General features: G+C 48.6%; 4 protein-coding genes and 2 long non-coding RNA genes across 6 annotated transcripts; 2 read left to right on the top strand and 4 right to left on the bottom strand.

Annotated features, from left to right (window-relative positions):
- Positions 1-16,565: 16,565 nt before the first annotated feature.
- On the bottom strand, positions 16,566-39,744 carry STARD7 (StAR related lipid transfer domain containing 7). Its single transcript, XM_059078502.2, has 8 exons — positions 39,332-39,744; positions 28,958-29,166; positions 28,587-28,636; positions 27,252-27,362; positions 27,089-27,171; positions 26,560-26,659; positions 19,673-19,757; positions 16,566-18,656 (listed from the first exon to the last, which is right to left on the bottom strand). The coding sequence occupies exons 1-8, from the start codon at positions 39,655-39,657 to the stop codon at positions 18,472-18,474; spliced, it is 1,149 nt and encodes a 382-aa protein (XP_058934485.1). The 5' UTR covers positions 39,658-39,744; the 3' UTR covers positions 16,566-18,471.
- On the top strand, positions 39,581-47,113 carry LOC136792124 (uncharacterized). The gene is made up of 2 exons (XR_010835369.1): positions 39,581-40,210; positions 46,376-47,113. It is a non-coding gene; the product is annotated as an uncharacterized lncRNA (long non-coding RNA).
- Positions 47,114-48,466: 1,353 nt separating this feature from the next.
- Positions 48,467-50,799, bottom strand: LOC136792123 (uncharacterized). Its single transcript, XR_010835368.1, has 2 exons — positions 48,909-50,799; positions 48,467-48,672 (listed from the first exon to the last, which is right to left on the bottom strand). It is a non-coding gene; the product is annotated as an uncharacterized lncRNA (long non-coding RNA).
- Positions 50,800-52,734: 1,935 nt separating this feature from the next.
- On the bottom strand, positions 52,735-65,495 carry TMEM127 (transmembrane protein 127). Its single transcript, XM_059078515.2, has 4 exons — positions 65,021-65,495; positions 64,272-64,589; positions 55,296-55,460; positions 52,735-54,286 (listed from the first exon to the last, which is right to left on the bottom strand). The coding sequence occupies exons 2-4, from the start codon at positions 64,513-64,515 to the stop codon at positions 53,979-53,981; spliced, it is 717 nt and encodes a 238-aa protein (XP_058934498.1). The 5' UTR covers positions 64,516-64,589; positions 65,021-65,495; the 3' UTR covers positions 52,735-53,978.
- On the top strand, positions 65,276-69,630 carry CIAO1 (cytosolic iron-sulfur assembly component 1). The gene is made up of 7 exons (XM_059078510.2): positions 65,276-65,623; positions 66,204-66,352; positions 66,515-66,626; positions 66,735-66,823; positions 67,038-67,239; positions 67,890-67,977; positions 68,871-69,630. Exons 1-7 carry the CDS (start codon positions 65,485-65,487, stop codon positions 69,109-69,111), a joined length of 1,020 nt encoding a protein of 339 aa, XP_058934493.1. The 5' UTR covers positions 65,276-65,484; the 3' UTR covers positions 69,112-69,630.
- Positions 69,631-72,615: 2,985 nt separating this feature from the next.
- Positions 72,616-99,744, bottom strand: SNRNP200 (small nuclear ribonucleoprotein U5 subunit 200). The gene is made up of 45 exons (XM_059078455.2): positions 99,495-99,744; positions 98,581-98,744; positions 96,947-97,118; positions 95,766-95,958; positions 94,854-94,909; positions 93,545-93,643; positions 92,993-93,145; positions 92,788-92,887; positions 92,490-92,626; positions 91,819-91,902; positions 91,554-91,727; positions 91,128-91,265; positions 90,743-90,898; positions 89,987-90,157; positions 88,337-88,530; positions 87,996-88,119; positions 86,818-86,967; positions 86,471-86,581; positions 85,782-85,913; positions 85,424-85,612; positions 84,865-85,062; positions 84,309-84,461; positions 84,116-84,196; positions 83,696-83,779; positions 82,943-83,049; positions 82,518-82,636; positions 82,064-82,218; positions 81,762-81,951; positions 81,423-81,596; positions 80,292-80,452; positions 79,753-79,980; positions 79,222-79,413; positions 78,953-79,131; positions 78,601-78,752; positions 77,617-77,725; positions 76,960-77,068; positions 76,258-76,447; positions 75,997-76,161; positions 75,642-75,763; positions 75,230-75,373; positions 74,966-75,142; positions 74,518-74,678; positions 74,354-74,435; positions 73,151-73,243; positions 72,616-73,052 (listed from the first exon to the last, which is right to left on the bottom strand). Exons 1-45 carry the CDS (start codon positions 99,537-99,539, stop codon positions 72,909-72,911), a joined length of 6,411 nt encoding a protein of 2,136 aa, XP_058934438.1. The 5' UTR covers positions 99,540-99,744; the 3' UTR covers positions 72,616-72,908.
- Positions 99,745-105,543: the final 5,799 nt, after the last annotated feature.

Here is a 105,543-nt window from a genome sequence, read left to right as displayed (position 1 = left end):
TGAGTCTGCTGTCCCGAAGGGACAGTCTTACCACGTCAAACGTGGTCTTGCGAGGCAGGCTCAGCTGAGGCCAGCGTCCAGATGGAGGGGAAGGAGCGTATGACCTTGGGCCGGGCCCTTAAACGCCCCAAGCCCCACTTTCCTCAGCGTCCAAGTGGGAATCCAAGGGGGTGGCCCCCCCCAGTAAAAGCCAGTAACAAGGGCACCCACAGCAGGGGCCTGGGACGCCCTTGAGAATCCAAGTCAGGTTGAAGAGACCGCAAGTCGTGTCTCCCCCGGGACGGGGGCCTCGTCCATCACACCCACCCTGCATGCACTTGTCACACAGTATTTGTTATTTTCCTAGCTGTCCCAGACACCTATTCACACTGTAGAAAACATTGAACAGGGAATTCCCTGGGTGTCCAGTGGTTAGGACCCCGCACGCTCACTGCCGAGGGCCCGGGTTCCATCCCTGGCTGGGGAACTAAGATCCCACAAGCCGCGTGGTGTGGCCAAAAACAACAAAAAGAAAAAAAAAATTTTTTTAAAAAAAAAACATAGAACAAACAGAAAAGAAGGGAGAAGACCAAAAAAAAAAAAAAGAAGACAGTAAAACACTGCCCATAACCCACCTCGGTTCATTCTTGCGGTCCCTTCCACCCTGTGTGAGCCCTTGGCGAGGGTCTCAGTGAGAAGGGGCAGGAAGGGGAATCCATTACTGAAAGCAAGGCCCGGTGGGGAGCCCTGGGTGGTGTGCACGGGCCCCTCCTCAGGCAGCATGGAGGGACCCGATGCCCCGCCCCTCCCCTCCCCTCCCCCTTCCTCCCCCCCCAGCCGGTCCCCCCAGCCCCTCAGTGGAAGGCAGCCCTCCAGGGGCCCCTGCAGTCTCCCCTCATCAATGTCTCCCGCTCTGGGGTGGGCCCACGGGAGGCCAGTCCTGACCGGGGACCAGCATTGAACATCCTGCATGGACAAGCCCTCCGCTGCCTGGTGCCCAGAGCCCGCCCTTCACACACACACCCCCGCCCCGGCCCCCGAACCTCCACAGTCGGGAGATCCACGTGACCCCGTGACTCAGTGCAGGCAAGGAGACGTCACCTCTGGGCTGAGGTGGCACTTTCCAGGCTTGCTCTCTTCCTCTGCCTCTTTCTGATGGAGAAGACGCTCTCCAGGCCGCTGCATGGGGGAGGTCTGTGAGGAGCTCAGCATCTCCTTCTCCGTGTTAAGAGGTTTGAGTCTCCTGACCAGCCTGGCAGTCTGCCTCGGCGGGCGAGCTCCACGTCTGCTCCCACTGGGACAAACCCACTCTCGGTGGCCCTGGTCCCCTGCCCCCTCAACTTCCACGCCATGGCTGGGTCTATCCAATCCCTCTTCCTGCCGTCCACCACCATCCTGGGGTGAAGGGGGTCCCACACGCCTGGCCTGAGGACTGCGCCTTCAGGACAACCCAACCTTCCCCATGTGGAAGTGCAGCTGCCGCTGGGCCTGACTCTGACTGCCCTCGTCCTCAGAGCCTCCTCCGCCATCAGTCTACTCTGGTCTGTGCCGACTCCACGAAAGGTGAGAGGATGGACAAAAGTCCCCCTAACACATTCAGGCGCTGAGTTACTGCCCAGTAGGAACCAAAGTCCCTCGCTCCTGCCCTCAGCACTTCATGCCTACCAGGTCCACTCCAGCCCTCGCCAAGCCCTGAACGCCCTTCCCTCCCGGCCCTTCCAACTCTGACACCTGGAAAGCCCTAATGTCCTCTCCATCCAGCTCTCGGCCCTGGTAGCTAAGTGCTGCTGGAGAAAACCACCCCCGGGTCAGACTCAGGGGTCCCCTGACCCCCGTGCCCCTCTCCTGATCCTCGGCTGCCTCACTGCCATGCTAGCAACGTTTAGCACCTAGCATTGGGGAACCAGGCTGGAAAATTTAAGGTTGGATCCCTATTTCACAGCACTTACCTAACAGAGTGAGTATCTACATGTAAAAGGTAAAAGTCTAAAGCTAAGAGATGAGTATGTAAGACATCTTTTTTACTTTGAGGGAGTAAAGGTTTTAAAAGTACAGACTGTAGTTGAAAAAATGATGGATTCAACCACATAAAAATGAAAGCTCTTGGGACTTCCCTGGCGGTCCAGTGGTTAGGACTCGGTGCTTTCACTGCAGTAGGCCTGGGTTCCATCCCTGGTCAGGGAACTAAGATCCTGCAAGCTGCATGCAAAGCCAAAAAAAGAAAAAAAGAAAACAGATCTCTATTCAATAAACAACACCTTAGAGTTAACAGATGCGGGATAGGTTGGGAGAAAATGTTTGCAATGTCTAAAACTGACAACGGTTATTGTATATATATTATATTTAATATAATAAATAAAATAAACTATTAAGGAATTCTAATTTAGCATTTACAAGGAATTTTTGCAAGTCAAGGAGAAAAATAGACAAATTACAGAAAAATACTAATAGAGAAATGGATATAGCCATAATCAGCAACTCATATAAGGGAAATCTGAACAGTTAACAAGTCTGTGAAGAAATACTTAAACTCCTTAGCAATTAGAGAAGTCAAAAATAAAACTATGGGCCGCAACTACTGAGCCCGCACTCCCTGGAGCCCACGAGCCACAACTAGAGAAGCCTGTGTACCACAAAGAGGAGCCCGTGTGCTGCAATGAAGATCCCACGTGCTGCAATGAAGACCTGACGCAGCCAAATAAATAGATAAATAAATAAATAAAACTATGAGGCATCCTTTTACACCATTCAGCTTGGCAAAAAATAAATAAAAATTAAAAGTCAAAGTCAGATAATACCAAATGTTGAGAAGGATGTAGGGAAAGCAATGTGGCAGGATTGAGTCAAAAATATATTCCAAATTAGCAAAATCTCTATGTATCTTTACTCTTAAAAAAAAGAAAAGCACAGGGCTTCCCTGGTGCAGTGGTTGGGAGTCCACCTGCTGATGCAAGGGACACGGGTTCGTGCCCTGGTCTGGGAAGATCCCACATGCCGCAGAGCGGCTGGGCCCGTGAGCCATGGCCGCTGAGCCTGCACGTCCGGAGCCTGTGCTCCGCAACAGGAGAGGCCACAACAGTGAGAGGCCAGCGTACTGGAAAAAAAAAAAAAAAAAAAAAAAAGAAAAGGAAAGCACAAAAGAAACCCCTAAACTAGAAAACCATCCCAATAACAGGTGTAGGATAGGGTGGGATAGGGTGAGGAGGAGAAAAAAAGCAGGGGAAGAAGAGGAATGACACTCCCATTCTGCCTCATATGAAATAACATGCAGTGTGGATTGATATGTAATAATATAGAACAAAAAATAACTGGAAATATACTCAGTGTCAAACATGACTCATACCTCACACCATACATAAAGATTAACTTGAGCAGATCACAATCCTAAATGTAAAAACCTAAAACTATAAACTATCTAGAAGAAAACATAAGGGAGGGGCTTCCCTGGTGGCACAGTGGTTAAGAATCTGCCTGCCAATTTAGGGGACACGGGTTCTCGCCCTGGTCCAGGAAGATCCCACATGCCATGGAGCAACTAAGCCCATCCACCACAACTACAGAGCCTGCGCTCTAGAGCCCATGAGCCACAACTACTGAGTCCACGTGCCACAACTACTGAAGCCCACGAGCCTAGAGCCCGTGCTCCACAAGAGAAGCCACCACAATGAGAAGCCTACGCACAGCAACAAAGAGTAGCCCCCGCTCGCCACAACTAGAGCAAGCCCGCATGCAGCAACGAAGACCCAACACAGCCAAAAAATAAATAAATAATTTTTTTTTTTTTTTTTTAAAAAAAGAAAACATAGGGGAAAAGCTTTGCATCCTTGAGTTAGGCAAAGGTTTCTTAAAACACAAAAGCACAAAACTTAAAAGAAAAAATGGATAAGCTGGATTTCATCAAAATTATTAACTTGTGCTCTTTAAAAGAGGCCACAGGGCTTCCCTGGTGGCGCAGTGGTCGAGAGTCCGCCTGCCGAGGCAGGGGACACGGGTTCGTGCCCCGATCTGGGAAGATCCCACGTGCCGCGGAGCGGCTGGGCCCGTGAGCCGTGGCCGCTGAGCCTGCGCGTCCGGAGCCTGTGCTCCGCAACGGGAGAGGCCGCAACAGTGAGAGGCCCGCGTACCGCAAAAAAAAAAAAAAATAAATAAATAAATAAATAAATAAATAAAAAAAAAATAAAAATAAAAGAGGCCACACACACACACACACAAAGGCCAGCCACAGACAAGGAGAAAATATTCCCAACAAATATATCAGAGAAAGGACTTGCATCTAAAATATATAAATATACAACTCAACAATTAAATGACAAATAACCCAATCTAAAATGAACAGAGGTTTTGAATAGATATTCCTCCAGAGGAGATATACAAACGGCCAGTAAGCATATGAAAAGATGTCCCACATCATTAGTCACTGGGGTGATGCAAATCAAAACCACGGTGAGATACCACATCACACCCACTGCGATGGCTAGAATTAAAAAACAATAACAAGTGTTGTTCAGAACGTGCAGAACTGGAACCCCCATAATTTGCTGGTGGGAATGCAAAATGGTGCAGCTGCTTTGGAAAACAATTTGGCAGTTTCTCAAAAAGTTAAGCATAGAGTTACCAGGCTTCCCTGGTGGCACAGTGGTTAAAGAAGAAGTCCGCACACTGCAGCGAAGAGCAGTCCCTGCTCGCCGCAACTAGAGAAAGCCCGCGTAGCAACGAAGACCCAGCGCAGCCAAAAATAAAATAAAATTGGGCATCCCTCTTGGCGCAGTGGTTGAGAGTCCGCCTGCCGATGCAGGGGACATGGGTTCGTGCCCCGCAGAGCGGCTGGGCCCGTGAGCCATGGCCGCTGAGCCTGTGTGCCCGTAGCCTGTGCTCCGCAACGGGAGAGGCCACAGCAGTGAGAGGCCCGCGTACCGCAAAAAAATAAAAAATAAATAAATACATTTTTTAAAAATCATTAAAAAAAAACTCTTACAGTGTAATAAGACAAACAACCCAATAAAAAAGGAGCAAATGATTTCAAATGCCACTTCATAGAAGAAGATTCTTGAATGCCAATAAGCACATAAAGACACTAAATATTATCAGTCATTAGAAGGGACTTCCCTGGTGGTCCAGTGGTTAAGACCCCACACTCCCAACGCAGAGGGACCGGGTTCGATCCCTGGTCGTGGAACTAAGATCCCACATCCCGCATGCCACGGCCATAAATAAATAAATAAATATCATTAGTCATTAGGGAAATGCAAATTAAAAGTCTAATGAGGGGCTTCCCTGGTGGCGCAGTGGTTGAGAATCCGCCTGCCGATGCAGGAAACACGGGTTCGTGCCCTGGTCCGGGAAGATCCCACACGCCGCGGAGCAACTAAGCCCGTGAGCCATGGCCGCTGAGCCTGCGCGTCCGGAGCCTGTGCTCCGCAACGGGAGAGGCCACAACAGTGAGAGGCCCGCATAACGCAAAAAAAAAAAAAAAAAAAAAAAAAAAGTCTAACGAGAAGACTGGCCATAACAAGTTTTGGCAAGGAGTTGGAGAAACTGGGACACTCATACACTGCTGGTGGGGATATAAAATATTACAACCGTTTGGCAGTGGTTTGGTGGTTACCTAAGAATATGTAAACATGCAGCTACAATACAATTAAGCCATTCCTCTCCCAGGTATTTACCCCCCCCCCAAAAAAAACCCTCAGAAACATATTCACACAAAGGCTTGTACATAAATGTTTATAGCAGCTCTATTTATAATAGCCAAAAAACTGGGAGCAATCCAAAGTCCCTCAACAGGTGAATGAATAGACAAACTGTGATACGTCTATTCAACTGACTAATTCTTAGCAATATAAAGAAATGAACCATTGATAAACGCAAGAAGGACAAATCTCAGAATCACTACGGTGAATGAAGGAAAAAGTAGCACATACTGCACGATTCCATTTATGAAAAAATCCTAGAAAACGCAGACTATCTTATGCAGACAGCAGGTCAGTGGTTGCCTGGGGATGGGGCTGGTGGAGAATTACAAGGGGCACAAGGAGATTTTTGTGGATGATGAAATATTCATTATCTTAATTGTGATGATGATGTCACAGGTATCTACACATGTCACATTGATTAGATTGTTCATTTTAAATACATGCAGTTAATTGTACTTTGATTACATTTCAGTACAGATGCAGGGGGCATGGGGGTGGGCACGGGGTACTACAGAAAGAAACCAACAAAAACAGACCCAGGTAAAGATGTCAGGTTGAAAACACACGTTTACTTTTGCTCTCTCCTGAAATCCCAAAAGTAAAGAAGCAAAATTTAAGGCAAACCCACACATTCAAAAAGAAAAGAGAAGAGCAACAGGAAAAATGTTTTGGAAACTGAAAGGCAGGTGCACGAAGTGGTAAATGGAGTAGAGGAAATAAAAAATTGAATTCCTAGCCAGTAGTGGGGACAAGAGCCAATCCAGTTTACACAGCAGAATCCCCCAAAAGGCTCAGGATAAGTGGGGCACCACGTGAGGTGAAGAGAGCAGCTACAATAATAAGGACAGTTGAAGGTCTGTGTGAAATGCGGCCGGCCCCATCCTGCAGTGAAGTTCTTAGCCAGTCACTGACACTCACATGCTCACAGCCTCCAATCCAAGTTTCTTAATATGGACCGATAACCAATGGCTTTTAGCCATCCAAAGAAAGCCTCCACTGTGCAGAAGAGGGGTCTGTTGGGGCAAAAGCCACTTGGACGAAACAAATAATGTAGGAAGAAGAAATATTACCAAAAATCTAACATCCTTAGAAGGGGAAGATACCACACCCAGGAAACGAGGACAATTACCATAAAAAAGGAAACATTCAAAAAAACAGATCTACTGGGTTGTAAATAAAAGAAAGCAGAAATGAATAACTCAGTTTCAGAGCTGGAAGATAAAGATCAGGGAAACTTCCAAAAAGTAGAGAAAGAAGACAAACGATTGAAAAACAGAGAAAAAAGATAAAATGAGAGGACAATTTCAGGTGATTGAACATCTGAATAACAGAAGGGCCAAAAGAGAGAAGAGAGAAAATCAAATAATTCAAGAAAATTCTCCAGAACTGAAAGACGAATTTACAAACGAGGGCCCAATGATAGCACGGTAGATAAAAACAACTCAGACGATACCAGGAGACCTCACCAAGCTTGGAGGATGGAGGATGGGGTGGGGGTGGAGATGCCACGAGTCACAGAGAAGAGATGAGGGATCAAACCATCTTCTGACTTCGCAAGAATTCTCCAGGAAAACGATTTCCATCTGGCATTGCAGTGCTCAGCTGAATAACCCAACATGTGAGGACCTTTCTCCTTTGACAATCGAGGAGGAAATAAACCAAGACAGAGGAAAAATGGGATACAGAGAACACGGATGGACCTGAAAGGAATACCAGGCAGGAGGAGAAGGTGGATCTTGGAGCCAGGTGGGCACCAAGTGCAGCACATCTGCCCAGATCCCCTCAGGGAGGAGAAAGTGTTACCACCTGATGGGCTGAACAGCAAGAGATCACAACTGGCACAGAGGGTGCAGTTGGATTTGTGATAACACAGCAAACAGGCAAACAAAACACCAAGGACTCACTCTAGGAAAAGAAAAGGGTGTGCAAGACAGCAGTCACAGTGTTTTGTCTTGTCTGCAAATGACATTTTCATGCTCATACCAACATAAATGCTAAATAACGCTGTAACTAAAATTCGGTGTAACTACTTTGGGAGGATGAGGAGATGGAAAGGGTGGAGGAAAGGGAAGGAAGAGAGGAATATTCATATACATTTGTCCCTCTGTGTCCCTAGGAGCTTGGTTCTAGGAACCCCCCTCAGATACCAAGCTCCTGGGATGCTCAAGTCCCATATATAAAACGGCACAGTATTTGCATATAATCTACGCACACACTCTCCGTATACTTTAAATCATCTCTTGATTACTTATATTACCTAATACAATGTAAATGGTATGTAAATATTTGCTGCCTTTTTTGGAACTTTCTGGAAATTTTTTTTTTTTTTTTTTGGCTGTGCCACTGAGACATGCTGGATTTTAGTTCCCTGACCAGGGATCAAACCCAGGTCCACTGCAATGGAAGTGCAGACTCTTAACCACTGGACCACCAGGGAAGTCCCTGGAATTTAAAAAATATATATTTTCAGGGATCTCCCTGGTGGAGCAGTAGATAAGACTCTGTGCTCCCAAAGCAGGGGGCCCAGGTTCGATCCCTGGTCAGGGAACTAGATCCCACATGCATGCTGCAACTAAGAGTTTGCATACCACAACTAAGGAGCCCGTGTGTCGCAATTAAGGAGCCTGCCTGCTGCAACTAAGGAGCTCACATGCTGCAACTAAGACCTGGCACAACCAAATAAATACATATTTTTTAAAAAATATTTTCAATCCACAGTAGGTTGAATCCATGGCTGTGGCACCCTGGGAATATGGAGGACCAAGCATAATGCCTAAAATAAAAAGTTGGAGACACCATCAAACGCTTAGAGGAAAACATAGGCAGAACACTCTATGACATAAATCACAGCAAGATCCTTTTTGACCCACCTCCTAGAGAAATGGAAAAAAAACCAAAAATAAACAAATGGGACCTAATGAAACTTAAAAGCTTTTGCACAGCAAAGGAAAACATACACAAGAAGAAAAGACAACACTCAGAATGGGAGAAAATATTTGCAAATGAAGCAACTGACAAAGGATTAATCTCCAAAATTTACAAGCAGCTCATGCAGCTCAACATTAAAAAAACAAACAACCCAATCCAAAGATGGGAAGAAGACCTAAATAGACATTTCTCCAGAGAAGATATACAGATTGCCAACAGACACATGAAAGAACGCTCAACATCATTAATTATTAGAGAAGTGCAAATCAAAACTACGAGATATCATCTCACACTGGTGAGAATGGCCATAATCAAGAAATCTAGAAACAATAAATGCTGCAGAGGGTGTGGAAAAAAGGGAACCCTCTTGCACTGTTGGTGGGAATGTAAATTGATACAGCCACTATTGAGAACAGTATGGACGTTCCTTTAAAAAACTAAAAATAGAACTACCATACGACCCAGCAATCCCACTACTGGGCATATACCCTGTGAAAACCATAATTCAAAAAGAGTCATGGGGCTTCCCTGGTGGCGCAGTGGTTGAGAGTCTGCCTGCCGATGCAGGGGACATGGGTTCATGCCCCAGTCCGGGAAGATCCCACATGCCGCAGAGCGGCTGGGCCTGTGAGCCATGGCCGCTGAGCCTGCGCATCTGGAGCCTGTGCTCTGCAATGGGAGAGGCCACAACAGTGAGAGGCCTGCGTACTACAAAAAAAAAAAAAAAGTAAAAAGAGTCATGAACCAAATTGTTCATTGCAGCTCTATTTACAATAGCCAGGACATGGAGGCAACCAGTGTCCATCAACAGATGAATGGATAAAGAAGATGTGGCACATATACACAATGGAATATTACTCAGCCATAAAAAGGAACGAAACTGAGTTATTTGTAGTGAGGTAGATGGACCTAGAGACTGTCATACAGAGTGAAGTCAGTCATGAAGAGAAAAACAGATACTGTATGCCAACACATATATATGAATCTGAAAAAAAAATGGTCATGAAGAACCTAAGGGCAAGATGGGAATAAAGATGCAGACCTACTAGAGAATGGACTTGAGGATACGGGGAGGGGGAAGGATAAGCTGGGACAAAGTGAGAGAGTGGCATGGACACATATACACTACCAAACATAAAATAGATAGCTGATGGGAAGCAGCCGCATAGCACAGGGAGATCAGCTCAGTGCTTTGTGACCACCTAGAGTGGTGGGATAGGGAGGGTGGGAGGGAGGGAGACAGAAGAGGGAAGAGATATGGGAACATATGTATACGTATAACTGATTCACTTTGTTGTAAAGCAGAAACTAACACACCATCGTAAAGCAATTATACTCCAATAAAGATGTTAAAAAAAAGTCAGGGTGTGGTGATATAAGCCCATTATTTAGAGACCTGGAGGAAAATACCAGTATCATGCCCTGTGAGAGATGAGCCTGGCTGTTCCTGGGCAGGGGAAATGGTAGGAGAGAGGTTTTTGCAACAAAATTTGTAAGAACTATTTGGCTTTTTAGATATGCAAACAACCGACATGTTCATTGATGGATAAATGGATAAAAAAGATGTGGTATATTTATACAATGGATTATTATTATTCAGCCATTATCAATATTATTCAGCCATAAAAAAATGAAATACTGCCATTTGCAACACGAATTGACTTTGAAGGTATTATGCTAGGTGAAATAAGTCAGATGGAGAAAGTCAAATACCGTATTATTTCACTCATACATGGAATCTAACAAAAACAAAAACAATGTAAAACAATAACAAACTCAGATAACAGAGAACAGATTACTGATTATCAGAGGTGGGGGGTTGGGAGGTGGAGACATGGGTAAAGAGGTCAAGTGTATGGTGAGGGATCATTCTGTAGTGTATACAGATGTTGAACTGCAATGCTGTACACCTGAAACTTACATAATAAACATTTTAAAAGCAAAAAAAAAAAAGAATTCTTTGACTTTTGAAACTGTGTGCATGAATGCTTAGATAAAACTGCACAAAATTATGTACAGATGCAAGTAAGTAGGAAAAAGACACTGAATCTCTAACTCGTAAGGATTCTAGATAATTTTTCTTTATATTTTTATGTATAAATTTATTACCTTTTTAGTCACATACGTATTACTTTGGAAAATAAAAAGAGTATGAAGGCAAAATCCAAAAGAGTGTCAAGAATGTTCTCAGTGGAAGGGGGGGTGGGCAGGAGGGATACATTGGGAGATTGGGATGGACATGTACACACTACTGTATATAAAATAGATAACTAATAAGAACCTACTGTATAGCACAGGAAACTCTACTCAGTACTCTGTAATGACCTATATGGATATATATAGGTCATTAAAAAAGAGTGGATATATGTATCACTGACTCACTCAACTATACTCCAGTTAGAAAACAAATTTGGGATTTCCCAGGCAGGCCAGTGGTTAAGACTCTGTGCTTCCACTGCATGGGCTGCGGGTTCGATCGCTGGTCGGGAACTAAGATCCTGCATGCTGCGTGGTACAGCCAAAAAGAAAAAAAATTGTAAATCAAGTATACTTCAATTAAAAAGCAAAACAAAACACCAAAAAGAAACCAAAAAAGCTTCTGAAGAAAAGTCATATTATGTAAACATTAATAATAATCCAGGAATAAAATCCCAGTTTATTATAAAAAAAAAAAAAAGTTCTCAGTGATGCATCAGCACGACACTGGTTTAAATATGTCCCAGACTGTTGGTCTTTGAGTGGAGTCCCACCCACACCAGCTGCCCCACCCCTGCCACACAGAACGGGCCACAGAGAACTGGCCACACAGAACGGGCCCACCGTTGGTTCTCGGTGCTGAGCTGTTTAATTCTGTCCACTCCCATGCCGTCTGCCCAGCTGCTTCACAGTTCTTTTCAAAATCACAGGCACATAGTGGGCGTTCAGTAATTCCTTGCTGAATATCACCACATCCTGCCTTCTTTCTAGGCACAGAAACACAGTAATCGGACAAGAATTATAACGGGAAATGCAGGAATGATAGCTGGAGGATGCAACATCAAACAGCGGGGTCCTCCACTTGGCCTGCCAGCCCTGGCTGGGTCTGGAGAAGCCAACCCTCCTCCTAGCTTGGGACTGGTATTGGCCCCTCGGAGCAGGAAGCCTGGAGGGCAGCCAAGTGGAGCTCTCTTCTTATCCACACCTGTCTCTCCCAGGCGCACACCCCGGCCCAGGCTGGGGCCTGCAAACCTCCACTTGCCCTTGGCCTCCTCTTCCTACCAACCAACTCCACACACCCACACAGGCTGTGGTCGTCTGACCCACTTCCTCTCTCGTTTATTCATAGGTCTTGATGCCAGCGCAGGCTTTGAGGGAGGGACGGTGGTGCCCAAGGAGACCACAGTGAACCGTTGGTTTCGATGAGCTGTGAAGTCTTCCAGCAGTCACAGGTGGCCTGAGAAACGGCTCCTGGCGGGCGGTGCGGCCCTGCCCCCTGCTGCTGCCATAGTGAAGTTCAGGACAGGCGAGCCAGGCCAGGCGGGGAAGTCATTCTGGACTCCGTAAGGGGTTATTGCTTTTGAAAAGTCGTTCTGAAATTGAGTTTTCTGCGATCTCCCCTTGTTACGGGTTGAATTGTGTCCCCTCAAAACTCCTGTGTTGAAGTCCTAACCCCCAACACCACGGAATGTGGCCTTATTTGGAAATAGTGCCATTGAGATGTCATTAGGTTAAGATGAGGTTATACTGGAATAGAATGGGCTTGTCACCAATATGACCAGGGTCCTTACAGAAAGGGGAAATCTGGACATAGACACATGCACAGAGGGAGAATGCCACGTGAGCCTGAAGGCAGAGGTGAGGGGATGCATCTAGAAGCCAAGGGAAGCCAAGGATGGCCGCCAACCACCAGAAGCTGGGGGAGACCAACCCTGCTGACACCTTGGCCTCAGACTTCCGGCCTCCAGAACTGGGAAGACGACACATTTCCGTTGCTCAAGCCACTCAGTTTGTGGTACTTTGTTATGGCAGCCCTAGCAAACCAGAATATCTCCTGGCATTTCTGCCTTTTTAACTGAGTCCAGAGTCTTCGAAGTGATGCACTTAAAGTTGTAGGTGTGCCTTAGCTGTAAATTGGCAAAGCCTGCCAGCTGCCCCCATTTCCGTTCTCTCCTTCTTCCTCAGCAAAATGACCTCTGAATTTTTTTTTTTTTTGGCTGCGCTGCACATCTTGCAGGATTTTAGTTCCCCGACCAGGGATTGAACCCAGGCCCTGGCAGTGAAAGTGCCGAGTCCTAACCACTGGACCACCAGGGAATTCCTGACCTCTGAATTTTTACTGGGCACATGGCTGCTCAAAGTATAGTCTACTTCTCAGCAGCTGGGTGTGGTCTTTGGCCTAAGTTCTGGTCCCTGTAGTTTTAAGCAGCAATGATGTGCCACTCTGGGAAGGATCCTCAAGGGGAGAGACATTCTTTTCCCCTTGCTCCTTCCCACTGGCAGAGCACAGACGTGATGGCTGGAGGGGAAGCAGGCCCCATCCTCATGATGCTCACCTGCCAGGGAACAGAGTCAGGTGTAGTCCTAGGCTCCACCTTTTAGGAAGAGCATTGACAAACGATAATATATCTAGAATTATAACACAATGCTTGGGTCTCACCCCAGAGATTCTGATGTAACTGAATCCACCCCCGTGTGATGAGGGCAGGACATGATGGTAGGAGCCTGAGTCTGGGAGGACCATGGAGACACTGTGCCAGCCCTGGACCAGCTACATTCAGAAAAGAACATCAACGTTAGTCTTGTTTAGGCCATATTGTGGGTTCCTGTCCCTCAAGGATGAACATAATCCTAACTCATGTTAGAGCAGAGAGTTTTAAGACATGGTAAACAGCAGAGTTTTAAGATATGGTAGAATGCATTAACCATAAAAACACCCAAACAATACTTTCAAACATCCACCCTACCTTTTAGGCATGGTGAGGCTCTTTAAAAATAGATGATAAGGGACATCCCTGGTGGCGCAGTGGTTAAGAATCAACCTGCCAATGCAAGGGACACGGGTTCGATCCCTGGTCGAGGAAGATCCCACATGCCGCGGAGCAACTAAGCCCGCAAGCCACAACTACTGAAGCGCGTGTGCCTAGAGCCTGTGCTCCACAACAAGAGAAGCCACCAGAGAGGCCCGTGCACCGCAACGAAGAATAGCCCCCACTCACCCCAACTAGAGAAAGCCCACACAGCAACGAAGACCCAACCCAGCCAAAAATAAATAAAAATAAATTTATTTTTAAAAATCGACAATAGTTAGGTCATTTATAAGTTATCTGTCTGCAAAAATTTTTAATGCATTTGTGGACCAGAATCAACCAGAATGAGGTTATTAAAGCAACTGTGACAGTGTGTGGCCTGGGAGGCCCTTTGGAATGATGCTCTATCAAGTACTACTGAGGTTTGTAAAAACAGGCACATTTTACATCAAAATCAATTCCATCCAGATGTTATAGTTTAATTTTTTAGACATTTTTCAAGCTTATTTGTTAGAAATCAGAGTTCTCAAATTTTATGCAGGATATTTTCATTTTGAAAAGAATTTCCTAGACTCCCCTGGTGGCTCTGTGGTTAAGAATCCGCCTGCCAATGCAGGGGACAGGGGTTCAAGCCTGGTCCGGGAAGATCACACATGCTGCGGAGCAACTAAGCCCGTGCGCCACAACTACTGAGCCTGAGCTCTAGAGCCCGTGAGCCACAACTCCTGAGCCTGCATGCCACAACTACTGAAGGGGGAGTTTGCTAGAGTCATATAGGGGGCAACTGGGGAAATTTTAATATGGACTGAATTATTAGATATTATGACATTGTTTATCTGTGTGCTAATGGCATTGTGGTTACACAGAATATCCCTATTATAAGAAAGCATGGGGGCTTCCCTGGTGGCGCAGTGGTTGAGAATCCGCCTGCCGATGCAGGAAACACGGGTTCGTGCCCTGGTCCGGGAAGATCCCACATGCCGCAGAGCAACTAAGCCCGTGAGCCATGGCCGCTAGGCCTGTGCGTCCGGAGCCTGTGCTCCGCAACGGGAGAGGCCACAACAGTGAGAGGCCCGCATACCGGGGGAAAAAAAAAAAAAGAAAGCATGCTCCAGGACTTCCCTGGCAGGCCAGGGGTTAGGACTTCGTGCTTTCACTGCAGGGGGCACGGGTGTGATCCCTGGTCAGGGAACTAAGATCCCGCATGCTGCATAGCGTGGGGAAAAAAAAAACAACAACCTTGCTCCAGTATTTAGGGGTGAAATATGTTTGCAACTTAGTTTCAAATGGTCATGAAAAAGTGTATTGGTCTAATCAGGCCACCGTAACAAAATACCACAGACTGAGTGGCTTAAAGAACATAAATTCATTTCTCACAGTTCTGGAGGCTGAACATCCAAGATCGAGATGCTAGTCGATTCCATTTCCTGGTGAGAGCTCTCTCTGGCTTTCCAACCTCTGTGTCCTCACACGGTGGAGAGGGAGAACAAGCCTCTGGCAGCTCTTCGTATAAGGGCACTAATTCCATCATGGGGACCCACCCTCATGACCTCATCTAAACCTATCACGTTCCAAAGGTCACATCTCCACCATCATGCTGGAGTTAGGGCCCCAGCATATGAATTTTAGGACACAGTCCAGTCACAGCAAAGTGTATACAGAGAGGAAGATAAAGCCTTTGTTAACCAGCAAAGGTATGGAAAGGGTATATAAGGGTTTTTTTATTACTCTTTCAACTTTTCTATATGTATGAAATTGTTCAAAATAAAAAGTTGGAGGATTTTTGAAGCTGCTGGTGACATAAAGCCTGGGAAAAGCTGTCACATGAGCACCATCTTCAAGAATATGAAGCACTATCCCACGGGAGAGTTTTCCAATGTTGCTCCAAGGACCGGGCTTGACCCATCGGTAGACAGTATGAGGCCCATTTGGTCTCAATGTAAAGCACGTTCTGAAAGCCGAAGCTCTCCGACAACAGAAATGCTGCTCAGTCAAGAACTCAGCTGCTTCTCCGTGGAAGTGTTCACGCAGAGCCTGGAGAATGGCAGGGGTGCCGAGCAGGGACCTCCACAGCAGGCTGAAGGCCAGTGCGACCAACTCTCCAAATGTGAGGCTACACAGGGACTTCCCTAGTGGTCCAGTGGTTAAGACTCCGTGCTCCCTATGCAGGGGGCCTGGGTTCAATACCTGGTCGGGGAGCTAGATCCCTCACGCATGCTGTGACTAAGACCCGCACAGCCAAATAAATAAATAAATATTCAAAAAAAACCAAAACAAAACAAAGAAACAAATGTGAGACTATACACACACATGCACCCGCAGCATACGACCTCTGACAAGTAGTCTTCCAGCACAGATGTCTTTCCAGAGATTATCTGTGAGCAATGTGGAGGAAAGAGCTGTCGTAGTTTGGGTGTGCATCTGTGTTCACCTCTTGTCTCCCACAGGCAAAAATTACACATAAACTCAAAATTCATGCTATGCTCAGTGTCTCTAACGTATCAATCACCTCGGCACAAATCTGCATTCCAGCGGAACTGCCTGTGTGACCTAATCATGCCCTGGGTTTCGTGCTCACCACCCTCCCTCTCCAGCCCCAGGACTCCAGCCCCGGGCCCGAGTCTCCTCCTCTCCTCACTCCCTTCCAGCAAAGCTCTAACTCTGTTTCCTCCAAGTCAATCCTTCTTTTAAAGCAAAGGGTGTGGGTTACTAGTAGATCAAGACAAAGTGTGCAAACAGGTGGTTTGTTTTCAGTTGCCAAATTGGTCACCTGGAAAGGGCTTACAGTCTAGACAAGGTAGTGAGCGGCGTGTCAGTTACCGCCAAGAAAGACCAAGCCCTGCTTGCTTCCAAGTGCCAACTCCATGAGCAGAAACACACTTCAACTTTATGACCAGGAAGAAATAATAAGCCGAGTATGCAAGATTTCCCCACCAACATCTGTCCAAAGACACACTCCTTCAAACCAATCTTTATGTATTTATTCACACATTTGATAAAAACGTCACAGGAGTGAAATCATTACAATGACATAAGTAACTGTATAGACCAACCCCAAGTGCAGAGTCAAATTGCCAAAAAGCATATGGGCAACACCCAGCCCCTTATCACATGTGCACTCACACCACTCACCCACGCCACCCACGTCCCAACAATCACAGGCGCTAACTTCCAACATAACCAAGGGACTCTTCCTGGTCTGTCAGGTCCTGGGGATGAAGAGAGAGACATGATCAACGAAAAGAAGCTGGGACTGCCTGATGCATCTTCCTGCTCTGCCAATGATGCAGAGAACGCAAGACTTGAAACACCGGGGCAGGCATTTCCTTGGCACAGTACTTAGGCAACAGAAAGGTCGAGGGGCTTAAAGTTTGTCTCAGGTTTAGCTCCCCTTTCAACAAAGCAAAACAGTAGCAAGTGGGGTGTGGAGCAATCTGGTCATTCAAATTCTAAGAAATAAGGGGAGGGAGGAAGATTTGAAAGCTGTTCACGATTCTCCAGTCAGACTGATCCCATCTTGTTGTGACTTTACCTGAACAGCGTAGTTTGCTCTTATTTTAGCTTGGAAGAGGAGGAAAAGCTTTTCAGAGGGACAAGAGGGTCACATAAACCACATCCCCCTTTATATTAGCACTTGGGACAAGGTTCCATCTATCTGTTCACACAGCTTGTCTACAGCTCTGAGAGCTCCAAGGGAGGTGCCCAATCCCCACTCCTCTGCCTTCAGCCTTCGAAGATGGGCAAGTGCTCAGCATCCAGCCATACCTGGAAGTGTGAAAAATAACGCCTCAATCAAAATGGTGTTTTCGGGCTTCCCTGGTGGCACAGTGGTTGAGAGTCCGCCTGCCGATTCAGGGGACACAGGTTCGTGCCCTGGTCCGGGAAGATCCCACGTGCCGCGGAGCGGCTGGGCCCGTGAGCCGTGGCCGCTGAGCCTGCGCGTCCGGAGCCTGTGCTCCGCGATGGGAGAGGCCACAACAGTGAGAGGCCCGCATACCGCAAAAAAAAAAAAAAAGGGTGTATTCTATACACTCAGACTATGGAAAAATCCTATTCAACTCCCCAATTCCCACTATCTAACACAAAGGTTAAAAAAAAAACAGAGCTAAAGTGTAATGTGTCAAGCATCTCCACTGACCCCATCAAAAACACTGATGATACAGAGAGCCACCATCTGCCAGTGTTGCTGGTAAACGGCCTGCGGGAGGAGGCAACAACCCAGATGAATACAGCACACAAATACAAGAACCGGTCAACTCAAAGGAAACTGCCCTGGGTAGAGGGAGTCAATGCGGTGTGAATGGGAGGCCAAGAGTTGTATTTCTTGGTACAAACTTTATGTCCCTAAAGACAGAAGGTGAGGACAAGGCACTTACACTGCCAAGCAACAGTTCACACCCACTCAACACCAGCCTGTGACCAAGAGCATGCCCCATGACCACTCACTGAAGACGCAACCGTCCATGTGGTCCAGCTGGACCTGCAGAACCGAAGGAAACCCGGAGTGCCACAGAACCGAGGCTGAGAATGGAATGTGGACAGAGGAAACCACGCAGAGGAAGCAAAAGATGTTGTCCCCTCTGGCTTGAGGGCAGAGGCTTGTTCCAGATTAGCTCAGCGAAACACCAAATTTCCAAATGCTTGGCCTGAGAATATGATGATGCCCCCTCGGATGCCTCCTTCTTCTGCTGTAATAAAGAGCAGCAGGGCTCTGAACAAGACCGGACACCAGTGCTGAATTATCCTGCACTGGTGGTTACAGCAGACACCTTCAAATACACGTCCTGTTTGTTCTGCAACAGAGTGAGTGATAAGACACGGAGACGGGGCTAGAAGCAGCCAGTCCCCGCTTATCTGAAAGTCCTTCAGGCATACTCAATCCGGGCAGGGCCACAGCTACCCTCGCTCTTCCGCTCAGAAGATGGGGCGGTGGCCTTGGTTTCACTACCCACTTCCAGAGGCTTAGACGAGATATAGTCCTTTACTTTGATCTCCATGTTCTTGGCTTTCAGAGTGGCCATGTGCAGCTTCTCCAGGAAATCTGGCATGCCTGTTGGGAGAGGGGAATCTGGGTAGACTGACACACAAACCAACAGTAGGCTCAAAATTAGAAGGGCCTATTTCTTTCCTGGTAAGGAGCCAATGCCTCCTTATAGAGATCACAGATGCACTGACAGACAACCAAAACTTTTAGGGAGTGAAAACAACCCATGACCTCTGAGATCCTTTGAAAAGGGGTACTGATCAGGCCACATAAATCCCCAAAGGCTCTCTTATGTGATCAAAATATCATTTATCCGTGGCACAGCGTAAATATCTGCCAATTTTGTTTAGAGAAATGTCAAACAGAAACACCTAATCTCCTCTCCATTCTCCCCCTGAGGTGTAAGAAGCTGCCTACAGAGAACCAGAAGAAAGAAAATCACGTGAGGCTGCTTTTAAGGCAAGAGATTGGAAGGGAAAGATGCAGTCACAGCAGTGATGTGTAGCCTCCATTAAGTAAGAAGGGTGGGGCTTCCCTGGTGGCGCAGTGGTTGGGAGTCCACCTGCCGATGCAGGGGACATGGGTTCGTGCCCCGGTCCGGGGGGATCCCGCATGCTGCGGAGTGGCTGGGCCCGTGAGCCATGGCCGCTGGGCCTCTGTGTCCGGAGCCTGTGCTCCGCGACGGGAGAGGCCACAGCAGTGAGAGGCCCGCGTACCACAAAAAAAAAAAAAAAAAGTTGATGGCCCCTTTCTCCAGGTGACTGTCCTATAACCACATTTTCTATGCCAGATTTATGGCTTTCAACACTAACAAGAAAAATTTTAAATGCATTAATGTACACAGTCCATATAAAGCAAATGTTCTTCAGCTTGCCTCTGGGCATAAGTTCCTTTCTGGGTCTCCAGAATTCTTACCCCTCCAAACTGCAGCTGGAGGCTTTACTACCTTCAAGGTAGTACTCAACAATGAACTTGGAAGGGCTCCAGTGAGACAAGTACTAATCTCCTTGAAGCCACCAAGAAGCTAGAGAAAAACAAAATGTTCAGGCCAGTCCAGGCCCTGTACACAAGCGCCCACTCACCACTGGAAACCATCCAACTAACGCAGTAGCGAGGAAACACTGTCTGGGGATTGTCACTGTACGTCAGCAAGTAGTCAAAGCCATTCTGGAAAAGAAAAACAGCAAAGATGAAGGTACCTGAACTATCCCCACAGCCTCCGTATCCAGTACCACAGAATAACCAAGATCTGACTCTGAGGCGGAGAGGGGCAGTTTCTCACTGTGAGCAGAAAAGAGTGAACACTGAAGACCGGAGAGGTTACCATCTCACGAGGTTGGCCCCGGCGGGTGTTTGGGAACTTGGCTCCAGTCAACAGTTAAGTGCTAAAGGCGGCTCCCTGTGTCTCCTCTGTGCAAACAATGCACTTCATACTTTGCACCTGCTTTCCTGCTGGGGGTCTGGGATTTTTAGGACACGCTAGGCAGAGGGCGTTCATGTGACCAGCCCCCAGTACAAATCTTGGGTGCTGAGTCTCTGCTGGGCTTCCCTGGGCAGAAACATCGCACGCATGTGGGAGCTGGGAGGGGATGTGCTCCATGGGCCCTCACGGGAGGGAGAGCGTGGGAAGACTGCAGTAGGTTCCTCCAGAGCCCGCCTGTGTCTCCCCTTTGGATCCAGCTGTGCATCTTTCCATCACTGTAATACATCTCAGCCATGAGTAAAACTATAAGCTGAGTCCTGTGCATCCTTTTACTTGATCTTCGAACGGGGGTGTGGTCCTGAGGACCCCAACACATACCCCCAATGTTTAAATATCTTAATCTTTACCAAAATGATATGAACTCTACTTCTATTACTGCTAACAGCAAACATGTATACAGCACTTAACCACGTGTCAGGAACTGCTTCAACCCCTCACAACGCTCCTATAATGTAGGCACCAACATCCCCCATTTTATAGATGAGGAAACAGCACAAAGAGGTTAAGAGACTTTGCCCAAGGTCACCCACATACTCAACGACAGCCAAGATGAACCCAGAATTCTGACCACAGGGCCCATGCACCCATTCTCTCTGGCTCAACCTCTCATTGGTGCAATGAAGGACAGGGATTTAAGGGATTTACAGGTGTCCCGATCCCAGGAGAGGTCTGAACCAATTATGTTCCACCCAAAGGGGTAAGAGATCATCCACTACTGCTTATATAGAAAAAAAAGAAGTCAGAACTGAAAACAGTGGTTACCTACAGGAATAAGGAAGGAACTGGGTAGATGGAACAGGGATATAAGCAAATCACTCTTTTTCTTGTTTTACATATTTGACTTTGAAAACACAATTCTTTTTAAATATTTAATAAAACAAAATTATATTTAAAAAGCAGTTATCTAAAAATCAAAAGTAGACAACAAGTAACCTAACTATGAACTGAGTTGACAGGAAAAACCACGAAGAGAGGATCCATTTCAAGTGACCTTAAAACTCAACATTTTGGGGACTTGCCTGGTGGTCCAGTGGTAAAGAATCCCCCTTACAATGCAGGAGACACGGGTCTGATCCCTGGTCAGGGAACTAAGATCCCACATGCCACAGGGCAACTAAGCCCTCACACCACAACTAGGGAGCTAGCGCGCCTCAAACTGGAGAGCCTGCGTGCTGCAAAGTACAGAGCCCACGTGCTCTGGACCCCTCATGCCACAACTAGAGAAGAGAAAAACCCACATGCCATAACAAAAGATCCCGCATGCCGCAACGAAGATCCCGCATGCCGCAACTAAGGCCTGATGCAGCCAAAAATAAATAAAATAAATCTTTAAAAAAAAAAAAAAAAAGCCTCAACATTTTGGACAGTGCGTACATATCCTACAGACAAAAAGACACATACCCTACAGTCCTAAATTTTGAGTTAAAAGTACTAGTGTGCACTTAGGATGTATCTTTAAAACAAACAAACAGGGGCTTCCCTAGTGGCGCAGTGGTTGAGAGTCCACCTGCCGATGAAGGGGACGCGGGTTCGTGCCCCGGTCCGGGAGGATCCCACGTGCCGCGGAGCGGCTGGGCCCGTGAGCCGTGGCCGCTGAGCCTGCGCGTCCGGAGCCTGTGCTCCACAACAGGAGAGGCCACAACAGTGAGAGGCCTGCGTACCACAAAAAAGAAAAAAAAAAAAATTTATTTCTTAGTGCTACCTTCTGAAAAGGCCTAAAAACAATGAGTAGGCCCAGAGCTGTGAGAACTCCTAGAAGCCAAACTGTGGTATTTAAATGACATTTCCTTAAAGGGAACCAGGGCTCCCAGAAGAAATGCTCATTTCCAGGTTTACACCTAAAACTATACAAGATGAACGTGGAACATCTTATAACACCAGAAACCAGGCGAGTCCTGAGGTCAAGTCAAAAGGACTCCAGTCAGTAAGAAGAGGCTCCTAATGACCAAAAATGGGACAATTTGAACACCGAACTGGGAATGGACTAAAACCAACCCAGTATGTTTAAATTTGTAAGTTTCTAATGGCATTTCATTAAAAAAAACAAAAAACAAAAAAACTTTACCTCTGAAGGACTGCTAGCTGAAAGAACCAATTCATTATTTTAAAAACTAGTAAATGAAGGAAACAAATCAAGCATTTCTCTTACTTCCCTTTCCTCTGTGAACTATGGGAAACCAAATAGTTAATGAGGAAATTTTCCCTTAAAGTATGTCACCTAATAAATGGAAATAAATGAAGAAAGAATGGAGGATTTACACAATTAATATTTTGTTAACCTCTAATGAAATAATGGATCTGAGCAATAATCATTAATCACTTCCAAATGCACAAAGAAAGGGACAATCAGACATTATTTCCTTCTAATAAATGGTCTTGCCCCAAACAACCTGAATCTGTTCAAGCCTCTAGATCTAAGTACCCATATACAGGAAACACAGGGGACAGAGAAACTTGTTAAATGACACTATGGACACTGTAGGAATATAACCAGCAAGATCCAGGACAAATAACCTGCTTCTTCAATAAATACAATTGCAAGGGAAAAAAGGAGGGAGGGACTTCCCTGGTGGTCCAGTGGTTAAGACTTCACCTTCCAATGCAGGGGGCCGGGCTTCGCTCCCTGATCGGGAAACTAGATCCTGCACGCATGCCGCAACTAAAGATCCCACATGCTGCAACAAAGGTCCCGTGTGCCACAACTAAGACCCAGCGCAGCCAAAATAAATTTAAAAAAAAAAAAAAAAAAAAAGAGGAAGAACTCAAGAGATAGATACAAAGCTACAGACAGTATGAACCCATTTCAATGCCTGGATCTTATCTGAATCCTGATTCTAATAAAGCAACTACAAAAAAATACATGGACAATCAGGAAAATCTGAACACTACAGATATTTGATGTTAGGGAATATGATATTATGTTTTCAAAAATCTGTTTTCTTTTTGAGATAAATACTGAAATTTCTATAGAATTCTTCTTTGGTTCTTCTATAGCAAAACTAGAATCTGCTTCAAAATAATCAGGGGAGGGCTTCCCTGGTGGCGCAGTGGTTGAGAGTCCAACTGCCGATGCAGGAGACACGGGTTCGTGCCCCGGTCCGGGAGGATTCCACGTGCCGCGGAGCGGCTGGGCCCGTGGGCCATGGCCGCTGGGCTGGCGCGTCCGGAGCCTGTGCTCCGCAATGGGAGAGGCCGCAGCAGTGAGAGGCCCGCATAACGCAAAAAAAATAATAATAATAATCAGGGGAGTGGGAAAGGGAACAGAAAGAGTACAGATAAAACAAGTTTGGCCATGAGTTTGGTCATTGTCAGAGTTGGGGATGAATACAAAGGGTTCATTCATTGTACTCTCTACTTCTTTATCTTTTGTCTACATCTCAAATTTTCCATAAAAACTAGGGAGTTCCCTGTTGCCTAGGAGTTAGGATTCAGGGCTTTCACTGTCATGGCCCGGGTTCAATCCCTGGTCAGGGAACTGAGATCCTGCAAGCCATGCAGCGAGGCCACAAAAAACAAACAAACAAAAAACCTAACAAAACACCATACCTCGGCCCAAGGATCTACCTTCCATGTGGCAAACCCAAACTCAGCTGCCTGGTTTTCAAGTACCCTCTGCACATGGTCAAGGTAATTAACCATCCCTCCCTAAACTCTGCCCTCCTTTCCAAGCAGTGAGTCAGTCTCTCAACATCCACGGCTCATTCCTATCTTTGTCTTTGGCTGAATTGTGTCTTCTACCTCCAGGGTCCTTCCTGTTTTCCTCTATCAACAGTCTGCCTTTTTATAAGAACCAACAACTCAAGTCTCACCTTTCTCTTAGGAGCTTGCCACGATATGCTAAAAGCCTTCCACAGATATTTCATACAGCTCCCCCACCGCAGCTGGAAGAAGTTATTTTTGGGATGCAACACACTCTGCTAGGTGCCAAACTCTGCCTCAGCTGTTTCATGGTCAGAGTTTCTAAAGGCAGTAATGCTGGGACTCAAGTCACTTTTTTTTTCAAATAGGAAATACACAGACAAGGTTCAAATTTCAAAAGCAATGTAAAGGAAAAGAGTGAGGCACAATTCTAATTCCCACCATCCCCAGCCAGGCTCCCCTTCCTAAAAGCAGCGAGCTATCAACAGCAGCCTTCTTGTCTAGCTTCTAAAGCAAGGACTTTAAAACATTTTTAAACCGTATTTACAACACACTGTAAATACTCCTTTTTACACTGTAACCAAGTTCTCTCTCTCTCTCCCTCTCACACACACACTTGTACATACTTATGTAATCAAACAAAAGTTTCATGAAATATACTTACACTCAGTTTCCATTCGATTTACTCCTTTTCTCTTTAAGCACTAAATTAATTTTGTCTTCCACTAGTGGGTAGCAATGTGTGGTTTGAAAAATACCGCTCTAGGACTTCCCTGGTGGCGCGGTGGTTAAGAATCTGCCTGCCAATGCAGGGGAACGGGTTTGAGGCCTGGTCCGGGAAGATCCCACATGCTGCGGAGCAACTAAGTCCGTGCGCCACAATTACTGAAGCCCGCGCTATAGAGCCCGTGGCTCCACAACAAAAGAAGTCACCGCAATGAGAAGCCCGCACACCACAATGAAGAGTAGTCCCCACTTGTCGCAACTAGAGAAAGCCCGCATGCAGCAACGAAATGCCAATGCAGCCAAAAATAAATAAATAACTTTTTTTTTTTTTTTTAAGAATAGAGGAAGCAAAGGAGAAGGAGGAGAGGAGAGAGAAAGAGACAGAGAGGGAGCCAGCCCTCCCCTATATAAATTTATTTTATTTATTTTTTGCTGTGTTGGGTCTTCGTTTCTGTGCGAGGGCTTTCTCCAGTTGCGGCGAGCAGGGGCCACTCTTCATCACGGTGCGCAGGCCTCTCACTGTCGCGGCCTCTCCCGTTGCGGAACACACAGGCTCCGGACACGCAGGCTCAGTAGTTGTGGCTCACGGGCCTAGCCATTCCGCGGCATGTGGGATCTTCCTGGACCGGGGCACGAACCCGTGTCCCCTGCGTTGGCACGCGGATTCTTAACCACTGTGCCACCAGGGAAGCCCATAAATATTTTTTTTAAAAAAAGAAAAAAGAAAAATACTGCTCTCAAAATGGCACCAAAGTCAACACACATCTCCCAGTAAAACAAGAGCAAAACATCACACTGAGGCGAACCACCATTTATGTCACTCTTAAAGTCCCACTATAGGTGGTATAGACAAAACAACTTGTTGGAAACAACAAAACCATGGTAAGAGAACAGTCATATAGCTCTAAAACAAACAAAAGTGATGGGTAGAAACAAAGCCATTATAAAGTAAATAGAACTAAAGGCAGCAACCACTGTAATCAGTATGTACACTCAACAGAGATTTGGCCAAAAACATCAAAGTAAAACACCACACTAAGTGGAAGAAAATATTCTTCTCAAAGAAAGGTCATAAAATTTTAAAGAAGGCAGGACTTCTCTGGTGGCACAGTGGTTGAGAATCCGCCTGCCAGTGCAGGGGACACAGGTTCGGGCCCTGGTCCGGGAAGATCCCACATGCCGTGGAGCAACCAAGCCCATGAGCCACAACTAGTGAGCCTGCGCTCTAGAGCCCGTGAGCCACAACTACTGAAGCCTGTGCGCTGCAACAAGAGAAGCCACTGCAGTGAAAAGCCCATGCACCGCAATGAAGTGCAGCCCTTGCTCGCAATAACTAGAGAAAGCCTGAGTGCAGCAACAAAGACCCAACGCAGGCTAAATAAATAAATTAATTAAATTAAATAAAAAAATTTTTAGGGGCGTCCCTGGTGGTGCAGTGGTTAAGAATCCGCCTGACGATGCAGAGGAAACGGGTTTGTGCGCTGGTCCGTGAGGATCCCACGTGCCGCGGAGCGGCTGGGCCCGTGAGCCATGGCCACTGAGCCTGAGCGTCCGGAGCCTGTGCTCTGCAACGGGAGAGGCCACAGCAGTGAGAGGCCCGCGCAATGCGAAAAAAAAATAAAATTTTTTTAAAGAAGGCAGAGAGCATTAGTCTAACTCTCTCATTTTACAGACAAGGAAAGAGGAGCCCAGAAAGGTGGTTAAGTGTTCTGCCCACTGTGGGGAAATTCTGATGGAAACGGTGCTCGCTCTGGCTCCTCAAGAAGGCCGCTAATGACCGGCCGATGAGTCAGGGGCCATCATCTTCTGCTAACTGTCCCTCAGGTAACAGGAGCCATGGGTCACCACTACGTTGTCTCGGGAGGTCTCCCAGGTACACCACTCTACAGCGGGGGACCCGAAGTGGGGTTCCCAGGCCAGCGGCAGCAGCCTCACCTGGGAACTTCTCAAAACATGCAAATTCTCAGGCCGCAGCCCAGCACTGTTTCAACAAGCTCCAGTGGAGTCTGATGCAAGTCAAGTGTGAGAACGACTGTACCCTCCCCAATTCAGATCAAAGGCATTCCTTGAGAAAATTCGTAAGCCGCTAACACATCACCTCTCGGATGATGTAGAACTCACCTCATCAAATGACTTGTGGGGACGGATAACCATCTGGGATTCATATGATCTGACCCTTACAAATTCCGGAGACTCTGGCACACTAGGGTGCTCCACGGCCCTGGGAGGGGGAGAAGTGAGGGAAACTCTGAGTAATGTCTACATACAGAACAGCATGGGAGCTAAAGTTAAGAGGAAAATCTAAAAGGCAGCCTCTAATTTTTAAAATACATCAGAAAAGTCACAAAGATGAATGAGTATAAACTAGGTACTAAAAACAGTGAGTTAAGTTGGTGATTCCTGGCTCACTAGGCTTTGTGTTGAGGAAGAGAGCATTTCTTTTTTAAATTATCAACATTAAGGAACTAAAGGATTAGTTTAATGAAAAGCTTGTATCCCTTCAATCCTCTGAGATAGTCACCAGTCCCAGGCCACTCACATTCTAGCTGGGATGCACAGGGCCTGGGCTTGACTCATAAGGCAAACTCCCACCACACATGTATGAATGAAGGACAAGCTAAAGGAACCCAGCAGGAGCCACCACACGTACCGTGACACCAACACCATCACATTGTTTTCCTCATCCACACTATACCGCCGAACATAGACATAATCCCGTGAGTACATTGGATACTAAAGAAAAGGAGGGGCAGGATTAGTGCTCTGCCTCACATGGACATGATAAAAGTAAAAGCAGAGGTGAAAATACTCACAGGAAAATGGGTTACCCAGTGAAGAACCTCAGAACCACTAACCACATCCCTCTCGATCACTTCCAGCTTGATCACCAGGGCGTCCCACTTTTTTCTATACTCTGTATCCAGCTGTGGAAACAAAACAGACCATAAAGACCCAAGAGATCCAAAACAAAGCTGCAGAAGACTTCTCCAGATACTTGGGCCTCTGACCCAAGAATCTTCTTCTGAAACAGTGATCCGACCTAAAAGGCAGTGCCAAAGTGTCAAAGACACGGCTGTGTTTACTACAGACGAGTCTTTTAAAATCCCTTCCTGTAGGCCAATCCCATTACCTTGAAAATGAATCTTAACAAGAAAAAGACAAGTGTAAGAAAAAAATATTGTAATAGACGTGTCTCGGGAAAATACAGTAGACAGTGATATAAATGTGTATGGGTGAAACAATTCTAAAAAGTTTTAAACAGGAAGTCCACAAGTATGAGCAGACACCTCACAGAAATACAAGTTGCAAATTTTTAAAAATTTGTAGCATCACTAGCAACTATGGAATTTCAAAGTAAGACACATATCATACATATCCAGACCAACAAAAACTCAATACCGATTGACAAAGTTCAGTGCTTAGGGGAAAGCATGCACTTGCGTATTAGTAGCGCGTGTTATAACCATCAAACTCAAGGTCCAGTAAAACATGAAAACTCCAGGAAGGAAAAAAATATTTTCTTGTAGAACTCTGGGTGATCCCACCTCCCCTTCCATACATTTCCCCACAAGGAGGAACAGAGCCTTCAAACACATACTCTTAAACACCTTCCCTGTAGATAAGTTCCAGATTGCTAAATCCTAACTGCATCTGTACGAAAGGAGAAAATGCCATAGAGGACATCGTTGGGCCAGTTGGTAAAACTGGAATACAAAGATTCTGTAAGTGCTGCATCAGTTAAATTTATACTGACTTTGATAATGGTACCATGGCTAGCTAGGAGAATATGTCTAGTTTTAGGAAATATACACTGAAGCATTTCGGAATAAAGGGTATGTAACTTACCCTTAAATTGTTTAAGAAAAAAAAACCTATAAAGTCGCATAAAATATATTCAAGCACTCAAATCCATTCCTCTATTTGATCAACAGCCTTGTAAAGGGTAGAACTGGCCTCATCCCCACTAGACAAACAAATTATAAATCAAAGGTTTACCCAGAGGTCATCTGACGTGAAATGAGGGGTACAGAAATAGATAGGTGGATTGAAGCCACTGTCTTCTGAGTCAGAGAAATTACACATGTGGACAATGGCAAGTGGACTTCTAGGCTTAGTGACTCCAAATCTGGGAATAAAAATATACTCACCTGAACATTGAAGAACTGCCGAGGTGTCACATCTGTGTAGGTTCCAAAAACTAGAATGACAGGAAAGAGTAAGGGATGTTTGCCACACTCTCGTCACTTAACTGCATTTCAGTTGTAGAGTACTGACTGACAGATCTTAAAGGCAGATTCAGAAACCAGAAGTCATATTGGGGCGGTGAAGTAAGACAAAGGCAACCTATAGCAAAGTGTAGCAAAGACATGGAGACTCTTGTCATCTGGGAGAGGAAAAACAACTAACAGGGCAATCTTCCCAAGAAATCACCAGAACGGAAGAGTTTAGAGAGCACAGGAACACAGTGCTGTGCACCTGCCAGCATGAACACCCTTGCCAACAGCCAAGCTGGGCTCACCTCTGTACTGGTAAAGGGGGGTGCCTGTAATGGGGCGCCGCCACAGCTTGAAGTGTTTCTTATCCATCACCATCTCCCACGGTTGCTCTCTGCCTCCTGAATCTTCATCCCTTCCTGTTTGGGATTTTGGTTCTGGAGGGTGGTGGTCAACTCCAGAGCTCCAAAACGTACTTGACATTTCCTCCAACCGTTTCATCTCATCAATGGATCTGGAGAGAAAAACAACAGGCATGGTGCAATGGTTGGAGTCTGCCCTATGAAATGCAATGGCCACACAAAGACTTGTACAGAACGGTGTGGCTTTAAAACAGTATAAAGTGTAGGGAATAAAAATGTGAGTCCCTGGGCTTCCCTGGTGGCGCAGTGGTTGAGAGTCCGCCTGCCGATGCAGGAGACACGGGTTCGTGCCCGGGTCCAGGAAGATCCCACATGCCGCGGAGGGGCTGGGCCCGTGAGCCGTGGCCGCTGAGCCTGCGCGTCCGGAGCCTGTGCTCCGCAACGGGAGAGGCCACGACACGAGTGGCCCGCGTACCGCAAAAAAAAAAAAAAAAAAAAAAAAAAAAAAGAGTTCCTGAGTTTGAATCCCAGTCCAATATTCATCAACTCGAATATTAAACAACTTAACCAATCCCTATTTCTTAACCTGTAAAATGGGGATAATTAATAGTGTCTACGTCAAAGGTTGATTATAAAAATTAAATAAATTTACCTGTAAAGTGCTTAACACCAGGCATATAATTAGCCCTCAAATGTTAACTATAATTTATGACTATGAAATGTCATTTGATACCTTTTGTCCATTTTTTATTGGGCTGTCTTCCTATCACATTGTAAGAGCATTTATATATTTTTCCTCCTCTCTTGTGAGATAATTCACATAAGAATCATCCTTTTACTGTACACAAATCAGTGCTTTTTAGTATAGTCCCAAGGTTCTACAACCATCACCACTAATTCTAGAACATTGTCATCATCTCCAAAAGAAACCTATACTCATCAGCAGTTAACTTCTCATAGCCTGACAACTACTAATCTACTTTCTGTCTCTATAAGCTTACCTATCTGGAAGTTTCATATAAATGGAATCTTACAAAATATGGTCTCTTGGATCTGGCTTTTTTCACTTAACATATTTACAAGGTTCATTCATGCTGTACTTTATTCCTTTTATGACTGAATAATATTCCATTGTATGGATATATCACATTTTGTCTATCCATTCATCAGGTGATGGACATTTAGGTGGTTTCTACTTTATGGCTATTATGAATAACACTGCGATTAATATTTGCATACAACTTTCATATAGACACAAGCTTTCAGTTTTCTTGGGTAGATTCCTAGGAGTGGACTTGCTGGGTCACGGAAACTCTTTAACTTTTAAGGAAGTGCCAAATTATTTTCCAAAGCAGCTGTTCCATTTCTATATTCACACCAACGATGTATAAGGGTTCCAACTGCTTCACATCGTTGCCAACACTTGTTACTGTCCCATCTTTTTGATTCCAGCAATCCTAGTGGGTGTGAAGTGGTATCTCATTGTGTTCTTCCATTTGTATTCCCTTAATAATGACTATTGACATTGAGCATATTTTTATGTGCTTATGGGCCATTTGTGTATCTTCTTTGGAGAAAGATCTACTGAAATCTTTGTTTTAAATTGGGTTGTCTTTTTACTGTCAAATTTTAAGAGTTCTTTATATATTCTGAATACTAGTCTCTTATCAAATACACAATTTATAAATATTTTCTCTGACTCTGTGGGTCATCCTTTCACTTTCTTGATAGTAACCTTTGATGCACAGAAGTCTTCAATTTTATTCTTCTGGCCGCACCGCACAGCATGTGGGATCTTAGTTCCCCGACCAGGGATCGAACCTGCATCCCCTGCGTTGGAAGCACGGAGTCTTAACTACTGGACCACCAGGGAAGTCCCTGTAAGTTTTCAATTTTGATGAAGTTAATCTATTTTTTCTTTGATTGTTCAATTTTTTGGTGTTATATCTAAGAAACCGGTGCCTAATCCAGTATAAGAACTTATGCCTATGCTTTCTTTTAAGAGTTTTAGGTTACATTTAGGTCTTTGGTCCATTTTAACTTTTGTGTATGGTTTGAGGTAGGGGTGTAAAGTCACTATTTTGCATGTGCACCTCCAGTTGTCCCAGCACCATTTGTTGAAGACTATTCTTTCCCCATTGCATTGTCTTGCCACTTTTGTTGAAAATCAAAATGACCATAAAGCTAAGAGTTTATATCTAAACTCTAAATTTTATTCCTACAATTTATATATCTATCCTTATGCCAGTACCATTATCATCTTAATTACTGTAGCTTTGTAGTGAGTTCTAAAATTGTAAAGGGTGAGTCCTTCAACTCTGTCCTTCTTTTTCAAGATTGTTTTGACTATTCTGGGTCTTTCATTTCCAAATAAGTATCCTAAGGAATCCACAGGAACTTACTGGAGCTAATAAAGGAGTTTAGCAAGCTCGCAGGATGTAAGATCAATTTACAAAAATCGTATTTCTAGGGCTTCCCTGGTGGCGCAGTGGTTGAGAATCCGCCTGCCGATGCAGGGGACACGGGTTTGTGCCCTGATCCGGGAAGATCCCACATGCCGCGGAGCGGCTGGGCCCGTGAGCCATTGCCACTGAGCCTGCGCGTCCGAAGCCTGTGCTCCGCAACGGGAGAGGCCGCAGCAGAGAGAGGACCGCGTACCGCAAAAAAAAAAAAAAAAAAAAAAAAAAAAAAATCGTATTTCTATAGAGTAGCAATGACCAATCTGAAAATAAAATCGAGAAAACAATTCTATTTACCATAGCATCAGAAAGAATAAAATAATAAGGAATAAATTTAACAAAAGAAGTGAAAGACACACTAAAAACTACCAAAAGATCATTGAAAGAAATTTTAAAAGACATAAATGGAAAGATATACTGTGTTCATGGGTTGAAGGTCTTGATATTGTTGAGATGGCAAAACCACCCAAAGTGATCTATAAATTCAACATAATTTCTATCAAAATCATAGGCTATTTTGTGGAAACTGACCACCTGATCCCCAGGTAAACAAGGATCTACTGTATAGCACTAGGAACTATACTCAATATCTTGTAATAACCTGTAATGGGAAAGAATCTGAAAAAGAATAACACACTACTGTATATAAAACAGGTAAACAACAAGGACCTACGGTATATAATCCTTTTTATGTGTTGCTGAATTCAGTTTGTTAGTATTTTGTTCAGAAGAGCATAAAGCTTTGAAACATTCAAAACAACACCATATGTCAAACTATGTGTCATTATATATCATTTAGGGATGTATACATATGTATAAAGACACAGATGGTAATGAAATATAATAAATTGGGATAATCTGGGGAACAGAGGATATTTCCATTGGAAAAGGGTCCAGAGGAGGCTTTAAATGTACTTACAATATTTTAGTTCTTAAATATAACTGTATTTGTAACATTCATATTTTTCTTTAAACCTTTTTATATATCTGAAACATTAAAAAAAATTTTTTTTTAAACATGGTTTGTTTTCCCCTTAACCTGGTAGGATGAATTGGGAGATTGGGATTGACATATATACACTAATATGTATAAAATAGATAACTAATAAGAATCTGCTGTATAAAAATAAATAAAATTCAAAAAAGAAGATGTGGTACATATATACAATGGAATATTACTCAGCCATAAAAAAGGATGAAATATGCCATCTGCAGCAACATGGATGGACCTAGAGATTGTCATACTGAGTGAAGTCAGACACACATAAATATGATATCGCTTATATGTGGAATCTAAAAAAATGGTACAAGTGAACTTATTTACAAAACAGAAATAGAGTCACAGATGTAAAAAACAAACTTATGGTTGCCAAGGGGGAAAGGTGGGGGGGAGAGACTGGGAATGACACATACACACTACTATATATAAAATAGATAACTAGTAAGAACCTACTGTATAACACAGGGAACTCTACTCAATACTCTGTAATGACTTATATGGGAAAAGAATCTAAAAAAGAGTGGATATATGTATAACTGATTCACTTTGCTGTACCGCAGAAACTAACACAACACTGTACATCAACTATACTCCAATAAAAATGTTTTAAAAAAGCAAAATAAAAAATGTTTGTTTTCCCCTTAACCTTTTTTTTTTTTTGGCTGCGTTGGGTCTTTGTTGTTACGTGCGGGCTTTCTCTAGTTGCAGCGAATGGGGGCTACTCTTTGTTGTGGTGCGCGGGCTTCTCACTGCAGTGGCTTCTCTTGCTGTGGAGCACGGGCTCTAGGTGCGCGGGCTTCAGTAGTTGTGGCTCACGGGCTCTAGAGCGCAGGCTCAGTAGTTGTGGCGCACGGGCTTAGTTGCTCTGCAGCATGTGGGATCTTCCCGGACCAGGACTCAAACCCGTGTCCCCTGAACTGGCAGGCAGATTCTTAACCACTGCACCTCCAGGGAAGTCCCTTCCCTTAACCTTCAAATAGCAGTTAGGAAAGCAAGATTGCTGGCTGACTATGTCACTTCTGCAATTCAAGACTGCAGACACCACCTACTGATACATTCTGTCTGAAAGGCCCTTTCATGCCTTTTTGACCTTCAAAAACCCCACAAGGGCCAAGGTTAACTCCCAGGCAGTTAACCATATACATTTACTTTTATTCCTCTATAGAAACATATCACACAATATTATAATTAATCTATCTTTATATCTGTCGCCCTTACTAAACTATGAATTCCCTAAAGGCCCAGAATCAGTCTTTTTCATATTTTTATGTCCAGCTCCTAGCAAGTACCTGGTAAACATTACATGCTCAACAAATGTTCACAGTATAAACTGAGTAAATAAATATGGAAGTAGGCCTTAATAATTCAAATTCTTATTAAAAGATTACATTAACACATTGCTTTAAAAGCCAAAAATTCAAAGTTATACTGGTAACCCAAGATTAAAAGTTTAGAGCAATCCAAAGCAATGGTGAGTGTAGAGATCTGTGTTCTAGTCCTGGCTCTGCCAACTACACAAGTCATTTTACCTGCAAAGCCTCCCTTGTTCCACCTGTAAAGTGAGGACATTATTTCTTGAAGATTTCTATTAGCTCTAGAATTCCAATTCTCTGAATTTTAAACTTTGGAATTAAATGAAAATATTTATATACAGGGACATTTGCTGTTTTCACTGCCTGGAATCTTTTCCTATTTGAAGAGAATCCCCAAATAGATGAGATGCAGCCCCCATCTCAACCCTTAGCAGTTAGCACATGGCTCCTAATTTAAGTGAGGTTAATCAGAGACTTCTGGTAGAGGCTTTGAATCTTGAGGAAATAATACAAGGCACAGGACCTTTTAGATTTTCTCAGTGATCTTGAGGCAGCTGAGAATCCAGCAGTGCAACAGATCTATGGAAAACAATACCAGCAACACTGCCCAAAGAAGAGCATTCCTGTACCAGTAGCAGGCCTCGGCTGTTCTCTTGGCCAACCTGTACTCTGGCCTTCTTGTCAACGCTCTGAATGACCTAACACCTTTTTGGCTTAAGTTAACCAATATCAGTTTCTTTGTTTTCAACCAATAACCCTGGCCAGTACAATTTATACTGCTGTTCTGATGAAAAATGTTTAACCATTTTTTTAAAAGTTTCAATTTGAATTAACGTTGCAGAACAGGATTGACTGCTACCATTGCAAAAACCATACAGAAATAGGGAAGGAAATTTAGAGTAGGCAATAAGATCTTGCAGAGGAGAAAATAAAGTCAAGTCACAGCTTTGCTCCGAGAACAACAATGCAGGCATCACGTGGAACCAATCATGGCACTTTTGAGGACTAGTAAAGCACCCTTCAATAAGAATTAAGCTGGACTTTTGAATGTCCTTATCACATAATGAAGAGGGGCAGGAACGTCGTACGTCTTATGAAAAAAACATCAGAGGCTCATAAAATTATATAGTAATATGATTTTAAGAAAATTAAACTATATGACTACAGGCAGTATTTTTAACGGCCTTCTAAGACTCAAGGTGGTACAGAGCTTCTGACCCACCGCTTAATCAGCCTCTCCTATAGGATTAAAGGTCACTAGGTGGCCTCGATTAAACATGAGACTAAGTCCCTAGGGAGGACAGCAATGTCTTGTGAAGGTATGACATTCATTCTTTGAATAGCACAACATGAATGCTAGAGTAAGACTGCATCATGGAAATGTCAATGATCGTTATGTCCCAGGTTTGGGAATCTCGGAAGGGTCTCAACTTCTAACTGCTGACACGACAGACATCATTAGCACACAGGTGCACAATCACTATCATATATGTAGAGGAAGGAGAAACCTCTCACTGTGTTATCTCCTTAGCCTGCTGTGCCAAACCTTACTTGGAAGGGTTGGGTGTCTAAACCTTGGTATCTAAGAGACTTAAGTAATAAGAAGGGAGGAAAGAAGGACAAAAAAGATTATTCCCAAAATAGTAACAGAACCAGCAGATTAGTAAGAGGATCAAAGAAAGAAAGTCAATGCTTTCCTTTCTTCAAAACTAAAATCATTTCAACATTTGAGAAAGACTGGACTGAGAGCCATGGAAACTGAGGGCATAAAACCATGAAAACAGAAATATAAGTATAATCATATTTGGCTCATCTATAGGGGGTCCTGCCCTAAGTGGAGAGCTTGATAATAAGGCTCCTAAAATGACTCAAATGAAGCCACTCCTGTAACTGGTAATTTCAGTAAGACACTGCCTTGTTTCAATGATCCCCTCTCAAATTCCCAATTATTGTCAAAGTTAAAGACCTTGAAGTACAACTGTCATGGGACACACCTAAAAGACATCAATTAGTTCATTGCAATTCTGAGCATAGTTCTGATTATCTAAGAAGGTGTAACAGTAAAAACATCCTTAAGTGACAATGGCCAAAAAAAAAAAAAAAAATCCCTTTAAGCCAAAAGGCCTTTTTGTTGATCATCTAATTAACAGCACACTGAAAAGTTAAAGACCAAAATGGGAAAATGGCTAATTTTCCTTATGAAACTTTACTGGCACTTACTTACTCAAATTTCTAGAGCAATGAACTGTAACTTTTTTAAAAAAGAGGAGGGAGATTAATGGAACATTTCCCCCTAGGCTTTCATATTTCTTAACTTCCTTCTCCTTTTTGTTCTTGTAATTTTTCTTAATGTTCCAAAGCAATAAAAACTTACTACTGGGACTTCCCTGGTGGCACAGTGGTTAAGAATCTGCCTGCCAATGCAGGGGACATGGGTTCGAGCCCTGGGCCGGGAAGATCCCACATGCTGCGGAGCAACTAAGCCTGTGCGCCACAACTACTGACCCTGCACTCTAGAGCCTGCGAGCCACAACTACTGAGCCCACGTGCCACAACTACTGAAGCCCACGTGCCTAGAGCCCATGCTCCACAATAAGAGAAGCCACCGCAATGAGAAGGCTGTGCACCACAAGGAAGAGTAGCCCCCGCTCGCCATACCTAGAAAGCCCATGCGCAGCAACGGATACCCAATGCAGCCACAAATAAATAACTTATTATTTATTTATTTTAAAAAACTTACTACTGTATTTTTCCATAAGATTTGACCTGAGCTCACAGAATGCCAGCTAGCACCAAAAATAATGATTAAATGTTATTTTGTCTGATCATTTAATTAAAGCCTATCAGGTAATAACACTAAGCATTAGAAGACCTGATTTCTACACCTGGCCTATCAGTGAGTCAGTCACTTTGTACAAGTTACTTCTTTTCTCTAATTTTCTTGCTGATTCTCGACTAACGAGTTCCTATTTGTTAAGATGTTCTTAAGCACAAGAGAATAGAAAGCAAGGGTTTTTCTTTGTCCTTCTGAACAGAAACTCTACTAACATAAGAAAAAACACACACCACTTTAAGGCACACATTCAAAGAGACATCCTCACACCCCATCACTGTTTGACCAAGACAGCAATCTCTGAATTAGTCTGTACCAGGACAAGTTGGTACAGAAACAGCACAGAAGAGCCAAAGGCTGTGATTTAGGGGCCATGGGACAATCATGCTCTTCTTCCGTTAACAATGAAAGAAATGCACATGTCCCGAGGCACACTCAACTGTGCTCCATTATGGAAGCTACCCGAAATCATCTCACTAGAACAAACAAAATCTAAGATCCTCTAAGCTAGTTATGACAACCTCAGCGTCCTTTAAAGCAAACAGAATACTTAAACACCAAGCCAAAAAAAGTTAACCTATACCCAGAATATCTTATTCAATAAAACACTGGGAATTCCCTGGCGGTCCAGTGGTTAGGACTCCATGCTTTCACTGCCGAGGGCGCGGGTTCGATCCCTGATCAGGAAACTGAGATCCAGCAAGCTGCGCACGGTGTGCACCACCCCCCCAAAATAAATTAATTAAAAATAAAATATAAACATGACAAGCTATGAGAACAGACCTATGAAATCACTTGTACAAGCAAGATACAGCTGACAGCATATTATTTGCCTCCCTACCAATATAACATTTCAAAAAAATCCTCAGAATGGACTTGATCAAATTTTAAGTATATGACTGAATTCAAGCATGCGGTGTTAAATGAGGGCCTTTACTGGAACAACTCTGGAGAGGGTCAAAAAGGGCACCTTAAGTGTTCTGACTGGCCTTCCTCTAAGCTCCTGAAATTCCCAAATGGGTTATCGCAGATTATCTCTTTAGGAGTTGGATTAGAACCAAGTGCTTCAACTGTCTGATTTCTTTCCGCCACAGTGGGTAATGACTATGGACTCAAGTGTTTACCACATCTATCTCCTATTGTTTTTTCCCCTCTAGCTGCTAAAAATGGGAGACCTACTAAACAGAGGCTCTCTGACATATGCTTGATAAAAATACATGGAGAAAGACAAAGAAAGACATCTATCACCTAGGCCCGAAAGCTATTCAACTCCCACCCCCAAAACATCTTCCCTCTCTTTGGCACCCAGGGGCCCTTTCCTGGTCTTTCTCCTCTTCCCCAAACATATCCAACTGGGAATATTCCCGTCAAACTCCACCACTGTGGAACATGGGTATTTCATCGTCAAAAACAGAATGAAAAGTCAAACAGTTAATTGGTAATTTCTCAATTTAAAAGTTTCCTTCCCATACATTCTTTTATTTCTCACACCTGAGAACACCATTAGAACAAATGGACAAGTAGCAAAAGAACACTAACAGAAACTAGGCAAACCACCTATCATGCTTTGATACCTTAACTTTTTTGTGAATAAGGTTGTTCATGGTTATGATTTTAAATTGCATTTGTAAAACAGTCATCCTTCCTGCTAGGAAAAGTATTACCAGCTCTTAAGATACACTTGCATTCACCCACAACGCACAATGTTACACTAATAGCTGCCTGGCATCTGGGTGCTACACTTCCATACAGGTCATAGTGCTAACTTTACTGAAATACTTCCATTTTTAACCTAACCAAAAATGTGGAATAACAGAAGAAATAGCCAGAACAAATAGACTTGTGTGGAATATATCTGGTGTAGGGGACTATCCTAGGTTCCTGCAATCAGTTTCAGAGTTTAGGGGGCAGAGTATGTGTGTGGAGAGAGAACACAATTTAAGAATATCTGTTAAAAAGAAAATACAGCGACAATGTAAAGCAAGACCTAAATCAAGCTTTCCCCATGATATTACGTGAAAACTGTAAGGGCTCAGTTTAGAACCACAGGTTAACAAATTCAATCAATGGTACTGCACTTTTTTCACACAGAGGTTTTTGATGATGACAGCATGATTTCAGAGTCTAATAAAACAGTATTTCCAGAGCTCTAGTGAAGTAGCAAAAAACTGACCTAATTCTTCCAGGTTAAAATGTCTGGGCTACTGGTTTGTCCCAGGAGGGCAAAATCGATTCCAGCCTCCTAATTCTGCCATGAGTCACAATGACAAGAGCTCTCTTGGCATTTTTCACGAAATCCCATTTGGAATTAAGTGATTTTGTAAATTGCTCAAGTATACACTCAGGTCAAGTTTAAAACCCGTCTGGAACTTGCACCTTTCTGGATATGTTAAAGATTAGGTGAACAATGGCCTACTTCAATACCCATTTTCCACAATGCTATTTCTTTAGTGGCATGCGCCCCAAAGTGTCCCTCCTCCGCTAACCTACACTTGCATTTATTTCTAACTCGACAAATCAAGTTAACACACAGAGGCAATGGAAGAAAAGTGCTTTGCTACTATAGGATCAAGCTACTTGCATCGTCATTTCCAGTGTCACTGGGTCAACGGGAGACACCTCCAAGGCAGGCCCCAAGGTTCAACGTTCCCTCCTCCCCAACCACACCGCCCCCACCCCAGGGAACAGGCGCGACCTCGCCGCCGAGCCCACCTCTGCAACTCCTCCTCCTGGATCCTCTCTTCGTCCCACGCGAACACGCCGGCAAGCGCCGCCATCAAGGCAGAGGCATGGCCCGGGCGTCCGCGCAGCCGGCGCCAGAGGCGACCAAGGAGGATGCGGCGCGAGCTCTCCGAGTAGAGGCGGCCGTAGAGCTGCGCGATCTGCTGCGCCCGCCGCACACGCAGGCCCGTCACGAAGCGGCACTGATTGGCCAGCAGGGCGAGCAGGCCCCCGCCCCGCGCCCCCGCGCGCCCGGTCGCCGCCGCGCCCACCAGCAACCAGGCAGCCAGGCCGACCGGCGGCCTCCGGGGGAACATGTTGCCCGCGCGCCCCGCCGGGCCCAGCTGCTCTCTGCACCCGCCGCGTGCCCGGAGGCGAGCGAGGCCTCGCTCAAGAGGTGAAAGGAACGAGACCGGGAGGGCGCAGGCGACCACCTGCCGAACCCCCTAGTTGGCCGGCCCCGAAGTCGTCTGACGCTCTAACAGGTCCTTCATCTCTCGGCAGCAACAGCTGAGGAAGTCTCCTTTAGGGGAGAGAGTCGGACATGGCACCGGCCGCGGGGGGCGAGCCCGCGACCGCTGCAGGAGGTGCTCCGCGGTTCCGGCCGGACAGCCCTGTCGGGCCCCTGCCTCCTCGGCGTCCTCAGGCCGGCGCCAGGGGCCTTGGTGCGGAGCGCGCGGGAAGCGGCGAGGCTGGCAGCGAGGTCCCCACCGTTCCGCGTCCGCCACATGCGCTGCCAACTTGCAACCTACTCCGGTCTCTGCCGCCCGGCCCTGATTGGGCGCGGTCCGGACTCCCGGTGCTGATTGGCGGTGCTAAGTGCCCATCACCGCCCCTTCGCGAGGCGCGCCGGGACCTCTAGCTAGCAAGGTAGGTGGCGCGGCGGCCAGAGCTAGTCAAGGGCGCCTGGGAGATTGGCCTGCTGGCCCAGCTGACGCCGCCATCTTCCGGCCCCCCGACCCCGCCCTGTGAGGGGGCATGGCCAGGTGCCTGTTAGACCTCTCTGCGCGGTGCTCGCTCAGTTGTTCTGAGAGACCTGCGACCGTCGTCTGGTTCACTAATTTGAGACTAGGGTGGGATGGGGTCTCAGCACTGCGTCTGCGGGACGCTGGGAGTGTCCAGTTTAGGGAGTCGGAGGCGGGGCGGTGTAGACGCCTTTGGTGAGTGGAGACCTTACCGAGGCCTGGCGGCCGCTGCCCTCAAAACCTTCCTCGGCCTCCCCGCAAGCGCCCGGCGCGCCGAGACCACCTCCGAGGCTCGGAGCCTGAGCACTCGTCCTGTCTCTGTGAAGCCTCGGCGCGAGAGTGGGCCCCGGTGTGGCATCCTTAGAGCCCAGGACACTTTCCAGAGAGCTACGTGGGCAGGTGACCCGTCGCAGTCTGGAAATGCGGTAGCCCTTTGGTTAAAGGGACAGCAGAAAGGAGTTGTTTGGGGCAGATGCCCCTGGTCGTGTAGTAGCTGTCCTTCTCTCTTTGACCCAAAGGTGGCAGCTTAAGAAGGTAAACAGGTTTCCTAAAACCTACTTTGCACCACCCATGAACAACCTGGCTAAATGATCTTGAAGGGCATTAACTTACTATTCTGTGTCCAACCTCATTAAAATGAAATGCCTGGAGGTCCACTAGGAAGACCTTACACGAAATTGTTTCCTTAATTTTTTTAAACTTACATTAAGTGCCTTATTGACAGACAAACGAAATACTGTAAAAGGAAGTCTTCACGTGAGAGCCTGTGCTCATTCCACGGCAGTGCATTTAGAAACTTTACTCTTAATGTACCTGTCTGAGCAATTTTGTATGTTCTTAATAAAAGATGTTTCAAAAAAAAATGCTTGGGCTTCCCTGGTGGTGCAGTGGTTGAGAGTCCGCCTGCCGATGCAGGGGTCGCGGGTTCGTGTCCCGGTCCAGGAAGATCCCACATGCCGCGGAGCGGCTGGGCCCGTGAGCCATGGCCGCTGAGCCTGCGCGTCCGGAGCCTGTGCTCCGCAACGGGAGAAGCCACAGCAGTGAGAGGCCCGCGTACCGCAAAAAAAAGCTTTACTGGGAACTGAAATTTAGATCTCTCCAGACTGTCTGATTTTACTCTGGGATTGGTATTGGTGTTTATTTTCCCTTGAAATAAGGAGAAATTTATATAACAGAAAATAGTATTTGATGCTTTTCTCAATGATGGTAAGATGGCCGGAACGGGGTGTGAGGGTGTATGGTCAGGCCACTCAAGATGACTGTTCTCTTGCTCTCTACATCCCCTGCCCAACCAGTGCTTGCTTCACCTACACCCTACTGACTTGATTGACCTTCCTACTTACTTGCCCCAGGCCCCCCCTAATGATAGCTTTTCAAAAGGATGGTGAGGGGCGTACCCCTCTGCTGGTTTCCCTGGTAACTGATGAGCCAACCTGATGTCATTTCCCTATAATTGGAAATCTCCCCTTCCCCTTGGGAGCAAAGACTGCCACCATGTCCTGCCCATATGCACCGCACATGGTGGGGTGTCTGTCGCTCCAGGACCTTGCTTCAGACGTGTAAGTTCCCCCCATCCATTAAACCATTGATGTCTCTTGCTGACTCCAGGCTGTTTCTCCAGTCTTGAAGCTTGGCAAGCACAGGCCTTGTAGGCCTGCAGGGTGTAGCCCAACACAGGGGAAAGGTTGAATTTTCCTACAGTCCTGCTTCTTTTGATTTAAAGGACCTTAGCACATCTTTTTTTCCTTTTTTGTTTTGTTTTCTGTTTTTGTTTTGTTCCATTTACCAAAATGAATTCTCAGGTACTCCAGCTGAGCCCCTCTAATCCCTCCATTTTTCCACATCTCTATTGCTTCTTTCCCCTCAGTTCATAAACACAATCAAGTTCGTCCTCAAAAAAGCTTTGGGAAAAAAAGAGACCTTAACTCTTCCTCTTTCCAGTTACCACCCCCTTATCCTTCCTTTTACAGCTATGATTTTGTCTTTCAAAAGATGAGATAAACATGCTTGCTGTCTCCATTTCTGTACCTACCTATAAATTCCGCTTTAGAATTTTCAAAATCCATTTCTTCCACACCATTCTACCACTTGGTGGTTCACACCCTAACAGTACACTCTAGCCTAACTTCTCTTCCAATCCATTATCAACAAACTTTGTTTTGCTTGTGTAACCCCAGAACAATGTTGAAAAACTTTATTCTCTTTGTATATTTTTGAGTTGATCCAAAATTCTTCATCATGAGCTTGTCTTATATAAGTTGGGTTCTGCCTATTAGACCCACCAAAACACAAAGCTGAGTAGGCCCAGCAATAATCTATGGTAAGAAGTGGTACATCCAGAATTGGGATGGACAGAGCCAGGGGCACAGTAAGCCACACAAGCAGGCAGCCTAGACATCCATGTCACCTAGCATTTATGCACTGATGCCTCTCCCTCAGCTCACACCTATGGCTGCATAGGAGATGGAGTCCCTTTATGACCAGCTGACAAAGGCGGAAAAAAAGCAAAGCTTGATTTGCTCATAGGTCAAAGTGCTGTGTGGGTGCAAAGCTGAAAATGAACTGCGGCTGCACTAGAGCCCCACCCGAGGGTGATCTTGACAGACAAGATGGCAAGGGAGGTTCTCCCAACGAATAAATCCTCTCACACTTTGTGTGAACCGAAACGTAGGCAAGGTTGGCATATATATGGACCCAGGGCGCTAGCAGATGGCTTGGCTGGTTGCTCAGGAGCCTGGGAAGAGAAAGAAGATCAAGGACATGGAGGTCTGGGATAGAGGTATGTGGATGGATTATGTGTTTGGGCAAAGAAGTGTGCAGATGCCCACCGGAGAGCACCTACCATGAAAGAGGTGCTAAACAACCAGGTAGGAAGAATGACTCACCAATTGATATCAGCCAGATGCTGTGAGCCACCTCAGTACCAGCAATGAATGGAGTGGCCACGGTGTCAGGGATGAGAACAACACATGGACCCCGGAGCATGGGCTCCCCCTCGCAAAGGGTGATGTAGCTGCTGCCACTGCTGAATGTCCAGGTCTGCCAGCAATGAAATCAATGCTGAGCCCCCGAAACGGCAGTATTCCTCGTAGACAACAGCCAGCCACTTGATGACGAGTTGACTACATTGGATACCTTCCATCCTGGAAACGGCAGCGATTTGTTTTGATTGGAGTTGCTGCGTGCCGGGTATGGTTTGCCTTTTTTGCCTGCCGGGCCTCAGCCAGCACCACTATCTTGAGTGTTTACTGAGTGTCTGACACATTGACACGGGGTCCCACATGACATCGAATCAGACCAAAGGACTCATTCCACAGCAAAGGAGGTGTGACAGTGGCACATGACCGTGGAATCCACTGGCCCTACCACATTCTGTACCATCCAAAAGACTCCAGCCTGAACAGAGAGAAGGAGTAGCCTATGAAGGCACAGCTGAGGTGCCAGCACAGAGATGCTACCAACTAAGGATGGGCATCATCTTCCAGAACACAGTTTATAGTCTATCAACAATCAAGAGACTTCCCTGACAGTCCAGGGCTTAAGACTTCACCTTCCAATGCAATGGGTGCAGAATTGACCCCTGGTCCGGAAGCTGAGATCCCACATGCCTCATGGCCAGAAAAAAAAAAAAAAATGAAACGAAAACATAAAACGAGCAATATTGTAACAAATTCAATGAAGATTTAAAAATGGTCCACATCCAAAAAAAATCTTTAAAAAAATATCAATATGGTGCTATGTCCCAATAGGAAGAATAAATAGGTCCAGGAACCAAGGGGTGGAAGTAGGAGTGGCTCCATTTACCATTAATCCCAGTGATCCCATTGGGGTATTTATGTCACCACAACTCTGAGCTTTGAGGGTTTTGAGGTCCTGGTTCCCAAAGAGGAAATATTTCCATCCGGAGATGTGGCAAAAGTCCCACTGAACTCATTCACAGTTGCCACCAGGCACTCTGAGCTGAGGAACCAGCAGGCCAGCAGGAGTCACCATCCTGGCAGCAACAATGGACCCCGATCCTCAGGAAGAGCCAGGCTGCATTTTCACAATGGGAGCAAAAAGGAAGATGTCTGGCGAGCAGACGATCCGGCTGGGTGTCTCTTTGTTACACCCTTGCTCACTTTTGATGGTACACAGAAGAGTGCAGCAGCCGTGACCTAAAAGGGGCGTGGACCAGGGGCCCAGGGAACCCAGCCTGAATCAGGCTCTGTCTTCGAGCTCAGTAGAGTATGCCTGCCCACAGAGCTGGTACTGGGAATTAGGTCATGGGCCCGCGCTCTGCCTGGAAAGTGCTAGGGGCACTGCACACTCCCACCTCCAGCTGGCCTTCTCTGGTGCCCCTTAGCACATGCCCTTGCCCGCTGTCCTGCCCTTCCTTAGGGCCTGCAGGCTCCAGGTCCAGAACTGGACATCACCTCTCCCAGTTTCAGGATCTGGCACAGAGATACGAAGCACCTATTTATTGGCTTAGCAATGGCATATATAGAAACCATTTCTCAGGCATTAACCTGAGGACAGGCATTCCCCAAAGGGTTAAATGGACCCATTGTAAGTGAATTAGAGTCAGCTTTGATGCCCGTGCCTTAGTCCCTTTTTCCCAAAAACTTGGAAAGTAATTTGCTTGAGTCTGACGCAACCCCTGGGCTCCAGCTGTGAGGATAAAAGATAGCAGTAATTGCCTTCTCGTCCCTTCACGAGGCTGTGTAAACCCAAAGTTCTATCCATCTATTATTCAGAATGACAAGTATTTATTCACCCACTTATTCATCAGTATGTGAAATCTCTTCATAGCAGGTAATTTCCTCCTAGTTCATAACCTAAAAACAATTCATGGAAGCATCTGTTTTTGTCCTCAAGGATGGGGCTGTATATGTTACTGCAAGACCTAAGACACCTCAGATCAACTCCTCCCAGAACTAGATCAAAATCCCGGGTGAGAATCATGTTCAGGCAGCCTCCACCAACCCCGCGCCTGGAGCAAGGCTTCCCTGCCTTGCTCCATGTAGGCAAGAATTGCACCTGTTTTCCCAACTGGACGGTGGAGGGCCCGGAGCCCACAGGGTGAAGTGGTACATGACTCCTATTGCTTCCTTCCTTCCCTGCAGTCAGTGCTTTTTCTGACTCAGCTCAGGTTACTCTCATCTTCAGCCTGGCCCAGTTCACAGTGGGAAGAAGGCCAACAGCAGGGCCTGTGCACCTGGCAATGGACCACTCATTGCAGTGTAGGACTGGGATAGGCTCTTCGGGTCCAGAGACACACAGCCATGTACAAGCAAGTCAAGACCCAAGTGCCAGGGTCTAGAGATGCTGCGCTGGAGCAGCCCAGCCAGGAGGCGAGCAGAAGGGCAGTCATTAGGGCCATGAGACAAAGGGGCAACTAGAAACTGCACCTAAGAGTGTTGGCCTGAAGCCTCTCCTGTCCCTTCTGCTTGGGACCCAGGTAGACCCATCTTAAATGCCACCTTCCATAAGGCCATTTCCCCCTCTGGAAACCTTACCCGTTTCCCTCCACGTGCAAGGAATTCCACTAGGTGTAATAGTCCTGTCCTCTCTCTACCCCTCTTTATTTACTTTGTCTCAAGGAAAGTAAAAGATGACCATTCTGGTGGCAGTGGGGCGGGGACTGGTCATGCATAGGCCGACGCCACCCCTCCACCCCTCAGCCCTCTCTTGGGACTGAGCTGCCTTCAGGGTACAGAATCCCACTGTTCTTGCCGAGGTGGGCTGTACCTCCACAGGGGTCAAGGGTCAGGGGAGGCTTTCTCTGGTCTCGTGTTGCCACGACTGGGTGGGTTAATCGGCGTCACTATGGGATTTGTATTAGCAGCCCACTTAGCGAACAGACCTAAAACTGTGTCCACCAACCCAGCCTCTCTACCGATAATCAAGGGGATGTTTTGGCCTCTGTGGCAACTCCTTTATTTCTCAGACCCTCCTTAAAGAGGCCTTTGAACAGCTTTCCTGACCCCTTCAGTCTTGCCCTTCTCTGAATTCCCATTGCACTTTTTGGCGTATCTCTAGAGTGACCTTCCCCTATTTGGGTAACTATCTTATTTCCTTCCCTTCCCAGCTGAGAAGATCGAAGAGAAGACACTGGAGATCACCTGAGACAGAGGAGAAAGAAGAGAGTAACTTGAGGAGACAGACCTCGAAACAAACAATGACGAGGCCATGTCATGAGTGTGCTAATGGGGGTGTTAGACAAGGCTCTGTCAGGGGCACCAGCGAGGGGAGCCCCGACCCCGCGGGGGAGGGGAAAGCTTAGCACGTGGGGCTTCACAAGCCCGGTCTCCTCTCCATTTCTGGGCAACACTGTCTCAGCTGCTCAGCCTCCCTTTTCGCTTCTTTTAGTGAAAGTACTTTGATTTCCTTTTCATGGAACCACACCTCCCATACCCACTCCCTCCTCTCAGCCAAGTGATTCTATTCCCAGCCTGGGGGTGGGGGTGACAATGACCCTAGACCAAGCCAGTCAGGGCATCTGGTCCCCCTAACCGCAGGGACTCATTCAGGAACAAGGTCAGTTCCAAGATGGTCAAGTCAGAGTGAACTCTGGGGCATTTGTAAACTGCAGGGAAAGAGAGCTTGCTCTGTTTTCAGCTGAAATTAGTGCTCTGAGGAAAGCCTGAAGCTAAGAAGCCCCTGTATCACCACTAGGGAAAAGCCTGGCTGGGAAACGGAGCCAGCTTCCAGGAGTGGAGCTGCAAGAGTGAAAAGTGGTCAGGGGGTACCTGTGGAGCTCCTGAATTCACTGCATTACTTGACTTTTCTGGTCCTAAGCCAGTAAATTCCTTTCTTGCATGACCAATTTGTGTTTTTAGTCATTTTTCAACTTAGGTAAGATCAGAAAAGAGGTTTCAACATAAAGAAGGAAAACAAGTGTTGGCGAGAATATGGAAAAATTGGAAACCTCGTACACTGCTGACAGAAACATAAAATTAGAGTCACCATGACCCAGCAATTCCTCTCTTAGACATATACCCAGGAGGACTGAAAACATATGTTCACACAAAGACAGAAATGTTCATGGCTGGGACTTCACCGGCAGTCCGGTGGTTAAGACTCCGCGCTTCCACTGCTGGGGCACGGGTTCAATCCCTGGTTGGGAACTAAGATCCCACGTGCCATGTGGCACAACAACAACAAAAAGAAATGTTCACGGCAGCATTATTCACAGTAGCCAAAAAGCAGAAACAACATCATCACCTGATGAGTGGATAAACAAAATGTAGTATATACCTATTGTGGAATTTTAGCCATAAAGATCAGTGGAGGACTGATACATATTACAAGACGGATGAGCCTTGAAAACATTTTGCTAAGTGATAGAAGCCAGATACAAAATGCCACATAGTCCATTTAAAGGAAATGCCCAGAATCGGCAAATCAATTGAGACAGAAGGAAGATTAGTGGCTGTAAGGGGCTGGGGCAGGGACAGGAATGGGGCTGAGGGGCACAGGTTTCTCTGGGGGGTGAGAAAAATGTTCTGGAATTAGTGGTGATGGCTGCCCAACCTGTGACTATATTAAAAACCACTGAATTGGGCCTTCCCTGGTGGCGCAGTGGTTGAGAGTCCGCCTGCCGATGCGGGGGACGCGGGTTCGTGCCCTGGTCCGGGAAGATCCCACGTGCCGCGGAGCGGCTGGGCCTGTGAGCCATGGCCGCTGAGCCTGCGCGTCCGGAGCCTGTGCTCCGCAACGGGAGAGGCCACAGCAGTGAGAGGCCCGCGTACCGCAAAAAAAAAAAAAAAAAACCACTGAATTATACTTCACAAGGGTGCATTTCATGGTAGGTGAATTATATCTTAATAAAAATAAATGTGACAAAATGTTAACAGTTGGTAAATCTAGCTGAAAGGCATACGGGAATATTCATTGTCCCATTCTTGCAACCTTTTAGCAAGTACAAATTTTTTTCAAAACAAAGTTGTTTTTTAAATGCTTAAAATAGGGACGTCCCTGGTGGTCCAGTGGTTAAGAATCCGCCTTCCAACACAGGGCATGTGGATTCGCTCCCTGGTCAGGGGAACTAAGATCCCACGTGCCACAGGACAACTAAGCCTACGCGCCACAACGAGAGAGCCCATGCACCTCAACCACTGAGCCTGTGTGCCGCAATGAAAGATCCTGCGTGGCGCAACTAAGACCCGATGCAGCCAAATAAATAAATATATATATTTTTAAATGCTTAAAATAAATTCACAGTCATTCCTTCTTGATCCCTCAGAGTGGATCTGGAGGGTGGGATCCCCCTCTCAGGCAGTTGGAGATTAGGGATGGCAGGAACTTTAAAGTCATCCAGGTCAGCCCCTCATTTACAGATGAGGAAACTGAGACCCAGAGACCAGTGCCTTTTAAAGGTCACACCTTGGGCTTCCCTGGTGGCGCAGTGGTTGAGAGTCCGCCTGCCGATGCAGGGGACACGGGTTCGTGCCCCGGTCCGGGAAGATCCCACATGCCGCGGAGCAGCTGGGCCCGTGAGCCGTGGCCGCTGGGCCTGCGCGTCTGGAGCCTGTGCTCCGCAACGGGAGAGGCCACAACAGTGAGAGGCCCCCATACCGCAAAAAAAAATAAAATAAAATAAAATAAAATAAAGGTCACACCTTGTTGGTAACTATCTCCTCACACGTTTCAGATTGCTATTCCATCCTTTTCTCTAGAGCTGTTTACTTTTCTCCCAATCTTTCATCCACGTAGAATGCTTACCTGGACTCTCGCCAAATTCTCAACATCTTTCTGAAGTACGTAGGTCCAAGGTTGGGGGAAGGAAACCCACCACAGAGACGTATGTTAGCTACTGAACAGGTGGTGAAGAAGGCATCACTCCAAGATCAGAAGAAATTTCAGGAGTTCTGAGGAATTAATGCAAAAACGTGCCCTAACGCTCGTGCGCTGGGGCCTGCTCCCTCCCCATCCCACTGGGCTGACTTCCAGATGGAGACGTGGGGGTGGGACTGGGTTTAGGTGGGTGGTTCCCCCAAACAGCCAGGATGCCTGCAGGCAGTGTCTTCAGGGGTGCCAAGCACTACTCAAGAGAAGCACTGAGCTCAAAGTAGAAAAGAATAAAGACAGGAAAGTCAGAAGCTGGGTGGGCCCGGGAGTGGAGCTGGAAGGAAGGGGCAAGTGTAAGAGAGAAGGAGAAGACACAATTCCTGAGGACAGGGCCAGGGTAATCAAGGCCCAGTTTGCCTGTCTGAAGGTGGGCAAGCCTGATTTCAAGGCCCAGTCCTGTTCCAAGAAAGATAGGACACACGGAGCTCCTGCAAGAGAGCAGAGCTGGTTGGTGGCCACGTGTCCTGTAGTCACAGTGAGGAGGGCTGAGGGGGAGATTACAGGCATCCCATCTCCATCTCGTAGGCCCACGCCAGCAAGGATCTCTGACTGGCGTAGGCCGTGCCCTCGTGCTCACATATCCCAACCAACACTGGTGGCGCCGTCTCTGAATCCAAGACCCCAGGTGTAACCATCCACATCTCCGGCGACAGGATGAAGCCCCAAGTCCTTGGCCACAGTTTAGGGAAAGGGACATGATCTCAGCAGGGCAAGAGAGACTCATCCTGGTCCTTAAACAAGAGGTTAGTGTCAGCCTGGGGCTGCCGGGGGCCGTCTTCACCACCTTTGGAGGCAGACTGCCTGAGTCAAGGAGCAGAGCAGAGAGACGGAGAGAAATCACGCCTTCACATCATTGTTTGAGTCCCAAGATCCAGCCAGGTCACCTTTTCAGTTATGGGAACCAGTAAATTCCATTTAATTAAGATAGTTCTGCGTTAAGAGTTCCGTATCTTGCAATTGTGTTCTGACAATAACTTTGACATTCCAGACCCACATAGGCTGGGTCCATCCACCTAATCACCCCCCTCTAGTGGGTGTCATCACTGCTCAAGACACCAGCTCGGTGTTCCCTAAAGCCCGTCCCTTTCCACCGACAACATCGTTCTCTCAGGAAAGCCATTCTTCAAGGCCCGTATTAAGTGTCTCCATCTCCATGAAGCCTTCCTGTCTCAAGGCTGAGCCTACGGTGTCAAGGGGCGTCAACTGCCTTTTGTCAGGTTTCTGCCTTCCTGACAGCTGGATCGGAAGGTCCTTTGTGGGGACAGAGCTTTGTGACCCATTAATTTAATGGCTGAGAGCATGGACAGCTGTGGGTGAGATGTCAGCTGAAAAGATTCTCTAGTGATCTTGAGAAAACTGCTCTCCCCCAAGACACAGCCATCTCTTCCTCCGTTCCCCAAGGCTCTCCCCCTGCCGCCCTTCACATCCTGAGTCTTCTCTTGCGTGCGGCCCACTAGGCCTGCGCCTCTGGCTCTCCCTCCCGTCGCGTGATGGGTCAGCAGGAACTGGGGCTCCTGAGTTCCCTACTCGGTCACCTGGCTGAGACTCCAGGCCCTGGGGGCCAACTGGGCCTGCTCTTCGGGGTCCGGGCCTCCACCCCACTTCCCACCCGTCCCCCACTCCGCACACCCTCAGACTCTTCCACTGGACACCAGGCTGACCCTTCTTCACAGTCACCAGTCATTCAAATAAACCCTCCTTTCTCTTCTCAAAATCCCTCCAGGGCTTTCCACCGCTTTTAGTTCCTCAAACGGGGCCCCCTTGCCTTTCTCGCCTCTTCTCTCACCACGTCCTGGCCGCCAGGTGTGCTTCTGCGCTTGCTTTCCCTCAGCAGGAACTCCCCCCACCCCACTTCCAAACACCCTCTTACACTAAGCTGCCTCGTCCAGGAAGCCTCTCGCAATCCCCGAGGTAGGAACCAGCCTCCCCTCTGGGCGCAGCACTTTTCCCAGCCGTCCGGTAGACTACTTACTTCGCTCTACCTTTCCGTGGTCGAGTCCATCTCCCGGACTAAGAATATGAAATCTTTGGAGACAGCGCCCCTGAAGGTCATCACATTTCTCTCACGGTGCCTAAACGGTGCTTTGTACACAAGGCACCTTTCGTAAATGTCTGAAATGAAACGAAATGAGAGAGCGAACCCACTCCCAGCTCCCGAGAAAGACACGTACTCTTCCCGGGAATTAAAAAAGAAGGCCCAAGTGGGCTGCTCCTCCAAGGGGGCCCTGAGCTCTTTCACTGTGATGCACGCTGGGGCCCAGGGCACGTGGGTAACCGCTGGAGGCGCTGACGTTGGTTACACTCCTGGAGCCGACTGACCTCACACACCTCTCCCTGGAAGTCAGTGATCATTCCCCGTGGCTTCAAGAGGAAGCGCAGCTTCTTCTGCACAAGTCCTGGCCCTGCAGAAGTCTACTTCTCTCCACACAAGGGCTGGAGTTCAGAAGCCACGCTCTCTCCTGCAGCTCACGGAAGGCAGAGGGAAGAGCTCAGGGTCTGAAGTCAAGGACCTGGGCGGAGGCATCTATGGCTCCCAGCCTCGGGACCTCAGCGCCGGTGCCGAAGTTGTCAGGGATTAGGAGGACCATTTAGGTGCAAATGCCTTGCATGGAGCAGGTATGCTCAAGTCCCTTCTAACTTGTTGAAAATTACGTCCACACTTCCTCAATTTCTCCTGCCTCTCTGAGAGGAAGGGAACGAACCAACTCAGGGAAGCTGCGACAGAAGAAGGACGGGGAGCCACTGGCATTTACATTCTTATTTGTGGTTTCTGGGGTTTTTTGTTTTGTTTTGCTTTTAATTTTTTTTTTCTAGAAAAAAAAAGGAACACAACCAAGGGAGTTTATATGACAAACTATCAGTGTCAGGAGGGCAGGGGAAAAGAGAAAGAAAGCCCAGAGGCGTGGGGCTAATAAAAAGTGGGTTCCGAAGCACGCAGAACGGTCCACAGGGTCATGTCTGGGTCCTCATGAGATGACCGGTCACTTTGGCATGCGTGTTCGGTGCCCGGTCTCCTGGCCTGCCTGCTCAGACCCCCAGGGTCAGAGACAGCTGGCTGCACCCTGGAAATCTGCCAAACTCAGACTCTACAGCAAGTCAAGACTTAATTTAGCTCCTTGGCTTTGTGCTCAGGTATCACACGGCGGTCTTTCTTGCCTAAGAGAAGAGTCTAGAAGAGTGTGAGAGTCACCACGGGCCACACTTTGGCATCGCAGTGAACCCCACGTGGCCGCTCACTCAGGCGCAGACATGGCCTTCACCACCGACACAGGCGTCTGTCCAGACGTCCTCAGGCAGTCTGGCCAAAGAAGGACAAGGGACATGACAGCCCCTGTCTAGCCACAGGTCAACCATGGTGCCCGTTCTCCAGTCTTACTCTGTCTATCGCCTGTGAAGGGCACGGGGATCCGTCTGCTTGTTGGCTTAACGCTGGACACTGATTCCAAAGAAGCATGGCCATTTGCATCCACACCATGGGTCTCTCCGGTTTCTCCCACTTTATGCCCCATATCTCAGGGCAGAAAATTCAGCCGATCCAGAGCCACGTGTGGCCAACAGAACAGCCGGAGTGATGGCCAGGCAAGAAAGAGCCGGTAGCACACTGTAAGACCAGAGTACATTCGAGAAGGGGAGAGGGGCGGCAGGTCACAGTCTAGGGGACACACTGAGCCTGAAGGGCATAGCCGGGGCCGCTCGCCTGACAGGGGGTTCTGACACCTCATGCAGCAGGGCCCCCCCCGGTTGCAGTTCCTACGTGGAGAGCGGCGGGCTCCCCGCCCTGCTGCGGCCCCTGTTCCTGCACGGAGGCCAGGTTACGTCTCAGTGCCGCGGTCCTGAGGAGCACCACGCTGGCCAGCCAGCCAGGCCGATGTGGCTCTGGGTTCCAGAGGGAGGCCGCAGGGAGCCACGGTCACTGGGAGGAGGGAGCAAGGGAGGAGGGCTGCATTCTGCCAGGAGGGATTCGGGGAGGAACTACCGGGGGCTGGGAGGGTGTGCGGGCCCCAAACATTGCAGGGCCAGAAGGGACGGGACAAATAGCTGAAGGACGACGATGACAGTCTTGTCGCTAGTTTAAAAAGAGAGTATTGGTGCTGTTGCTCAGTTTTGTTTTTCCCTTTTAAAACCACTCACATTTTAAAAGGTGACAGGGCTGGGGAGATTTGGCCCCCTTCACACTGATCCTTTCCGGGGGGGCCTCAGGCTCACGCCGGGGCGCCGGCCACCAGGCAGGGACGGGTCGGGGAGAGCACATGCTCCGCTTCCCAGAAGCCACCCCTTCTCCCTGCAGAACCAGAACACACGTGACAGGCAGTCCAAAGACTAAAGTGCAGAGAATTCCACAGAGCGGGCAGCCCGGTACTGGGCACTCCCAGAGGGGGCCGGGGCAGGGCTCAGCCCAGAGCTAGGCCGCGGGGCACACGTGGACAGCTAGGAGGCAAGCCCGCAGCCCACGGTCCCCTTTCCCTTGGGCCCCGTGGACGCCTCTTCTAGCGGGGACCGTCCACTGTCAACAGCTCCCCAAGGAAAGCCTCAGTCTCAGAGACAGGGCCCACGAAGGGGGAAAACGTGTACGACCATCCCTGGTTGGTAATGACGAGTGACCGCGGAACGAGAGGGGGGTGGAAAGAAGGGAAACAGTGCCGTTATCTAAAACCAGTGAACCCCAGGTTTTGAGAGTGGGGATCCAGGAACAACGCTAAAGGCAGAGTCTCTCCCGGGGAAGGTTGGTGAAGACGGTCCGGAGCCTCCCGGTGAGGCCCGCTGGGGAAAGGAGCACCTCTGGGTGTGGAGGGCGCTGCAGAGTGGGGAGGGCTGCCAAGGAGGAGGGCCCACGGCTGGCACTAGGGTGTGTAGGCCGGGGGCGGCTGGAACTGGTTGATGACCTCGTACTCCGCCGGGTAGGGCTCGTTCTCCTCCATCTCCGAGAGCAGCTCCAGCGCCTGCTCCTCTTCCTCCGTGGGGTAGTGGCGCAGGAGGTTGGCTGCTGTGGCCAGGATTGAGGCCCCGCCCGCGCCTGCCACCAGGTAGAAGCTAACAGCAAAGGTGACATAAACCTGGGAACCGTGGTACTTCTTATGTTGCTGCTGCTGGGCCAGGATGAGTTCGGAAGCCCAGTAAGAAAAACCGATGACGGTGGCACACTGCAGGACTGGGGGACAGAGGGAGAGCAGAGAAAGGGGGCTAGCAGGCACCCCGCAGCCGGGATGCTTGAGGAACCAACTGCAGTCTCTCTACCCAAACCCCATTTTCAGAGAACCTGCCTGGTCCCAGACACTGCAAGGGGGAGCTCTTGTGGCCGAGGTGGGAGACAGAGGCCTGACCCCACCCGGGCCAACTAGATTCTCTCTGTCTTAAGAATTTGTGATTGGGGACTTCCCTGGTGGTCCAGAGGTTAAGACTCTGTGCTCCCAATGCAGGGGGCCCGGGTTCGATCCCTGGTCAGGGAACTAGATCCCGTGTGCCACAACTAAAGATCCCACATGCCACAACTAAAGAGCCCACTTCACAACTAAAGATCCCACACGTGGCAATGAAGATCCCACGTGCCACAACTAGGACCTGGCGCAGCCAAATAAATACATATTTAAAGAAAAAAGAATTTGGAATTGGGATACTAGGGCTGCTAGAAGTCATTGGGTGCTTCAAGAGGAACAGACAAGGTCGTGCAGTTTGGGAGCTGGAGTCGCTGATACCTAGGGCAAATCAACACAACAGCCCCATCACGAGGGAGGAGAGAAGCCTCGTATGAGCAGAGAAGCCTGGTCTGCAGGGACGCAGGAAGAGGGAGGAGAGAGAATCTGAGACCATGTACTCCAGGGAGACACAGTGAGACACTGTAGTTCCTCCCTTACTCCTTCCAGGCCCCACGAGCCTGGCTGAGCTTCATATCCTGTTCTTAGAAAGCCATGATGTAAATCCTAACAATATTCTCTCCCTACAGCTCAGCTGAGTGGGTTTGTGGTCCTGGCAGGCATACGTGCAAATGACGGAAGCAAGCTGCTCTCACACTCCGGTGCTCTGTGAAAGGCTAGAGCTGAAATGAGCATCGGGAACAGTGTCTGCTCATGACACCCCTTCGCCCCCACCTGCAACTCCAGACAGGATGCCGCCCCTACCCTGTGGCAGTTCCTCCCCCACTGGGAGTAGCCCGAGCTTACCTGTGAGGATGTGGGCAAAGGCATAGCGACGGGTGATCTTCAGGGCTGGATGCTTGGGCCCAAAGACATCCAGAAGGAAGGCGGAGAGACTACACAGGATGCCCAGGAAGCAGAAGGCGGCGATGACCCGCAGGAGCAGGACTGTCTGGGGATTCATGCAGAAATCTGTAGGGGGAGAACCAAATCCTCAGGGTCCCAGGCAACACCCTGGGGCAGGAAGTCCCCACCTGGGAGGAATTCTCCCCCCCACCACAGGCCCGGCGAGCCAGGGGAGGACTGGAGGGAGGGCGTGGTCTCAGCTCCTACTCCCAGTGGGACTGCAGAGGGGGTGGAGGAGCCTCCCTATTCGAAGACAAGGACCCCTGGGTCACCGCTCCCATGTGCCTCGAGTCCTTCCTCCCTTTCCAACAAGACTAGTCCAAGTGCAGGGCTCCACTTCAGTGTACGGTTGACCCTTGAACAGCATGGGTTTGAACGGTGAGGGCCCACTTACATGTGGACTTCTTTTTCAATAGTAAATACTACGGTACTACACGATCGGGGTTGGTTAAATCTGCAATGTGGAACCACGGATCCGGAGGGCCAACTATAAATTACACACGTTATACACAGATTTTCAGCTGCTGGGAGGGTCAGCATCCCTAACCCCATTGTTGTTCAAGGGTTAACTGTACTTGCCACGCTCTCCTAACCATTTTTAAGGATCCTGACAATTAATCAGACATGTTAACCCATTCTGCTAAAGCAGGCTTTGGGCTGGCAGGAAAAGCCTATTGACCTCTGAGCTGAGACAGCCAAAGGGACGAAGGCCAGAGGCCCATTCAAGTCCATTCTCTATCCAGTCACTCATTAACAACGCTTTTGTTCAAAAAGAAGCTGAGGCAGTTTAGAGAGCCTTGTAATTATAAGAGAGGACTAAATAGATGGGGAAAGCTGGTGGACTGGACCTCCACATTTATTTTTGCTCTCTCCCCGAACCCTATTAAAACAAAAGAAAAAAAAATTAAGACATAAACCCACACAAAGAGAAGAAAGGCCAAACAAAATTCTGGAAGCTGGGAAGTAACGGTACTCAGAACTAGAACTGATTTGACAGAATAGATAAACTGAAGTATAAGCCGGAAATGGGAAAAGCTAAGAAGCAACTAGGTTTACACCACAAAAGCCTGCAAGGCTCAGAATCTGACAGCCCCAAATACCTTCTAAAATGAGGGCAAAGCCATTGGGGGGTGCTCTCTCTACCAAAATGAGGGAATGAACCAAGAAAAAGGAAGATACTAAAACAGGAGACCCAACATTCAAAGTGTAAAGAGCCCCCAGGTTCACAGTGAAAGATACCAGGATGACATCTACACACCAGACACATCAAGCAACCTACATTTCCCTCTAGGACTTAAATGCCATTCTTTCCTTTTTTCTTTTTTTTAAAAAAATTCCATCTAGACCACACTGTCAGTTCCCTTTGATATCTACGCAAACTGCCATAGTTCTAGAAACACACGGACAGAATAAAGGCTGGTCCAAAAAGATACCATTTTAAGCTTTGATAAAAAGTAGGAAATGGGCCTTAACTTCCTCTATTCAGCCACTGGCAAGTTCTTCTTTTATTTAGGCCATGGGTCACCAAGTGATTTGGGAAAATTTGAAGAGGGCTGGCAGACTTACACTGTAGGCTCCTTTCCTGAGTTTTTTTTTTTTTTTGGAGGTGGGGAACCACAAGCTTTATTGGCTGAAAGTTCTCCTCAGGAGCCTGGCCTGCTGGGCTTTCCTGAGTTTTGATCTCAGGCTGAGAGGCTGTTGGACAGTGGTTATCACTCTCTCGTGCACGGGAGAATCACCGGGGTGCTGGTTGAGAGCGTGTTCCCAAGCTCCAGAGATTCTGAGCTCTTGGTCTGGAGCAGGGCCTAGGAATCTGGATTTTTATCAGCAGCGCAGGGGGCCTAAGGCTTACACCCCAAGAAACACTGATCCTGGACCTAGAGGGAGGTGAACGGATGAAGAAGAGTCCAAAAACCTGGGGAGGGCACCTGAGATCAACAAAGCAGACCCAAACCAACCGACATTGATCGCCACCATGGGGTCCTAGACAGAGGGCGCAGGCTCCCACGCACTAAAACCAGACCAGACATGCAGAGGCCCTGGGCCTTTGTGACAGCACGCACTCCCTGCCTCCTGAGGCTCAGAATTCACCAGGCAGATGTTGCCTGAGCCCACACAGGATTCATACGTCTTGATGTGGCTTCAGGGCTACCTGTCACTCTCTTGTCAGCTAACCATCTGTTTTGGGGCCCAATCATCCAGCCTGAGTGATCGCCTGCTGCTAGGAGGCTTGCCTGTGCATTAGCTCTGCCAGCAACCAGGTCCAGCCTCCATTTAATCTGGCCCCGCGGGCCTGAAGGGGTCTAGAAACCCACAGCGCCTCTCTGAAACCAAAGCTCCTGGAGACGAGGGCTGTCTCCCGGCTGCACTCTGAATATTGCTAAAAGCTCTCTGAGACAGTTCTTCTGGGGTCCACATGGCACGTGGCAGGACGAAAGTGTTCTTCTAGTGCTTCCAAGAATAACCTGTGAGTGGCAGCGTATAGGGGCTTACATCACACTCCCGCTCTGCAGCAGGCCGCGTTCAGATTCCTCCAGCATAACTCAACGTGACCAGGCCCTCTGAGTGATGCTTTAATTGTAGTACTTAAAGTCAACTCAGTGTTGTTTTTTTAAAATTTATTCATTTATTCATTTATTTAATTTTTGGCTGCATTGGGTCTTCGCTGCTGCGCGCGGGTTTTCTCTAGTGGCGGCGAGCGGGGGCTACTGTTTGTTGCGGTGCGCGGGCTTCTCATTGCGGTGGCTTCTCTTGTTGCAGAGCACAGGCTCTAGGTGCGCGGGCCTCAGTAGTTGTGGTACGTGGGCTCAGTAGTTGTGGCTCGCGGGCTCTAGAACACAGGCTCGGTAGTTGTGGTGCACGGCCTTAGTTGCTCCGTGGCATGTGGGATCTTCCCGGACTAGGGCTCGAACCCGTGCCCCCTGCGTTGGCAGGCGGATTCTGAACCATTGCACCACCAGGGAAGCCCTCAACTCAGTTTTAATTTAGCAGCCAGTTTTAACTGAAAAATGTAACACACAAGGCTTCAAAGATACTCTCTTTGGCTGCATCAGTGAGAATAGGATGTTCATTTGATTATCATCCTTTAAAACGTACAGCCACTGGATACACTTCTGTGTCTTATGTTTCAGAATACACTTATCTTAGTAATAAGGAAGACTTGCACGGATGTCTAGCTGCCCCTCCCAAGAGACAAACACTGCTGGCAGTTTCTCGTGTGCCCCTCCAGGTATTCCTGCCTGTGCACGCAGATGGGGCAAACGTTATCTTAGTTAAGCCTCACGCCACTCTGGGGGATTCATCAAATGGTTCAGATGAGGAACTGGAGGCTCCAGGAGGTTAAGTGACTTCCTGCAGGTCACACGGCACAGAGCTGGACTCCAAATCCAGGTCAGGCTCCATCGCATCATGAAGCTCCCAATCACCAAGCTCCAGAGTTAGCCGTTTTAATTTTTCCCCGATGGAGCTAATCAATCAAATCCTAAAGAGCTGTATTTGAATGAAAGGTCAAAAGTGGCTACGAATGCTGGAAGAGCCATCGTCAGTGCCAGCAGCTGCTGAGCTCACTAAGGGAAGCCGGAAGCATGAAATCTCTTCTAGGCAGAGAAGGTTTGGGTCGTTAAGCAATAAAAGGAGCTCACACTGGGAATTAGTGGGCAAAACCTGCTGGGTGTGGTCAGAGCTTCTGCAGTCACCAGAGTCTGGCTCTTAAAAGCAGAAGTCACTGGGCTTGGCACCCTATCCTAGCCCTCCCACAGATTATATGTCACCTTGAGCAAGTCACTGAATGCCCTTGGCCTCTACGCTCACCTTGTCAAAGGGAAACTATAACACCTGCCCCACCTGCACAGGGGTGCGTGGGGAGAGTCAAATCACAAAGTGCCGGGGATGAGCCGCCCCACTCCCTCTGCGCTGGGCGGCCACAGCAGTGTCTCTTCTCTGGCGTGCCTTTCCTCCTTACACCGAGACTGCCCCGTCCACACACACGCCAGCCAGTGTGGGCCAAAGGAGGAGCCCACTAATGCCAGACTGAGGGCCTGTGCCACCAGGCTGATGATGCAGTCGAGAAGGGGCTTTGGACACACAGTTCAAACAGGTTTTGTTTCTACGTGACGCCTTCTGCCTTTGTCTACTCCAAAGCTCTGAGCAAAGCTTCAGGCTCAGCGGGGAAGTCAAGTGGGGACTTTCCTTGGAGTGATGCTAATAGATACCCCAGGAACCTACCCTACATCCCACAGCGGTCTCAGAGCACGCAGGGAAGACAGGCAGCGTGATCCCTGACACGCTTAGAACCCAGCCCGGACTCTCCTGGGGTCGCGATCTCAATGTCTCTTTCTTTCCTCCCTGTCAGACGTCAGTATGGCAGAAAGGGCAATGAATACCTGCTCCATTGAGAGGGCCGCCAAAGAGAAGCAAAATCCTCAGATGTTACGTGTGTGTTATTTTATTTGTGGAGAGGAATGGCACATGGGCAGGGTCCTAATTTTAAATTCAAACCAGTGGTGCAGGGAAGTCCCTGGTGGTCCAGTGGTTAGGACTCCGTGCTGCACCGCTAGGGGCCCAGGTTTGACCCCCGGTCGGGGAACTAGGACCCCACAGGCCGTGTGACACAGTCAAACAAATAAACAAACAAACAAAAATTGTTTAAAAAAAACCAAAACAGTGGTGCATCCACTACACTCCAGTAAGACAGAATGCATCCTACCCTCCAGTTGTGCTGTGGCCTGTTTATTTTGGTAACTATTGCTTGACTGTCCCCTCCAGTCACTGGGGAAGAAGGCAGCTGCTGTATAATAGGATCCCAAGGAAATGACTTTGCCCAAGGTCATTGGTAAGTCACTGGGCTGGATTTGTTTTGAAGGCCCTGGCTCTTCATGTCTACCTGCCCATGGCTCTCACCCCTCCTGACCCAAAAGGGCTGCAGGCAGGACGCTTAAAGTGGCTTCTGGCCAGTTCCCTTCTGTCCCGTCTCCTATTTCCCCCCCTCACTGGAGTCGCTGAGTCAGAGGCACATCCCCGGGGGCCCCAGTCCTTCCAGCACCCACCTGCGCAGCCACTCCCCAGTGTGACTTTTTTTTTCCAACCAAGGTTTCTGACACAAGACTCCAAGAGGGCCCTCCAGGGCCTGGCTGGGTCATCCCACAGATTACCGATGGTCCTAGCCCACCTGCCTCTGCGGACAGGCCCCACGGGATCGGGAAACGCCAGCTGCATCGGTCACCGCCCCTCAGACACTCCGGCCCTTCCTGGAAGGCCCTTGATCTTCCCGTGGCTTGCTGTCAACCATGATTCCCCTGACTTCACATCCTCGACTCCCTCATTCTCCAGAGATGCTTCCTGAGGCCGTGGTCCCTGCTGCCCTTTGCTGGGCATGCTTGAGAGGCAGAGAGGGACTGGGGCTCGGAAGGAGTGATTCTCTGGGCTCCCCTGCTGGGGGCCACTCTCAGTCTGGGCACATCTCTGCCTGCCCCCTGGGCCCAGGGCAGTGGCAGAATTCTGGTGGATCATTTTTTTCTTTTTTTTTTTTTTGTGGTACGTGGGCCTCTCACCGTTGTGGCCCCTCCCATTGCGGAGCACAGGCTCCGGACGCGCAGGCTCAGCGGCCACGGCTCACGGGCCCAGCCGCTCCGCGGCATGTGGGATCTTCCCGGACCGGGGCACGAACCCGTGTCCCCTGCATCGGCAGGCGGACTCCCAACCACTGCACCACCAGGGAAGCCCTGGTGGATCCTTTAAGCCGACTGCATTTGTTAAAGCCTTCAGGGCTTTGGGAATGACAGCGGGAGGATGAGTGGCTTTGCCTCAGCTCACCAACGTAAGGCGATGAGGAATAAAAAGCGCAGCTTTGCCCAGGCTTGTGATAAAAACTCAACTAGAATGGGGAAATAAGAGGCCTGGGACAGCTCTGATGGAAGGAGAAAGAAGCCCAATGTGCGCTAAGGTACAGTGGTGAGAGTGGAGTCCATGCCACTCAAATTAGCTGTGTGTCCCTGAGCAAATGACCTGACCTCCCTGAGCCTGAGACATGTGTGTGTGTTTGTGTGTGTGTTGGGGTGGGGGGTGGGATCATGACAGTCCCTACCAAATAAAGATGTTGTTGGGCTTCCCTGGTGGCGCAGTGGTTGAGAGTCCGCCTGCCGATGCAGGGGACATGGGTTCGTGCCCCGGTCCGGGAAGATCCCACATGCCGCGGAGCGGCTGGGCCCGCGAGCCATGGCCGCTGAGCCTGCGCGTCCGGAGCCTGTGCTCCGCAACGGGAGGGGCCACAACAGTGAGAGGCCCGCGTACCGCAAAAACAAAAACAAAAACAAAAACAAAAACCACACAAATAAAGATGTTGCTTAGGAGACACTACAGCCAGGTGTGAAGTGGGTTTAGCACAATGCCTGGCACTCGGGCAGGGGGCCAAGAAATGGGAAGACACCGTCCCAAAGCCTGCTGGCCCTGGCCGCTCCCTGTCGCCTGCAGAGACCTGGCAGAGTCTGTTCTCCCTCTGGAAGCATCTACAGGCACCGGATCTGTGCCCCACAGCTCTGCTCCCTCCTGAGATGGGGAATATCCCAGGCTTCCATGCTAGGATATCTGCCAGGCCCTTAGGCTCACCACAATCCCACAGAATAGCATACATCTGAAGGCCCACTGGGCACCAAAAAACCAACCGGTACAAAGAAGAAGAGAAACAGGGACCCTTGGATTCCTTGCCTTCTGTGGTAGCTCATGAGGTACCACTGTCAACTCCTTTATTAATGGACACCAAGTGTTCCCAGCTTGTAATGGCCAAGAAGATGGCCAAGGAAAACCAGGCCGAAACTATTCATGGGTTAAGATCCCTAAACACACGAACGGGCATAATGTAAAGGTGAAGGCAACGTGTTTTATAAAAGACAAAACCTGGCCTGGATAATTTCTCAGAAAAGGTAAATATATATGTAAAGAAAGGAGAACTGCACCAAGAATTTATTCTTGCGGAGCACAGGCTCCAGACGCGCAGGCCCAGTGGCCATGGCTCACGGGCCCAGCCGCTCCGCGGCATATGGGATCCTCCCAGACCAGGGCATGAAGCCGTGTCCCCTGCATCGACAGGCGGACTCTCAACCACTGCGCCACCAGGGAAGCCCCCAAGAATTTATTCTTATTTTTGACATGGCTTTGACAAGGATGCACGCCAGAGTGGACTGAATGACCATGAGATCATTCCTTATGACGGCTGAAGTAAAGCAAAGGTTAAGAAACATAAACGAGACAGCGTCACTTGAAACTGGAGTCAACGGTGAGGTACACTCAGCTATGCCACTCCCAGCCGTGTGACCCTGGAGAGATCACTTCACTTCTCTGAGACACCAGTTTCCTGGACCTTTAGAATGAGGACATGGGATCAGATGGCCCCTCCCCTCATGGCATGAATTTTACGAGCCTCCCTAGGAATGATCTGAAACAGAGAAGCATCGTGAGCTCTCTCCCAGTTTGGAAATGACGCCAAGCCCTTGAAACACTGACCACCAGGGGATCAGCTGCCAAGGTCTGGGTGAAACGGTGGAAAGGTGGCAGCTGTTCCTCAAAAAAAGGCAAGTGCAGGGGAACGCGCTAAGGGAAAAACCATCCAGACTCAACTCAAGCTTGATGGGCTTTCTGCCGTCAGCTACACGCCACAGAAAAAGCTGCATGTCACACGGCCTCCATCATGTGGATAACTTTGCTCGTCATGAGCCAATGCAGAGAAAGCTATCGTCAAGGTGAAATCTAGAAACAAACCAGAAGCCCCCAACCTGTTCTCTACAAAATCATCCTAAAGCTTCAAAGACTCAAGAGAAATGCAAAACAGCAAGAGAACTCTCAGAGAAAGACAAGATTAGGCCACAAGGATACGGCTTTTCAGCCGCACCTGCCAAAGTGGTATATATGATCCAAGTTCTCCAAAGGAAAACTTGACCTTTTCACCAAATCCCAGTGCCTGAATCCGTAAAAAGGCAACGTGAAGACATCTAACAGGATGAGCTTCTGATGCATGGGGCAGTAAACATCTGGAATGAATTACAGCCAGGGATGGCACAGGGAGAAAGCATTCAAGAATGGTTCAAAAGGCCTTGGGGGTAATGAACTCCGCTGTTACTAAGGGCTGTTTGGAATCCACTGACCATTTTCCCTGTAAAAGCCAGGCAGTGCCATCCTGCCCCCCCCACCACACAGCCTTTACCTTCATTACTACAGACAGGGTGGGCAGGATGAGCTACAGGCCTCCCCTGGGTCCAGTAAAGACCATGGTCCCTTTCCCCTTTCCTCTGCCTCCCCGGCTGAGAAGCAGGATGACAAACAAAGCAAACTTACCTCATTCGGGCACACTTGTGAGGGTTCCAAGAGCCAAATTCCTATTGTTTTACTGAGGGTGGCAATGGAACTGACTTCTGGTTACTGAAAATACCATAGACTCCCTTTGTCTCTAACAACAATCAAATTACTGTACAACTCAAAAACATCTTTTAAAATCTAGCCATATTTAAAAGTTCCTTTTTCTCCATCAGTCAGGCTGTCCCAAAGAAACCTTCCTGTATCCCAGAGGCTCCTCAGAAGGAGACAGCTAATTGTGATGTCTAGCACCCTTATCTTCTCTCCACATACTGCGCCCTTCGCCCGGCAGAAGCCTAAAATAGCGGTCCAGATTAGCAAGGCGTTGAGGAGTGGGTGCTTGGCTGAATAACATCAGAATTAATGAGGGGCTGGACCCCAAACAGAGCCACCTGGTGGGCATGAACACCAGGCAGGAATGGGGCTGTTTCCTTCAACCAAGTGCCTGCCCCAGGCTATCTCAGCTCCAGTCGGCACCCTACCGAGGAGGCCCTGTCATCCAGAAAGAAGAGGGCCGGCGCGCAGCGCCCTCACCTTTCAGCAGGTCCGGGTGCACGGAGCCCAGCACGTCGGAGACCCCCAGCTCCTGGCGGGAACAGGTGCCACCGTGGATGTGCAGCCAGGCAGGCTCGGCGAGGGCAGTGCACAGCGCGGTGATGGACAGGGCACCCGGCAGGGCCGAGGCCAGGCTACGCTCCGGCTGCTTGGGCAGAGCGCTGCCTCCCGGGTTCCTCCGCCGGCGCCCGCCAGGCAGCCCTGCGCCTCCGGGGGCGTACATGCCCGGGGCCGCCCGCCGTCGCTCCGCGGTCGCTGCTGGTCGCCGCCGACCTCCGCCGAGCGCACAGAGCCTGCCTGTCCGGAGGAAGGAGAGCAACGCACTGGGTTCGCAGAAGTGAGGCTGGCGCAAGGCTGTCAGGGCCGACACCGGAGGATGGGGGTGGGGGGGTGGGACCGAGGGCAGAGCAGAGACAGGAGAACTGCAGAGGTTCGGGGGGCGGGGACAGGGTCCCTGGAGTGGGGCTGCGGAGGTGCAGGATGATGACCCGGAGAGGGCTTGGGGGCCCGCTGGGTCTTGGCAGAGCAGAGTGGGGAGGGGGGCTGGGGCGGAGTTATCTGTTACTGGTGGAAGAGAGACCCGGCCTAGGAGTCTTGGCCAGAGGGTGCCGAGGGGCGGAGGACCAGGCTGGGCCGCAGGGATCGGGGACCCAGGATCTGGGAACAGCGCTCTGGGGTGCGACCTGTGCCCAGAGAGGACCCACCCCTCACCGACTCCTGATCCTCACCGGTCAGCAGGCCTCAGTGCAGGGATGGCGTCGCTCCGTCCCGTCACGGGCTCCTCAGCTGCCACGGTCCGAGCGATCCCAGGCCACAAACCCGCAACGCCCGAACCAACCCGGCCCCGATCCACTTCCGGCTTCCTCCACCTCTGCCCCCGCCTCCTCCGGCTCCCCGCCCCGTCCCCCGCTCGCTACACAGACCGGGCGCGCCGCCGGCTCCCTGCGCAAGGCCTCACGGGACTTGTAGTTTCAGGCAGTCCCGCGATGCTTTCCGATGGGGGTGGGGAGCTGTGGGGGAGGGGAGAGTGAAAGGCCGACTACAACTCCCAGAGGGCAGCACGGCAGAAGCCGCGGGTGCTTTAGTTCCAAGGAGGACCCCGGCCCTCAGGAGGAAGAGGATTTGCCTGGTGGGAGCCGCAGTCGGCGCGGCTGGCTCTGCTCACCTCTGCCACCTCCTGAGCCGGGCAGCCATGAAGGACTCGCTGGTGTTGCTTAAACGTATTCTGGCGCACCCGGACTCCCGCTGCTGGTTCCTGGCCTGGAACCCCGCGGGAACCCTGCTGGCCTCGTGCGGGGGCGACCGGAGTGTCCGCATTTGGGGCAGGGAGGGTAAGGCCCGGCTGCGCGCCCGCTGCCGCCGAGGGGGTCTACGTGCGTTTGGTGTGGGTGCCAGGCTCGGGGAGTGCGCAGCCTGCGGGGCAGGCATACCCTGGACGGGGTTCGCGGGCCAAGGGAGAGGTTGGAGGGGCCTCCTTAGCCACTCTGAGAAAGGTTTTTCTGGCAAAGGAGTCGGCAAATACTAGAAGCTAAAATGTCAATAGGCTGAAACTGTTGAGGGAATTGTGATAGTTGCTGAGGTAGGAAAATGAGGAGAGAAGAAGGAAAGTAGCTTGCAGAGTAATTTGCTATAGATGATGAAGTTTAAATTTTATCCCAAGGGCGTTTGGGTGCTATTGACAGTTTTAAATTGGGAGGGTGACTCCTTAGATTTGTCTTAGAAGGATGCCTCCAGAGGAAGTGGAGTCAGTTAATATACTGAGTTTCTGAAAGCATGTTGTTAAATACACCCACGGAGCTTTGCCCCCCAGCTCGGCTCCAATACCGGTCCCCATTACCCAATGACATTGATAGTGCTTCAGCACCTTCTCGTGCACCCAGCTCCAGAGCCTGGCCTGTCCTCTGCTTTTAGGTGACAGCTGGATCTGCAAATCTGTCCTTTGTGAAGGCCACCAGCGCACCGTGCGGAAGGTGGCCTGGTCTCCCTGTGGGAATTACCTGGCCTCTGCCAGCTTTGATGCTACCACTTGCATTTGGAAGAAGAAGAATGCTGACTTCGAGGTAACCGGGCTGGATGGGACCAGGATTGTTGCCTGTTTCCCGCCCCGCAGCCAGGGGTGGTTAAGGAACATGAGCCAACCTGGGCCAGTGGGGCTGTGCCCGTGAGAAGGACCGCAGGGGTCTTAGCTGCTGCTGATTCTTTTCCCTCTTCCTGGTTCACAGTGTGTAACCACTCTGGAGGGCCATGAAAATGAGGTCAAGTCAGTAGCCTGGGCCCCATCTGGCAACCTCCTTGCCACCTGCAGCCGAGATAAGAGTGTGTGGGTCTGGGAAGGTGAGTCCAGGTCCCTCCAGATGCAGTTGGGAACCTGCCACCAGATCTCCCCCTGTGTCCCTGACAGGGTCGGTCAGCTCAAGGGCTCCTTTCTTTTCTCTTGCACAGTTGATGAAGAAGATGAGTATGAATGTGTCAGTGTCCTCAACTCTCACACACAGGATGTCAAGCATGTGGTTTGGCACCCGAGCCAGGAGGTAAGAGTCAGATCTCTTGGTGGGAAGGGATTCTGATGTGGAGGGTTGTATCCAGCCTTGTGCTGTTCGGCCTCAAGCTGGTTTTTCCAGGGATCTCTGTCTGTGACCCAGAGACATCAATCCCTTCCTGTCCTGGGAGGGAGAAGTGTTGAAACCACAGACACTTCTTGGGCCCTACACACACGTGCTGTGTTTTCCCTGGCCTCTCCCACAGCTGTTAGCCTCTGCCAGCTATGACGACACAGTGAAGCTCTACCGGGAGGAAGAGGATGACTGGGTATGCTGTGCCACCCTCGAAGGCCACGAATCCACCGTGTGGAGCTTGGCCTTTGACCCCACTGGCCAGCGCCTGGCCTCTTGCAGTGATGACCGTACTGTGCGCATCTGGCACCAGTATCTACCAGGCAATGAGCAAGGTGAGGGCCCAGCCCGGGAGCTAAGGAAGACCCATCTCTGACGAGGCTTAGTCTACTGAGGGGCTGAGACACGTAGATGAGTCACAGGAAACTGGGGTAGAAAGGCAGGTGTGCCACCAGAGGGCTCTAGGTAGAGTGCCGGAAGAGTCAGGGGAGCGTCTGAGCAATGGGGGCCCTTTCATCTGGACTTGAAAGAGTGTGTAGGATTTTAACACGAGAAGAGAATTCTAGGTGCGAACAGCACGAGCAAAGGCATTGAAGGTAAAGACAGCCTAGACTTAACGCCAGCAACAGTGATTCGTGTCGATGGAGCATAAGCATAAAGGGTTTGGAGAGAAATGAGGTGGGTTGGGCTGGCTGGTGGGCGGCCTTAAAAGGCAGGCTATAACCCATCAGACGTAGTTGGCAGCAAAAGGGTTTTGAGGAACAGGACATATCCTTCTCAGAATTCTGCTGCAAAAACGCCAGTCTGGCTGCAGTGTGTAAGGCAGATCAGTGAGGACGGAGACAGAGCAATGAAGATGAGGCCTCATGACTGAGGGTGGGGTGGGGCGCAGCAAATTAGGGTCTCCTCTGGGGCGGGCTAGATACTCCCCTGAGGTGCCCAGGACACGGACATGCCTGAGGCTCAAGAGAAGTCTGTCATGCAGGGGTGGCGTGCAGCGGCTCTGACCCTAGCTGGAAATGTATCTGCACCTTGTCAGGCTTCCACTCCAGGACCATTTACGATGTCGCTTGGTAAGACCTCCCCACCGCCTCCACCCTGCCACCCCAACCATTGGAGAGATTTTAGAGAAGTCAAAAGCCTGTGCTGCTCCCTTTCACCTTTGGGAATACATGGGGATAGAGAGCAGCTACCCTCAAGTCTTCGGATCAGGCCAGACTGTCTCCATGCTGGCTCAGAGCTGGCTGGTCTGGGGTACACAGGAGCAGGGGACAGGCTTAGACCCAGGCCTGCACCTACGTTAAGATTCCAGGCTATGAAGGCAGTTCCAGCCTTTGGGTGTCACACAGCATCATACCTACCATCCAGAAATATTTATTCTTGAAACTGTGGATACATGGCTGGAGAATCCAGCCATGAATCCACAGGGCTGTTTCTACCTTTATGGAGTCTAGAAAAACGACACCACTCATACAGGAGAGTCGATCAGAGGGCAGTTCTGGCCCTGAGAATCTATCCCTAGGAAATAATCCTAAATAATGGAAAAACCTGATGTGCATCTAAGTTTTATTTGTATTAGCAAACATTTGGGAATGGCAAATAGGGACTCAAGTAAAAGTATGGTAGAATTCATATCACTTAAAAAAAAAATGGTCAAAGAATACTTTATGACTATGACAGGGAAACTGCTTATTCCAAGTGAGAAAAGTGCAATTCAGAGTTATATGTAGTTTTTTAGGTTAACTGTATTGGAGGAAAACCTAGATGGCAGCACTTGAAGCTTGGGGTGATGTTTGTGGCTACATATTTGTTAGGGAGGCTCTTCGATAAGATACTTACAGCTGAGGCCTGAAGTTTGGGACGGGAGCAGGCCAGGGGGGCTACAGACCAACCTCTCCTATCTGACTTGCCAGGTTGGGGAGGGAGGAGCCACCTGCGTACTCACTGATGCACATGTTCATCCCAGGTGTCAGCTGACAGGGGCCCTGGCTACTGCCTGTGGGGATGATGCCATCCGAGTATTTGAGGAGGAGCCCGGCTCAGATCTGCAGCAGCCCACCTTCTCCGTGACGGCCCACGTGCCTCAGGCCCATTCCCAGGATGTCAACTGTGTGGCCTGGAATCCCAAGGAGCGGGGGCTCCTGGCCTCCTGCAGTGATGATGGAGAGTTGGCCTTCTGGAAATATCAGCCGTCTGAAGGCCTCTGAGCCACCTTGACTTTGGACAGAATCATGGTTCCCCAGAAAATGTCATAAGACTTTCCCAGCCCCTGAGAGGACCCGGAGGAGCATCCCTGACCTTCCTTTAACTTGGCCCCTCCTCCATGCAGACTTGGGCAGAAGTGCAGGCCACATAACCACTCACTCTTTCCCCCTCCTTTGATACGGAGTCCTTGGTAAAGAGCTACAGAACATCAGTGTATTGTATTTAAGCCAGATTTTGCTTGCTTTAGGGCAGTGTTAAATTTGGAGGTGGTGGTGAGTATACTATTTATAATCATCATATCTATATGTAGGAGGGATGTATCTCAGCCTTTTCTGAAACTATAAGCTTGATAGAAATAATCCATCTGAGTCCCAAGTCCTGTTTTATATTATAAGGACATTCACAATCTAAAAGAATTCCATGGTGAGTCCTTTTCTGAAGTAGGTCCTGCCTTCTCGATTTCTGGGCAAACCCTTGCATTTAAGACATTCAGTCAATACTGAAGGAAATGTTCTTTTGTTTTTGGCTGTGTTGGGTCTTTGTTGCTGCGGGTGGGCTTTCTCTAGTTGTGGCGAGCGGGGGGCTACTCTTTATTGCGGTGAGATTTCTCATTGCAGTGGCTTCTCTTGTTGGGGAGCACGGGCTCTAGGCGTGCGGGCTTCAGTCGTTGTAGTACACGGGCTCTAATACACAGGCTCAGTAGTTGTGGTGCACGGGCTTAGTTGCTCCGTGGCACGTGGGATCTTCCCGGACCAGGGCTCGAACCTGTGTCCCCTGCATTGGCAGGCGGATTCTTAATCACTGCGCCACCAGGGAAGGCCTGAAGGAAATTTTTTGATGTAGGTTGGTTTAGAGCGAGAAACACCTCTGCTTTCCCTTCGAAACCCTTAATGTACCTTCTGTGCTATGTGCTGTGCTGACAGCCAGGAAGTGCTGAGAAATAAATGGGGAGGACATGACCCCTAGAAGGGAGAGTTATTGGTAGCCACAGGTCATGCATTCTCAGTGGGGATGAAAATTAGTCTTGGATGAGGGGCAAAAAAAAAATCTTAGAGACAGTAATTTGTGGCCCTCAAAAGGACCACAGTAAATAAATATGCTGTGGTCTGTTGTATTCGATTTTCATAGTGGGGGTGAGTAGTAAAAAGATGCCGGTTAACCCCCCTTAAGGCGATAATGATGAAAAAATGGGAGAGAAACACTGGCACAGGTAGTCAGTGCTTTAGTCTCACGTTATCCTCTGACAGGCACTTCCAAGTGGGTTTTGACGTGAGGCCCGTCTTCAAGCCCACAGCCTTCACTTGATTTTTTACACCACAGAAATCATGACCGTAGTTTGAAAAGACAACTGGGGCACTACCTAGAGCCGTGGTTCTCAAGATGGGCGTCTGCCGGTCACTGGAAATCCCTAGATCTTTTCAGCAGTTGGCGCCTGGGCAGGAAGCAAGACAGTGGCAGCAAATACTAGTCGTGTCTCCATGCCTTGCTCTCAGTGAAAAAATTGCCAACTTCCCTGAGAACTGTCCTCAGTAGAACTAATGAGAGATAAATTGTATTAAATCTCGACCCTTGAGCATATACAGCTCATGTTCTGCAACGACGGAAGCGCACACGAGCACTCCTGCTGCGCACTGAGGTGTGGATGTCTTGAGGAAAAGCAGTTGTGCAGGTGTAAGCTGAATCAACCGTGTTGTTCATGGCATAACCGTTTCTACGTGAAAGAACGAGCAAGTTGTGGTATTTAGACTTGGCTATTTGGGAGACATTTTCCGGAAAACGAATGGAATGAGCCTTTCACTTCAAGGGAAACTGATAGCGTTGCCAATGATAAAAGCTTTCAAGCAAAAATTAGAATCTTTGAAAACTTGTATTGCCGCCATGAGCTTGACATGTTCTCAATGCTTTTCTGAAGTGACTGGTGGTGATATGAACAAACGTGATCTGTATGATGAAATGTATTGACATTTGGAAGATTTGCATAATTCAGTGAATGAGCATTTTCCAAATGCCTAATGCATGACGTTACAAAATCGCTTATGGGTAAGACTCATTAAAAGTGTAAGGCCAGGGCTTCCCTGGTGGCGCAGTGGTTGAGAGTCCGCCTGCCGATGCAGGGGACACAGGTTCGTGCCCCAGTCCGGGAAGATCCCACATGCCGCGGAGTGGCTGGGCCCGTGAGCCATGGCCACTGAGCCTGCGCCTCTGGAGCCTGTGCCCCGCAACGGGAGAGGCCACAACAGTGAGAGGCCCGCGTATCGCAGGAAAAAAAAAAAGTGTAAGGCCAGTGGGTTTTAATGTAAGAGTATAAAAAGCTCATTGATAAGGTTTCAGATCCACATTGCCTTTAAGAAACTACCACCTGTGGAGTGGTGACATAGCATCACACAGCCTCAATTACCTGAGAAGCCTATTTAAAAACTCCTTTTTCCAACTTCCTATCTCTGTGAAGTCAGCTTTACTTTAGCACAACACACAACCGGTTGTTGTAGCAGGTATGAGAATCCAACTGTCTTCTATTAAGCCAGACATGAAAGAGATCTGCAAAAAATGTAAAATTCCACTCTTCTCCCTGGATTTGTTTTGGAAGTTGTTTTTCATAAAAAGTTAACAGAAGTTACTGTTGTTTTAAAATGCATTTACTATAGTAAATAAACATCAATGGCTATAACCCAGATAATAAGGCTGTTTGGGGCTCTTAATTTTTTGTAGTGTAAACGGGTACTAAGACTAAATTTGAAAACTGCCAACCTAGGGAAATTACCCTTCAGAATCTTTTTCCAATTTTTTGCACATTTATTCCTAATAAACCCCAGAAGGCAAGAATTTGAGAAAAAAGTTTGTAGATCTGGATCTTAAAATCGGTTTTAAGCACCCAGTTGGTGCTGCCTCATTATGGGACGGGACACTACTGATCTTGAGAAAGCTCTAACCTGTTGATCTCTCCAGCAAAGTTCAGAGTTAGTTCCTGCAGTAGGGCAGATACAGAGGAAGGGACCAAGGGCACAAGCCTGACTGAACAGAAGCTACCGACACTGTTCCCTCTGTGCTGAAATGGTGCAGGTGGCAGCCCAACTGAAGAGCAGCCTCCTCCTCTAGAAGTACTCACTTGTGAGCAAGTTCACTGGCTGAAGAAAATAATCCTTAGGTTGGAGAAAGGAAACTTTTTTTTTGGCTGCATTGCATCTTCGTTGCTGCGCACGGGCTTTCTCTAGTTGCGGCGACTGGGGGCTACTCTGGTGCGCAGGCTTCTCATCGCGGTGGCTTCTCTCGTTGCGGAGCACAGGCTCTAGGTGCGTGGGCTTCAGTAGTTGTGGCTCGTGGGTTCTAGAGCGCAGGCTCAGTAGTTGTGGCACATGGGCTTAGTTGCTCCGCGGCACGTGCTATCTTCCCGGACCAGGGCTTGAACCCATGTCCCCTGCACCGGCAGGCAGGCGGATTCTTAACCACTGCGCCACAAGGGAAGTCCGAGAAAGGAAACTTTTAATCTGGATCACTGCAAAGACAAATGGTTTCTCCAAGTCATTTTATTAGAATGTGTGACTCAAAAGGAACTGCAAAGAACATGCCTAAAAATGGTGTACACAGTTTATGCCTGACACTTGCAGACACTAGATTCGAAGTTTGGATGGCAAGGGAGCCAGAGTGGAAAGTAGTGGGGTGGGCTGGGACCGCGGCAGCACTGGCTGGCCAGACCTCACGCAGACAGACCGGGTTCTCAAGACTGAGGTCCCATGACAGCATACATGTACCAAACTCAGGTTCAACTCTTCTCTCTGTGCAAGAGCAAAGGCCTCTGGACTCAGTCTGAGTCACTGTCTGTCTCAGCTTCTTTCACATCCACGCTGAATTTGTACTCCTGGTCACATCCCATGTAAGCGTCGCTCATGAAGTACAGGGTATAGTTGTGGGCGCCAGTGGCCGGGGCCACAAAGTCGAGCTTCACCTGGAGAGAACAGGCAGAACTCAGGGCCAGCTCAGACACAGGAAGAGTTCGCACCCCGCCCCATTTCACAGCACGTGAGGGCCAGCGGACACACTCACCTTGGCCTTCTGCTGCAGGGTCAGCCTCTTGATGGAAATGAGGCTATTTGACTTGGCATCTCCGATCACCACCCACCAGCCCTCTTCACGTTTCTGTAGTGACCAAAAGCCAACAATGTCAGCACATAAAATTTGATGATCATGACACCACGAGAAAAGTTACAAAAGTAAGAAACCAGAAAGCAGAAAGAAAGCTTTCTAAAACTTCTTCCCAAACTACAATTGGCTACACCTAAGATTTTAAACTGTCTGAGGTGTCTCACATGAATCTTTAAGTAGGCAGATGAACTCATTTGTTGGTTCTGCCTCAAAGTACCTTCTCCCATTTAGTATCTGACACTAAATCCAAGATTCCACTATTAGACATCTAGTCTTTGGGGCCTCGCAGCTTTGAGTGCCTCAGAGACCCTCTTAAATAAAAGGCATATATGCCAGAGAAGAAAAACACGTTAATATGGAGGTGAGCCTGCCAGCAGAGAGGATCCAAAGTAGGCCTTGCGTCTACCAAAAACCCCCCTCTGCTGGCCTCTCCACTGTCAGAAAACCCAAGCATTCCACTTTAAAGTGCTCTTTCCTCAGAGCCTATTAAACGAATAGTTTGTAAATTTAAACATTACAGTGTATCTGGTTTCTCCTTTCAGCCTGTTCAATTATTCTCCCATATAAGGGGTCAGATTTCCTTTTTGGTGGTAAAGAACCAAGCACTGTAAGCAGAGTAAGTAGCTGTGAGAAACGAGAGCGAAGAAACACCAACTAGAAAAGCCCAACTGTCCTGGAGACCTTTTTTTTTTTTTTTTTTTTTTGGCCGAGTGACACGTGGGATCTTAGCTCCCCAACCAGGGATTGAACCCGTGCCCGCCCCCTGCATTGGTAGCAGAGAGTCTTAACCACTGGACCGCCAGGGAAGTCCCCCTAGAGCCATTGAGAGTTAAAGATAAATGCTTCTTCACAGCCACGGACGTCAACACCACTGCGCGACTGGGGCATTCAAATAACGACCAGTCACCTAAATTGCCTTAAAGCAAAAAAACCACCAAAAACTCCCACAGAAGACACCCATGGCCCCAAGATTAATCCTCAGGCTTGCGGCTTCGTTATTACTCTAAATGTCCTCCCTCAGTGACTATGTACTCTTGTAGCCCAGCCTCTAGTCAGTCGGTAGGGCCTCAAGTGGACCCCTGGGAAGCCGCTGCCAGGATGTACCTGTGGAAAGAGAGGCGCGATCACGGGACCTGTGACTTCCTCCTCTCGCTCCAGCTGCACCAGCACCACAACCGGCCCGCCACTGTGGGGAGAAATGCAGGTCGCACGTCACAGCTGTGCCCAGCAAGGACCCGGGGCGGGGTACCTGGCCCTCTCTGGCTCACCTGCGGATGCCGTCCTTGTCCACCACCTCGTAGGACAGCTCGATGTTGGGGTAGCGGTTACAGAAGCGGGCCACGTCTGCGATCTGGCTATCAGACAGCTGAAGCAACGCATTGCGCTCTTCATCCTCCATCTCCATGATGTCAAAAACACTCTCCACCCCCTGCAGCGGGTGTCAGAGGTCAGGGAAGAAGAGAGAATGTAGACTAGCAGCAGAGGAAAGTGGCTCCAAAGAGCAGCTACTTTTACTTCCTATGCCATCAGATCATCTAAAGAAGCCATGGCTTCAGAAAGAACATGGCCCACAACCGTCAGGCTCTCTAGCAGCTCCACGGCTAACACCTCCAGAGAAGCCGGAATGAGAAGGCTCCCCTCCACAACTGCCCCCAGTGCAAGATGCTCGGCTCCCAGCCTCGGCCACCCGACACTCCGGGTCCAGGCCCGGCTCACCTTGTCTGTGCAACGTTTGATGTGCTCTGAGGTGAAGTGTGGCAGCTGTTTCAGGTATGAGTCCTTGGACCACATGGCTTGGGTGACCATCTGGGCCAGCTCCATGGCTGCCAGAGCCGGGCTGAGCCACCCGTTGCTGGAGAGGACATCCACACAGGCCTGGATGAGCCGGATGGCCTGAACAGGGACAGGAGAGCAAGAGCAGGCAGGGTTGGAACTGCTGCTTCACAGGCCACACGGGCCCCGCCCACCCCCACTCAATACCTTGCTAAGGATCTCCTCTGTATCCGACTGCAGCTCAGCACTCAGCTGCATGCGGGACAGGTGAGCCTGCAGAAGCAGGTTGGTCTTGACGTGCGGGTCGTTGAACTTAGGGTTATTCAGCTTGTGGGGGACCTTCTGGGCCAACTGGAAAGTGGAAGAAAAAGGGCCGATGATGAAGACCCTGCCCGAGATCCACTCTCAGGCACCACCTGTCCCAGCCTCACAACCTTCAAAACTCAGAGGGGTGGCTGGGTGCCTGGGGGTGGTGGGGCTGAGACGTGCGGAGGTGCGTGAGGGAGGTCGGGGCAGGAGGGGTCGGTGTCTTCCTGTGGTGAAGGGGCGACGCGCGCTCCGGGCACATGGGCCAAGTTTCGGCTCCGAGGATGTTCTCCGGAAGCCGAGGTGCCCTCACCTGCCGCAGGAGGTTGTCTTCGTGGTGCCGGATGGGAATGTTCTCATACTCGGCCGCATTGGAGATGATCTCAATAAGCCCTCGCACCTTGGTCTTGGCATTCAGGGACATGCTGAAGAGCTCTGAGAGAGGCAGGGAAGGAGATTTCAGAGGAGTCAAAGCAGGCCGAAAAGGAGCAGAGAGGAGAGAGTTAACTCCTGGGCTACCCCAGCTCCACCCTGCGATGCGTGCCTCTGACAAACACCAGATGGGGCACTGGAAGCATCAGCATCTCTCATCCCCCGTGGGCTGCAGACCCCGCCGGAGATCCCTCTCGCTCAGGCTCTGCACAGACCCAGCCCCTGCTGGCCCTCACCAATGGTGGTGTAGTTGATGTAATAGTAGGCAGCGATCATGCCCAGGTTCAGAGGCGCCACGTCCATCTCGTCCTCAATGCTGATGCACTTGGACTGCTCCAGGTCACTCAGGGTCTGTTCCACGAGCTCCGACAAGTGGTCAGACAGGTGACGATGGGAGATGCCTGTGAAGGTGAGAGCTAAGTGGGGAGTCACAGGGAGATGGCGAGCAAGGGCTGTGAAAACCGCAAAAGGATAAGGTGTGCTCCAAAGCTACTGACCCTGCAGGTTGTAATAATTGGGGTTCTGTGTCATGCGGCGGTACAGAAAGGTCCAGGTGAGGTAGTCCACGGCGTCCTGCTTGTTCTCAATGGTCTTGGTGACAATCTCAGCATTGAAGTGGTCATGCATACAGTGGTCCAGGTGAGACTCTACTGGCAAAGGTTCATATAAGAACTTTTTGAAGAAATCCTATGGGAAAGAAGATAATAAAGAGTCAATGACAATATGGTCACAGAGATAGATCAAGGGGGAAAATAAAGGCCAAGGGAAAATGCGGCCCCTCTGTGACAGACAGACACAGCTAATCAAAATGGAAGAAACCAGTTGCACAGACAAGGTGAGCTGGGTCTGGACCTGGAGAGTTGGGTGTGTATGCCTGTTCCCACTGGCATCACTGGTCATTTCTACAGCAGAGACGGGGGTACCCCAAGTCCCACATGCTTAGCAGAGCATGAGGGAAGATGGAACCAGCCAGAGGGAGAAGACATCAACACATAGAGTCAACAGCAGTAGCAAAAACCAAAGGCTACAAAATTCTACGCAGCCAAGAGGCTTGTTACAAAAGCAACATGGAAGATAAAAGAGGCAGAAGTTGACAGACAGAATGTAAAAAAATAAGTAAAGACATCTATCGAAAGAGAAACTAAAGAATCTGTTCTGAGGCCCAGGATCAAAAGACAGTGCAAGAGGCCCAGGCTGACCTTTTTGGAGCCCTGGCACATGATGACGCAGCGCCCCTCGTCATCCTGCAAAGGGCGGTTGGCGTGCCCCACCATCTGCAGCACGTCGTAGATGGGGTAATCCACATACCTAGAGACAGGAGGGGAGAGGAGGCAAAGCCGCAGCAACAGACACTCAGGAGGCTGACTGCCTAAACGTCAATGAATAAAGTGCAAAAGCGGGGAGACGTGGGCCCATCACAGCAAAACTCTGTTTACGAGTTCCCACGCTCAGGCACTAGTTTCACGCATCATCTATACATCACTTTAGTTTTCAAGTGTAGGAGTCATTACTTTGTTGCTCAGTGTCCTTGAACCAAAGCTATTAACCCATCTGATGCCAACAGCCAAATAACTGCCCATTAAAGGATCTAATATGTAAGGCAGGCTTCCAAACTTTACAGTTATATAGTTCATGAGTAATCAAGTCACCCAACTCAAATCCAAATCTAGAAGCAGGTTCAGACATTAAAAATAAGTCCATATAAATAAAACCCTGGCTGGGGTGGAATCTCGGCTAGCTGTTTATTTCCCTAACACCTTTTCTTCACAATAGTGAACTTCTGGATTTGCAGGTATCACGTTCATCTTAGGAAGGAAGGTCCCGTTAACACAGAGCAAAAGCACAGCTGTACTCACGCGTGGATCTTGCCGTTGTAGTACTGGGTATCCATGATAATCACCAGGTGGGCGGCCACACTCATGCCCCAGCAGAGACTCCGAGAAGCTACCACCACCTGGATAGCCCCTGAGCAGCGGAGGGGAGGAGGAGACTGAGCACAGGGCTCCGCGGCTGAGGCAGGACCTGCTGCCTCCTGGGCAGGTAGTGGCTTATCTTGTGCTACGTTTCAGAACTCAGAGCAAAGCTTACCAGGAACAAGGTGTAATGACTAAGGGGCTAACTCGGTACCACAGGAGGTGGCTCTATGTCACTGTTGCCCTGCTGGGGGGGCTACCCTGGAGGAAACGAGGTGATCCTGGAACAGAATCCCAAGCCCAGGGAAAGCTAGGCTGACACTCCTGCCTGACAGATGGGCCTTGCTGACTGGAAAGTGCTAAGGTTGACTCAGCCATGGGCTGGCTCGGTACATGGTAGCAAAACCGAGCTCTGAAGGTGCCGCACACCAGACAGATGCAGGGGTCAAAGAGTGACAGTAATGATTCTGGCAGGAGCATCTCCGCTGCAGCTCCACTAAGCACTGTCAGAACAATACTCTGCATGAAATGCCTGACGTCCACAAGGGACAGAGGCACACAGCCACCCAAGGGAAATAGGGTTTACTCCATCTCTAAGGCCCAACCACTTTGCCGAGCCTGGTATCCGTAGAAAACCAGGTCTAGTGGCCAAATGTCCTGGTCTAAAAAACCAGGTTCTGAAAGAGCACAACCTTATGTGCCTGCCTGCTTTCTCATCTAGAAAGTAGGGGTAATATCTGTCCCACCTTCACCACAAGGGTACTGAAATCAAATGAGATAACAGATAAAGTAATCTGGTAAGTATCAATATTTTGAAAATGACCAATGTGCTGTAAAGAAATATCGCCCACGCCCAGAAGTTCAACACACGCCCCCGTGACACCTCTGTATCTAGTCTCACTCTGCGCCTCAAGGCTTGCTCTCTACCTGAGCTGAAGAGCTGCTCCACCAGGCGCCGCTCCATGGGGCTGAGCCCCTCGTGCAGGTAGCCCACCCCGTTTAGCAGCGTCTCCTTGAGGGTGCTGTCACTCAGCTTCTCCAGGTAGGGGATCAGGTCCTTCTCCGTGCAGTGCAGGAACCTGGGCAGCATGAGCACTGACTCAGCCTGGAGCGCTTCCACCCCCCAGAGACCCTTCCAGCTGTGCATCGCCCAGCCCCGAGCCAGGCGGGGGCCACCCCACCCTGTGAACAGAACACCAGGCACCAGGCAGGGTAGGCCAGTCTCACTTGAGCCAACCCTCCCCTCCCCACGGGCCCCCAGGAGCCAGGCCCCACCCACCTCTGCCGCTGGATGTCGGCCGCACACGTGGTGAGGATGTCGATGGCGGTGAGGCGCGTCTGCTTGCGAGACGGAACGAAGACAATGACAGGCTTCTTGGGCGAGTGCTTGGTGATGGCGTGGTACACGGGCTTGGCCATGGACAGCAGGCGAGTCTGTGTGTGGCTAATGTTGAAGCCCTGGAGACCGAGGAGGAAGAAAGGAGGTTACAAACCCAGGGAGTCCTGGACGTCATGAGGCCACGTGGGAATGGGCAGTGCAGGTCCCACCTGGATGTGCAGCTCCAAGGGCACGGGGCGCACGTTCGGATGGAAGTTGAAGGTGGAGGTGGCGCTGCACCCCAGCCAGTGGGCCACGTCCTTCGCGTTCGAGAGTGAGGAGCTGAGGGCCACAATGCGAATGGGCCTCTCGATCTGGGAGGAGATGTAGCGCATCCGGGAGCAGATCACCTCTAGCACGGGCTGGGAAGAGGAGCGGGAGTCACTGCAGGTCCGGGCGCTCCATCCTCGGCCCTGAGCTACCTTCGTGTGTAGCCCAACAACCTCGAGATGATCTCCTAACTCTTCCTTGTGATTAGGGGCTCTCCCGTCTTTGGGTCCACCTCCTCCACAGCCAATCTCCACTAAGCAATGGTACTCTCCAAGAAAACTACAAACAAGTCTCAGATCATCCTTTCAGAATAAGGTGAAAGGCAGAATCCTCTTGGGAGAAGCCCTAGTCTCTGGCCTTCACCTAAGGCCCAAGGCCAATGCTACTCTGCCAGTCCCAGCCCCCGCCTATGCTGCAAGGTCAAGCCATACCCCATTCTCGCCCCCGATAAGGTGGACCTCATCCACCACGAAGAGGTTGATGTTCTGGACATTCTTGCGCTGCTTCCACCGCCGGGAAAGGATGTCCCACTTCTCGGGGGTGCTGATGATGATGTTGCCTTTGCCCAGAAGCTTCAGGTCTGTGCTGGTCTCCCCCGTCAGGAGCACCACCTTCTTGTTGAGCCTGTCCTGGAACTTCTCGTACCAGTCCATGTATACCTAGCGGGCGGGCAGAGGGAGGGCAGAGAAACGTCAGAGGCCACGTCAGCCTTCAGTTCATGAATTATGAGAAAAACACGGGAAGCCAAACACAGAGGCCTGTCGCCCTGCAGATCTCAAGCTAAATACTTCGTAATCACACACCAACCTATAAGTGACCGGAGAGCTTCCCTTTAGCATACGGCTGAGGAAATGGCCACCAGCTGGCAAACAGTCTTGGCCCAGTTGGCTCTACAAATTTCAGGGCTCAGAAAACCTTGACCTGGACTCAGAGATGAAAACGGTTTCTGGGAAACTTCACAGTGACCCACCTGCTCCGCCAGAGCCTCCATGGGGGTGATGTAGACACAGCGCCCCTCCGAGTTCTGCAGCAGCATCCGCAGGATGGCGAACTCCGCACAGATGGTCTTCCCGCTGCCCGTGGGGGCCCCCACAAACACATTGTCATCGCTGTTGTAGACGGTGTTAAACACTGAGAAGCGACAGAGAGGCAGCGTGAACACCGAGAGAGACTCGGACACGCAGGAAACTCGGCCAGTCAGCCCAGAATGGCAACCATGAGGGGTGATGGCACACGGCCCCCAACTGCAGTCGGGCCTGCGACATCTCTCCCCTTCATCTGCTCCTTCCCACACAAAAGGAGGAGAAGGGACCAAGATCAAGAGTTCAGGGCCCCTGGAGATTTGCAGGAGGACAACAGAAGCAAAGAAGGCCAGGGCTCCCTCCTTGCTTCTCAGGGACAGGATGCCGAACCAAGGGGAACTGGCTCCCCTCCTCTGCCCCTCCAACCCTCTCCCAGGTTTCCTGGAAAGAGTCAAATACACAGAGAAGGTAAAAAGCCTAATAAGTAAGCCCTGGCATCCACACTGGGTTAAAATCAAGTTCTACTATTTATTAGCTGGTTCAATTGGGGTGCCCCTCCCTGCTTCGGTTTCTTCATCTGTAGAACACGACACTGATGGTAGTATCTCAAATGGTAACTCCCTGTGTGCTGGTATCTCAAACAGGATTGTGGAAGGAATGCAAGAGAAAACACTTGGGATGCACCCAGCCCAGAGTACTTAGAACACGGGGCGTGCTCTGGGAACATAGCTGTCGTTTACAGCAATGAAGGCGGAGGAGGCCTCGGTCAACGCTACACACTCTGCTTCAATACTGGAGCCTCCTGAGCCTGAGAAATGACAGTGCACCTTGATAATAAGACCTGCTCTACCAACCCTCCTCAGGGAGATGTGCAAAGAAGCGAAGCAAATCTAATAGTAACCAAGGGCTTCTGAGAACGGAAAACGTCCTGGCTGCTCCAACCGTTGGCACTGATGAGCTCCCACAGCTGCCAAGCACCTGAGGGCCCTCCTCCCCCTCCTCCCGCAGAACCTACCTGTCTCCAGGGGACCTTAAAAGGCCTCCAAAGGAACCGCCCGCCTGGAAATGGAAACACCTACCCTGGGTCTGGATGGGGTTGAAGAAAGGAAATTTATCTTGGTAAAGGCTCTCAAAGGCACTGTTTCTCAGGGCAGACACAGGCAAGGGCTGCAGGTCCAGAAGCTCGGTTGGGGGTGGGTACTTCTCTGGTAGGATCAGGTGCCGGAAAGAGACAGGCAGCTGGGTCTCACAAGCTGCCAGAAAAGAAACGGGAACGGCAGTCAGCACACTGGGAACCCCAGGGCAGCATACACAGCACTGTCCCCAACCAAGTCTGGCCCAGAACAGGGGGCAAGACACTCATCTTACTGCCCCGGGAGGACCTGGCCCGGGGGACCCTGCGGAGGAGACGCACTCACAGAGCCAGCGGTCAGACACCACACGGATGAAGTACTGAGGGGGCAGCGGTTCAAAGACGGGCACGAAGAACGTGATGAGGTGCTCGTCCTGCGCATACTTGGCCTTGAGTAGGAAATACTCGTGGTGCAGGATCACCTCGCTGTCCACATCCTCCACCAGAATCCAGAACGCCTCTGATGAGCCATGGACCTGCCCACAGGGGCACAAGTGACAGGGGCATGAGCTGGCGGTAACTCAGCCCTCCAATCCTGCTCTCCTCAAGATCCCTCTGACACCAGGCCCCTGCCGCACACAGCCTGACCTTTTCATCCCACTGGAAGTCGGGCGTGATGGTCAGCTCCACCTTCAGCGTGGAGCGCGTGATAGGCTGCAGGTGCACCGACAACTCCAGCTTGGGGAACAGGTGGACGTATTTGTGGATGGTCTTCCCCATCTTGGGCATGCGGATAAGCTCCCCTACGAGGACACAAGAGAGCACGGGGCTGCGGCCCAGCCTGACTGAGGTACCTGCAAACCCAGCCCTGAGGGCCACCAAGGGGAATGGGCGATTCCACCCCAGAAGGGCAGGCTCTTCCCTCCACTCTCAGTGGGCCCAGAGGATTCAAAGCCCCGAGACCAAGCGCAAGCCTATTGCTAGTGGGACGAGACAAGTGAGCCCAGGATGTCAGGGCACGAGGCCTAGGAACTGGAAAGCAGGCAGGCTTAGGGAGACATCTGAGCTGTGCGGACGAGCAGGAGGACGGCTTCCCACGCACCTATCTCATTGTGATTCAGGTCATACAGACGCTCAAAAGGGAAGTTTTTCTTCTCGATCTTCTTCACTACTTCCTCAGGGAGTTTCCGGAACTGGCGCAGAGGACACATGGACTGCCACCTGTCCAGGAAGGAAACAGAGCTATCAGTCCCTTGTGCGGGGCCTGGAACAAACTGCCGTCCTCACGGCTTCCAACGGATGAGCTGTGACCCACAAAACACAAATGCTGAAGACAGACATCTCCAACTATGCCACCCTCCCCAACTCCTCAGCTCCACCCCAAAGGGCCTGCCCCCTTCTCAACTTTCACCCAGGTGCATATTTCACACATCAGGGTGAGATCTGATGCGCTCTAAGGCTTTCCCACCACACCCTCAGCCCAGGAACCCCCACCCTGTGACCAGCTTCCAGCTCACTGGGCCTTACATGCGTTTGTCAATCATCTTGCAGAGGTTCAGGGTCTTGTCTGTAAGCTGCGCCCAGCCTCGGTTCAGGACAATTTCAAAGATGGCACGCATCAACCGGCCAGCCGACTGGGGAAAGATGAAGCGTTCCCCCGTCAAGTTCACACTGTCCCCAGACCTAATAATGCAGCCACCCGACACAGGGTTTAATTACCTCAAGCTCTGATACGACCAGCTACACCAACTCAAAACCCAAGTCCCTCTGTCATGACCCACCCCCGCTCCCAGCAGACGCTGGCTGACGTAGGACAGTCAGAGTGCAGCTAGAGCTCCGCGCCCAGCATTGTAACCTTCTGCTCACTGCCTGGTCTTAAGGCTTTTGACTCATTTAGCATTTAGAGTCCTAACAAGAGAAAGGGTGTTAGTGACTTGCCCTGAGGAAAAGACAAAGAGCAGTTAATAAAGCCTTTTGCCATTTCTGGGTTTATTTAGAAGCCCAGCAGCCGTAAAAGAAGTCCCTCTCCGCAGGGAAGCAGACACCGTGTCTTGCGATCTCCACGTGGAGTCTCCCCAGCATCTCTGTAAAGGCCCCACCTTCCCACGTGCTCAAGATCAGTAAAACAGAGCGGCCGTACCACACGTGCACCAGCCAACAAACCACCTGGGGCACAACTCAGCATTCCTTCTCCCTCACGAGTGTCAGGCCTACTTTTTACCAGACACACACAGAACACGGGATGGGAACTTACCAGGGGTGGCACAACCCTGCCCTCACCTGGGTAACATACACCATGTCGGCCATCAGCGCAAAGCCCTCCAATTTCAGTTGCGAGATGAAAGCTTGGAGAAGCACATTGATCTGGAAAAAAGCAAGATCAGCCAGAAGGAGGCCGATCACTGAACCATCCGAAAAAGTGAATACATTTCATGGGCATCCATGCCAGGTAAGACCTTCTAAAGCTCTTGATTTGCAGACATTAAATAATTGTTACTCCATGTAAAAAGAACATGTGAGAAGGATGCAGAAACTCAGATAACTGAGCAGATTACCAAGAACAAACCCAAACTCAAGGGTCATCTTTTATTTTTATTTATCTTTTTTTTTTTTTTTTTTAATTCTTTTCTAAGGTTCATCTTTTAGAAGATCAGGAAAACCACCTGACCCTTACCCCAAACAGAGAGGAGCTGGGCTCACCTTCGCACTGGGTTCCTCAATGCTCTCCTTTACAGGGATGGGCACCCTCTCCAGCAACTTCTGCAGCTCCAGCTTCTCCTCCTGCCACAAGAAGGAAACAGGTCAAGAAAAAGCCAGGAGGCCAAGGAGAGAACCAACCAGTGACGTGGCAGTGGGTACCAACTTCCAGTTCCAACATGCTGAGTGGACTCACTTCTCTCACAGTGATGTTCTTGAACTCTGAGGACAATGAGAAGACTCTGAAAAGCTCAATCTCACTCAGGGTGGGCTTTAGCAGCTGGTTGTAGGTCTGTACCGTATCATTGGTGATGTAGTAGTGACTGGCTATACGACCGAGTTCTGTCACCTACAAAGAAGGAAGACTCAATCCAAAGCTGATCAATAACAAGCGGCAGCCTCTCACTGCGGACAAGAGGTGCCCACTGGGTGAACACACAGCAATACAAGTGCCTGGCCCAAGCACAGGAAGAAGGATTGCCCAATAAACTGACCTATAGTGTGACTTGATGCCCACACAGACAAGAGAGCTAGATCAGCTACCACAGCTCAAGATATGGAAAGGAAGCACCGTCAGGTTTTATACCATTTTAGAAGTTCCTAGGTTCAAAGGGCACAGTCCAACGCCACTGGTTTTTCTGCTGTTCCAAGCAGTGGGCAATTAGGCAGTACTTGAATTAAGACAGTGATCTGAAAAGTTGTCTCCTGGGGCTACAACTTCTGCAGGGACCTCCGTCCCTCAGCCCACTCACCTGGAAGTTGCCCGTCTTCTTGTCGTACTTGACCAGATTGTTCTTATCCAGCATCAAGGCAGCAGTATGAACCAGATCCAGTCGGCGCTGGTCCAGCAGGGGATCTCCCTTGAGGTCATCATGAGAGATGCCATAGAGGGTTGGGGATCGGAGCATTCGGATATACAGGTAGGCGTAGCCCAGCCAGTTCACTGCATCCTATAAGAAACAGATCATGGGCCTTAGCATGCAGAACCGATGCCCAAGTGAAAAGCTCCCACAGAGCACTTAGACGTTAATTCCTAACTATGACGATATGTATTATACTGTCTTCTGAACGTTTATAATATTTCATTATTAAGAAGACACAGAGTCCTTTCTAAGATTTTGGCAACAAGGGGAACTGTCAGCCAGAGACCCAAGAAGCCTGAGAGCCTGCTTACACTGAGAGATGTGGGGCCCAGGGCTGGAGGACCCCGGTGCTGGAGGCCCACAGCACAATGACCAAGACCACCTCGCTCCTGGTACCCTGGCCTCTCTGGAGAAGGCAAGAGGTGCCAAGGACAGAGCCCTCCTCTACCTTTGCGTTCTGGACATTCCCCAGCACGATTTCCGCGTTGAGCATGTCAGGCAGCTTTGATACCATCTGGCTCTCAATAGGAAGCTGCTGATTGAGGAGGGACAGGTAGTACTGCAGCTCCCCATGGGAAGTGATGAGTATGCCTTCGCCCTTGGTGTCATACTGAGGTCTTCCTGCTCGTCCCAGCATCTATAGGTCAGAGACAGCAACCAAGAGGGCTGTGGCCACAGAGCTCCTGGGTTTGATTCCAGGCTTCTACATTATGGAACCTTGCCTTCCATCTGCCACCTTTTGGACCTCCTGTGTATAAAACACAGCATGCTTTTCCCCACTGAGAATAAACTCAAAAGCTCCATACCTGCAGGATGTCCAGTGCCCCCAGTTCTGTCCAGCGCCCCTTCTCTGGACTGTACACCTGGGTACCTTTGATGATGACAGTATGTGCGGGGAGATTCACACCCCACGCCAGGGTTGCCGTGGAAACTAAAACCTACAGAGGCAAGGCAAGGTAATATGGAAAACGGACGTTACCACCATGGATTACTATCCTCAACTTCTCTAGGCAACTGGCCTCAGAGCTTCTAGCAGCACCGAGGTGGGTCCCGTACTTGCCAATGTAACACCAGAATAAAGAGGAAAGGAGTCCTTGGGTTCCTCATCTCTTCAAGAATCAACATTTCAAGGTTCTAGAGACACTTAAGAGACAGATATGCAGACCTATATGAATCAACTTAAGGTTACTAGACAAGTTAAAATATGGGCTCTCCTGAGAGAGGGAATGAACAAGGTCCTGACCTATGTCTGACAATATACCTGGAGTCACCAACATGCGTGCTTTGCTGGGCTCCTCAGGTGCTTTCCTGATTCACTCATCTTCCCGCATGCAGGATGTGAAGAGTGGGAGAGGTGGTATGACACTACACTGACTGTACCTACCCAACCCTCTGACCTGGTTTACCTGAGGCAGAAACAACGAAGTACCAGGCACAAACATATGGCACAACCTCCGATGTTTCCCATCTCCGTCTGTGCTTTGCCCACCCTCACCTGAATGTGTTTATCAGCAAAAAGATCCTCTACAAGTGTCCGGTCAACTCTGGTCATGCCCGCGTGATGAATAGCAAAGCCATAGGGCAGGAGATCCTTCAGCTCCAGGTTCTGGGAAACCGAAGAGAACAGGTGATGAGGTGAGCCTTCCTGAGGGAACTCCCCCAGAGATGAAGCAAATCTCTTCAGCTGAGACTCTGCCCCTCACCTATCCACATATCCACAGCCAATCAAACCTCGCCCTGTGTGAAACAGCACCACCACGCACTCCTGGAGGACCACTGGGACAACTCGGATTGAGCCAGTTACCAGGTAGGCATGAGAGAGCTGGGCCTGTCTCGCCTCACCTTGCACTGCTCCGCTTCTGTCCGAAGGACTTCTGTGGAGGCCGAGCCCTCTCTCAGAAACAGACCCAGCGTGTCCTTCTCCAGGCACATGTCCCGGATGGCCCTGGCCGTCTTCCCAGTCTCCTTCCGGGAGTGGACAAACACCAGCACCTGAGTAGAAGCCACAGTTTTCCACAGTCAAGAGACACAACTCCGACAGTCACCCCCACGCCCCTGAGGAAGCAGCAGCAGAAGCAGAGGCTGCACCATTATCAGACAAGAAACTGAGGTCCTGAAGAGGGGCGATGGCCGTAATGCACACTGGCTCAGAAGCCTAACAGTGCCCGCAAGACCCTAAGCGAATGAACCTACCAATCACAGTGATGAGGGTCCTGTAACTGGGAAACTAAACTAACTCTTAGCACCCCATCTTTTAACAGCAAGTTTAAATATAATATGAATGCACATTCAGGAATCTCAATTAATTTGTGTTCAGGTACCTGATGAGATGCTCAGCTGTTAAAATGTTATATAAAATAACGGGCACTGGCCTTTATAAATGGACTTAGGAAGTAAGTCTCAGTGTGAGACAGGCACTATTTTGTAGGAAATAAAGTCCTCCAAGTATTTAGTGCCAAGAAAAGATTTGTATCTTCATGTAAATTCTTATGTTTTTTTAACCAGGCAAAATATTCAATGTTCCATAAAAAAATTAGATCATACTTACTAGTAAAATGCCCTTTCACTAGTTTTTAATTTTTATCTTTATTTTTGCTATGTTTTTAGTATAAGTTACCCAAATCTTTTATGGAAGAACCCATGATAATGTAGATAGACAAATTAATTATTTGTGCCTGGTGATTTCCTTTTTGAGTTTTTAAATTACAAATTCAATTTCTTTAATGGTTACGGGACAATTCAGATTATCTACTTCATCAAGGCTATTTTGGTAGTTGGCTGTTTTTGAGAAATGGGCCCATTTCCTCTAGGCTGTCAAATTCATGTGTAAAGTTGTTCACAGTAATCCTTTACTATCCTTTCAAATGTAACAGATTCTGTAGTAACATCCCATTTTGTTTCTGGCACTGGTGATTTGTTTTGTGTCTTCTCTCTTTATCTTTGTCAGTCTTACTTCGCCATCAGTTAAGTCAAAAATTCAAAAGAACAGAGTTCAAGATTAACGAGAAACCATGACAGACCTGATTTTTTCCAGCATGTTCCATGATTTTCTCATAGACAATTTCATTCATGATCTGGAAACGCTTGATAGCTTTTTTCTCCGTAATGCCCACGTAAGTCTGTTCTAGAGGCACTGGGCGGAAGCTAGAAGTTCAACAGTTAGACAAATGAGGCTTCTGAGACAAAAGTCTGAGGAAATAAACAGTCCTTTTCACTGCCAGGGAGCAATATTCCTCTTTTTGGATTCATATCATATCAAAACCCAAAGGCCATTCTAAAACCCAATCTAATAGAGCTCCTTGGAAAAGAAGGAGAGCAGGAAGGTCACCCTGGTTAAACTTCTCCCAGTCTTTTCTTATACCTGTTGTCGAAGTAGAAGAGGCCCTTGGCAGGGTCCACACGCAGAAAGGTGGCCACATCTTCATAGTTGGGGAGGGTGGCACTAAGACCGATGAGTCGGACATCCTCTTGGGTCATCTCAATGTTCCGGATGGTCCTGGCCACCAACGCTTCTAAGACAGGACCTCTGTCATCATGGAGAAGATGGATCTCATCCTAAGGAATGGGAGGGCAGCAAATTACCTGTAGGACTAGAGAAACGTGGCCCCCTTTCCTGAGAGTGTTCCCATTTTGTAGGTACACACCTAATATGCCAAATAAAGAAGACAAGAAAAAGGATCCCAAAGCCAGGGAAACCCAAAGGATGAGATAATATTCACTGTGAAATACCCCAGGAAATAACATGCTCCGACCACAAGCTGCTTTGCTACAGTTCAGTGAAACAATGCTTTATGGTAAGAAAATCTGATACTTCAGATAAACGAATTGACAACTCCACTCAAAGGAAAATTTCTTTACTAAAGATAAAGCTTCTGATCAGACCATATTTATATCAAATAAGGTTTTACCTCTGGGCAGTTATCTTTACCAAGAACGAATTGTATAATACATCAACTGAAGAATTCACATAGCCTAAGGCAGTGCTTCTCAAATTTCAGCAGGCATACAAAGCAGGGGGGATCTTATTAAAATGCAGATTGTATTTCAGTAAGTGGGAATGGGGACAGGGACTCTGCACTTCTTTCTTTTTAAAAAAAAATATTTATTTTGGCTGTGCTGGGTCTTAGTTGTGGCACGCAGGATCTTTCTTGCGGCACGTGGGAATCTTTAGTTGCAGCATGCTGACTTCTTAGTTGCAGCATGCGGACTCTTGGTTGAGGCATGTATGTGGGATCTAGTTCCCTGACCAAGGATCAAACCCAGACCCACTGCATTGGGAGCACGGAGTCTTATCCACTGTGCCCCCAGGGAAGTCCCAGGACTCTGCACTTCTAACAAGACTTTGAGTAGCAGACTCTAAGCAGGGGCTAGCAAATTTTTTCTTGAAGGCCGGAGTCAATATTTTAGGCTTGTGGGCCATACAGTCTCTGTTACAAACACTCAATTCTGTCACTGCAGCACAAAAGTAACTGTGAACAATATGCAAATGGGTATGGCTGTGTTCCAATAAAACAAAAATCAGTAGCCACAGATCGTCAACCCTGCTCTAAAATGCTGCAAATCAACATGCAAGGTCTCCTTTCTGCTTCCCCAGACAACCAAAAGAAATTGCACTCAGACTGTCATTCCTCCCTGGGGGCTTCTGTGTATAGAGGACACAATATCCTGACTCCTTACTCATTCCCTCTGAGAATAGATTATTTATAGAGCCCTTTAATATTCTGGGAGGACATAAGTATCAATAGTTTTTTTAATTGTCTGTTTACATTTATTTCAAAATATTTGACATTTAAAAAAGTATAAATGATATGGCAAAGAGCATGCACCTACTGGGAAGTGTTTCAATTCGGTGCAGATTCTCATCCAGCAGTAAGAGCAATGCTGACAACAGCTGCCATTACAAAGGCAGTAACTGGAGGAAAGGCACTGAAGAGAAGTTTAGCATTAAAACCCAGCAACCCCTCCTCAACCAGGCCTGGGCCCTGCGTTCCCACAAGGACCCGCTGCTCACTAGGATGATGAGTCGCACGAGCTGGGTGTAGGTCCGCTCCCCACCCTTGCGGGTAATGATGTCCCACTTCTCAGGGGTGCAGACGATGATCTGAGTGGCGCTGATCTCCTCCTTGCACAGCTGGTGGTCTCCAGTCAGTTCTGCAACAGTGATGCCGTACGTGGCCAGGCGCTGGGTATAGGAAAGGCACACCAGGCAAGAATGCTTGGAGGGGGCCTGGACTCCATACTCTACATCTGTGAAGTCTGAGTGTGGGGTACTGGAGGTAGGTATCAACCCTTCAGGGAAATATCAAGTGTATGAGGTCGAGCATATGAACATTTATTCCTAAAACAAATCCAAGTTTACACTCAGGCTAAGGAAGCAGAAAAATGCTCTCTGGGAGCTCTGCAGACAAGGGGGGAAATGGAAACTTGCAGACAACAGACCTGGAATAACACTAGATCTATTATCAACCACCCATGTGAGTGTTTCATAAATACTCCGATAATGCAAATGATACCAACTGCAGAAAATCGCTAAGGGGAAGATTAAAAAGATGGTAAACCCTTGTAAAAGTCCCAAACAGATCCAGGACTTTCTCCTTTCACAAACACTCTGTACTTGGGTCAAGTTCCAACTTCGAAGGAAAAAAAAAACACCACACAAGGCATTCCAGAAATGCCCTAATATAAGAAGCAGAGAAGCACCAGGCCTGTCCCCAGTACTTTGATAGCTGTACCCAGAATCTTCTGGAGGAAGGTTCTACCCCCTTACCTTTCCAAAACTGCCCACCATCTCCTGCACCAAAGAGCGCATGGGGGCGATGTAGATGATCTTGAAGTCATCCACGTTGATAGTGCCATCCATGTTAATGTGCTTCCCTATCTCTCGGAGCATACACATCAGGGCCACGTTGGTCTTACCAGCACCCTATGGGAGGTCAAGGACAAGAAGGCCTGTGTACCTCGTTATGCTCACTACCCCAATTTCTAAGGGCTTATCACCAAAACAGAGCATGTCCTGCGGGTTTTACCCTAACATTTAACATCTCTTCCACCAAAGAATAAAGCATTAGGGGATAAGGATGGAGATGAACAATACTGCCACCTAAAATATACACCGCATTCCACAAGAAAAAAGCAGGCAGGTCAGTGCTTACGGTAGGAGCGCAGAGCAGCAGATTCTCATCCGTCTCCAGAGCAGCACGGTAGAGCTTACTCTGGATCCGATTCAGTGTTTTGAAGCCCTCAAATCCAGACTGGGCATACTTGGGCAGTTTCTCCACTGGAAGAAGTTGCTAGAAAAAAATGCCACGCACATCACATTAGCAGCACCCTTGAGCAGACTGTGGTTTTGAGAGATTGCACTTTCCGGCAACCTCCCTGCATAACGCTCCACTAAAGGCCAGACCAGAGAGATCAGTATTGCCCCCAGGGCTCAAATTCAAAACGGGAAAACTCTGCAGCAGCTTCCACTTCTGGAATAAACTACCTGTGAGACAAGGCCACACTTTGGTCAATGGGTGGAAATCCAAAGTGGAAGGGAGACGAAGTGAGCAGAAAACTTAGAAAAGCAATTCACTCACTTCTTCAGAGCCGAAGGGCTTGGGCTTCAAAGCAGGCACATGCACCTCTTCATAGCCCTTGCGCTGGCGACGGAAGGATCCGTCAGGAAGCTGACAGCGTTTGTTGGCCATGAAGTGGCTCCCCTGGGTAAAAACTAGGTCCTCCAAATCCAGAACCTGTCGCGGAGCCAGTGCCTGGGAGTATGAAAAACAAGAATATAAAGTGAGCAAGCTGAGCAAAGGAGTTTCCATCCCTCACAGCCTTGGAAATGGCCTTGGTACCTACCTCTCCACCCTGGTCCAGATCCATGGTTTCCAGATCTGTGTCCATCCGGGACTGACGCACTCGCTCTCTCCGGGACCTCTCCTCCTGTGATGCGGAAAGATAGAAAGAATAGCAATGATTCATCACCATCCCAGCTTCTTGTCCTTTTCAGTCCCTTGGCTGAGCTTGACTCACAGGTGCTGACTAGTTAGTCCTGAAACAGAAAGGTGGCCCTTTACGTTCAGACACTTGAGGACCACCAGAATGATGAAATCAAACCACTTTCAAGGGACAATACATAGTCCTGGGATTTCAAAAGTCGACGTTCAACAATGCAGCATCAAGGGCTATCCTTAAGGGACAGAGTGTGGGTTATGTGTTCAGCAAACACGCGTTGTGTTCCTGTACTACCAGCAGACACCATAACTTATCGTGTGAACAAACAGCAAAGGGCCCAGGTGCTGTTGACGACAGCAGCAGGTCAGAAGTCTCTCGACCACACCAGCGTGAAGGTGTTGATTCCACACTGTACCAATGACCAAATTCAAAGAATATGGAGAAATAACTCACTTCTTCAACTTCCTGCTTTAACAGGAATTTAGCTTTTTGCTGCAATCTTCTAACTAGTGTCTCTTTTCCAAAGCAAACACTCTAGCTCAGGAGTCAGACAGACAAACCAACCCAGCCCTTACCCGGATCAGATCCTCCTTCTCGGTTTCGTGGAGCTGGTAGAGGAACTTCGACAGCTCTGGGTCAGCTTCCATCTTTCCCATGATCCTTTCCTTTTCAGCTTCACTCTGTGCACTGGCCAGCAAGGTACAGTATAAAACTGCCAACAGCAAAAGGAAGAAAGGGAAGGTGAGATACAAAATCAACCTTCAACCCTGGGGTAGAAAGAAAAATACATGAAACAAGTGGTGAGGCTATGAAAGCAACACAACCTCTACCACACCTACCTATGATACAAAAACGTTCTCCATATATACTCACTCATCATCCTGTGCTGCCGCAACACCTTAATAAAATCAAAAGTGTTGAAACCAAGGAGCAGAACCAGCTGGTTCTCACATTCCCGGTCATCACTGGCCGTCTGCAGGGAGAAGGTAACACCACGATTAAGGACACAGCCATCTGCTTCCTACACTGTCCCATCCGCTAAGACACACGGAACACAAAAACATTATCCCGGCTGTACCTTCAAAATCTCCAAGACTTCATCTGCCTTCTTCTGCGACACAATGGCATCATCATAGAAGCGACTGAGCTGCCGCTGGAGCCAAAAGGCATCGATATCCCGAGGGTGCAAGTCCTTCTTCTTGGAACTCATCAGTTCCCCTGAGGCCACAAGCTACAAAGTAACCAGGCACTGAGCTCACTGTGTCTCCATCTGCCCCACGTGCTTTCTTGTCATCCTGCAACAAAGCTCTGCAGGCCACCCACCCATAGCCTACCCTCTCTTCTGAGGACCTTCTGGTAGGGGTGGGGGGCAGGGGGGGGATGGCGACTCTGCTATACTGAGTTCATGAGCACACCAAACCCACCAAGACTTCATCAACACGTGCCTTGGAGAAAGAGGGTGACTGACTGAAACCTTAAGAAAAACCAAGACACGAAATGTTTATCACAGCTCACCCTATGAAAAGGTAGCTTAATAAATAATACATGACAGGACCTAGGTATGGGAAAGAAGTGCTACACCCAGAAATAACCTGCCCTGCAGCGGCGGGCAAGAGCACGCTGTACTCACGTTAGCCGAGAGGGTGCAGCGCACCACCGCCTCGTCCCCTTCCATGTCGTCGTCCGATGCCTCTTCTCGAACCTCCCCGTACACATCTTCATCACCCTCCTGTGGAAACAGCCCCAACCCCAACTCGTAACCTGGAGCTGTTCCTGGCATCACCACAGAACCTCTCCCTCAAGTCACTTAAAATAAGCTCCATGGCTAGAGCAAAGGCTTCCGTGGTGGAACCAACAACTTACTGGAACCAGGGTCAGCCTCATTCCAGAGTACATTTACCAGAAGGACCAATACAGAAGCACACTTGGGAAAGCACACAGTGACCAGAAATGTAGAGGCCACACTTCGCTTGCTCGCTACTGTCTTTACTCACACACCTGCCTACAGGTGTACTGTGTACTGAGCACAGGGTCATGTTAAAAGCAAAATAATAAGCATTTGTTCAATGAATGAATGCTTTGAGCAAAGCATTCTTTTAGTTTGTTGCTACTTAAAATAAATAAATTCTACTAACTCTACTGGAGGAAGGGGCTCAGCAGCCATCTACTTCAATCATACCGTTTGAAAGGTGGAGACACTGAATCAAAATGACCTGTCCGATACAGGACCAAACTTCAGCCCTCTCGGTTCCCAGTTTGATGCTCTCTCCTGACTCTCCTTTGCTACCCCTTCTTCCTGTCCTAGTTTATGATATCCCAAAGCTGGCGTTTTACCTTTCAGGAAGCCAAACACACCCACTGAGAACTCGAATGCAGCTCCGCACATTTTTTTCAAGTGCCCCACTTGTTCCTATTAGTTATATTCAAGAAATTCTAATTAGATGGTAAACCTCAGTGGCTGCTGCAACTGTTACTGAAACAACCATGTACAAAACATGCCCATGCTCTGCGGCAAATGTACATTTTTTTTTTGAAATTGGCAGTAGGACACAGTACTGGAAAGAGGAAAATTATCACAGTACGGTTAAAATGCAGTAAAACGGGACAGCATATTCCCGAAATGAAGTATACACTGTACTTACCTTTTTTTCTTTCTTTTTGCTGACCCGCTTGGTTTATGTTCAATTATTATATTATTTTACATTTGCTTTATAAAATTTACTTTATAAAAATTTGCTGTATAAAACCAAAAAATAACCATAATAATTTTTCAGTGAAATAATATTTATGCCTAAGTTTGACACCAATACAACACCTTAAAACTTATCTGGCTTTAGTTGGGGCACTTCTTTATATCAGAAGTGGTCCCCCCACCTTAACAACTAAAAAAAAAAAAAAAAAAAAAAAGACAAGACTGGGTCTGTTTGCTTATCACTTACCTCCTCATCAGACTCAAACTGTACATTCACACCATACGTCTCATCAATGTTGTCATCTGAAACGGTGCGGGATTAGAAAAAGGGGACAGGGAACAGTTAATAAAATGAGGCACTAGGGAGCTAATTTCCTCCCTAACTGCCTGACTTGCCTCTTCTCAGGACAGACCTAAGGTCTAAGGACTAACAGACAAATGATCAACATAAGACAGCCTGGGACTTCCCTGGTGGCGCAGTGGTTAAGAATCCGCCTGCCAATGCAGGGGACACGGGTTTGATCCCTGGTCCGGAAGATCCCACATGCAACAGAGCAAGTAAGCCCATGTGCCACAGCTACTGAGCCTGAGCTCTGGAGCCCAAGAGCCACAACTACTGAGCCCACGTGCCACAACTAACGAAGCCGTGACTAGAGCCCGTGCTCCGCAACAAGAGAAGCCACTGCAATGAGAAATGCGCGCACCGCAATGAAGAGTAGCCCCCGCTCAATGCAACCAGGGAAAGCCCACGCACAGCAATGAACATCCAATGCAGCCAAAAATAAATAAGATAAATTTACCAAGAAAAAAAAAAAAAAAAAAGAGAGAGAAAGCGAGCCTTCTGTGCTGCCATCACCAAGGCCTGCTCCAATCTGCTGGCCGTGGAAACGGCCCTGCTCTGCCTGCTCCACCCTCCACCCAGGTCCTAACCAAGTTTTCTCCCATGTTCTATACAGTAAAAGGGGCTCAGAATAAGAAATGACTACCGGAATCTAGGGATTCTGGTGTCCATCAATCACAACCCCTCCAAAAACACCAAATAAGTTATGGAAACCTTTTAAAGCGTCTTTCAGATGCTTTAATGGCTGAGGCTAGAAGATCACATTAGGGGTCAACGAGCACCCAGTTAATATGGTCAGGACACAAAGAGCTCATTTACCCATATTCTGGATTTCCTTGTCTCCACCATAGTCTGTGATCTTTTTGCCCAGGTTCACTAACACATGGTATCTTGTATCATCTGTCTGACCCAGCAGCAGATCAATCTCCTTTCTCCTTTCCTTGTCCCGAAGCTTTTCATTCTTTAAAACAGCTAGAACTTCATCAGCTGCCCCACAAAGGATATCACGTGGCTGGTGGCAAAAAAAAAAAAAAAAAAATTAGAACAACGAGACAAAGACAAAGAACATCACTGACCAGCTTTACGTGACAATAGGATGTGAAGAGCTGTATCTCTTTAAAACCTGCATACCAGGTTCCGACCATTTTCACTAATGTTAGTTTAAAAATGCCACCAGGGCTTCCCTGGTGGCGCAGTGGTTGAGAATCCGCCTGCGGATGCAGGGGACACGGGTTCGTGCCCCGGTCCGGGAAGATCCCACATGCCGCAGAGCGGCTGGGCCCGTGAGCCATGGCCGCTGAGCCTGTGCGTCCGGAGCCTGCGCTCCGCAATGGGAGAGGCCACAACAGTGAGAGGCCCGCGTACCACAAAAAAAAAAAAAAAAAAAAAAAAAAAAAAAAAAATGCCACCAAAGGTCACACAATTGAAGAAAGACTCATCTGTTTCAAAAAATCAGGTAAGTGGTCTTCGGAAGAGACACGGCTTCCACAGCACTGTGCCACATTTCTCCTGACGGGAGAGGCACTCTGCAGTCCTGCCCTAGCCTGCCAAACTCGCGGTGATTCTTTATCCTCCCCTCCTCTAGCAGCCACCTCACCAGCGTCTCTCAGAGACTCACAGAGCTCCTTAATCTAATCACACGTATAATGCTAAGAGCACAGATTCTGGATATAAACCACCCGGGCTTACATCCTGGCTCTGCCAAACACCACCTCTGTGACTTGGGAAGATTACTTAAGTATTCTTTGCCTCCCACCTCTCTTCTGTAGGATGGAAAGTAAATGTTAATAGCACCTAGTCATAGAGCTAACATGAAAACTGAAAGAGAGAAGACACGTAAAACGCTATCCCATATAAAGTAAGTGCTCCATAAACATTAGCCACTTCTGCATATCGGTATGGGCCACACAGGAAAGTACACAGACAAGGTTCCCCTGGTGCCTCCCAGGTGTGACCTCCTCCCTCTTCAGAAACACGGCCTCACGCTCTGGCTGCCGCACCTGGTCCCCGAGCGCAGCCTGGATGAAGCTGAGCAGCACCTCGTAGGTCTCCCGCGTCTCCTTGGTCTTGGGCTTGTAGATGATGCCCACCATCTCATCGATGCCCTCCGAGAGCAGAGTGTAACCCTTCATCTTATTGATGTCATGCCGGTCCTCATCACGCTTCCTTCGCCTAATGGACAGAGTGTGATGTTGGACGGGCAGAACCTTCCCTCTCAAAGGCAAGACTAAAGGAAGCCCACCCCACCCTCCTCCTCAGCTTCAGGACACACAGGTAATACTTAAAACCACAAATCTGTACCTCAGCAAATGGTTCTCATTTGGCCTTAGTCACTTGCGGGAGTATTTCTTTATGGGAACGCAGTAACAGAAAGGGAATACTCTGTCATTCTCTCATTAGATGCACGAAATGTTACAATGAGACATCCTCCACGTTCATTTAAAAGAGACAACCCTCTCTACTTTGTATGACAATATATGATTGGATTTTGACTAGTTTTTTATCCCTCAGACACATTTTCTTTCTCTAGCCAGAAAACCGAAGCTCCAAAGGAATCTACTGCCATCAATTCCTGGAAACGAAGTCATACTCTGCAAAGTGGAGGACCGATGATATGTAACTCATTTCAAATACAACTGCTTTAATCAAAACCGGGCCTATGAATTTTTGAGACTTCATCATGAGAGAAGAGAAAGACACAGATGATCAGGGTTGAAAGATAACAGTGAGATAAAGTTCAATGATTTTTTTTAAGTTCGGAAATATATCACCCCACAAAAGTAAAAAAACAACAAAAAAGCAAAACAAAACACCTGCCTTTCATGCTTGAATGGCAGTTTATAACAAGAAAACTGGAAGTGGACAACAGCAGACAAAAGTAGGGGTGGTAAGTTAGTAATAAAAGAGAAGAGTGAGAAGAGTTACTGACACAAGAGTTTAATGGGACTTCCCAGGTGGCGCAGTGGTTAAGAATCCACCTGCCAATGCAGGGGACACAGGTTCAAGCCCTGGTCTGGGAAGATCCCACATGCCGCAGAGCAGCTAAGCCCATGCACCACAACTACTGAGCCTGCGCTCTCGCCACAACTACTGAGCCTGCGCTCCAGAGCCCGTGAGCCACAACTACTGAGCCCACACGCTTAGAGCCCGTGCTTCTCAACAAGAGAAGCCACCGCAATGAGAAGTCCACGCACCGCAACAAAGAGTAGCCCCCGTGCACAGCAACGAAGACCCAACGCAGCCAAAAAATAAATAATTTTTTTTAAAAACTAAGGGGTTAACAGATACAAACTACTATATATAAAATAGATAAGTAACAATAACAACAAAAAAAAGAGTTTACCAAAAATGTTCAAAATACCATGGAGAAAACTAAGATCTCTCTATGGATGAGAAACACATGCTGAAAAAAGATCTAAAAGTTGTTTTCCACTTCATATACACTTGTTTAGGCCAAAGAACCTTTCGATTCTTATGTTCTGTTTTTATCTTTACTGAATTGTTTTAATGCCACTGAGATCTCACTTGCACCAAGCAATTCAGAAAAAAAAAAACAAAAACAAAACACTGCTCAAATGCCAAGGGAAAATGGACTTTGGGTCTGAAGAAAAATCATTTTCCCCCTGCTACTCACTTGGCTCTTCTTTCCTCTTGCATCTGTGGTTTCGTCCGTTGAGCCTTATCTCCCATCCGGGTGCCCTCCAGCTTCCCAACCAGGGACAGAACTTCTCCTGTGGGTTCATCCCGGCGGGTCCGGTCAATGAGAGAGCGGTCAGCTTGGAGGACAAGATTCGAGTTCTGAAAAGATCACAATGTTATCGAAACTCTGACAGGAGCAGGACCAATGCCGGTACCAAACGGATACCAGCTGATAACAAAGGAAGTAAGAACTGGGGCAAAGAAGTGACGAAAATCACTAGTCGGAATAAAAAGATGTTTTCCTTAAGAAGCACATCATAGGGGCTTCCCTGGTGGCGCAGTGGTTAAGAGTCCGCCTGCCAATGCAGGGGACATGGGTTCGTGCTCCAGTCCGGGAAGATCCCACATGCTGCGGAGCAGCTGGGCCTGTGAGCCACGGCCGCTGAGCCTGCGCATCTGGAGCCTGTGCTCCGCAACGGGAGAGGCCACAACAGTGAGAGGCCCGCGTACCGGAAAAAAAAAAAAAAAAAAAAAAAAGAAGCACATCATATAATTGCGCATGAGCAAAGGGCAATCAAATCGTTAGAACAATCCTTGCTCTTAACACTGCTCATAACTCCGCCCTGGGAACACGGTCGGGCACGCTGGGGATGACATACGGAAGGGGTCGGCAACAGCGCCGAGGGAACAGGGAACAAACACTCCTAGCAGAGCTCTTAGCCCATCCCACTCGCCCCAGTCACCAGTGGGGTTATTCATATCGTCGTGTACCCCATCCTTCGCCTGAATCTGATTTCCCCTCTGCTTTCGCGGTTCTCCCGTAGGCCTTCAGAGTGAAACTCCCTTCCTCAGCCTCCCACTCCCCACCGGCCTCCTCAGCCCAGAGCCCTCCGCCGAGCCCACACGCACCGCCTTGTACTCGTACTGCAGGCTACGAGCGGTCACATCCGCCATGGCCGCGGATGCTCAGGGGTCTCAGAGCTCCGCTCCCCCCACCACACGCTACAAACAGCCACCGCTCTCCGCTACCGCTGCGCCTGACGCAGGAAAGACGCACAGGAGGGAGAATGAGACTGGCTCCCTTCCGCTTCCGGGTCGCGCGCCGGGAAGTGTAGGTGGGATATATCTCCGGCGGACGCGCCTCGGTTTTCTGCGACCGTGTGGGCTCGGTGGGCTGGACCGGCAAATCCCGGGACTCTCGAAACACGGTTCCGGACCAAGGCCAGTACTCTCCTTATCTCGGCTTCCGGCCTTCGTCCCGCAGGACTCCTCACATCTTGTCGAAACGTATGCCTGCTTAGCCCGCTATCCTGTCCCACGCGCTTCTTCCCCTGGTAATAGTCCTGTGAGCTCTGCAGGCAAGGAGGGGCTAATGAGCCCCATTTCCGGCTGAGGAAACTCAAGCACCTTGCGAGGGACTGAACTGTGTGTGTGTGTGTGTGTGTGTGTGTGTGTGTGTGTGTGTGTGTGTGTGTGTGTGTCTCTGGTATATGGTATCTTCCTTTGGGTTTTTCCTCTATATTGAACAATTGAAAGAAAGCTCTGTACCCCCCCCATCCCATCTAAAACCCGTGCCTCCGAGACCCTCGTTCTGGGCATCCGGGAAACCCCTTTTTGCCCCGAAAACGCTTGTCACATTCCGCAGCAGGGCCCTCTCCACTGCCCAAGGAACATCAGGGAAAGCAGTTGCCCTCCCAGCAGGGCCAACTCCTTGAAGACAGTGACTTAATTTCCTCTCCAACAACAAAGCCCCCCGGGGCCAGAAGGCACCCCCACCCTCCCCCAATCAACCAGTTCTGCTCTGTGGAATGGCAACGAATAGCTGAATGGTTACCTCATTTAGAGCCTGTTTGCTTTTTTTAAAGAAAATTAATTAATTAATTTATTTATTTTTGGCTGCGTTGGGTCGTCGTTGCTGCGTGCAGGCTTTTCTCTAGTTGCGTTGAGCAGGGGTACTCTTCGTTGCGGTGCGCGGGCTTCTCACTGCGATGGCTTCTCTTGTTAGAGAGCACGGGCTCTAGGCGCGCGGGCTTCAGTAGTTGTGGCTCACGGGCTCTAGAGCGCAGGCTCAGTAGTTGTGGCGCACGGGCTTAGTTGCTCTGCAGCATGTGGAATCTTCCCGGACCAGGGCTCGAACCTGTGTCCTCTTACACTGGCAGGCGGATTCTTAACCAGTGTGCCACCAGGGAAGTCCAGCCTGTTTGCTTTTGAAAGATGAATGAAGAGAGGCTAAAGGAATTCATCCGCAATAGCCGTCTGCTGGGCCAAATTTGACCTGTGTGGGTATTTTGCTTGACTCATTACTGGTGCCTTATTAAAAAATTGGGATAGTTCACACAATCTGGATTTCCAGCATCTAGGAAAGAATCAGAATACTAGCCACATGAGACACACGATCCTACGTGGCTGCTTGCCCAGGGCTAATCAGCAACTGCCACCCTTAGAGGATGTATATGCGCCTCCCACCGCATCTGTTTCCTCTTACTTGAACCCCTCACTCCTTGGTGTTAGCTGCCTGGCCCCTGTAGGCATGGAGTTTGCAACCCTGACCGTGTTTTTGTATATCTAACTGGGTCTTTCAAGGCACAGTCATGTCCTTTGACGGCTCTGCTCCTCAGCAGCTGTGTGACTTTGAGTAGCTACCTTGTCTCTTTAAGTGAGTGTCATTTTTGCCATCCTTAAAATTGAGGCAGGGCTTCCCTGGTGGCGCAGTGGTTGAGAGTCCGCCTGCTGATGTGGGCGGCGCGGGTTCGTGCCCCCATCTGGGAGGATCCCACGTGCCGCGGAGCGGCTGGGCCCGTGAGCCATGGCCGCCGCGCCTGCGCGTCCGGAGCCTGTGCTCCGCAACGGGAGAGGCCGCGGCGGTGAGAGGCCCGCGTACCGCAAAAAATAAAAGATAAAAAATTGAGGCAATGAAACTTTCCTCTGAGGACCTTTATGATTAAATGAGGTGGTGTGATTAAAAGCACATACAAAGTGCCTGGCTTAAGGTGGGGACTCACTGTAGATTATTTAAATCTGAATCCTCAGAACTGACTTTCATTCCGTGGCCATGCTGTGGATCACACAGATGACACAAAAGGGTCTGAAAAGTATTTTAGGGATTCTGCTCTGCATTTAGATAGAAGTGGTACTCAGGTTCACAGTTGAGCCTGGGCCACTGGCAAATGTGTGAAGCAGGGAAAAAAGGAAAATTCCCCATCTTCCCTTTTCCTCTCTAAGCAAGCTCTATCAAATATAATTTTCCAGTTAGTAATTTAGATGGATTTGGACATCAGAACTGGAAGGAGCTTTGGAGATAGAGTAGTTCAGCTTCGCACATGAGGAGGCTGCAGCCAAAAGAGGACTGCCACACTGAAACAGGAAGAAAAATGTTGTGATTTTGAAAACAAAATGCCAACTGTGCTTCCTCACTCTAGGGAAGGGGCAGTGTTTACCTCAGAGATGGGAGCTCTTCTGTTGGGGGAAACACTCGGGAAAACTTCATGGGCCTTTTTCTTAGAAAGGGGGAGGCTGGGGAGTCTTGCTGAAGGTAAGTCAAGGAGAGAACTAAAGTGCCCTTCGTCAGAAAAGGAGGAGCGGGGGTTGGAGGCTGGCATGTGGAGAGGGGAAGAGAAAGGTATCCAGGGAATGGGAGAGAATATTTGCAAACGAAGCAACTGACAAAGGATTCATCTCCAAAATATACAAGCAGCTTATGCTGCTCAATAAAAAAACAAACAACCCAACCCAAAAATGGACAGAAGACCTAGACATAGAAATAGAAAGAAATAGACATTTCCCCAAAGAAGATATACAGATGGCCAACAAACACATGAAAAGATGCTCAACATCACTAATCATTAGAGAAATGCAAATCAAAACTACAATGAGGTATCACCTCACACCGGTCAGAATGGCCATCATCAAAAAATCTACAAACAATAAATGCTGGAGAGGGTGTGGAGAAAAGGGAACCCTCTTGCACTGTTGGTGGGAATGTAAATGATACAGCCACTATGGAGAACAGAATGGAGGTTCCTTAAAAACTAAAAATAGAACTACCATATGACCCAGCAATCCCACTACTGGGCATATCCCCTGAGAAAACCATAATTCAAAAAGAGTCATGGGGCTTCCCTGGTGGCGCAGTGGTTGAGAATCCGCCTGCCGATGCAGGAGACACGGGTTCGTGCCCTGGTCCGGGAAGATCCCACATGCCGCGGAGCAACTAAGCCCGTGAGCCATGGCCACTGAGCCTGTGCGTCCGGAGCCTGTGCTCCGCAACGGGAGAGGCCACAACAGTGAGAGGCCCGCATACCGCAAAAAAAAAAAAAAAAAAAAAGAGTCATGTACCACAGTGTTAATTGAAACACTATTTACAATAGCCAGGAAGTGGAAGCAACCTAAGTGTCCATCGACAGATGAATGGATAAAGAAGATGTGGCACATATATACAATGGAATATTACTCAGCCATAAAAAGAAATGAAACTGAGTTATTTGTAGTGAGGTGGATGGACCTAGAATCTGTCATACAGAGTGAAGTAAGTCAGAAAGAGAAAAACAAATACCGTATGCTAACACATATATATGGAATCTAAGGGAAAAAAAAAAAGGTTCTGAAGAACCTAGGGGCAGGACAGGAATAAAGATGCAGACGTAGAGAATGGACTTGAGGACACGGGGAGGGGGAAGGGTAAGCTGGGACGAAGTGAGAGAGTACATTAACATATATACACTACCAAATGTAAAATAGATAGCTAGTGGGAAGCAACTGCATAGCACAGGGAGATCAGCTCGGTGCTTTGCAACCACCTAAAGGTGTGGGATAAGGAGGGTGAGGGAGACGCAAGAGGAAGGGGATATGGGGATATACGTATGCATAGAGCTGATTCACTTTGTTATATAGCAGAAACTAACACAGCATTGTAAAGCAATGTTAGGAAAAAAGAAAAAGAAAAAAGAAAGGTATCCAGGAAGCAAGAGAGCCCAGGAAGATGACAATTAGCCAGGACCTAAAGGAGTCACAAACAAGGAAAAGTTTACTATCACAGAAACTGGCTGATGCACTTTTAAGCAGTGAAATCTAAATCGTTTTTCTAAGTTGCTGCCTGTATGAACTTTGAAAGATTCTCCATTGATTTACTCAAATCCTGAGTAGGAGTTTGCCACACACTATTGTGTTTGTGGTACTCTAGGGCGTGAAGGAATGGAGGTGGTATCCAGGAAAGTTGAAATGGAGTGGGAAGAGATAGGTTCTAGAAGACAAGACTCAAAGCTGAGAGAGAATTCAGTGAAAACAAGGAATTGGTACAAGAGGTAAGAGGGGCAGGGAATGTGTCCCTGAGAATTCCCAGACCCCTGGCAGTGGGGAAAAGCTGTTGTCCTCATAACATGTAGAATGACACTTGATCCAATTTGTTGTAAATTTGAAAGAGAGATAAACACAAAGCTCAATGGAATAGAATCAAGAATCCAAAAATAAAATAAACCCCTGCATTTATGGGCAATTGATTTTTCTTTTTTTGTATTTTGGTCACGCCATGCCACTTGGCACATGGGATGGTTCCCTAACCAGTGATCAAACCCGGGCCTCCACAGTGAAAGTGCTGAATCCTAACCACTAGGCTACCAGGGAACTCCCTGGGCAATTGATTTTTGACAAGGGTACCAAGACAGTGTGATGAGGAAAGAAAAGTTTTTATACCAAACGGTTTTAGGACAACTGGATATTCACATGCAAAAGGATGAATATATACCCCCTTTTGTTGAACCCAAGTTTGTATGCCTGATGCACAGTAAGGTCAAACAAACCAAAATGTTGGAGTTTGGAGCAGAGAAAGTTTTATTGCAAGGGCCAAGCAAGGAGAAGGGGTGGCTAGTGCTTAAAAAACCCGAACTCCTAGATGGCTTTCAGGGAAGAGTTTTGAAAGGCAAAATTTGTGGTTAAGGCTGCATAGTGTGTGACTTTCTAATGATTGCTTTGGTGGTGAGGTGACAGGGCAGTGCTCCAGGAATCTTGTGCTCAGCCTGAAGTTACCATCCTCCACCTGGGTAGGGGCCTCAGTTCTGCAGAAGAACTCAAAGATATATTGTTTTATTTATTTGTTTGTTTGTTTGTTTATTTATTTTATTTATTTTGGCTGCACTGGGTCTTAGTTGTGGCATGCAGGATCTTTAGTTGTGGCACGTGGACCCTTAGTTGCAGCATACAGACTTCTCAGGTGCAGCATGCAGACTCTTAGTTGAAGCATGCATGCAGGATCTAGTTCCCCAACCAGGGATCGAACCTGGGCCCCCTGCATTGGGAGCGCAGAGTCTTACCCATTGGACCACCAGGGAAGTTCCAATATATTGTTATGCATATCCCTTGAGGAGGAACTAGGACTCTGCTTTACTGCTGTACTGTTGTTCCTTTTTAAAATAAATTTATTTATTTATTTTTGGCTGTGTTGGGTGTTCGTTGTTGTGTGCGGGCTTTCTCTAGTTGTGGAGAGCAGCAGCTACTCTTTCCTTGTGGTACGCAGGCTTCTCATTGAGGTGGCTTCTCTTGTTGCGGAGCACAGACTCTAGGTGCACGGATTTCAGTAGTTGTGGCACATGGGCTCAATAGCTGTGGCTCACGGGCTCTAGAGCACAGGCTCAGTAGTTGTGGTGCACAGGCTTAGTTGCTCCACGGCATGTGGGATCTTCCCGCACCAGGGCTTGAACCTGTGTCCCCTGGACTGGCAGGCAGATTCTTAACCACTGCGCCACCAGGGAAGCCCACTATTGTTTCTTGACTGTTTTTCCTTTGTTTCTGCATTCTCTCCCTTTCCTAATTAGTAACTGTTTGAATCTGCATTTTGGAACTCAAGGAAAGTCTAGGAGGCTGAAGCCTTTTTCCTACAAATAAGAAACAGGAGACATGTAAAGGCTTTTGTACCTGGCAGGGCCCCACAGGGTCCTGCTCAGTTGCACTACTCCCTCATATCATA

Source organism: Kogia breviceps, chromosome 11 (assembly GCF_026419965.1).
Source record: "Kogia breviceps isolate mKogBre1 chromosome 11, mKogBre1 haplotype 1, whole genome shotgun sequence".
NCBI classification, from domain to species: domain Eukaryota; kingdom Metazoa; phylum Chordata; class Mammalia; order Artiodactyla; family Physeteridae; genus Kogia; species Kogia breviceps.
The sequence above is the reverse complement of the archived record's forward strand: the minus strand, read 5'-3'. Positions and strand labels throughout refer to the sequence as shown.

Bases quoted from the DNA above. Each gene is read 5' to 3' on its own strand.
- STARD7 (XM_059078502.2), bottom strand. From the start codon at position 39,657: ATGTTCCCCCGGAGGCCGCCGGTCGGCCTGGCTGCCTGGTTGCTGGTG. The intron at 27,172-27,251 runs GTGAGTATTTTC...CCTTTTCTTTAG, and splicing joins ACTGGGTAACCCATTTTCCT to TATCCAATGTACTCACGGGA. The intron at 18,657-19,672 runs GTGAGTGGGCGC...CTCTCCCAACAG, and splicing joins TAGTTGGATGGTTTCCAGTG to GCATGCCAGATTTCCTGGAG.
- TMEM127 (XM_059078515.2), bottom strand. From the start codon at position 64,515: ATGTACGCCCCCGGAGGCGCAGGGCTGCCTGGCGGGCGCCGGCGGAGG. The intron at 55,461-64,271 runs GTGAGGGCGCTG...CTCCCCCTACAG, and splicing joins GCACCCGGACCTGCTGAAAG to ATTTCTGCATGAATCCCCAG. The intron at 54,287-55,295 runs GTAAGCTCGGGC...TCTGTCCCCCAG, and splicing joins CTTTGCCCACATCCTCACAG to TCCTGCAGTGTGCCACCGTC.
- CIAO1 (XM_059078510.2), top strand. From the start codon at position 65,485: ATGAAGGACTCGCTGGTGTTGCTTAAACGTATTCTGGCGCACCCGGAC. The intron at 66,353-66,514 runs GTAACCGGGCTG...CCTGGTTCACAG, and splicing joins AGAAGAATGCTGACTTCGAG to TGTGTAACCACTCTGGAGGG. The intron at 66,627-66,734 runs GTGAGTCCAGGT...TCTCTTGCACAG, and splicing joins GAGTGTGTGGGTCTGGGAAG to TTGATGAAGAAGATGAGTAT.
- SNRNP200 (XM_059078455.2), bottom strand. From the start codon at position 99,539: ATGGCGGATGTGACCGCTCGTAGCCTGCAGTACGAGTACAAGGCG. The intron at 83,780-84,115 runs GTGAGCCCAGCT...GCTTTTTTCCAG, and splicing joins TTGAGGAACCCAGTGCGAAG to ATCAATGTGCTTCTCCAAGC. The intron at 78,753-78,952 runs GTGGGTGGGGCC...CATGCTGCCCAG, and splicing joins GCCGACATCCAGCGGCAGAG to GTTCCTGCACTGCACGGAGA.